The sequence below is a fragment of the Bombina bombina genome, chromosome 1 (assembly GCF_027579735.1).
Source record: "Bombina bombina isolate aBomBom1 chromosome 1, aBomBom1.pri, whole genome shotgun sequence".
In the NCBI taxonomy this organism is placed as follows: Eukaryota; Metazoa; Chordata; class Amphibia; order Anura; family Bombinatoridae; genus Bombina; species Bombina bombina.
In genome coordinates this window covers 1,150,287,985-1,150,405,780 of record NC_069499.1, presented here as the reverse complement: position 1 = coordinate 1,150,405,780, position 117,796 = coordinate 1,150,287,985, and the positions used below count along the sequence as shown (strand labels likewise).

The following is a 117,796-nucleotide window of genomic DNA, read 5'->3' as shown; positions in this document are numbered from 1 at the left end:
TTTTCATAAAATGATACCAAGAAAATTAAGCAAATTAGATAATAGAAATGAACCGTACAGTTGTTTAAAATTGCATGCTTTATCTGAATAATAAAAGTTTAATTTGACTTTGTTGTGCCTTTAATAAATATATTTATTGCCCTGGCTTACATTTTCTGCTGCACAGAATGTATTCCTATCCTACGCCACTATTCTGAGACTCGGCAGGCTTGACTGAGCAGCTGATAAAGTAGCTATAAGTAGCAGATGAAAACTCAGTGTTTCTCCATCACTAAGGGGCAGATTATCTAAACCTCGCCAGATCAGACAAGGTTTTTCTCGCTGACCCTTGCAGGGGCTGTCCTGGTGGAATTATCGTAAAAAAGAGGCAGTCCCTGCAAGTCTCCTATTGAAAGTAATGTACCTCGCTGGAAAGGGGCGCTTCGCTCCATAGAGTGAAGTAAGCAGGAGGCACGCTTTAAATCACCTATATTTTCGGATGCATGTGGTTTTCTATTAGAGTTATCAGTGAGTGTTTTGCAAAAATCTTTACACAATTACGCTGGGATTAAATACAATTTCATATACGCCCCTGGAATGCCCATGTTCAGCTCATTTTACAAAAAAACTATTATGCTTTGTATTTTGTACTTATAAGTAAACATTTCTGTGTGATTTTTGCGCATCCAATGCACTTAAATTACCATTTATGTTCTGCATATTTAATACGATTTATTCCTGTGTAATTTACATACAAATTTTAAGTTTTTGATAAAATACGATTTTTGGTGAAGAATTTTGTTACGATTTTTTGATGCCCCTTAACAATACAATTTTTTCCTGCATATTATTGTGTGAATGGTTCAATTATTGGTTTTGTATGATTTTTAAAATGTGAATTTTTTTTTGCACTTTTGTAATGTCCCTCCCCATACGAAAATGCAGTATACGCCTAGGGTTACCACATGTTCGGGAATGACCTGGGCAGTTCAGTTTTCCATTTGTGTGTTTGAGTCAGACCCAGACATGCAATGTCCAAGTTTTGTGGGAAAAAGTCACAGCCATAAAAAGGTGATATTGTGCTTTTGCAACATATTGCAGGTTCCTACAGTTATTTCTCTCTTGCATGGGAGTGTTTTTGTGTGGGAGTGTGTGTGTCTGTGTTTGTCATTGTCTTCCTGTGTGTGTGATTCTGAGTGTGGTGGAGAATGTGTGTGAAACAGTGTGTGTTAGAGCGTTAGTGTCTTTATGTGGGTGTGAGAGAGAAAGAGTGTGTGTGATTGTTTGTGTGAGTCTGTGTTTGAGAGTGTGTGTGTCTGTGTTTGTCAGTGTCTTTCTGTTTGTGTGAGTCTGAGTGTGAAGTGAGTGTATTTGTGTGTGTGTGTGTGTGTGTGAGAGAGAGACAGAATGTGTGTGAGACTGTGTGACAGTGTGTGAGGGTGTGTGTTTGAGAGCATTATTGTCATTGTGTGTTTTTGTGTCTTTGTGTGGGAGTGTGTGTGTCTGTGTTTGTCATTGTCTTCCTGTGTGTGTGATTCTGAGTGTGGTGGAGAATGTGTGTGAAACAGTGTGTGTTCGAGCGTTAGTGTCTTTATGTGGGTGTGAGAGAGAAAGAGTGTGTGTGATTGTTTGTGTGCGTCTCTGTTTGAGAGTGTGTGTGTCTGTGTTTGTCAGTGTCTTTCTGTTTGTGTGAGTCTGAGTGTGAAGTGAGTGTATTTGTGTGTGTGTGTGAGAGAGAGACAGAATGTGTGTGAGACTGTGTGACAGTGTGTGAGGGTGTGTGTTTGAGAGCATTATTGTCATTGTGTGTTTTTGTGTCTTTGTGTGGGAGTGTGTGTGTTTGTGTTTGTCAGTGTCTGTGTGTTTGTGTGTGATTCTGAGTGTGAGAGTGAATGTATTTGAGTGTTTGTGTGTGTGTGAGACTGTGCGCGAGTGTGTGTGTGTTTGTCAGTGTCTGTGTGTGATTCTGAGTGTGAAAGAGTGAATGTATATGTGTGTGAGAGTGTGTGCGAGTGTGTGTGTGTGTGTGAGAGTGTTAGTTTCTTTGTGTGAGAGAAAAAGAGCTTGTGTGTGTGATTCTGTGTTTGTGTGTGTCTGTGTGTGTAGCTTTGTGTTTGTCAGTGTCTTTCTGTGTGTGAGTCTAAATGTGAAAAAGTGTGTGTGTGAGAGAGAGTTTGTGAGAGTGTGTGTGTGCGGGATCAATTTTTTTAAGACCAGGCGGACATGATTTGCTAAAAACATACAGTGGGGCAAAAAAGTATTTAGTCAGCCACCAATTGTGCAAGTTCTCCCACTTAAGAAGATGAGAGAGGCCTGTAATTTTCATCATAGGTATACCTCAACTGTGAGAGACAAAATGTGGAAACAAATCCAGACAATCACAAGTATACCTATGATGAAAATTACAGACCTCTCTCATCTTCTTAAGTGGGAGAACTTGCACAATTGGTGGCTGACTAAATACTTTTTTGCCCCACTGTATGCTGTCGGCATTTAACATTGCACAAGCATTTCACAAGAAATGCTTGTGCAATGTGCCCCTGCACATTTACGGCCAATCGGCCGCTAGCACGGGGTGTCAATCATCCCGATCATATCTGATCAGGATGATTGCAGTCCAAAAAGGTAGCGGACAAGTTAAGGAGCAGCGTTCTTATGACCACTGCTTCTTAACTTAGGTTTCAGGCGGACCTGAAACCTCGGGCAGAGCAAGCAGCATTGGCTGCTTGATAAATCCCCCCCTTTGTGCCTTTGTGTGTGTCTGAGTGAGTGAGTGTGTGTGTGAGAGTGTGTGTGAGATAATGTGAATATCTATGTGTGAGTTTGTGTTTATGTGCTATTATACAGAGTGTGCTAGATTACAAGTGGAACGCTAAATTATTGCGCTCCCGCAAACGGGCAAATTTGTCCGTTTGCAGAAGTGCAATAATTAACCAGCCATTACAAGAGTCTGGATCTTGCTACCGCAAGCTCGTGGTAGCAATTAGCGCTTAGAAAATTAACCAGAGATTGGATCTTATAAAAATCTGCCCCAAATTGCCCCAAAATACTGTCTAGGGTAGTTTATTAAAAAATAACAATGGCAGCATCCGGTGCAGAATCCGGTGCTTTGGGTGTGATCAGGTGGGCCATGTACGGTCCAACTGCACGGAATCTTCCCCCGACCAACTGGACCCGAGCCCCTGCTGGCGTTTCCCGAGCAGCAGCCCATTGTTTGGAGTCAAGAAGCTCCACTACTCCAGCCACTTGGACCGAGGAGGAGTTTGGGGTTCTACATGAGGCAGACCTGGTACAAACGGCAGCTGGCGATAACCGGCTCCATCATCAGCAGCCAGTATGGATTAATGGCCGCCAGGCCCAAGGGTTACAGGACAGCAGAGCCCCCATTACTCTGGTCCAGCCACACCTGGTCACCAAGTCGGACCAGACAAGAAAGTCAGTTGCTGTTTGTGTGGCTGGGGGCAGGGAGAATAAAAAGCAGCCCTGGAAAAAATGTAGACCAGCCCAACAGCCCTATAATCTACCAAAAGATGACGTTTCAGAGACAAATCGTCTCTTTCATCAGATCAAAGAGTGCATCCTTTTTTCAGGACTATTATTTGCTGGCCTGCACCCAGGTGGTTGACACTGGAGAGAGGTTACGTTTATAGCTATATATATATATATATATATAAAATATTTTCTCAACATATTGCACATTTCTTTTTTAGACTGGCTCCTAGATTTTCAAATCATCAAGCCCTTCTTATAGTTAAGCATAAGCACTCACAGATAAGTTACCTTGTTTAAAAGTATGTGCAGCTCATGCCCAAGACAAGCAACTCTATCTGCTTCACATGTTGCTGAAGCTATTATTATGCTTAAAGGAGCAGCAGACTCGAACATTTTATTTCATGCTTCAGATAGAACATACAATTTCAAACAACTTTCCACTTTACTTCTTTTATCAAATCTGCTTCATTCCCTTGTTATCCTTTGCTGAATGAACAGCATTGCACTACTGGCAGCTAGCTGAACACATCTAGTTAGCCAATCACAAGAGCCAAGGTGTGCAGGCACCAATCAGCAGCTAGCTTCCACTAGTGTAGGATATGTGCGTATTCTTTTTCAACAAGGGATACCAAGAGAACAAAGTACATTTGAAAATAGAAGTGAATTTAAAAGTGTCTTAAAATTACCTATCTGAATTATGCAAGTTTATTTTTGACTTTCCTATCCCTTTAAGGTATTTTATTTGTTTGCCCCCCTGGAATTATTTCTGTGGATTCTCATGGTCAAAGCTTTAACATAATATAGCATACTGATTCTTAGAGATTAGATTTCACACTTATTTTGACATTAGAAAGAAATAGGCTTGGGTGTACACTATTGTTATGCCCATTTATCTAAACTTCCCAGATGCAGAAAACTATTGCGGAAAATGTATGTAATGTATTTAGTATATATTACAAAAATTGACAATCCTATAATACCCCCTCCAAAGCAGTCAAGCAGCCTAAGTAAGGGATTTTTTTTTAGGCTTGATATGTGCCGACAACCTAAAATCCATATAAACTACTAAGGAGCCAAAATAGACTATTGAGCCCACCATATCCTTTATTAAGGGTGTCAAGTATAATTTCCCTTATGAAAACAACACCATATGTAATATAATATAATCATTTTGCATCACTGACAGTACTTAACCCATTTGTACCTAATGTAAGGAAATTCAATTGACAGGTCTCTCTCTAATATACAGTTCTTTATAACAACTATGTTGGTTGATCCATATTGTTTATTTATTTACTTAGATAGTACTGTAAGCATCTCCTATTATCTCCACCTTTAATCTAATCTAATATAGACTGTTGTCAAAAGTGTATTTGTCAAAGTGACATAGATATATATCCCCATAGTTTGCTGAATAGGTCAGCTTCCATCTAATAGCAATCCATTGTCGGGGGTAATTAGCGAATCTTTTAGCTTAGATCATCTTTCCAGCATAATAGGCATTAAAATTCTGTATGTAGCACCATGTAATGGGGGCACTTGACAGCTCTATGGGCTAGATGTCTATATGTCAGATATTTATTAAGCTATTTAGACCTATATCTCATGAGCTCTTTACATAAAAACAGAGCACACGGCAGAATGTGACTTTAAAATAATATTCACGGAAGGAAGATGCAATTGCCACTTTACATCACTAGAGGGGAGTCATGGTTTGTTTATAACTTGTACACCACAAATTTCTATTAAAGGGACATTGAACCCAAATTTGTTCTTTCGTGATTCAGATAGAGCATGAAATTTTAAGCAACTTTCTAATTTACTCATATTATCAAATTTTCTTCATTCTCTTGGTATCTTTATTTGAAATGCAAGAATGTAAGTTTAGATGCCGGCCCATTTTTGGTGAACAACCGGGTGTTGTCCTTGCTGATTGGTGGATAAATTCATCCACCAATAAAAAAGAGCTGTCCAGAGTACTCAACCAAAAAAAAGCTTAGATGCCTTCTTTTTCAAATAAAGATAGCAAGAGAACGAAGAAAAATTGATAATAGGAGTAAATTAGAAAGTTGCTTAAAATTGCATGCTCTATCTGAATCACGAAAGAAAAAATTGGGGTTCAGTGTCCCTTTAACTACTTTATTTATTTTGCCTCCCCCAAGACTCCTAGCCTTGTATTTATAGAGATGTTAACCGCAAGCTTACTACATATCTTTATATATATATAATGTGATCAGGTAGTAATATGTGATCTCTAATGTGTCTCACCCTCTCAAGATTATGGTCAATTCACCACCGAGTGGTGGAAAGATTCTGCTCCCCCAGGGGACTACAATGCTCCTTCGAAGAACTATCTTAAATCTGAACATATATTTTCACACTGACTAGTGGGACTACTTGCCGTGATAATACTTATATTTCATCAACACGATAATGCTCTCCATAGTTGCCATGGGGTAGATTTTTTTTTTAACACAGCTATACCCAGGCTCTCATATGTATGACCTCTTTAAACAGGGTTTGAGGCTCATTGGTGTCCCATCTGTCACGCCACATAGATAGATATATATATATATATTTATTTATTTTTTTAGTATGTTCCCCTTCCAGGCGTGAACGCAGTGGACATACGCCCATGACCTTAGCATATGGCCGTGCTGTCAGCGGCCGAGATAGCATGGCTTACTTCTTTGAAATGTTAAATAATATGTTTGCTGTGTGTGTTCCGGAGTAAGTGGGGTAAGGGGTTAATCCCTCCTTTACTTTATTATCTCACTATTTGCTCCCTAGTTTCATCTATATGACATTTGTATTTCTGTTTTTAGTTCTAAATTCCATAACCAACCCTACTCTGATAAGATTCATATAATAAGACCCTGGACGTTGGCTCTCTAAGTATTGGTACTCAGCATACACCCAGGCTTGTGCTTAGTGTAACCGGCTTCCTGGAGAGGTACCTTATAGATAAACACCTAATAATATTGTGCCCAATATTATTAATGCTACTGGGTTTTAGGGTTGAAGTTTAACCCCATGAACATATATACAGGAGTGCTGTAACTATGCTACCTACTTATGCTTATCCTATGTCCAGATTAAATTACTCCCGGATGATTTGTTTTCTAGTGCAGACTGGACCTGCTCTAGTGTCTTGATGTACAGTTTCTCTCCCTAAAAGATCATAATGGAGCTGCTTAACCCTTGTTATATGTATCAACTTAGATTCTCAGGTTTTGCTATGCGAGATATAGTCTCAGTCCGTGCGCAATTAGCTTGTCCGCATAGATATAGGGCTTTGCTCGATTGTAGCTTGTTTACTTTAACTCAGGACGCAGTAGCCTATTTTGCATTCTCTAGAAATGTACGATTCTCTGATATACCTTGCTTAATATACTTAAATTACCACCTCCTCCCCCACAATAATATACCTCCTAATTTAGGAGGGTTAGGTTTATCTTGTCTATACCGCACCCTAACTACTTCTCTCATATGTATATCTTACAGTGTAACATAATATTGACCATATCTCTTCTTCTTAGCTCTGCAAGATGGGTTAACGCTTTCTTATCTAACATTTTTTTTCTTCTCTATTTCTTATTTCTTACAAAGTCAACTGTTGAGTTAAAGTATTTTCCAATTGCCTTCTTCGAAACTATTAAGTCCATGATAGGGCCCAAAAGTGACCACTGTATCAGTTTGAAGGCTTCACTACTAATTCTATGTTAAAATTAAATAATAATAATAATAATTGTTGTAACCTTCAGTTGTTGTATTATATTTTTATTGATTTGGGGCCCGATCGTGACCTCTTAAAAGATATAAGGGTTTAAAATGTTTGTCTTGGCATGTTGCTGAATTGTTCTTCTTTTTTTTTTTTTTTTTTTTTATTGCAGCAATTGTTAGCAGTAATTGTTTTGTGCCATATAGATTGTAACTACTGTTTATTGCCAGTGCAACCCTTATGTGGCTCATAAGATGTTAACTTGCAACAAGCAATTCCATAATATTATTGTATAATGCTGCAATTCTTTGTCTGTATGCTGAATCAATACCTCAATAAAAAAATATTATTAAAAAAATAAAAAAAATTGTATTGAAATTCTGCAGGAAACAAACAATTTAAGGTTCACAGTAGAAATTATAATAAAATGACATTGCACAAGCAAAAATTCTGTGAAATGTGTATTTATAATTTGAAATAATTTGAGTGTGTATTGTTTTGCTTATTGTAAAAGTAGTTTCCCTGCCTAGTGCGCTGAACAGGAACGTTCCATGTAGTAGCTGAAATTTCTCCTCCAGGTCTGGCGTATTCACTAATATTTTTCCCCTGAAAGTTGCCAAGATTGTGTTCAAAACACTTATTGCCCTTAGAGAAAAACACTTATGTATAGGAAAACAGAGGCAACAGTAAGCTGCAATACACTAAAAACAGAGTAGTCTGATCGTTATTGACTGCAGATTTCATTTGTAAAGTGCGCCCCCTGCTCCCTGCTAATTTCGCTCCCCCAGTAAAGTTTACCTCTCCAGTGAGCTCCATTACTTTCTATGGGAAACATCTTTGAACTCACAGGAACAGCACCTACCCTGAGGGCAGCCCCTGCGAATGTTGGCGTTGAAAACCATGTCTGATACAGCAAAGATTTAGAGTGGGAGCTTTCCTATTAGCCAGTAAGAAACTGATCCCAGTGAATCATCTTAGATACGCATTTACCTTTAGTTTTTATATGAATTTATCAACTATTTACTTCTATTATCTAATTTGCTTCATTCTCTTGATATTCTTTGTTGAAAAACATAGATAGGCCCAGCAGCTGCTAATTGGTGGCTGCTCATATATGCCTCATGTTATTGGCTCACCAATGTGCATCGCTATTTCTTCAACAAAGGATACTAAGCAGGGATAGGCAAGGTGTCTGTACCATGACTGGTGTCCGTACCGTGACTGCCCTTGCAGTGTCTGCCACTCGTTTTGCAGTGGGGAAGCAGGAGTAGGACAGATCAATGGTGGTCCTGACACCACCTTGACTAACTTAGCGCCACGTTTCACGGGGTTGGTGCCGCACCAATATGACGTAGCTCAGTAGCGGGAAAGTGAGTGAGAGGGAAGAAGCAAGACGCCTGCAGTGCAGCCTGTGTCCACCACTAGTGAGTCGTGACCCGTCCCGATTTCTTGATCTGTGCGGCAGCATGGTGCTAATGTCTCTGTGTAGAAGGCTGCTGCCTACCCTGACAAACCTTACCTTATCAAGTAAATAACCAACCATGATGATCATGCGATTAACAGTAAGGTGGGTGGGTTTGGTCAGGAGTTGTAGACTCTCAATACAACCAAAAAAAAATTAAAGGTAAGAATTTTGAAAACATTTTATACCAGTATACCACAAGCAGTCTTTATATACATGTTATTTTAAACTTGTTTGATTAGATGACTAATTTGTACTTCTGGAACTAGACCAGGGGCATCCAATGTATGGCTCATTTGACAGCAAAGTGCTCCTGACTTATAGAAACATAAATTGTGTCAGCAGATAGGAACCATTCGGCCCATCTAGTCTACCCAATTTTCTGAATATTTCCATTAGTTCCTGACCTTATCTTATACCTAGTATAGCCTTATGCCTATCCCATGCATGTTTAAACTCCTTCACTGTCTCTACCACTTCTGTTGGATGGCTATTCTACCATGAATCCTCTACCCTCTCAGTAAAGAGAGTGTTTTTTGAGGTTTTTAATTTGAAATGTACCTTGGTGTCCTTCACTAAGGTCTGCACTTTGGAAAATGTCCGCCACAGCCTTGGTCTGTGCCTATTCTTGATACTAAGTGAATGAAGCAAATTATATAATAGAAGTAAATTTGGAAATTGTATTCTCTGTCTGAATCATGAAAGAAACATTTTGGGTTTTATGTCCATTTAAGCAACTTTAAATTTACCATATTATAAACAACTTGTGCTTAAAAGTTGAATTCTTATCTTTCATATGCATTTTTAGATTTCTTATTAGTTTATTGGCCCTGTGAAAATAATCACAGATACAAGTCTACAACAAATTATGCATCTCTGCCACTCTCTTTCTCTCTCTCTCTCATCAATTTTCACTTAAAGGGACAGTCTACACCAAAATGTCTACTGTTTAAAAAGATAGATAATTCCTTTATTACCCATTCCCTAGTTTTGCATAACAAACACAGTTATATAAATACACTTTTTACTTATGTTATTATCTTGTATCTAAGCCTCTGCAAATTGCCCCCTTATTTCAGTTCTTTTGACAGACATTCATTTTAGCCAATCAGAGCTGGCTCACCAGAACTCCACGTGTGTCAGCACAGTGTTATCTATATGACACACATGAACTAACACCCTCTAGTGGTGAAAAACTGTCAAAATGCCCTGAGAGAAGAGGCGGCCTTCAAGGGAAATTAGCATATGAACCTCTAGGTTTAGCTTTCAACTACGAATACCAAGAGAACAAAGCAAAATTGGTGATAAAAGTAAATTGGAAAATTGTTTAAAATTACATTCTCTATCTGAATCATGAATGTTTATTTTGGACTAGACTGTCCCTTTAACTGTGTGCACTCAATTTCTATTTTTGCTAAAATAAAACCCTTTAATAATTTGTGCGCCTATCTGCACAATAGAACAGAATAATAAAATAGGATACAATAATTGTTTTTTTAATGCACAATGCATCAAGATGTAGTTTCTTAACATTACCATATTATTTTAAAAGCATTAGTCAAAGGCAGCCCTAATTTGAGGGAAGTATTAGGATCATTGGAACTGACATTGTTTAGATGGAAACATTTGGAATAACCACTCTCTCTCAGTGTAGCATAGATTACAATCTTTTTTAGCAATCCAGAAGTTAAGCAGAAATAAAATGTGGGTAAAACAGAATAAATGGTAACTTTTAAAATATATTTTACTTTACCACCCTGTATACAGTGCATAGGTTGTCTTTGTGTTCATTTCCTCTTAAACAAAACATTTAGATAAAAGAATAGGTCACTTTTACTGATTGAATCACAAGAAGGTGACTACTCTCTCAATATACTTTGTAATTACGAGGCAGTGCAGTTCGACCATAAAATAATATGAAACCCATTTATTTATTATTTAAATACAGCACACAGTTTTGAACAACTTTCCAATTTACTTCTATGATCAAATTTGCTTTGTTCTCTTGGCATCCAATGTTAAAGGAATAACAATGCACTACTGGAACTAGCTGAACACATTTGGTGAGTCAATGACAATAGGCATATATGTGCAGCCATCAATCACCAGCTAGCTCCCAGTAGTCCAGTGCTGTTCCTGAGTCTACCCAGGTATGCTTTTTAACAAAAGGTGTCCATGCCCCTCTCAAAATTGTCATAAGTAACACCTAATACATTATTTTTAAAGCTTTGAAATGAATACTTTAAATGCTAAACAGCATTATAAACCTAATAAAAAAATCACACAACACAGAATATATAATTAAACTAAGTTAAATGAACAAAAACATTTGCTAAACAGCATTATAAACCTAAAAAAAATAATCACACAACACAGACTTCACTTGCATTTTTCTGCAAACAGTTCTTTCTATGCATTCCAATCTGGACTGATTTATAGACAGGAAGATCTTGTTCCTTTGAAATCTGCTCGATAGCTCAGGTCTGGTTAAACTGATTAATTTCAGCTTGCTTGGCTTTGCTGCAACACAAGCAGACAGCTCCACCTACTGGCTATTTTAATAAATGCACTGCTTCTCAATGCTTTTAAATAGCAGTCACATGATTGGAAAAAAAAAGGTTGTTATTCTGAAACGGTGTAAATTGAACCGTTGTAAAACGAGGGCCACCTGTGGTTTTAAATTGCATGTTCTGTCTGAAAGTTTACATTTGACTTTACTGTCCCTTTAGAAAGTCCACATTTCACAGTGCAGAGAAGAGTCAATTCTATCAAATAACTATAAGATGGTTGTCAAATCCATTATAGGTAAATGGAGGTATACCAGGGGAACATGAGGCAGTGTTAGCCAGGCATGCCAATGGGTTGACACTACATGAGTTGTATTTATCGTGGGGCTGGAAATAAACAGCATCATGAGAGTGAACTGAAGGGTCTTCATTGAAGTAATTATAGGGTCTGAGGTAAAAGCCCACTCCATTTCCTGCAGTAACCGTGTTGGGAATATCTTCTGCATGGGGGATGTGCAGGAACCCAGCTGTGATCCAGGCTACCAGATCCTAGAAACACAAAGGGTAAGACAACATAATGAGCAGCCTCCTGACATTAGAAATGGTGCATTTTTTCTAAAAACACAATATGAAGGCCCCATTCACTTTATTAGCTTGTCCAAGACATTTTAAATATTATCACATATAGTGGGGGGGGGTGACATGGACTGGAAGATCCCTGGATGAGATGTAATGAACGGCTTGTGTGAAAATGGCACCTAAGAATGGGGTATAAGGGGGATTATGGCTGATATGGAGTTGATTTAGCTAGCTCCGTTATAGGACAAAAGAGGATGAACCTGCCCATGCTGGTGTATGTAAGAACCGGAGACTTCAGGGTGCAGTAAATACCCACATACTTACTAACCTGATCTTTGATACTTTCATTATCAATGAAGCTAGAAAATTTGACAGTTGGGGACCAGGGGTCATTTTGGTTGTAGATGCTGCTGCTTTGAGGCTCCTCATCTTTGCGCTTTGTGACTGCCAGCTTGTACCTGCAAATACACAAACTGAACTTTGAGAAAAGAGCATTAATCTGTGCATAGGTCTTTACACTGTTACGGCACCCAATGGAAAGTATAAGTATCACAGTGATATGTTAAATCACCACCAGGTGTTTAATAAAGGGGCAGATCTCTGAGTTAAAAGCCAATGAAAACATAATTTATGTAAGAACTTACCTGATAAATTTATTTCTTTCATATTAGCAAGAGTCCATGAGCTAGTGACGTATGGGATATACATTCCTACCAGGAGGGGCAAAGTTTCCCAAACCTCAAAATGCCTATAAATACACCCCTCACCACAACCACAATTCAGTTTAACGAATAGCCAAGAAGTGGGGTGATAAAAAAGTGCGAAAGCATATAAAATAAGGAATTGGAATAATTGTGCTTTATACAAAAATCATAACCACCCCAAAAAAAGGGCGGACCTCATGGACTCTTGCTAATATGAAAGAAATGAATTTATCAGGTAAGTTCTTACATAAATTATGTTTTCTTTCATGTAATTAGCAAGAGTCCATGAGCTAGTGACGTATGGGATAATGATTACCCAAGATGTGGATCTTTCCACGCAAGAGTCACTAGAGAGAGAGGGATAAAATAAAGACAGCCAATTCCTGCTGAAAATAATCCACACCCAAAATAAAGTTTAATGAAAAACATAAGCAGAAGATTCAAACGGAAACCGCTGCCTGAAGTACTTTTCTACCAAAAACTGCTTCAGAAGAAGAAAATACATCAAAATGGTAGAATTTAGTAAAAGTATGCAAAGAGGACCAAGTTGCTGCTTTGCAAATCTGATCAATCGAAGCTTCATTCCTAAACGCCCAGGAAGTAGAAACTCACCTAGTAGAATGAGCTGTAATCCTTTGAGGCGGAGTTTTACCCGACTCAACATAGGCAAGATGAATTAAAGATTTCAACCAAGATGCCAAAGAAATGGCAGAAGCTTTCTGGCCTTTTCTAGAACCGGAAAAGATAACAAATAAACTAGAAGTCTTTCGGAAAGACTTAGTAGCTTCAACATAATATTTCAAAGCTCTAACAACATCCAAAGAATGCAATGATTTCTCCTTAGAATTCTTAGGATTAGGACATAATGAAGGAACCACAATTTCTCTACTAATGTTGTTAGAATTCACAACTTTAGGTAAAAATTCAAAAGAAGTTCGCAACACTGCCTTATCCTGATGAAAAATCAGAAAAGGAGACTCACAAGAAAGAGCAGATAATTCAGAAACTCTTCTGGCAGAAGAGATTGCCAAAAGAAACAAAACTTTCCAAGAAAGTAATTTGATGTCCAATGAATGCATAGGTTCAAACGGAGGAGCTTGAAGAGCCCCCAGAACCAAATTCAAACTCCAAGGAGGAGAAATTGACTTAATGACAGGTTTTATACGAACCAAAGCTTGTACAAAACAATGAATATCAGGAAGATTAGCAATCTTTCTGTGAAAAAGAACAGAAAGAGCAGAGATTTGTCCTTTCAAAGAACTTGCGGATAAACCTTTATCTAAACCATCCTGAAGAAACTGTAAAATTCTCGGAATTCTAAAAGAATGCCAAGAAAAATGATGAGAAAGACACCAAGAAATATAAGTCTTCCAGACTCTATAATATATCTCTCTGGATACAGATTTACGAGCCTGTAACATAGTATTAATCACAGAGTCAGAGAAACCTCTTTGACCAAGAATCAAGCGTTCAATCTCCATACCTTTAAATTTAAGGATTTGAGATCCTGATGGAAAAAAGGACCTTGCGACAGAAGGTCTGGTCGTAGCGGAAGAGTCCACGGATGGCAAGAGGCCATCCGGACAAGATCTGCATACCAAAACCTGTGAGGCCATGCCGGAGCTACCAGTAGAACAACCGAGCATTCCTTCAGAATCTTGGAGATTACTCTTGGAAGAAGAACTAGAGGCGGAAAGATATAAGCAGGATGATACTTCCAAGGAAGTGATAATGCATCCACTGCTTCCGCCTGTGGATCCCGGGATCTGGACAGATACCTGGGAAGTTTCTTGTTTAGATGAGACGCCATCAGATCTATTTCTGGAAGCTCCCACATTTGAACAATCTGAAGAAATACCTCTGGGTGAAGAGACCATTCGCCCGGATGCAACGTTTGGCGACTGAGATAATCCGCTTCCCAATTGTCTATACCTGGGATATGAACCGCAGATATTAGACAGGAGCTGGATTCCGCCCAAACCAGAATTCGAGATACTTCTTTCATAGCCAGAGGACTGTGAGTCCCTCCTTGATGATTGATGTATGCCACAGTAGTGACATTGTCTGTCTGAAAACAAATGAACGATTCTCTCTTCAGAAGAGGCCAAAACTGAAGAGCTCTGAAAATTGCACGGAGTTCCAAAATATTGATCGGTAATCTCACCTCCTGAGATTCCCAAACTCCTTGTGCTGTCAGAGATCCCCACACAGCTCCCCAACCTGTGAGACTTGCATCTGTTGAAATTACAGTCCAGGTCGGAAGCACAAAAGAAGCCCCCTGAATTAAACGATGGTGATCTGTCCACCACGTTAGAGAGTGTCGTACAATCGGTTTTAAAGATATTAATTGAGATATCTTTGTGTAATCCTTGCACCATTGATTCAGCATACAGAGCTGAAGAGGTCGCATGTGAAAACGAGCAAAGGGGATCGCGTCCGATGCAGCAGTCATAAGACCTAGAATTTCCATGCATAAGGCTACCGAAGGGAATGATTGTGACTGAAGGTTTCGACAAGCCGAAATCAATTTTAGACGTCTCTTGTCTGTTAAAGACAGAGTCATGGACACTGAATCTATCTGGAAACCCAGAAAGGTTACCCTTGTCTGAGGAATCAATGAACTTTTTGGTGAATTGATCCTCCAACCATGATCTTGAAGAAACAACACAAGTCGATTCGTATGAGATTCTGCTAAATGTAAAGACTGAGCAAGTACCAAGATATCGTCCAAATAAGGAAATACCACAATACCCTGTTCTCTGATTACAGACAGAAGGGCACCGAAAACCTTTGTAAAAATTCTTGGAGCTGTAGCTAGGCCAAACGGCAGAGCCACAAACTGGTAATGCTTGTCCAGAAAAGAGAATCTCAGGAAATGATAATGATCTGGATGAATCGGAATATGCAGATATGCATCCTGTAAATCTATTGTGGACATATAATGCCCTTGCTGAACAAAAGGCAAGATAGTCCTTACAGTTACCATTTTGAATGTTGGTATCCTTACATAACGATTCAATATTTTTAGATCCAGAACTGGTCTGAAGGAATTCTCCTTCTTTGGTACAATGAAGAGATTTGAATAAAACCCCATCCCCTGTTCCAGAACTGGAACTGGCATAATTACTCCAGCCAACTCTAGATCTGAAACACAATTCAGAAATGCTTGAGCTTTCACTGGATTTACTGGGACATGGGAAAGAAAAAATCTCTTTGCAGGAGGTCTCATCTTGAAACCAATTCTGTACCCTTCTGAAACAATGTTCTGAATCCAAAGATTGTGAACAGAATTGATCCAAATTTCTTTGAAAAAACGTAACCTGCCCCCTACCAGCTGAGCTGGAATGAGGGCCGCACCTTCATGTGGACTTAGAAGCAGGCTTTGCCTTTCTAGAAGGCTTGGATTTATTCCAGACTGGAGATGGTTTCCAAACTGAAACTGCTCCTGAGGATGAAGGATCAGGCTTTTGTTCTTTGTTGAAACGAAAGGAACGAAAACGATTATTAGCCCTGTTTTTACCCTTAGATTTTTTATCCTGTGGTAAAAAAGTTCCTTTCCCACCAGTAACAGTTGAGATAATAGAATCCAACTGAGAACCAAATAATTTGTTACCCTGGAAAGAAATGGAAAGTAGAGTTGATTTAGAAGCCATATCAGCATTCCAAGTTTTAAGCCATAAAGCTCTTCTAGCTAGAATAGCTAGAGACATAAACCTGACATCAACTCTGATAATATCAAAGATGGCATCACAGATAAAATTATTAGCATGCTGAAGAAGAATAATAATATTATGAGAATCATGATCTGTTACTTGTTGCGCTAAAGTCTCCAACCAAAAAGTTGAAGCTGCAGCAACATCAGCCAATGATATAGCAGGTCTAAGAAGATTACCTGAACACAGATAAGCTTTTCTTAGAAAGGATTCAATTTTCCTATCTAAAGGATCTTTAAACGAAGTACCATCCGACGTAGGAATAGTAGTACGTTTAGCAAGGGTAGAAATAGCCCCATCGACTTTAGGGATTTTGTCCCAAAATTCTAATCTGTCAGACGGCACAGGATATAATTGCTTAAAACGTTTAGAAGGAGTAAATGAATTACCCAATTTATCCCATTCTCTGGAAATTACTTCAGAAATAGCATTAGGAACAGGAAAAACTTCTGGAATAACCACAGGAGATTTAAATACCTTATCTAAACGTTTAGAATTAGTATCAAGAGGACCAGAATCCTCTATTTCTAAAGCAATTAGTACTTCTTTAAGTAAAGAACGAATAAATTCCATTTTAAATAAATATGAAGATTTATCAGCATCAATCTCTGAGACAGAATCCTCTGAACCAGAAGAGTCATCAGAATCAGAATGATGATGTTCATTTAAAAATTAATCTGTAGAGAGAGAAGTTTTAAAAGATTTTTTATGTTTACTAGAAGGAGAAATAACAGACATAGCCTTCTTGATGGATTCAGAAACAAAATCTCTTATGTTATCAGGAACATTCTGCACCTTAGATGTTGAAGGAACTGCAACAGGCAATGGTACATTACTAAAGGAAATATTATCTGCTTTAACAAGTTTGTCATGACAATTAATACAAACAACAGCCGGAGGAATAGCTACCAAAAGTTTACAGCAGATACACTTAGCTTTGGTAGTTCCAGCACTAGACAGCGATTTTCCTGAAGTATCTTCTGACTCAGATGCAACGTGAGACATCTTGCAATATGTAAGAGAAAAAACAACATATAAAGCAAAATTGATCAAATTCCTTAAATTACAGTTTCAGGAATGGGAAAAAAAGCCAATAAACAAGCTTCTAGCAACCAGAAGCAAAGAAAAAATGAGACTGAAATAATGTGGAGACAAAAGCGACGCCCATATTTTTTGGCGCCAAATAAGACGCCCACATTATTTGGCGCCTAAATGCTTTTTGGCGCCAAAAATGACGCCACATCCGGAACGCCGACATTTTTGGCGCAAAAAGACGTCAAAAAATGACGCAACTTCCGGCGACACATATGACGCCGGAAACAGAAAAGATTTTTTGCGCCAAAAAAGTCTGCGCCAAGAATGACGCAATAAAATGAAGCATTTTCAGCCCCCACGAGCCTAACAGCCCACAGGGAAAAAAGAGTCAAATTTTAAGGTAAGAAAAAAATTGATTCAAATGCATTATCCCAAATATGAAACTGACTGTCTGAAAATAAGGAATGTTGAACATCCTGAGTCAAGGCAAATAAATGTTTGAATACATATATTTAGAACTTTATAAATAAAGTGCCCAACCATAGCTTAGAGTGTCACAGAAAATAAGATTTACTTACCCCAGGACACTCATCTACATGTTTGTAGAAAGCCAAACCAGTACTGAAACGAAAATCAGCAGAGGTAATGGTATATAAATAAGAGTATATCGTCGATCTGAAAAGGGAGGTAAGAGATGAATCTCTACGACCGATAACAGAGAACCTATGAAATAGACCCTGTAGAAGGAGATCACTGCATTCAAATAGGCAATACTCTCCTCACATCCCTCTGACATTCACTGCACGCTGAGAAGAAAACCGGGCTCCAACTTGCTGCGGAGCGCATATCAACGTAGAATCTAGCACAAACTTACTTCACCACCTCCATAGGAGGCAAAGTTTGTAAAACTGAATTGTGGGTGTGGTGAGGGGTGTATTTATAGGCATTTTGAGGTTTGGGAAACTTTGCCCCTCCTGGTAGGAATGTATATCCCATACGTCACTAGCTCATGGACTCTTGCTAATTACATGAAAGAAAACCAGAATTGTTAATTGCATTTGTATATGGGAAACTGAGAGCTTTACAACCCTAGCATATGTTACACTATTTTGTACCTTAAAGTATTATGTTCCCATCGGTGTTGCAATATATTAATGGGGGACTTATAAGAAATCAGCTTAAATGTATGCATTGCCTACATTTTAGAGTTTTGCGTTAGGCTGAAAAAGCAGCGTTAACAGGTCCTAACGCTGCTTTTTCACTACCGCTGATATTACGAGTCTTGCAGGTTTAGGGTCCCTGCACACTTTTTTGGCCTTACCACAAAACGACTTACGTAAACTTTGTAAACCCTTTTTCCTATGGCACTTCCATAGCGCTGGCATTACGAGTCTGTCCTGGAAGGACAAAAAGTGAGCGGTACACCCTCTACCTCTAAGATCTCTAACGCATTTTAAAGTCAGTAGTTATGAGTTTTATGGTACAACGTGTAACATAAAACTCATAACTAAAGTGCTAAAAAGTACACTAACACCCATAAACTACCTATTAACCCCTAAACCGAGGCCCTCCCGCATCGCAAAAACTAAAATAAAATGATTTTAACTCCTAATCTGCCACTCCGGACATCACCGCCACTATAATAAACATATGAACCCCTAAACCGCCGCATTCCCGCCTCGCAAAAACTCGTTAAATATTATTAACCCCTAATCTGCTGTCCCTAACCTCGCCGCCACCTACATTATACTTATTAACCCCTAATCTGCTGCCTCCAACATCGCCGACACCTACATTATTTTTATTAACCCCTAATCTGCCACCCCCAATGTTGTCGCAACCTACCTACACTTATAAACCCCTAATCTTCCGCCCCCAAAGTCGCCGCCACTATTCTAAATGTATTAACCCCTAAACCTAAGTCTAACCCTAACACCCCCTAACTTAAATATAATTACCATAAATCTAAATAAAAATTAATATTATTACCTAAATTATTTCTATTTAAAACTAAATAATTACCCATAAAATAAACCCTAAGCTAGCTACAATATACCTAATAGTTACATTGTAGCTAGCTTAGGGTTTATTTTTATTTTACATGCAAGTTTGCATTTATTTTAAATAGGTAGATTAGTTATTAAATAGTAATTAACTATTTAATAACTACCTAGCTAAAATAAATACAAATTGACCGGTAAAATAAAACCTAACCTAAGTTACACTAACACCTAACACTACACTACAATTAAATAAATTATCTAAATTAAAAACAATTAAATAAATTAAATTAGCTAAATCACAAAAAAACACTAAATTACAAAAAATAAAAAACAAATTACAGATAAAAAGAAAATCCAAACAACCCCCCCAACAGTAAAACCCACCACCCACACAAGCAACCCCCCAAATAAAATACTAACTAAAAAAACCTAAGCTCCCCATTGCCCATTAGGGCTCTTTTGCGGCCCAAAGCCCTAACCTAAAAATAAAACCCACCCAATACACCCTTAAAAAAACCTAACACTAACCCCCTGAAGATCGACTTACTGTTCTGAAGACTGCACATCCATCCTCAAGGAAGCGGCAGAAGTCTTCATCCAACCGGGCCGAAGTCCTCAACGAAGCCGGGAGAAGTCTTCATCCAAGCCGGGCGAAGTGGTCATCCATCCGACGCGGAGCGGCTCCATCTTCAAGACATCCGACACAGAGCATCCTCTTCATCCGGAGTCTTCTTACTGAATGACGGTTCCTTTAAGTGACATCATCCAAGATGGCGTCCCTTAGATTCCGATTGGCTGATAGAATTCTATCAGCCAATCGGAATTAAGGTTCCAATCAGCCAATAGAATGCAAGCTCAATCCTATTGGCTGATTGCATCAGCCAATAGGATTTTTTCTACCTTAATTCCGATTGGCTGATAGAATTCTATCAGCCAATCGGAATCTAAGGGACGCCATCTTGGATGACTTCACTTAAAGGAACCGTCATTCAGTAAGAAGACTCCGGCTGAAGAGGATGCTCCGCGTCGGATGTCTTGAAAATGGACCCGCTCCGAGTCGGATGGATGAAGATAGAAGAAGCCGTCTGGATGAAGACTTCTGCCTGTCTGGAGGACCACTTTGCCAGGCTTGGATGAAGACTTCTCCCGGCTTTGTTGAGGATGGATGTCCGGTCTTCAGAACAGTAAGTCGATCTTCAGGGGGTTAGTGTTAGGTTTTTTAAGGGTGTAATGGGTGGGTTTTATTTTTAGGTTAGGGCTTTGGGCCGCAAAAGAGCTAACTGCCCTTTTAAGGGCAATGCCCATTAAAATGTCCTTTTCTGGGCAATGGGGAGCTTAGGTTTTTTTAGTTAGTATTTTATTTGGGGGGTTGGTTGAGTGGGTGGTGGATTTTACTCTTGGGGGGGTTGTTTGTATTTTCTTTTTACAAGTAAAAGAGCTGATTACTTTGGGGCCATGCCCTGCAAAAGGCCCTTTTAAGGGCTATTGATAGTTTAGTTTAGGCTAGGGGTTTTTTATTTTGGGGGGGCTTTTTTTTATTTTGATAGGGCTATTAGATTAGGTGTAATTAGTTTAAAGATCTCTAATTTGTTTTTTATTTTCTGTAATTTAGTGTTTTTTTTTTTGTGATTTAGCTAATTTAATTTAATTTATTTAATTGTTTTTAATTTAGTTAATTTATGTAATTGTAGTGTAGTGTTAGGTGTTAGTGTAACTTAGGTTAGATTTTATTTTACAGGTCAATTTGTATTTATTTTAGCTAGGTAGTTATTAAATAGTTAATAACTATTTAATAACTATTCTACCTAGTTAAAATAAATACAAACTTGCCTGTAAAATAAAAATAAACCCTAAGCTAGATACAATGTAACTATTAGTTATATTGTAGCTAGCTTAGGGTTTATTTTAGAGGTAAGTATTTAGTTTTAAATAGGAATTATTTAGGTAATAATATTAATTTTTATTTAGATTTATGGTAATTATATTTAAGTTAGGGGGTGTTAGGGTTAGGGTTAGACTTAGGTTTAGGGGTTAATACATTTAGTATAGTGGCGGCGACGTTGGGGACGGCAGATTAGGGGTTAATAAATGTAGGTAGGTGGCGGCGATGTTAGGGACGGCAGATTAGGGGTTAATAATATTTAACTAATGTTTGCGAGGCGGGAGTGCGGCGGTTTAGGGGTTAATATGTTTATTATAGTGGTGGCGATGTCCGGATCGGTAGATTAGGGGTTAATAAGTATAATGTAGGTGTCGGCGATGTCGGGGGCAGCAGATTAGGGGTTAATAAGTTTAAAATTAGGGGTGTTTAGACTCAGGGTTCATGTTAGGGTGTTAGGTGTAAACTTAAATTTTATTTCCCTATAAGAGTCAATGGGGCAGCGTTACTGAGTTTTACGCTGCTTTTTTGCAGGTGTTAGACTTTTTCTCAGCCGGCTCTCCCCGTTAATTCCTATGGGAAAATTGTGCATAAGCACGTACGACCAGCTCACCGCTAACTTAAGCAGCGCTGGTATTGAAGTGAAGTGTGGAGCAAAATTTTGCTCTACGCTCACTTTTTGTCTTTTAACGACAGGCTTGTAAAACCCCGTAATACCAGCGCTGTATGTAAGTGAGCGGTGAGAGAAAACTGTTCATTGGCACCGCATAGCCTCTAATGCAAAACTTGTAATCTCGCCGATTATAATTTGGCCTAAATTGAGAGATAATCTTCTGTACATCCAGAGAATAAGGCAGTAACATAATTGTTATTATAAGCTCAAATGAAGTGTATGGTAATACCAAATGCCTTAGTTGAGTCAACATAGCTACAATTTGCTATTTTTATTACCCACTCATCAGTCATTACTGGTGTTGATGCCTTGTGAATAAACAGCTATAATCAACACTCACATGCAAATTAAATAAGTAGCTCCTTTAAAAAAACTAAATTTATGCTTACCTGATAAATTACTTTCTTTTACGATATGACAAGTCCACGGATTTCATCCTTACTTGTGGGATATTAACCTCCTGCTAACAGCAAGAGGGAAAGAGCACCACAGCAGAGCTGTATATATAGCCCCTCCCCAGCCCCTCCCCTTCCCCTCCACCCTCAGTCATTCGGCCGAAGGTTATAGGAAGAGAAAAGGAAAGGCTAAAAAGGTGCAGAGGTGACTGAAGTTTTCAAAAAATAAACCTGTCTTAAAATAACAGGGAGGGCCGTGGACTCGTCATATCGTAAAAGAAAGTAATTTATCAGGTAAGCATAAATTTAGTTTTCTTTTACAAAGATATGACGAGTCCACGGATTTCATCCTTACTTGTGTGAAACCAATACCAAAGCAATAGGACACGGATGAAAGGGAGGGACAAGACAGGAACCTAAATGGAAGGCACCACTGCTTGAAGAACCTTTCTCCCAAAAATAGCCTCAGAAGAAGCAAAAGTATCAAATTTGTAAAATTTGGAAAAAGTGTGAAGGGACGACCAAGTCGCAGCCTTACAAATCTGTTCCACAGATGCATTGTTTTTAAAAGCCCATGTGGAAGCCACAGCCCTAGTAGAATGAGCCGTAATTCTTTCAGGAGGCTGCTGTCCAGCAGTCTCATATGCCAGGCGGATGATACTTCTCAGCCAAAAAGAAAGAGAGGTAGCCGTAGCTTTCTGACCCCTACACTTTCCAGAATAAACAATGAATAATGAAGATGATTGACAGAAATCCTTAGTTGCCTGTAAGTAAAACTTTAAGGCACAGACCACGTCCAAGTTATGTAACAGACGCTCCTTCTTAGAAGAAGGATTAGGACACAAGGAAGGAACAACAATTTCCTGATTAATATTCTTATTCGAAACAACCTTAGGAAGGAACCCAGGTTTGGTACGTAAAACCACCTTATCAGAATAAAATATGAGATAAGGCGAATCACACTGTAATGCTGAAAGTTCAGAAACTCTTTGAGCAGAAGAAATAGCAACCAAAAACAGAACTTTCCAAGATAATAGTTTAATATCTATGGAATGCATAGGTTCAAACGGAACCCCTTGCAGAACTCGAAGAACTAAATTCAAACTCCAGGGAGGAGTAATAGATCTAAATACAGGCTTAATTCTAGATAGAGCCTGACAAAAAGACTGAACATCTGATACATTTGCCAAACGTTTGTGAAACAGAATTGACAAAGCTGAAATTTGTCCCTTTAAGGAACTTGCTGATAACCCTTTCTCCAATCCTTCTTGGAGAAAAGACAAAATCCTAGGAATCCTAACTTTACTCCATGAGTAACCCTTGGATTCACACCAATAAAGATATTTACGCCATATCTTATGATAGATCTTTCTAGTGACAGGCTTTCTATTATACAGTATCTATTGATAACTGAATCAGAGAATCCTCGCTTCAATAAAATCAAGCATTCAATCTCCACGCAGTCAGTTGCAGAGAAATTAGATTTGGATGTTGGAAAGGACCTTGAATGAGAAGGTCCTGTCTCAACGGAAGTTTCCACGGTGGCAGAGAGGACATGTCCACTAGATCCGCATACCAAGTCCTGCGTGGCCACGCAGGCGCTATCAGGATCACTGAAGCTCTCTCCTGTTTGATTCGAGCAATCACGCGTGGGAGGAGAGGAAACGGCGGAAACACATAAGCTAGGCTGAACAACCAAGGTACTGCCAAGGCATCTATCAGTTCGGCCTGAGGATCCCTTGACCGGGATCCGTATCTTGGAAGCTTGGCATTCTGACGAGATGCCATCAAATCCAATTCCGGTCTGCCCCATCTGAGAATCAATGAGGCAAATACCTCCGGGTGAAGTTCCCACTCCCCCGGATGAAAAGTCTGTTGACTTAGAAAATCTGCTTCCCAGTTCTCTACCCCTGGGATGTAGATCGCTGACAGATGACAAGAGTGGGCCTCTGCCCAACTGATTATCTTGGATACTTCTATCATCTCTAAGGAACTCCTTGTTCCCCCCTGATGATTGACATATGCCACAGTCGTTATGTTGTCCGACTGGAATCTGATGAATTTGGCCGAAGCCAACTGAGGCCACGCAAAAAGATAGATAAAAATACACTTTGCGCCTACCTGCCCCCAGGGTACTTTGAATCTAGTTTCCAACCCTTCAGACCAGCTACACAGTCCAGGAGCCACCGAGTTATTGTTTGCTGCTGCTAAGCTTGAAGAAATTGCGCCAAAATAGGCTCCGCCCCTTAAGGTCAAAAGTCAGAGTAGGCCCAAACAACTCTGCATGGAAATGCAGTTTTGCACTAAAGTAAAAATACACACACAATATAACCCTCAAGCATAAAGCCAATAAGTTTTAAGTGCCAAAAATAAGAAACATAAAACATCGATTTTTATATTGTCTCCCATGTCACATAATGCCCAAATATCAACTAATGATAAATATAAAATAGGGACTCCAGTAACACAGCTCTTATTAAAATAGGTTTTACAGCTTACCCCATTCCCATACAGGGAAATAATGCCAGCCAGTTCTGATACACCAAGTCTCCTCAGAAAGAAAGGCTGCACATACCTTAATGCTGCTTGTAGCATGAAACCGGTCTCCACACTGAAGATGTCTCATGGTTACCTTCAGAAGTCTTGTGGGAACCAGCATGGATCTTAGTTACAAATGCTAAGATCATCAAACCTCAGGGCAGAAATCTTCTTCCATATCCCCCTGAGGAAAATAGTACGCACCGGTAGCATTTAAAATAAAAAACTTCTTGATTGAAGAAACTAAAACTAACACCTCACTTTACCATGTCTTCCTAGTATAACACAGGCAAAGAGAATGACTGGGGGTGGAGGGGAAGGGGAGGGGCTATATATACAGCTCTGCTGTGGTGCTCTTTGCCATTTCCTGTTAGCAGGAGGTTAATATCCCACAAGTAAGGATGAAATCCGTGGACTTGTCATAGCTTTGTAAAAGAAAATGCCAAGCTAGAAGAATGGGTAAACAAGAAGTCATAGAAGCATGGAAGGAACCGTAGCAACAGTCACTCACTTGGCCCAGTTCATTGAGTTGTGAACTGAACTGGCCTCTGGCAGAAAGTCCCCAGCAAAGCTGACCATCTGGATTCTGTAGGACCTCTCATGGCCCCATTTGTTCTTCTTATTGCTAGCAAATTGCATGTATCGAGGCATACTGGAATGTAACTCAAAAGCTGCCTCATTTTCAGAGTCCACCGTTTTCCTGGTGAGCTTTGTCCTTTGTATTTGCATTTCTGGATTCCATGGAACAGTAAAGGGCTCAAACTCCATATCATGGGCAACCAGTGAGTTATTGGTTCCTGCAGATTAAAAAACAAACATTAATGACAATAAAATCAGGGTTAAACTGTTACAAATGTATAACCATCATAAGATTACACATACAGTAGATAAATATACACATACTATCATATGATAAAATTATATACTTACTAAATATTATAATAGATCTAAAAATACACAAGAAAACCTGTCAGAATTACAGCAATATCTAAAAAATGTGACATAGATAGATGATAGATAGATAGATAGAGACATTGTAAAGGGTATTTCATACATTTTAATGCCTTTACAATCACTTAGCTGGCTAGGGGCTTGAGAAATTTTGCAACCGCTGGAGGCCAGACAGTTTTTCTTAAAGTGATTGTAAAGTTTAATGAATAAGTGCCCGGTATCTAAAAATACTCTTAGAAACAGGGGCACTTTTATTAATTAACCCCTTAAGGACCAGGCATTTCAAAGTAAAACTTCCCCAAAAGACCAGAGCATTTTTAGCATTTTGTCATCACTCCATTTAAACAGAAATAGAGCCTTGTTTTTTTATTTACCTTTCCAAACAATGTATTTTTTTTTAGTAGACAACCCAAAGTATTGATTCACCGACAAATGCGATCAAATTAAAAAAATAATTAACTTTTTCGCAAACTTTAGGTTACTCACTGAAATTATTTACAAACAGATTGTGCAATCAAGCCACAAATGGTTGTAAATGCTTCTCTGGGATCCCCTTTCTTCAGAAATAGTAGACATATATGGCTTTGCCAATGCTTTTTTCTAATTAGAAGGCCACTAATGGCAGCTGTGCACCACACTTTTATTATTCCCAGCAGTGAAGGGGTTAAATAGGTAGCTTGTAAGGTTAATTTTAGCTTAAGTGTAGATGCTAGCCTCCTACCTGACACTTCGCACCCCCTGATACCTCCCTGATCCCTCTCAAACAGCTCTCTCCCCCCCACTGGTCACCCCATCTTAAGTACTGGCAGACAGTTTGCCTGTATGCAGTTTCAGATGTTTTTTTTTATTATTATTATTATTTTTTTTTATTTTTTTTGTTTTAATATTTTTATTGAGGTTAAAACAACAGGTTCATAACAGTCTCATCAAAAGGTAAAATTACATAAGACACATTCTACTGACATGACATGACATCTAAACACCTCATTTTTTTGAGACTAATATATTCTCAAAGTCCTCAGATTAACAGGTCCAGTCAAGGGACCAGAAATTAAACAAGCATTTGAGGACATGTTGACAGAGATAACAGTACAAATCACAGTTTCAGTGTATATGGGATAATACAAATTCTGGGCCAAATATACAACTTTCAAATAAACAGACTTTAATTTCTATTCTGAATCTAACATCGGTTAACACTGAAACTGCATTAAAACATATGGATGATTAGGACTATTATCTTAAATGAACTACAGAGAAGCAGGGAATTATAGCAAGGATGAATTACCTGTTTTGAAACCCCGAGAGCCGTTCTATGAGAGTACAGAGAAAACTAAATCATGACTCTGCGGGTTGGACAGAGACTACCTAACTCTGTCAGAAAATGTGCGAGGAAGAAAGAAATCATCCCTAACCGCACGGGGGGGGGGGGGGGGGCGGAGAAATGCCGCAAATAATATGCTGTATTGTTATTGCGCACATCTAACAACTTTAATGTCTAGCCTAAATGACTGCTTCAAACCTATATGAAAGCTATGCTATGTGTAATGTGCTCAAACTATGGTAAAAACACATAGATATTTACTGAGGTACCTTAACATCAGTGAAACTGAGTGCAGGGAAGTAGTTAACGGGGATTCACAGTCCTAAGAGGTGAGAGCTGAATGTATTATGTTTACGTGCTATTTACAACTATTGGTAAGTAATCATTTTGATGAGGTCAAACTTTAAACACGCAAACATAGATACATTACATAAAACGAAGTCCATGTAAATATGAGTATTCTCAGAAATAGTTAGTTCAGGAATGTCTGAGAGTGATGCTGTAACTGATATCCTCTGACTACACTAAAAGAGCTAGAGTAGTAATGTGGTGGATAAACATAAAAAATTGAAACATTTAAAACATCTCCTATCAGCACATAATCACACAGTAGTCAATAATAAATGCTTCAGGAGTGCTTGAAAATCATGCTACAGCTAGTATAATCTGACTGCACTAAAGGGAATAGGATAACATTGTAATAGGAAAGCATAATCCCAAACTAGGGAGAGGGTTACTAGCTAGTTCAAATTCACATTTCTGTGTGAGGAGAGGTATGCAGATTAACAATGCTTCTTCAAAGGCACCATTCCCTTCTGAGTATACATATAATGCTAGAATCTAGTTTAAAATAAGTGAGGCAATTAAAACGTATCCTCGCAGTACAGAATCACACAGTAGTGAATAGGAAAAAAAAAAAAAAAAAAAAAACATGTAGGCTTCAGCAAATATATAGAGGAAGCGGTAAGTATATGAGAAGAGAATAACTTTCTGCAACAAGTACATAACAAAAACAATATATCTAGACAACTAAGGAATTACAACTGTGGGCACTAAATCTCCTTCAGTTCTACCCATAGCGTAAACATCAAGGGGAGTCAATTACCCAATCTGCAGATTTTTCAAATTATTCTTCATGAATGCAGATTCAGCAGTGTCAATTATAACATAGTCAGTTAATGAGGCCGAGTACTGAACTTATAAAGGAGTGTGAGGGGTAGGCAGGACGTTCTTACAACCCAGAACAGTTGGCATCCACTGCCACTTCATGATATTCACCCAACTCCGGTTTTTATGCTGGTACAACAAGACTGTCCAGGGCCCTGAGAAGGCAGCACCAGCAGATGCATAATTGAGCGACTGCATTTCAGGATCAGACAGTGGAAATAGGAAGCCCACACGGCAGGGCAGCCCTCCTCCGGAGCTAGAATTTCCCGTCCAACACTCTCTCCAGTTGCTCCCTCCTGAGGGCACATGCAGATTCCATTTAAGTCGCAAGCAGCAACTGCACCTCCCAGGTCCGAGGAGCATGGCGAGTGATCGCTATTCTCACGGTCTGGAGCAGGTTTTAAAGGGTAGGTTGTCTCCGGTAGAAGGTGTCGGGTAAAAGTCCCCTGGTGAGCAGTCATGTGCATATCCAGAGCCACATCGGTTCCCGCACAAGATTTGGCACTACCTTCTTCCTCAGCCCGGTGTGTAACTGCAGAAATAAGACGATCCAGTCTGTTTTTGATATTGCGGTCATACTGCTTAAAGAGGGCTAGGATGGCCATGCGGGAATCCTCCATGTTTAAACCTCTTCGTGATTAGGCCGCAATGGTTCTCTCCGTCAGTGGGCTATAAAAAAATTCCCCAGATCTTCTCCAGATCCTTCGATCAGGCTCTTAGGTAGGGGTTCAAAGTACATCTGTCCCTTTTTCTGAGCCTTTAGGTCAAAAAGAACCCCCAGAATCATTATTAAAGCCGGGAGCTACTGTATTATGCGTCTGGTTGCTTTGGCGGTTAGCTCCGCCCCCCCTTATTATTATTTTTTATTATTAATATTTTCTTAAGTGTAGGATTACCCCCTTACCTTCCTACCTCCCTGATCCCTCCCAAAAAGCTCTCTAACCCTCCCACCTCTAACTAGATCCGCCACCTTAGGTACTGGCAGCTGTCTGCCAGTACCCAGTTTTTCAAAATTTGGCCATTTTATTTAGTAAAAAAAACAACACATTTTTCTGTAGTGTAGCTGCCCCTTAATTTATTTACCCCCCTCCCAGATCGCTTTCCCACCCTCTAATCCCACCTCCACTGTATGATTCCCCCTCTCCCTCCTCCCCCTTCCTCCTTACCCTTCCCTGCCGCTCTGAAGGATTTTTTTTCTGTAGCATAGCGGTCCCGTCCAGGCGGCTCCATCATCGTCTATTTTCATCTGGAGCGAAGGCGGCACGGAGCGGAGGTGCGGAGCTGTGGATCCTCAGCGGCAGTGCAGAGCGGAGGTGCAGAGCTGTTCTCCCCGACGCGTGGATCCTCAGCGGCGGTCCTCGGCGGCATGGAGGCTCCTCTTCATCCGATGTCCGCCGTACACTAAAGATTGAATGCAAAGTACCAAAATCAATTTGGGGTATCTTGCATTCCTATTGGCTGAAATTTTGAAATCAGCCAATAGGATTAGAGCTACTGAAATCCTATTGGCTGTTCAAATCAGCAAATAAGATTTCAGTAGCTCTCATCCTATTGCAATGCAAGGTACCCCAATCTTCAGTGTGCGACGGACGATCGCATGAAGAGGAGCCTCCATGCCACTGAGGACCGCCGCCGCCGAGGACCACCGATGAGGATCCACACATTGGGGAAGCCAGCGTCACACCGCCTTCGCTCCGGGTGAAGATAGAAGATGACGGAGCCACCTGGAAGACCTTCTCCGCCGGACTTCAGGAATAGTGAGTACCTATTTGAGGCTTAGTGTTAGGATTTTTTTTTATTTTCTATTTTTATTTTTAAGATTAGGGATTTAATAGGCTGGAAAAGAGCTGAATGCCCTTTTAAGGGCAATGCCCATACAAATGCCCCTTTAGGGGCAATGGGTACTTTAAGTTTTTTAGTGTGTTTTTTTATTTTGGGGGGTTTGGTGGGTGGGGGATTTTACTGCTAGGGGGGATTTAGTAATTTTAAATGTAAAAGAGCTGTTTAACTTAGGGCAATGGGTACTTTAAGTTTTTTAGTGTAAGTTTTTTATTTTGGGGGGTTTGGTGGGTGGGGGATTTTACTGCTAGGGGGGATTTAGTAATTTTAAATGTAAAAGAGCTGTTTAACTTAGGGCAATGTCCTACAAAAGGCCCTTTTAAGGGTTATTGGTAGTTTAGTTTAGGGGGTGTTTTCATTTTGGGTGGGGGTTGTTTTCATAGGGATTAGGTTTTGTTGTTTTTTTAGATAATTTTGTTTATTTTTTTCTGTAATTTTAGAGTTTTTTATTTTTTGTAATTTTAGATTTTGTTTTGTAATTTAATGTTAGGTTTTATTTAAGTGTAACTTAGTATTGGGGTTAATTTAGGGGGTGTTAGGTTAGGGGGCTTAGTAATTAAATTAATTATTTGCATTGTGGGGGGGTTGGTGGTTTAGGAGTTAATAGGTTAATTAGGTTTATTGCGATGTGGGGGTTTGGCGGTATGACGGATATCCCAACTACCCCGACTGGGTAGCTCCACCAAACGGGTAGCCCAGGAAAGTGATTTTAGCAGGAGTCCACCCAAATAACTAGACATACTAACATTCAGGTGAAACAGGAACTGATTTTATTTAAAACACACACTCCTTTTATACACACATCTCATCTTGATAAGACAAAGGACAATCCCATAATTTTCCCGCCATTCCTGCCCCTCCAGACAGACCGGGAGTTCCAGGAGCCTGGCCAGCCTAGGAGGGTTTTCCCGGTCATAGACCAGCTCTTCTCTTAACAAAAACAAGCAACAAAAAGCTCCCAGAGATTGTGGTGGCACTGAGCAGCCCAAAACCACTGAGAAACAACAGGGGTGAGGTTGTAGGGGGTAGAAATTTAACCCTTGCAGCCCGGTATCCATGACATCTCCCCCCCTCCAGTTCAGCAGACCCGGCTAGACTCTTAACGGGTCGGCCTGGGGCTGTCCGACGGTGGCCCTCCACTTCTCGGTTTCTGGGAGAGGTTATCCCATCTCCTGAGCTTGGGACATCCTGGGGGGTTCCTGCTGGCGTTTATATCCTGGGTGCAGGGATAGTCACATAATGCAATGTCCCAAACAAGTTTGCTAAGGCCGGCTCCCAAACAATTGCTGTCCCACAAGTTCCAGTGTCCTTAAAGTGAAGGTAAAGTTGCACCATATGAAAAGCAGGATTTGAAAGATCAATAAAAATAAACATAAGTTTAATTCATAATTTTTTTTCATTTTGAATAATAAACGATATAATGACATTGCAAACCTTAAATACTAGAGTTCAGCGTAATGCCTGGCTCTGTGTCACATATTTTGTTATGGTGACGTAAACGCCGGCATCCAATTGAAATCCTGGCCATTAGGTGCCCACGATTGTAGACAAACCGCCCCCTCTATCTACAGCGCATGCCCAACACAATGCGAACATCTTAGTTAATAGGGAGTGAGCCTGGCTGCTTACGTAGAAAGCGGGTGGGGCCGCTTTCTACATGGGATAGAGCACTTACCAGGAAGTCAAATCGAGGGTGGAGCGACGGTGCTGTCAATAGCAAATGTAATATATAAAAAATATAATTTTACAATTATTTTTTTTTTTATTAAAAGTTAGCGTTTTCATATATTAGCGCATAGGCTACATATATGAATGATCCGAGAGCCGCAACTTTACCTTCACTTTAAGTTCCATGGCCACACTGCCTCTCTCTGTGACACTCTGTTTAGTACCGGCTGACCCACCCACAAACAAAGCCAGTGCCGGTTTCCCGGCTGTATCCCCACCCCAGACTGTAGGTTGAGGTTGCTCCTTGGTGGGGCAGACAAGACTCGGGTGCCCAAACTGGTGGCACCAAATGATGGGGCGGGTATCCAACAAAGCTATTGCCGGTTTCCCGGCTGTAGGTGGAAGTTGCTCCTTGGTGGGGCAGGCAAAACTCGGGTGCCCAAACTTGTGGCACCAACTGCATGAGCGGGTACCCCATGAGAAATACTCTGGGGCGAGAACAAGGTAGAGACCCTGCCAAGCTACTGAGGGGAGAGACCGTCTGTTTCTTCTCCCGAGAAGAAGATCTGCCACTGGGGAGGGAGGTCTGCAACCTCCGCTCCATGGGAAACTGCTCTGCTGCTGGGGAGGGAGACCGACTGTCTCCTCCCCCGGGAAGGGGTTCTGCCGCTGGGGAGAGTTATCGACATCTGTCTCTCCCTGCAAGGGGGGAGGGAGGACGACTACCTCTGCTCCCAGGGGATGGCTCTGCTGCTGGGGAGAGAGACCGACTGTCTCCTTTCCCAGGAAGGGGTTCTGCGTAAGGGGAGGGAGGACAACTACCTCCTCTCCCTGGGTATGGCTCTACCGCTGTGGAGAGAGACCGGTTGTCTCTTCTCCTTGTACCTGGCTCTGCCACTGGGGAGAGAGACCGACTGCCTCCTCTCCCAGGAAGGGGTTCTGCCGCTGGGGAGAGTTATTGGCATCCGTTTCTCCCTGCAAGGGGTTCTGTGTAAGGGGAGGGAGGACGACTACCACCGCTCCCAGGGGATGGCTCTGCCGCTGGGGAGAGAGACCGACTGTCTCCTCTCCCAGCTCCTGAATCTGCCGCTGGGGAGAGAGACTGACTGTCTCCTCCCCCGGGAGGGGGTTCTGCCGCTGGGGAGAGTTATCGACATCCGTCTCTACCTGCAAGGGGTTCTGTGTAAGAGGAGAGAGAACTACTTCCTCCGCTCTCAGGGGATGGCTCTGCTGCTGGGGAGAGAGACCGACTGTCTCCTCTCCCAGGAAGGGGTTCTGCGTAAGGGGAGGGAGGACAACTACCTCCTCTCCCTGGGGATGGCTCTGCCGCTGTGGAGAGAGACCGGTTGTCTCCCCTCCTTGTACCTGGCTCTGCCACTGGGGAGAGAGACCGACTGTCTCCTCTCCCAGGAAGGGGTTCTGCCGCTGGGGAGAGTTATCGGCATCTGTTTCTCCCTGCAAGGGGTTCTGTGTAAGGATAGGGAGGACGACTACCTCCGCTCCCAGGGGATGGCTCTGCCACTGGGGAGAGAGACCAACTGTCTCCTCTCCCGGCTCCTGACTCTGCCGCTGGGGAGAGAGACCGACTGTCTCCTCTCCCAGGAAGGGGTTCTGTGTAAGGGGAGGGAGGATGACTACCTCCGCTCCCAGGGGATGGCTCTGCCGCTGGAGAGAGAGACGACTGTCTCCTCTCCCGGCTCCTGGCTCTGCCGCTGGGGAGAGAGATTAACTGTCTCCTCTCCCAGGAAGGGGTTCTGCTGCTGGGGAGAGTTATCGGCATCTGTTTCTCCCTGCAAGGGGTTTTGTGTAAGGGGAGGGAGGACAACTACCTCCTCTCCCTGGTTTACCAGAGCTGCTGCAGGGGCTGGGCAGAGGCCGGCGACTCTCTGCCCTGTTGCCATCGCTTCTGCTAGGGTGGCCCCCTGGTCCAAGACCATAAGCTCGAAGCCAGACTGCTGATCAATATCCAGCAGCCCTGGTTCCCTTTATCTTGGTTGCCCATCCTCCATGGTCGAGCTCCATGAATCCCAGAGAGCTGCACCCAGATCTGTATACCCTTGGCACGCTGCTCAATGAGATCTAGCAGCCTCTTGTATTCTTTGACCAGTGCCTCTTCCTGGTCAATTATAAAATTCAGATCGTCTAGCAGCCAGGTTTCCTCCAAGAGATCCAGCAGCTCCTCTTGGAGCCCAGAGATATCCTCCAGACCCTGGTCCATCTCGCTCCCAAACTGTGGGTCCTCTGTCCTTTTTGTAAATAGCAATCCAGGGCCGCCGAAGCCTGTACTCTCCTTAGAAATTCAACTTCCATAGTTACTGGCTACTGTGGCCCTTCTCCTCTGTCAGCAGGAATTATGTGGAAGAAGCAGATCCCACCGCTGCCAGCCAATGTGACGGATACCCCAACTACCCCGAATGGGTAGCTCCGCCAAACGGGTTCTTCTTCATCCCTGCCGACTGCAGCTATGTAGCTGGCAAGTGACCACAGCCTGTAACCACCCCTGATGCCGACAGCACCAGTACTTAGGGTCCCACCCTGTGGCAGACTCCGGCTACCCAGACTAGGTAGATGTGCCAGAGTGTCCTTCCTCTGCCTGGTACAGGCTGCTATGTAGCCCAGGAAAGTGATTTTAGCAGGAGCCCACCCAAATAACTAGACATACTAGCATTCCGGTGAACCAGGAACTGATTTTATTGAAAACACACACTCCTTTTATACACACAGCTCATCTTGATAAACTGACGGCTAGATTACGAGTTTTGCGGTAAGAGGGGTGCGGTGTTAACTTGCACGTTATTGTCACCTCTCACTTACCTACAGCGCTGGTATTACAGGTTTTCATAAACCCGGCGTTAAAAGACAAGAAGTGAGCGTAAAGCAAAACTGTGCTCCATACCGCACTCCAATACCAGCGCTGCTTAAGTCAGCGGTTAGCTGGTTATACGTGCTCGTGCACGATTTCCCCATAGACATCAATGGGCAGAGCTGGCTGAAAAAAAGTCTAACACCTGCAAAAAAGCAGCATAAAGCTCCGTAATGCAGTCCCATTGATTCCTATGGGGAAACAAATGTATGTTTACACCTAACACCCTAACATGAACCCCAAGTCTAAACACCCCTAATCTTACACTTATTAACCCCTAATCTGCCGCCCCCGACATTGCCGACACCTACATTATATTTATTAACCCCTAGTCTGCTGCTCCGGACATCGCCGATACCTACATTAAATTTATTAACCCCTAATCTCCCGCCCCCAATGTCGCCGCAACCTACCTACACTTAATAACCCCTAATCTGCTGCCACCAACGTCGCCGCCACTATAATAAACATATTAACCCCTAAACCGCCGCACTCCCGCATCCTAAACACTAGTTAAATATTATTAACCCTTAATCTGCCTTCACTAACATAGCTGCCACCTACCTACATTTATTAACCCCTAATCTTCTGCACCCAACGTCGCCGCCACTATACTAAATGTATTAACCCCTAAACCTAAGTCTAACCCTAACACCCCCTAACGTAAATATAATTAAAATAAATCTAAATAAAAATTACTATCATTAACGAAATAATTCCTATTTAAAACTACTTACCTGTAAAATAAACCCTAAGCTAGCTACAATATAACTAATACAGGTATACCTCACTTTACAGCGCTTCACTTTACAGCGTTTCACTAATACAGTGCTTTGTGGAGCTGAAGTTCAACCTCCAAGGATTTTGAAACAGTTCTAAAAAGGAGGGGTGCCACATAGTGCAGATCATATACAAATTGATAAAGGCAGCAATAGGGACATAAGAATCCTACTCACACAATGTGGAGCACAAAAGTGCAGTACTCGCAGTCCGGAACTACACGTCGTCCGGTAGACAACAGTATGAAGATGTCACCAGTGGGGGTCCTCGTCTCACTAGGGAGAGTCCAGGAAAACCATATGTGAAGTAGATGACGCGGCTCAGTGTATCATAGATCCAACCGCAGGTCCAGGGACACTATATAAAGTGTCAAAATAGATGTTTTGGCCAGAGCCAAAAATGATGATAGGCAGCAGATGGAGAGTTTAAAAAGGATAAAAATGTATTAACAGTAAAAACAACAGCAACGCGTTTCTCAGTGTATCACACTGTTTCATCAGATAGCCCTTTTGCTGGGCATTGCCCCAAAGAAATCAGCTCTTTTACCTGTAAAAAAAATACAAACAACCCCCCCAACAGTAAAACGCACCACCCACGCAACCAACCCCCCAAATAAAATTCTAACTTAAAAAACCTAAGCTCCCCATTGCCCTGAAAAGGGCATTTGGATGGGCATTGCCCTTAAAAGGGCATTTAGCTCTATTGCTGCCCAAACCCTAATCTAAAAATAAAACCCACCCAATAAACCCTTAAAAAAACTTAACACTAACCCCTGAAGATCCACTTACAGTTTTGAAGAGCCGACATCCATCCTCAACGAAGCCGGGAGAAGTCCTCAGCAAAGCGGCAAGAAGTCCTCAACGAAGCCGGGAGAAGTGTTCATCCAAGCTGGCAGAAGTGGTCCTCCAGACGGACAGAAGTCTTCATCCAGACGGCATCTTCTATCTTCATCCATCCGGTGCAGAGCGGCTCCATCTTCAAGACATCCAACGTGGAGCATCCTCTTCTTTCCGATGACTAACGACGAATGAAGGTTCCTTGTAAATGACGTCATCCAAGATGGCGTCCCTTGAATTCCGATTGGCTGATAGAATTCTATCAGCCAATCAGAATTAAAGGTGAAAAATTTGAGCTTAAATCCTATTGGCTGATCCAATCAGCCAATAGGATTGAGCTTGCATTCTATTGGCTGATTGGAACAGCCAACAGAATGCGAGCTCAATCCTATTGGCTGATTGGATTAGGGGTTAATAAATTTAGGTAGGTGGCAGCGATGTTAGGGGTTAATAATATTTAATTAGTGTTTGTGAGGCGGGAGTGCGGCGGTTTAGGGGTTAATATGTTTATTATAGTGGCGGCAATGTCAGGAGAGGCAGATTAGGGGTTAATAATTTTATTTCAGTGTTTGCGATGCGGGAGGGCCTTGGTTTAGGGGTTAATAGGTAGTTTATGGGTGTTAGTGTACGTTTTAACACTTTACTTATGAGTTTTATGCTACAGCTTTGTAGTGTAAAACTCATAACTACTGACTTTAGAATGCATTACGAATCTTGCGGGATAGGCTGTACCGCTCACTTTTTGGCCTCCAAAGAAAAACTTGTAATAACGGCGCTATGGAAGTCCCATTGAAAAAAGACTTTCCGAAAATTGCGTAAGTTAATTTGCAGTACGGACAAAAAAGTGTGCGGGGCAGCTGTACCTACAAGACTCGTAATAGCAGCTGTAGTGAAAAAGCAGCGTTATGAGCCTTAACGCTGCTTTTTTACTCATAACGTAAATCTCGTAATCTAGCCTTTTGTTTAAATTAAGCTAAAATTACAGAAAATAAAAAAGTCTAACATTACAGAAAAAATGAATCTCTTTGAAAATAAAAAAGCCCCCCAAAATAAAAACACCCCCTAATCTAATACTAAACTACCAATAGCCCTTAAAAGGGCCTTTTGTATGGTATTGCACTAAGTTAAACAGCTCTTTTTGTTAAAAAAATACTAAGTCCCCCCTCTAACAGTAAAACCCCCCACCCACCAAACCCCCCAAAATAAAAATACCTAACACTAAAAAAACCTAAACTACCCATTGCCCCTAAAGGGGCATTTCTATGGGCATTGCCTATCTTTTCAATGGGATCTTCCTAACGCCAGTATTTAGAGTCTTGGCTGAAGTGAGCGTTAGAAATCTAACGACAAGACTCCAGCCGCAGAGAAAAGCCAGGAGTTAAGAGCTTTCTGGGCTAACGCCGGTTCATAAATCTCTTAACTACTGTGCTCTAAAGTACACTAACACCCCTAAACTACCTATGTACCACTAAACCGAGGCCCCCCCCACATCGCCGCCACTCTAATAAAACATTTTAACCCCTAATCTGCCGACCGCACACCGCCGCAACCTACATTATCCCTATGTACCCCTAATCTGCTGCCCCTAACACCGCCGACCCCTATATTATATTTATTAACCCCTAATCTGCCGCCCCCAACGTCGCAGCCACCTACCTACAATTATTAACCCCTAATCTGCCGACCGGACCTCACCGCTACTATAATAAAGTTATTAACCCCTAATCCGCCTCACTCCCGCCTCAATAACCCTATAATAAATAGTATTAACCCCTAATCTGCCCTCCCTAACATCATCGACACCTAACTTCAAGTATTAACCCCTAATCTGCCGACCGGACCTCACCGCTACTCTAATAAATTTATTAACCCCTAAAGCTAAGTCTAACCCTAACACTAACACCCCCCTAAATTAAATATAATTTTTATCTAACGAAATAAATTAACTCTTATTAAATAAATGATTCCTATTTAAAGCTAAATACCTACCTGTAAAATAAACCCTAATATAGCTACAATATAAATTATAATTATATTGTAGCTATTTTAGGATTAATATTTATTTTACAGGCAACTTTGTATTTATTTTAACCAGGTACAATAGCTATTAAATAGTTAATAACTATTTAATAGCTACCTAGTTAAAATAATTACAAAATTACCTGTAAAATAAATCCTAACCTAAGTTACAATTAAACCTAACACTACACTATCAATAAATTAATTAAATAAAATACCTACAATTATCTACAATTAAACCTAACACTACACTATCAATAAATTAATTACATACAAATACCTACAAATAAATACAATTAAATAAACTAACTAAAGTACAAAAAATAAAAAAGAACTAAGTTACAAAAAATAAAAAAATAATTTACAAACATTATAAAAATATTACAACAATTTTAAGCTAATTACACCTACTCTAAGCCCCCTAATAAAATAACAAAGCCCCCAAAAATAAAAAAATGCCCTACCCTATTCTAAAATACAAATAGAAAAGCTCTTTTACCTTACCAGCCCTTAAAAGGGCCTTTTGCGGGGCATGCCCCAAAGAATTCTGCTCTTTTGCTTGTAAAAAAACCCATACAATACCCCCCCCCCAACATTACAACCCACCACCCACATACCCCTAACCTAACCCAAACCCCCCTTAAATAAACCTAACACTAAGCCCCTGAAGATCTCCCTACCTTATCTTCACCACGCCGGGTATCACCGATCCATCCAGAAGAGGCTCCAAAATCTTCATCCAAGCCCAAGCGGGGGCTGAAGAGGTCCATCATCGGGCTGAAGAGGTCCATCATCCGGCTGAAGTCTTGATCCAAGCGGGCGCTGAAGAGATCCATCATCCGGCTGAAGTCTTGATCCAAACGGGCGCTGAAGAGATCCATCATCCGGCTGAATTCTTCTATCAACCGGCATCTTCAATCTTCTTTCTTCCGGATCCATCTTCATCCCGCCGACGCGGAACATCCATCCTGGCCGACGACTTCCCGACGAATGACGGTTCCTTTAAGGGACGTCATCCAAGATGGCGTCCCTTGAATTCCGATTAATCAGCCAATCGGAATTAAGGTAGGAAAATTCTGATTGGCTGATGGAATCAGCCAATCAGATTCAAGTTCAATCCGATTGGCTGATCCAATCAGCCAATCAGATTGAGCTCGCATTCTATTGGCTGATCGGAACAGCCAATAGAATGCGAGCTCAATCTGCCAATCAGAATTTTCCTACCTTAATTCCGATTGGCTGATAGAATCCTATCAGCCAATCGGAATTCGAGGGACGCCATCTCGGATGACGTCCCTTAAAGGAACCGTCATTCGTCGGGAAGTCGTCGGCCAGGATGGATGTTCCACGTCAGCGGGATGAAGATGGATCCGGAAGAAAGAAGATTGAAGATGCCGCTTGATAGAAGACTTCAGCCGGATGATGGATCTCTTCAGCACCCGCTTGGATCAAGACTTCAGCCGGATGATGGACCTCTTCAGCCCGATGATGGACCTCTTCATCTCCCGCTTGGGCTTGGATGAAGATTTCGGAGCCTCTTCTGGACGGATCGGTGATACCCGGCGTGGTGAAGATAAGGTAGGGAGATCTTCAGGGGCTTAGTGTTAGGTTTATTTAAGGGGGGTTTGGGTTAGATTAGGGGTATGTGGGTGGTGGGTTGTAATGTTGGGGGGGGTATTGTATGTTTTTTTTTACAGGCAAAAGAGCAGAATTCTTTGGGGCATGCCCTGCAAAAGGCCCTTTTAAGGGCTAGTAAGGTAAATGAGCTTTTCTATTTTTATATTAGAATAGGGTAGGGCATTTTTTTATTTTGGGGGGCTTTGTTATTTTATTAGGGGGCTTAGAGTAGGTGTAATTAGCTTAAAATTGTTGTAATATTTTTATAATGTTTGTAAATTATTTTTTTATTTTTTGTAACTTAGTTCTTTTTTTATTTTTTGTACTTTAGTTAGTTTATTTAATTGTATTTATTTGTAGGTATTTGTATGTAATTAATTTATTGATAGTGTAGTGTTAGGTTAAATTTCTAGATAATTGTAGGTATTTTATTTAATTAATTTATTGATAGTGTAGTGTTAGGTTTAATTGTAACTTAGGTTAGGATTTATTTTACAGGTAATTTTGTAATTATTTTAACTAGGTAGCTATTAAATAGTTATTAACTATTTAATAGCTATTGTACCTGGTTAAAATAAATAAAAAGTTGCCTGTAAAATAAATCCTAACCTAAGTTACAATTAAACCTAACACTACACTATCAATAAATTAATTAAATAAAATACCTACAATTATCTACAATTAAACCTAACACTACACTATCAATAAATTAATTACATACAAATACCTACAAATAAATACAATTAAATAAACTAACTAAAGTACAAAAAATAAAAAAGAACTAAGTTAATAAAAAAGAACTAAGGGCTAGTAAGGTAAATGAGCTTTTCTATTTTTATATTAGAATAGGGTAGGGCATTTTTTTATTTTGGGGGGCTTTGTTATTTTATTAGGGGGCTTAGAGTAGGTGTAATTAGCTTAAAATTGTTGTAATATTTTTATAATGTTTGTAAATTATTTTTTTATTTTTTGTAACTTAGTTCTTTTTTTATTTTTTGTACTTTAGTTAGTTTATTTAATTGTATTTATTTGTAGGTATTTGTATGTAATTAATTTATTGATAGTGTAGTGTTAGGTTAAATTTCTAGATAATTGTAGGTATTTTATTTAATTAATTTATTGATAGTGTAGTGTTAGGTTTAATTGTAACTTAGGTTAGGATTTATTTTACAGGTAATTTTGTAATTATTTTAACTAGGTAGCTATTAAATAGTTATTAACTATTTAATAGCTATTGTACCTGGTTAAAATAAATAAAAAGTTGCCTGTAAAATAAATATTAATCCTAAAATAGCTACAATATAATTATAATTTATATTGTAGCTATATTAGGGTTTATTTTACAGGTAAGTATTTAGCTTTAAATAGGAATACTTTAATTAATAAGAGTTAATTTATTTTGTTAGATAAAAATTATATTTAACTTAGGGGGGTGTTAGTGTTAGGGTTAGACTTAGCTTTAGGGGTTAATAAATTTATTAGAGTAGCGCTGAGGTCCGGTCAGCAGATTAGGGGTTAATACTTGAAGTTAGGTGTCGGTGATGTTAGGGAGGGCAGATTAGGGGTTAATACTATTTATTTTAGGGTTATTGAGGCGGGAGTGAGGCGGATTAGGGGTTAATAACTTTATTATAGTAACGGTGAGGTCCGGTCGGCAGATTAGGGGTTAATAATTGTAGGTAGGTGGCGGCGACGTTGGGGACGGCAGATTAGGGGTTAATAAATATAATATAGGGGTCGGCGGTGTTAGGGGCAGCAGATTAGGGGTACATAGGGATAATGTAGGTTACGGCGGTGTACGGAGCGGCAGATTAGGGGTTAATAATAATATGCAGGGGTCAGCGATAGCGGGGGCGGCAGATTAGGGGTTAATAAGTGTAAGGTTAGGGGTGTTTAGACTCGGGGTTCATGTTAGGGTGTTAGGTGCAGATTTAGGAAGTGTTTCCCCATAGGAAACAATGGGGCTGCGTTAGGAGCTGAACGCTGCTTTTTTGCAGGTGTTAGATTTTTTTCAAGCTCAAACGGCCCCATTGTTTCCTATGGGGGAATCGTGCACGAGCACGTTTTTGAAGCTGGCCGCGCCCGTAAGCACCGCTGGTATTTAGAGTTGCATTGGCGGTAAATTATGCTCTACGCTCCCTTTTTGGAGCTTAACGCAGCCCTTCTGTGAACTCTAAATACCAGCGGTATTTAAAAGGTGCGGGGGAAAAAAAGCATGCGTAGCTAACGCACCCCTTTGGCCGCAGAACTCTAAATCTAGCGGTTAGTGTCCTTTGTTGACAAAGAGAAAGTGCTCTACTGGGAGCTATCTGAACACATTGTGTGAGACAATAACATGAGGCAGATATTTACAGCCACCAATCAGCAGTTCCTAAACTTACATAGGTATCCATTTTCAATAAAGGATACCATAGAACAAAACAAATTAGATAACAGCAGTAAATTGGAAAGTTGTTTAAAATCACAAGCTCTATCTGAAACTTGAAAGAAAAAAAATGGGTTTCATGTCCCTTTAAAATAGCCAGGAATTAACTTCAATGATCAGTGCTTTTCCATGGCTGTGTCTGGGAGATTGGTGGGTGTGGTCTGACTACTTCCTTAAAGGGACATGAAACCCAAATTTTTTATTTCATGATTCAGATAAACCATACAGTTTTAAACGACTTTGCTTTGCACTTTTGGTATCCTTTGTTGAAGGAGCAGCAGTGCACCACTGTGAGCCAGTTGAACACATCAAGTAAGCAAAGGACAAGATGCACATATTTGCAGCCACCAGTCAGCAGCTAGCTTCCGGTAGTGCTTTGCTGCTCCTGAACCTACCTAGGTATCCCATGCCCCTGAGCACATAGAATCACAGACCTGCAAAAGTAAAACATGTCAGAGGATGAGATCAGGGATAATTTATGACAAACATTAGGTAAATATGTTATCCAGGGACGTTTTAAGGCCTAGCCCAACAAGGCGCGTGCCTAGGGCGGCGAATTTGGGGGGGCGGCACATTTGGTTCATTGCCCCAGGCCGCTGCACTAGTCTAGTGTGTGTTTACACTTTTTTTTTTTTTAATTGTCTCAGTCAGTCCGGCTTGCCGCTAACATCATGTGACGTCCTCCTACTAATATGTGAATAACAGCGGTGCTCCCCTGGCTTGCACTGATCCGGACTGCTAACGGTGGGCTGCAATAAACAGATTTAATAGTCTCACCTCCTCCGGTTTGCTCATCGGTCTTACCCGTCTAATCCTGGTCATTTGATAGCCTCGGTTCCCAATCTCAACACTTCTCCATGGTTGCGGGGCACCTCCGATGGTGTCTGACGTCACCTTCCTCGTGACCACTTCTTGACCAATCACGGGACAGACTTGACGGACTATTATCGACCTGTGAAAAATTATCTGCAACACTCACCGATCCTGGCAGCTTTAAGTAAGCATATGTCCCCGGAGCTCCAGCGGGTAAACTCGGGCTGGACGCCCAACTGTAGCAAACAACGGCCCTCTCCTCAGCCGTAATGAATCCAAAAAGAGTAGAATGCCACTTTGAGTAAAACGTTCATATTTTATTTGATACCATTAAAAACTTGATGCTAACATGCAGTAACAAGTGTGTTAAAACATCTGTTCATGTCACAAACAGGCCAGCCTGACGCGTTTCGGCTGATATGCCTTATTCATAGACTCAATTATCTAGTTTCACCTGTGGAGCTTTATATGCCCCCTCACAATCTTATTGGTTGCCTGTGTAGGTGTGCGAACTCTCTCCTCCCCTTAACTCATCTATCATTGGTTAATATTCTCCCACTACCTTCTAATCCTCATTTGTACACAGTTTAGTGATACAATGTCTGTATAAATATAAATATACGTTTTTCTTCATATCGGATTGTGGAATCCCGTGTAAGTTTTCACATTGAGGTTTCAAAATACCCCATACATAACGCCAGAAAATAGGCTAGCACCTTACTAATCAGCCCACAACCGCTATGACACAGCCTCTTGTTAGACTGATATCTTTGTTTGTATGACAATAGCTGCCTTCCTGCAGTCTGCACATGGCTTGATCGAGTTGCGAGGCCAGGCAGCAATTGGGTTTGGCAGGGCTGAAGAGGACTTGAAGCCGGCAGCTATCTTACAAGCGGCAGAGGCAGACTGATTGGAAAAACGGACACAGACTCAACTTTGAGAGCTCACAGCTCAGGTGGGTGATGGTCACTCTCTACAGTGAGTGAACTAAATAAATTATTAATTCATTTATATAAATAGCAGGCTAGGAGCACTGTGTCACTGACTGTTGCCTGGCAATGCGGCATGTATAGAGGTCAGGATGGTCCCGGCAGACTTACTGAGTGGCGCAAAGGCATTCCTGTGGGTACATTTAATTTATTAATATAGCTAATGCTAGCAGCACTGTGCCACTGACTGTTGCCTGGGGCTGGCATGTATGGAGGATGGTCCCTGATGAAACTGTTAACAACAATTGTACAACATAATCATATTTTATGATATGAGGAATACAGTTTTGTGTCTCTGTGTGAGTGTGTTGCAGACATAAATAGCAGCACTGACTGATGCCTGGCATGTTGGTCCCTGATCATAAACAACTGTAACACTAACAACATATTTATGAGGAATACGAATACAGTTTTGTGTCTCTGAGTCTGTAAATATTGTAAAATGCTAAAGAAAAACTAAAACACTGTTAATTTAGCATTATTTTGAGCCTCAATGACATGACTCCATAACATGGCTTTAATGGTATTTATTACATTTACTTTTGTGTACTATATAATTTAAAGTTTTTAACTAAATATTTTATTTTATATATTTCTGTGTGAGTTGTTTTAATCCAGTTTCACAATAAATATAGTATCATTCATATTTTTATATATATATACATACATGCAAGTCCTGGTGAACATTTCCTAAAAAAAGTCACATTATAACCTGACCAAAAAATATTATGGCCAAAAAACAGCCTAAAACCTAGGGGGGTTGGGGGTCATGGGGGGCAGCAGAATTTTGAGTGCCTAGGGCAGCACAAAACCTAAGTACGCCACTGATGTTATCAGATTGGTAAGTAGATTGGAATGAAATTGAATTTCAATTAAAAAAAAAAAAAAAAAAATTACAACCTGTGTCACAAGAATGCACATTATAAGATTAAAACTTTGATTGGAAAAACAAATCTTTATATATATTTCGTTTGGCAACCACTACAAAACTTGAAAATGTTAAGTGAATCTGTTAAAGATACCAAGTGCTCTCATTTAGGGGCTGGTCTAAAGCCCTCTGATCTGGCGAGATGATCTAAGAAGTCAGCACTGTGAGTTCCCTTAAAGGGACACTAAACCCAAAACTTTTCAGCATGATAAAGATCCCAAGCACACTGCTAATGCAGTGAAATCATACTTGGAGAAAAAAACAGCTGATAAAACACTGACAGTCGTGCACTAGCCTCCACAGAGTCAAGACCTGAATATTATAGAGGCATTATGGGATCACCTGGACAGAGAAAGAAATAAAAGACAACCTAAATCTAAAGAAGAACTCTGGGAAGTTCTGAAAGAAGCCTCGTATAATACACCAGATGATTGCTTCAGAACACTTTAGGACAGTCTCGCCAAAAGAGTTCATGATGTGCTTAGTGCCAAGGGAGGTCACACTAAATACTGACCTGAAGAAGCCATTTCTCTGAAAATTGTGTTTTTTTTATATTTTGTCTACATATTTGTCTACAAACTTTGCTAAAACAACAATCTAAAATCTAACAAACAAATCTAATAGTGGCCTAAGACTTTTGCACAGTACTGTACATTATAATATATTACTAAAAAATAGACCCCACACTTTTGCGTGATTTCTTTCTATGCTAGTGAGTTTTTGATCATTAAGCCCTTAATGTGTCCCCAATTATCCAATTTACCTGTTGAAGTACACTAAATTGTTTATGAAAGCTCCTTTATTTTGTCTGGTGAAATCACCACCTTTACGGAAAATATAAATACTTTTGTATTCTGACAAGCTATGTAAACCAGAGATAGCAGAAGCCCAATGGGGAGAAGGGTGGGAGGGATGGGTACAAAAATGTTAATTTTCAATTGCTCTAAGTATTAAGATAAGATAAGGAGGTCTTTGTGCATAGTGCATTTTTGTTTCTCTTTAGAGGTGATCACAGGTAAGGAGTGCAGAGTTTAAACGTAAATTTAATAGTGTAAGGTTGGGTTACCATAGCAACTAATTGATTGTCAAGAAAGATGAAAGCATTAATACGTTAACTTACACCTACACGAAAAGGGCATCTGCACGCAATGTGCAAAACTTTTCAATGGAAACCTGGTACTAAAATGGAGCCGTAAACTACTTTTAGCTGTCGGCACTGTAAGGAAAATGGTTGAGGTAATTGCTCCTGTGACACTTGCTTTAACTTGTACAACTTTGCCTTTAAGAGGGTGTGCCTTTAACAGAGTTAAAGTACATTATTAATTTCAAGTAGATGACACTGTATTTCACTGAGTCATGCTACAGTGGTAAACAGCCGATGCATACTAATGATAAGAAGTCAAAACCCAGACAGTAACTCTGACAAGGGGGGCCACTTACTGACACTAAAAGAACATCTTGATTGATAACACATTAGCTGAGTCTTCTAACAGACTGGAAAAAGCACCAAAACATGCCTCCCCTCCATCCCCAAGTTTTGTACAGGTAAAATCAAATGCCTCATGTTCCGGAGCTGGAGTTTTATTATGTGAGCTAAACTGAAGTGCAAGGTACAGCTGTTAAAAAGCCGGTAACATCACAGATCTGTGAGAATGCGTTGTTTCTATCACATGATGCAACAGTACGTGAGCTACAAGATGGCGGTACCCAGTATAAAATGCAAAACTTTACCAGCTGGATTCTATAATGAGTTAAAATAAGAAAACTACTTTAAAGAGGTAAAAGAAAACAATAGCATGGTGAGTAGTAACCGTCCTACTGTAGTTGTACCCAGCAGTTTGATGTCCCTTCAATAATCACAATACTTTATCTATAGCACAATATTGTGAAAGGCAAAGTTCAATATAGTGTAAACTTGTGGTCTAATAATTCTAATAATTGGGACTACTAAAACAGACATGGCAAAACGAGTATAAAAGCTGAAACAGTAAATTGTCATCAAGCATAACACAAATGACGCGAGGATACCAGCACAGTATGGTAAAAAATATATATCTTTATTGAAGACCCTTATAAAATTAGCAATGTTTCGGGGTTAACCCTTTAGTCATGCCATCTGATACATTCAATGTTTGGTGTCTTTTTAAACACTCTCATATTCGCGCCAAATCATTCCTTGAATGTGCGCTTAGCGCCACTCTCCTGTTTTTTTATAGAAGAATGTTTTGCATAGAAGGATGTATTACTTTGTAGAGGAGTATGTCTTTTATAGAAGGACAATTTTTTACATATTTGACATATAGTGAGGCTATGTATACAATCACTAAGTACTATGATTAAGTATAACAATACTAATATTATATGGATAAGCTATACAAATGCATTTTTGCTTTGTAATTGAAGGTGATATTTTGTTTTTAAATTGTTGCATTCTATTTGGAAATAAAAATGGTTAAGTGTAATGTAATTAGCACACCTCCAGGTGGCGCTAAGCGCACATTCAAGGAATGATTTGGCGCGAATATGAGAGTGTTTAAAAAGACACCAAACATTGAATGCATCAGATGGCATGACTAAGGGGTTAACCCCGAAACGTTGCTAATTTTATAAGGGTCTTCAATAAAGATATATATTTTTTACCATACTGTGCTGGTATCCTCGCATTGTTGCATACTTTTTGGGGTATTGCAGTCATCCCCCTACACCGAGCACTGACAGTGGTTCCGTTCTCCCATTTGACTTTGTTATAACACAAATGACAACAGTGCAATATCATAACAAAGGGTCAAATGCTACTAAATTTGGCAATGCTTTACAAATAAATGATAATAGGGTTATTCACATAAAAGCTACAAAATATGGAGAATTCAAAGGTTTCTGCTTATTATGGGTCTTCTTAAGCATAAATGGGTTCATCATTGCAGTTTGGATTTCTGTGACAGACACTTTATCACAGCTAGACAGTGCTAGTTCATGTGTGTCATATAGATAACATTGTACTCACTTCTGTGGAGTTATTTATGAGTCAGCACTGATTGGTCAAAATAACTTAAATAACGATGCAGTCTACAGAGGTTTAGATTAATCACAGAGGTAAAAAGTATATTAATGTAGCCATATTGGTTATACAAAACTGGAGCATGGATAATAAATAGTGATGTCGCGAATTGTTCGCCGGCGAATAGTTCCCGGCGAACATAGCTTGTTCGCGTTCGCAACGGCGGGTGAACATATGCGATGTTCGATCCGCCCCCTATTCGTCATCATTGAGTAAACTTTGACCCTGTATCTCACAGTCTGCAGACACATTCCAGCCAATCAGCAGCAGACCCTCCCAGCTCCTGGACAGCAGCCATTTTAGATTCATTCGGAATCTGCATTCTTAGTGAGAGGAGGGACAGTGTAGCTGCTGCTGATTTAATAGGGAAATTGATAGCTAGGCTAGTGTATTCAGTGTCCACTACAGTCCTGAAGGACTCATCTGATCTCTGCTGTAAGGACAGCACCCCGAAAAGCCCTTTTTAGGGCTAGAACATCAGTCTGTTTTTTGTTTTTTTCCCCTGTGCAATCTAATTGCAGTTGCCTGCCTGCCAAGCCACTTGCCCAGTGCCACCACTCATATCTGGTGTAACAGTAGTGTAAATTTAAAAAAAAAAAAAACTTTTTTGACTGTGAAACATCAGTCTGCTAGTGTAATCTAATTGCAGTTGCCTGCCTGCCAGTGTGTGTGCCAGGCCCACTTGCCCAGTGCCACCACTCATATCTGGTGTAACAGTAGTGTAAATGTAAAAAAAAAAAAACTTTTTTGACTGTGAAACATTAGTCTGCTAGTGTAATCTAATTGCAGTTGCCTGCCTGCCTGCCAGCGTGTGTGCCAGGCCCACTTGCCCAGTGCCACCACTCATATCTGGTGTAACAGTAGTGTAAATTTAAAAAAAAAAACTTTTTTGAATGTGAAACATCAGTCTGCTTGTGTAATCTAATTGCAGTTGCCTGCCTGCCTGCCAGCGTGTGTGCCAGGCTCACTTGCCCAGTGCCACCACTCATATCTGTTGTAACAGTAGTGTAAATTTAAAAAAAAAAAAACTTTTTTGACTGTGAAACATCAGTCTGCTAGTGTAATCTAATTACAGTTGCCTGCCTGCCAGCCTGTGTGCCAGGCTCACAGCGTATACTGTGCCCACTTGCCCAGTGCCACCACTCATATCTGGTGTAACAGTAGTGTCAATTTAAAAAAAAACTTTTTTGACTGTGAAACATCAGTCTGCTTGTGTAATCTAATTGCAGTTGCCTGCCTGCGAGCGTGTGTGCCAAGCCAACTTGCCCAGTGCCACCACTCATATCTGTTGTAACAGTAGTGTAAATTAAAAAAAAAAAAACTTTTTTGACTGTGAAACATCAGTCTGCTAGTGTAATCTAATTGCAGTTGCCTGCCTGCCAGCCTGTGTGCCAGGCTCACAGCGTATACTGTGCCCACTTGCCCAGTGCCACCACTCATATCTGGTGTAACAGTAGTGTAAATTTAAAAAAAAATTTTGACTGTGAAACATCAGTCTGCTTGTGTAATCTATTTGCAGTTGCCTGCCTGCCTGCCAGCGTGTGTGCCAGGCTCACTTGCCCAGTGCCACCACTCATATCTGTTGTAACAGTAGTGTAAATTTAAAAAAAAACTTTTTTGACTGTGAAACATCAGTCTGCTAGTGTAATCTAATTGCAGTTGCCAGCGTGTGTGCCAGGCTCACATTGTATACTGTGCCCACTTGCCCAGTGCCACCACTCATATCTGGTGTAACAGTAGTGTAAATTTTAAAAAAAACTTTTTTGACTGTGAAACATCAGTCTGCTTGTGTAATCTAATTGCAGTTGCCTGCCTGCGAGCGTGTGTGCCAGGCCCACTTGTCCAGTGCCACCACTCATATCTGTTGTAACAGTAGTGTAAATTTAAAAAAAAACTTTTTTGACTGTGAAACATCAGTCTGCTTGTGTAATCTAATTGCAGTTGCCTGCCTGCGAGCGTGTGTGCCAAGCCAACTTGCCCAGTGCCACCACTCATATCTGTTGTAACAGTAGTGTAAATTAAAAAAAAAAAAAACTTTTTTGACTGTGAAACATCAGTCTGCTAGTGTAATCTAATTGCAGTTGCCTGCCTGCCAGCCTGTGTGCCAGGCTCACAGCGCATACTGTGCCCACTTGCCCAGTGCCACCACTCATATCTGGTGTAACAGTAGTGTAAATTTAAAAAAAAAAAATTTGACTGTGAAACATCAGTCTGCTTGTGTAATCTATTTGCAGTTGCCTGCCAGCGTGTGTGCCAGGCCCACTTGCCCAGTGCCACCACTCATATCTGGTGTAACAGTAGTGTAAATTTAAAAAAAAAAAAAACTTTTTTGACTGTGAAACATCAGTCTGCTAGTGTAATCTAATTGCAGTTGCCTGCCTGCCAGTGTGTGTGCCAGGCCCACTTGCCCAGTGCCACCACTCATATCTGGTGTAACAGTAGTGTAAATGTAAAAAAAAAAAAACTTTTTTGACTGTGAAACATTAGTCTGCTAGTGTAATCTAATTGCAGTTGCCTGCCTGCCTGCCAGCGTGTGTGCCAGGCCCACTTGCCCAGTGCCACCACTCATATCTGGTGTAACAGTAGTGTAAATTTAAAAAAAAAAACTTTTTTGAATGTGAAACATCAGTCTGCTTGTGCAATCTAATTGCAGTTGCCTGCCTGCCTGCCAGCGTGTGTGCCAGGCTCACTTGCCCAGTGCCACCACTCATATCTGTTGTAACAGTAGTGTAAATTTAAAAAAAAAAAAACTTTTTTGACTGTGAAACATCAGTCTGCTAGTGTAATCTAATTACAGTTGCCTGCCTGCCAGCCTGTGTGCCAGGCTCACAGCGTATACTGTGCCCACTTGCCCAGTGCCACCACTCATATCTGGTGTAACAGTAGTGTCAATTTAAAAAAAAACTTTTTTGACTGTGAAACATCAGTCTGCTTGTGTAATCTAATTGCAGTTGCCTGCCTGCGAGCGTGTGTGCCAAGCCAACTTGCCCAGTGCCACCACTCATATCTGTTGTAACAGTAGTGTAAATTAAAAAAAAAAAAACTTTTTTGACTGTGAAACATCAGTCTGCTAGTGTAATCTAATTGCAGTTGCCTGCCTGCCAGCCTGTGTGCCAGGCTCACAGCGTATACTGTGCCCACTTGCCCAGTGCCACCACTCATATCTGGTGTAACAGTAGTGTAAATTTAAAAAAAAATTTTGACTGTGAAACATCAGTCTGCTTGTGTAATCTATTTGCAGTTGCCTGCCTGCCTGCCAGCGTGTGTGCCAGGCCCACTTGCCCAGTGCCACCACTCATATCTGGTGTAACAGTAGTGTAAATTTAAAAAAAAAACTTTTTTGAATGTGAAACATCAGTCTGCTTGTGTAATCTAATTGCAGTTGCCTGCCTGCCTGCCAGCGTGTGTGCCAGGCTCACTTGCCCAGTGCCACCACTCATATCTGTTGTAACAGTAGTGTAAATTTAAAAAAAAACTTTTTTGACTGTGAAACATCAGTCTGCTAGTGTAATCTAATTGCAGTTGCCAGCGTGTGTGCCAGGCTCACATTGTATACTGTGCCCACTTGCCCAGTGCCACCACTCATATCTGGTGTAACAGTAGTGTAAATTTTAAAAAAAACTTTTTTGACTGTGAAACATCAGTCTGCTTGTGTAATCTAATTGCAGTTGCCTGCCTGCGAGCGTGTGTGCCAGGCCCACTTGTCCAGTGCCACCACTCATATCTGTTGTAACAGTAGTGTAAATTTAAAAAAAAAAAATTTTTGACTGTGAAACATCAGTCTGCTAGTGTAATCTAATTGCAGTTGCCTGCCTGCCAGCCTGTGTGCCAGGCTCACAGCGCATACTGTGCCCACTTGCCCAGTGCCACCACTCATATCTGGTGTAACAGTAGTGTAAATTTAAAAAAAAAAAATTTGACTGTGAAACATCAGTCTGCTTGTGTAATCTATTTGCAGTTGCCTGCCAGCGTGTGTGCCAGGCCCACTTGCCCAGTGCCACCACTCATATCTGGTGTAACAGTAGTGTAAATTTAAAAAAAAAAAAAACTTTTTTGACTGTGAAACATCAGTCTGCTAGTGTAATTTAATTGCAGTTGCCTGCCTGCCAGCGTGTGTGCCAGGCTCACAGCATATACTGTGCCCACTTGCCCAGTGCCACCACTCATATCTGGTGTAACAGTAGTGTAAATTTAAAAAAAAACAACTTTTTTGACTGTGAAACATACCTGATGTTTTAAAGCACGTTATTCCAAACAATTTAGGAATGTTAGGTGATTTATGCCCTTTATGGGTTAAAAACAGATTCTGCATCAACTATGTAATTTTCCATGGGAGTTTTGCCATGGATCTCCCTCCGGCATGCCACAGTCCAGGTGTTAGTCCCCTTGAAACAACTTTTCCATTACTATTGTGGCCACAAAGAGTCCCTGTGGGTTTTAAAATTTGCCTGCCTATTGAAGTCTATGGCGGTTCGCCCGGTTCGCGAACAGTTGTGGAAGTTCGAGTCCGCCGTTTGAGAACACAAAATTTTAGGTTCGCGACATCACTAATAATAAATTATCTATCTTTTTAAACAATAACAATTCTGGACTATCTGAACAACCGAGCCAGCCGTATCTTGAAAAGACTACATATCTAGCACTCTGGGGGTTCAAGTATCTATATTGATGCCCACTTAGGATAACATATGGATAGTCAAGCAAAGGATGCGCAATACAAAATTGCGGATGGCAGCTATTGTGAATTAAAAATTAACTTTTATTAGAAGCGAAATTTAAAATTGGAAAAACACACACTTAAAAACACACTTAGGAGCCTAAGGGTTAGCAGGATCTCTGACAGTTAATTGAAGGCTAGGTATGGCAAAAATAATAATAATAAAATAATAATAAATCCCCACTTATATAATATCATGTGGTATTAAGAGCAACAATAAAATCATGCCCTATTATATTATATCATAAAGTGGGTTAATATTAAGCTTCTTGTGGGTTCAGTAAATTTCATCCATCTCACAGGTATGAGTTTTAATCAGGACTATAACATTCTAGTCCATAACAGGTAAATAGACCTTGTTTTGTAACACCATAGGCTAAAATGTGCTGCTTAGTTTTAACAAAATTAAGGCTTGTATTTACCAGAGCAAAATGGTTTACTAGTTTGCTCTAGTCCAAATTGAAGGTAGCAGTAGTAATGTTGGATGACTTATAACATTGTCATCTTATTTAAGCAGCACTGATTGTTGTCAAAATCTTGGTTAACAAGTAATGGCATTGTATTGTAGCAGCTGTTCTGCCTATGCTGAGTGAAAATTACCATTTGAACTCTTAAATTTGTGTTTGTGTATAAACATTAAAGCATCCATTTGACCAAGTAATGATTTATTAATATGTGATTACATACAGCAACCACAAAAATTGGCAAGGGTATAGCTTCAATGGATTCACTATCACTGGTTGTAAGTACGTAAACTTATTTGTAAACTGTTGTCCTGTATTAGAACTAAACAGGAATATTACTGTAGTGAGCTCAGTGATTTACAACAACGGTGCATGCGTAAAGTTTAAAACATATAAACTTGTCACCTACTAGAATACCGTTGCCAAAAGTTATCTCATTGTTGTGTGTTTAAATATTGGCATATCATGAGTCAGTGGTACAACCCCAAATTGTTTGACTCCAACTCCCACACAACAACTAACGGTAAGTATATCTGCAATAGTATTAGTGATAAATTACAACGGTATCTTCATTGGCAATTTGCCCAATATAGCGCTGAACAGTCTCTTGCTGTAAATCTAATGTATCAGTGGATCGAACGGATAAAGATCTGTTTGATAAAACTAGAGCTAAGTGTCAGTAGTGAAGCTCTAAGTGTATGAGCAATAGTATTTCTATTAAGTTGCAGCAGCAGCGCCTCTTAATATACCAATAGCGCTTTCACTGACTGTTGCTCAAGTTTTTAAATATACCTTGTAACAGAATTTGACTTTCGTTCCTATGTGGCGTACAATTTAGATTTTACAGATTAAGAGGCTTAGCCAGTATGTTTACTCAATTATAATACCAAATATCGGTGATTAAACAGTTATACTAAGATTGTATGTACTCCCGGTGATCTTAATGTGGTTCATTTGTTTTTATTATAAATCGGCAATATAAATACATATAAAATGCTTATGCTGTAACCATGTACCATCTGAATAGCTTTTTAGATTATTGTACTTAATTTATAAATAGCACTAGAAGTAGCCTTGTGCATTTAAAAATATATAAGTAATGACACTGGTTATATTTGCATTCCAGAGCTGCATATCCACATAGTACTAAGATGGCAAGCCCGGTATTTCGGGTAGTATGTTAAGTATTACAATAATCACCAGAATTAGTTACCCAATTGCAGAAAATGAAGAACCCGCTGTTAGTAAATATGTTTGTAAATTGGCCGCTGAGAAGCTAAGACAGTTAGGTAGCTACCCCAAGCTAATTACGTCCGAATGTTAGGATCTTGCTGAGTTATAACCCAGAGGTGCCAACTACCCAGTCATTAATTTGCTGTTAAAGTAATAAGAGAATAACCGCTACAGCTGCCTAAGGCATACTAAAAATACATGAGCTCCAAGGGTTCATCACCAGTACCCTAACGTCCCTAACATGTTTCGCCTTGCGGCTTTTTCAAAGAGTGAGCGCGCCGCTCAAGTACCGGACATATAAAGCGTGATAACTGCGCCTCTAAGGGTGATGTCATTGACGATCAACCAATCCTGATCTTATGTGAATACACCACACCTACAGTCCCCATGTAGCGTAGGATGAACCGAAGTTGATCAAATGTTGTAAATATCTTTTGTTAAATCATAAGGGTTAGATTGTAAATGTTCCTTAATATGTTACTCAAAATACATAATATATCTCTGTCTACAGATGAGGGTGAGAGTTCCATATTTATATAATCATTGTCTTGTGATATTCATAATCTTACCAAAATATTTACTGGATCAGGGTATTTAGAATAGAGTAGTGGGACATACGTCCTCATAATATACTTTGTGACTGTAAACCGTGTAGCAGTGTTACAAAACTAATAACGATGAGTTGTGAGACTTGTCTTGTTATAATGTGATGTCATAAACATAAACGCAAATTTGTATCTTTTGAATTGATAAAAATCTATACTGATGCTAACCCATTTAAATCATGCATAAAAGCATATTTTAGGTATATAGATGACCTATTGGTAATTTGGAAAGGCACTGATATACAACTACAGTCTTTTTTGGAGTATATAAATGATAACAACATGAACCTTAAATTTACACATGACAGTTCAAGGACTGAGTTAGCTTTTTTGGATGTGTTACTTAAAATCTCTACAAATAAAATAGAAACTGAAACTTATAGTAAACCTACAGCAGGAAACACCATCCTTAGAGCTTACTCACACCATCCTGAGCATTTAAAGAGAGGTATCCCCAAGGGCCAATACATGCGCCTTCGCAGGAATTGCACTAACACACAGCAATATCAACAAGCCGAGGACCTCACACATAGACTGGTAGCCAGAGGTTATAAAAAGAATACACTAAGTAACATATCAAATGAAGTTCTATCAATAGATAGAAATTAACTTCTGGCCAATAAATCCAAATCAAAAATAAATAATTTTTCAGGACCAACAGTAGTTTTTTCAACAAAATATAGCAAACAGTTTCAACATATCTGTTCAATAATTAAGAGAAATTTAGTAATACTGGAGAAAGATAAGCTTCTTGATCCCAGTATTATAAATAATATAAAATTTGTATCGAGGAGAGCCAGAAATATTTGGAATAATTTTAAAAGACATTTTGACAAAAAAAACAGATAGTGCACAAAGAACATGGCTAGAGCCAAAACTTGGATTCTTCAAGTGTGGCACTAATCCATGTAAGTCATGTGAATTTGCCGAAGTAGAATCTTCATTTGTCTCCAATAACACAGGTGAGACGTATAAAATAAAATATAACCTCACCTGTAATTCAATTTTTGTAGTGTATTTAATTACCTGTAAACTTTGCAAAAAACAAAATACAGGACGCACTTCTCGCATGCTCAAAGATAGAATAAGGGAGCACTTATTGTCTCTATCAGATAAGGAACCAAAGACACCAGTCGCTAAACATTTTAGATCTCACTGTGATAAACCAACTAAATATTTCTCATTTAAAGCTATAGACCATGTTCCAAAGTTAAACACTGGTGGAAATAGACATGATAAACTGAACAAGTTAGAGACCTTTTGAATATTTACATTACAAACTGGGGCCCCAATGGGTATAAATGAGAAATCTGACATAAAATTATTCATTGGATAAAAATGGTAATATATCACACTATATTATCTCATACTTCTTTAGATATTCTTATATTCACATTCATATATTTTTTCCATCAACTTTATATTACACCATATTATTTTATTTTACACCTCTTCAAATATTTTCGTATTCCCATACACACATTTTCACCATTAATTTCATTCACTTATTTTTACTTTCATTTTTATTTTCATTTTCATCTCACTTACACACTGCTTATACACTGTTTGGTTTGAACACTAGTAAGTACACTTTGAATCACACTTTAGGTATTTATTCTACACATCACGAATGTGTGATAAAATGCACATGCTCCAGCTTCTTTTAATTTCCATATTCCGTGGTTATCCTATTACTTCACTGTATTTTTATACAAAGGTCACAGAACCATGGGGTATGGGACAGGATAGCTGGAGCTTATGGGCATGCATTAATTATTAGATTATTCAAACATTATCCGGCCACAGTGCACATGCATTTATTTTTAGTACTTCACACATAACTTAGTTATATTGATATCATTTAAGCACATTATAGAGTCATAACTTAAATACCTTTAAGTATTCCGTTTTTTTCCTTACTCACGCATCACCGAGCACATTTTTCATTACACTATTAATCATTTTGTGATTTTTGACTTCATTACAGATGTCAGTAAATTATTTATTTTAAAGATTACTGCATATTTTCATTTAATGATACAGGCATACAGTTAAACCGTTACATACTAGTCTCTTTTTTTCTAGATATTCCATAAATATTGGTCCCATAGTATTTTATATGCTCTAAGGGCTATCATTGGCCTCGCTTCCATTGAGTTGTTAAAAATGGAGCCGTAAGCTACCGAAGCGGACGACAGCTAAAAGTAATTTACGGCTCAATTTTAGTACCAGGTTTCCATTGAAAAGATTAGCGTGTTGCGCGCAGTCGCTCTTTTCGGCCGTACGTAAGTTTGCGTTGCCAACCGATGTCGGATTTGTCGAAAAGCGCGCCATAACAAGTGCATTGCCATGGTAACCCGACCTCTGTCTATAAGAATAACGGTTTGCGCCTGCACTCTTTACCTGTGATCGCCTCTAGAGAGAAAGACACGGGAGCTAGTTGCGTTGGTAGGAGTTTTGGGTTTTTGAGAGTTGTTTGAGAGTTAGTGGAGAGTTTGATATTTTATTTTCATATATTCTTATTGTAGGCCTCATATAATATTAGGAACACACACACACATTCATACATTAGTTAATTAACACACATTAGTTTATACACACAAACACACACACACACACTTTTATTTGATACAAACACATTCACATTTTTTTTTATTTCATTAACCCCCATATCCCCATCTTCCTTTATTACTCCTTTCATTAATCCCCTTATTCCACTTCCCATCCCCCCTTTGACTACCCTTCCCTTCCTCACTATATAACTTTTTTTTTTATATACATTTTGCCCATCCTATTTTTTTGTTTTTACATCCCATATTTTTTGTTTTATTTGACTATATAGCCCACCCCTTTCTTCATTTGCATCCCTTATTATTTTTCTATAATTTTGTTATAATCCTCTTTAGTTTTTCCTTTTTCATTTACATCCCTTTGTTTATTTTCACCCCCACATTTTATTTTTATTTTGAGGGATATAGAACAGAGATAGTTAGGGTCTAGATAGGTTAGGTAGTTAGTTTTGGGGATATTTAATTTAAGGTTTAGTTAGGTGAATTAGTGTAGTTAGGTAAGCTAGGGACTTTAGTGTTAGGTTAGAGTTAGGGAGGAAGGAGAAAGGGATGGATAGGCCTAGTGGAGTTGGGAAGGGGGTGGCTAGGGGGAGGGCAGTGGAGAGGGTGGATAGAGGGAGGGGGAGGGGGGAAGTAGGGAGTAGTATGGGCAGGATTAGGGGCCGAGATTTGGGTGGAGGATTTGTCCTTCCTCAAACCCTGGCAGAGGAGGGAAGGAGAGAGGGTGGAAGAGGAGTGGAGGTGGGAGGAGTGAGGAGGAGTCAGCCTCAGCTAGGCACAAAAAGAAAAGGGAAAGTGGGGCAGACTGTGGCAAGTGGGAGTGGGGCTGGTGGTAGCCTGTCACAGCCTGCAGGGACAGAGGAGGGAGATAGGGCTGGTCCCCAGTCACAGGAGGGAGAGTCTGTGTCTGCTGGCCCTTCAGGTGTGAAGGGCAGGCTAAGAGAGGAGAGGTACTCTGAGGAGGAGAAGGAGGCTCTTGTTGAGGCCTACTTGGAGAGGGCATAGGGTTGCCACCTGTCCCTTAAAATACAGAACACTTATAAGTTACACATGCTGCAGGGTGTGCAGGGAGGAACATGAATAGTGCTGTCCAGAAACACAATATATGTTCCTCCCTGCACACCCTGCAGCATGTGTAACTTATAAATGTCCAGGAAAACATGGCTGAGGTGGCAACCCTAAGAGGGCAGCTCAGCTGGAGAACCCTAACCTGAGGCCGGGTGTCCGGAATAAGCTGTGGGAGGAGATTTGAGTGGCAGTCAGCTGCTTAGGACGTAATCGTTCTACTGCCAGCATTAAACACCGCTATCATGACTGCAGGAGGGAAACCAAAGCTAAGCTGGCACAGCAGGCCAAATATGCACGTGGGACAGGTGGTGGTCCTAGCAAGAGAATACACCTAAGGTCATGGGAGGAGATGCTGTCCAATGTCATCTCGGATGAATCTGTTCACGGATGTAAGGGGACAATGGACACCTCTGTGCCACCTGAAGAGGTGTATGAAGGTGAATATTCAATATTAAATATAACCATATATGTGATGTATATATGTTGTATATCATAAATACCCATCTGTGTTTAGCTATGAATCTAAATTTACATAGTTGTATTTAATATGTTCAGCAAGCACTCTGTATTGTATATCTGCTCCGACAAGCAAGAATATTGATTATATAATATCCAAGAATATTAAGCATTTCATATAAATCATGTGTCATTGTCCTTAAAGGGACACTGTACCCAAATTTATTATTTTGTGAATCAGATACAGCATGCAATTTTAAGCAACTTTCTAATTTACTACTATTATCAATTTATCTTCGTTCTCTTGCTATCTTTATATGAAAAAGAAGGCATCTAAGCTTTTTTCTAAGTTCAGAACTCTGGACAGCAGTTTTTGATTGGTGGATGCATTTATCCACCAATCAGCAAGGACAACCTAGGTTGTTCACCAAAAATGGGCCGCCATCTAAACTTACATTCTTGCATTTCAAATAAAGATACCAAAAGAATAAAGAACATTTGAAAATAGGAGTAAATCCGAAAGTTGATAAAAATTGCATGCTCTATCTGAAGCACAAAAGAAAATATTTGGGTGCAGTGTCCCTTTAACAATGTTCCTTTAAGACACAGTCTATAAAGATTCATCAGTTATGGTCATATATGCTTGGATTTTATCCCAAACACACTATATGTGTGTGTGTGTGTATGTGTGTGTGTGTGTATGTGTGTATGTGTATGGGTGTGTGTGTGTGTGTATGTGTGTGTGTGTGTGTATGTGTGTGTGTGTGTGTGTGTATGTGTATGGGTGTGTGTGTGTGTGTGTGTATGTGTGTGTGTATGTGTGTGTGTGTGTGTATGTATGTGTGTGTGTACATATATACACATAAATATGGAATATAATAGTCTGTATTGTTATGCTACAAAGTAATATATTCTATTAGATAGATAATGTAAACATACCGTATATTTATTTGTAGGTTACGAACAGGAGGAGTATGAAGCTGCACCAACACCACAGCAGGATGTTCCTACATTCACTGAGGAGGATGAGGATATCTATGGTGACACTACCTCCTATATCAGCCTCTTAGAAGATGATATGCAGCAGCCTAGGGCATATGAGGTGGAGGATGTATCATGCCCTTCTCCATCTACCTCGGAGACAACATTTCATGTTTTGGGTTCTGAACCCCAGCAGACTCATCCTCCTCAACAATGGCAGTTCATGCATACTTCGCAGCAACAAATGGCACAGCCCCGACAGCTGCACCCACCGCAGCAGATGATGCACCCCCCACAACATCCTCCTCAGCAGCAGATGATGCACCCCCCACAACATCCTCCTCAGCAGCAGATGATGCACCCCCCACAACATCCTCCTCAGCAGCAGATGATGCACCCACCACGACATCATTATCCTCAGCAGCAGATGATGCACCCACCACAGCAGCATACAGATCTGCATCATCTGTACTATATGCCTCCCACTCCTATGGCACAACAGGAATCCACACCACCACCCACTGCACCCACCAATGTATTGCCAACAGTGCCATCACAGACAACCTCACAGTCACCAATACGGAGAGACAGCCCTGGAACCAGCCAATTATTAGTTCCTGAGACACCAACTGTACAACAGGGTCCGGCACAGTCCCAGCAGGATGATCTACTGAGGCTCATACATAGAGAGCTTAGGCTGTCCAGGCTCCAGCAGCAGCAGGATTTGAGAAGGATACAGAGCCAAATGGACATCCATAATGCCTCACTCGTCTGCCTGGCAGAGGCAGTGGAGAGGCTCGCGGATAGGCCCCAAACTCCATCCTCCCTTGCATCCTCTGTCATCTCCCTGCAGGACCCTGAATCCCGGTTATTAGCCTCACATTCAGCTGGTGGGCGTCGGACAAGACGCCACACTGCCCCCCTAAGTACCTCTCCTCCAAAGTCAAAATCCCGCCGCAAGAATTAATTAATATTCTTTTTTTTCCACCCAAGATATATCATATCTAATTTTTGCACTAAAGCACTTTTTTAAGTGCGATTTTCATCTCATAAATATGCATCCATTTTTCTAATCCAAATTTGAACATATATCTTAATATTATTCTAATAGCTGTTTATCTGCTAAAAATGAACAGCTTTATTCATTTTTATTTCACATGATGTCAATTAATATGCAGGTGTACATTGTTGATAAATTTATGTGTCCTTTTATTGAGGATATTATGCCGTTTAAGAATACTTGGGGATACGTGTCTGAAATTTATACAGTATATGCTCTCTAACATTAGTCAACGTGACATGTGTAAATGTTATGATTTATATTCCACAAGCATATGTTGTTTGCTCCTTCAGATGAAGCTAATAAGGGTTATACAGTTATAGAAGAGTTGAAAAGTAAATACTCCTTCCTGTTGATATGGCCAAATACCTTGCATTCATTCTTATAGTCCTATGTGGAATGTAATATCTGAAATATATACCTATCATGACTAATACCTATCATGACTAATGCACTCCTTTTTGTCAAGATTATTATTCAATATTTAGAATAATTAGATAAATGTATCTTTATGATATTTAAGCACTGATGTATACACAACATATATGTGATTGCCATGATATAGAGGTGATTAATACATTTTAATTGACATCATATGAACAGACACAGACTCTCCCTGGGACCAATGCACAATGCACTTTTAAAATGTTTCAATAACTCCATGTTAAAGACAATACTTCATATCTCTTGAAGTATGTAATATTAAGCACTTATGTATTTTGGTTAATAGTCTAAATATTGCAAATGTATTATCTGCTTTAGCAGACATGACATTACATATATTTTATAAATATTAGTACTATGACACATAACTTTAATGTGTCATCGTTTTGTATTGAATAAATATGATTTTCACATTGAAAATTACATTTGAATGAGGGTAAATCTGTAATAATAAAACTCATCTTCATGATAAACAACTTATTTCCTTTGAATTATTTTTCTATATGTATTGAGATTATATATAGCATCCCTGGGCAAAGTTTTCATTTTGAATAGGTAGATATTTTATTTATTTTTATAATATTTTACCAGGAAAGATACATTGAGATTTCTATAGTTTTCAAGTATGTCCTGGGTCCACAAAACATTGCATTGATACAATGGGTACAATAAAATAAAAAACAATAATAATACATATGCCCAAAAATTTAACATAGAACAGGTAGGAAATATATAATCAACAATGACAGGTGCATTCTGTTTTGAGATATGTAGAGAGGGATCTCTTAAAGGATATTAGGCATGGGGAAGGTTTGAAAGTGTGCGGGAGGTCGCTCCATAATTGTGGTGCTTGCATATATTTTTATATATACATACATATTGATATTTCTATGACAACATGGGTGCAAATATTCCTATACATAGGACCAATAAATGTAGCATATATAATGTTATTTGTACATTGAAACACTCATAATTTTTTTGTGCTTTGCAATTTCAATGAGAAACAGGCCTCAAAAAAGCTATTTTTCCTCCTTTACACCTAGTTGAGCTGGGGGTAATATGTCTCAATGTATCGACAGCCTCCGACAGTGTATTAACGGTTAGCGCTTTCATTGGAAACCTGGTATAATTTATCGATTAACAGCTTCTATTACTTTCTATGGGACGCGAAGATCTTTTCGGCAGCCGAAGTCCGGCTGCCGATATTGAGGTATAACGCGCCATTGGAAACAGTCGTTAAACGATATTGCTTTCGACAGCATATTTAACGGTTTGCGAGTGCACGCAAACTGAATTACAACTCAATGGAAGCGAGGCCATTGTTTGTCATGAATGTTGCATTTTTTGCAGCATTTTGTTTTGCACTTTTTTCATAAAACCTGTTATGGGATTATAATTGCGTTACACTGCGCTTCACTTAGCAGGTTTCCTCTTTTTATGACCACGTTTGGGACACTAAGCATGTATATAATAAGAATTATGGCTTTAACGTGTTGATTTTTTATTCTATGAATGTAGTCCCTACGTGATCAGAGAAAGCAGGATATCAGATCCAATATTACAGCAAATGTTTGTGCTAGTTCTCATTTCAATAACTAAGTCCCTATATATGTTCTACAGTCACATTAAGCACTATTTCAGTATGGTAATAATAGATTCCCTCTGTAGTTAGAATAATGAGGACTTTAAAATATGGTTGACATGCTTTAGATGCAACATGTAAAATCTAATTAAATTACCGTTTAACAATTGTACCTCTATCACCAACAGGAGTAACCCAAATTCCTTTTGTTATGATTTTGTAACTACATTAAATAAACCTTGCTACTTTGTTACCTAGATATAGTTTATATACAATTTCATATGTAGCAGGCATATCATATTATTTATCGTAACTTAGGCTGTTCTTATATATAATATCCATAAAGCTGGTACTAACATTCTTAGCGCATTATCATAAAAACAAGAAAAAGACAAAGGCAGCAAGTTTATTTATTAAAATTATTTATTAAAATTGCACATTTTAATGTTTCTTTTGAATTAATTCATCCATATAAAATTGTAGTCAATTGCCTCAATATCTATTGTTGTATTTTAATATATATATATACGAGCAATCATGTCTTTTATCCTGTTCACCTGTTATTTACAACCAGTCAAAATCTGAATATGCAAATGAACTAACTAGCTAGAGAGATGATCATGACGATTCCTTATTGTGGCACAGCCATTGGTTTAAACCGTCTTGCATGCTTTTGATTAGACCGGGTGTGTATTTAACGGCTGAACAGTTAACCCCTTACTATCCCTGAAGAAGTGCTGGTACAGCACGAAACATGTTGGAGCGTATGATATTGGGCTATTAGGCTGACTTGCTTAAGGCTGTGATATTGCTTTTGATTTTCTGTGACTATTCACAGTATTTTTAATGTATATCTAATAAAGGCACCTTTTAAACTTCACTTTCTCGGTCCATTCACTGCTGGACTTTTTCCACCTGTGTGGAAGCATTTGACCTGCAAACCTCCAACATTGCCAGGGGGCTCCTTGTTCCCCCCTGATGGTTGATATAGGCTACAGTCGTGATGTTGTTCGACTGAAATCTGATGAACCTGACCGCAGCTAGCTGAGGCCAAGCCTGAAGAGCATTGAATATCGCTCTTAGTTCCAGAATGTTTATCGGAAGGAGGGCCTCCTCCTGAGTCCATGAACCCTGAGCCTTCATGGAGTTCCAGACTGCACCCCAGCCCAGAAGGCTGGCATCTGTCGTTACTATAGTCCATTCTGGCCTGCGGAAACTCATTTCCTTAGACAGATGGACCCGAGATAGCCACCAGAGTAGAGAATCCCTGGTCTCTTGATCCAGATTTAGTAGAGGGGACAAATCTGTGTAATCCCCATTCCACTGATTGAGCATGCAAAGTTGCAGTGGTCTGAGATGTAGGCGGACAAACGGAACTATGTCCATTGCCGCTACCATTAATCCGATTACCTCCATACACTGAGCCACTGACGGACGAGAAATGGAATAAAGAGCACGGCAGGAAGTTAGAAGTTTTGATAACCTGACCTCTGTCAGATAAATCTTCATTTCTACTGAATCTATCAGAGTTCCTAGGAAGGAAACTCTTGTGAGAGGTGAGAGAGAACTCTTTCCTTCGTTCACCTTCCACCTGTGAGACCTTAGGAATGCCAGAACAATGTCCTTATGGGACCTCGCGATTTGAAAAGTTGATGCCTGTATCAGGATGTCATCTAGGTAAGGGGCTACTGCTATACCCCGCGGTCTTAGAACCGCCAGAAGGGACCCTAGAACCTTCGTAAAGATTCTTGGTGCCGTGGCTAACCCGAAGGGAAGAGCCAAAAACTGGTAATGCCTGTCTAGGAAGGCGAACCTGAGAAACTGATGATGATCCCTGTGTATCGGAATATGTAGATAAGCATCCTTTAAATCCACAGTAGTCATATATTGACCCTCCTGGATCATAGGTAGGATGGTTCGAATAGTCTCCATCTTGAAGGATGGGACTCTGAAAAATTTGTTTAGGATCTTGAGATCCAAGATTGGTCTGAAAGTTCCCTCTTTCTTGGGAACTATAAACAGATTTGAATAGAAGCCCTGCCCCTGTTCCTCCTTTGGAACTGGGTGGATCACTCCCATAACTAGTAGGTCTTGAATGCAATGTAAGAATGCCTCTCTCTTTATCTGGTTTGTAGATAATTGTGAGAGATGAAATCTCCCCTTTGGAGATGAAGCTTTGAAATCCAGAAGATATCCATGGGAAACAATCTCCAGAGCCCAGGGATCCTGAACATCTCTTGCCCAAGCCTGGGCGAAGAGAGAAAGTCTGCCCCCCACTAGATCCGGTCCCGGATCAGGGGCTACTCCTTCATGCTGTCTTAGAGGCAGCAGCAGGCTTTTTGGCCTGTTTCCCCTTGTTCCAAGCCTGGTTAGGTCTCCAGACTGGCTTGGACTGAGCAAAATTTCCCTCTTGTTTTGTAGAAGAGGAAGATGAAGCTGCGCCACTCTTGAAGTTTCAAAAGGAATGAAAATTAGTCTGTTTGGTCCTTAACTTGTTGGACCTATCCTGGGGAAGGGCGTGGCCTTTTCCTCCAGTAATATCAGAAATGATCTCCTTCAGTCCAGGCCCAAATAGGGTCTGCCCTTTGAAGGGGATATTGAGAAGTTTAAACTTTGAAGTGACATCAGCTGACCAGGATTTAAGCCATAGCGCTCTACGTGCCTGAATGGCAAAACCTGAAATTTTAGCCGTTAGCTTGGTTAAATGAAAAACGGCGTCAGAAATAAATGAATTGGCTAACTTAAGAGCTTTAAGCCTGTCAAGGATATCATCCAACGGGGTCTCTACCTGTAAAGCCTCCTTCAGAGACTCGAACCAGAAAGCCGCTGCAGCAGTGACTGGGGCAATGCATGCAAGAGGCTGGAGAATAAAACCTTGTTGTATAAAGATTTTCTTAAGGAAACCCTCTAATTTCTTATCCATAGGATCTAGGAAAGCACAACTGTCCTCGACAGGAATAGTTGTACGCTTAGCTAGGGTAGAGACTGCTCCCTCCACCTTAGGGACCATCTGCCACAAGTCCCGTGTAGCGGCATCTATAGGAAACCTTTACTTAAAAGCAGGAGGGGGAGAGAACGGCACACCTGGTCTATCCCATTCCTTAGAAATAATTTCTGAAAACCTCTTAGGGATTTGAAAAACATCAGTGTAAACAGGCACTGCAAAGTATTTGTCCATTTTACACAATTTCTCTGGGACTACAATGGTGTCACATTCATCCAGAGTCGCTAAAACCTCGCTGAGCAACACGCGGAGGTGTTCAAGCTTAAATTTAAATGCTGTCATTTCAGAGACAGACTGAAGTAACGCCTTCCATGAATCAGAGAAGTCACCCACAGATAGAAGCTCTCCTGCTTCAACTTCTGCACATTGTGAGGGTATATCAGACATAGCTACTAAAGCGTCAGAGAGCTCTGTATTTGTTCTAGCCCCAGAGCTGTCTCGCTTTCCTTGTAACCCTGGCAGTTTGGACAATACCTCTGTGAGGGTATGATTCATAACTGCCACCATGTCTTGTAAAGTAAACGCATTTGACGCGCTAGATGTACTTGGCATCCCTTGAGCGGGAGTTATAGGTGCTGACACGTGGGGAGAGCTAGATGGCATAACCTCCCTTTTGTCAGTCTCATAAATCTCAGGTGATAAATCTTTAAAAGCCATAATATGGTCTTTATAACTTATAGAAAGGTTAGTGCATTTGGTACACATTCTAAGAGGGGGTTCCACAATGGCTTCAAAACATAATGAACAAGGAGTTTCCTCTATGTCAGACATGCTTAACAGACTAGTAATGAGACCAGCAAGCTTGGAAAACACTTTAATAAATGTGAAAAAAGCAATAATAAAAAACGGTACTGTGCCTTTAAGAGAAAAAAACTACCACATAAACTGCAAAACAGTGAAAAAAGTAGTAAACTCTACGAAATTTTTACAGTGTGTATAAGGGACTAAAGCAGCATTGCACCCACTTGCAAATGGATGATTAACCCCTCAGGCCCAAAAACGAATTAGAAAAACGTTAAACCTGTTAACAAACAGTCAAACACACTGCCACAATTCTGCTGTGGCTCCTACCTGCCCTCAAATACGATTTTTGCAGGAACAAAACCCTCTATAGAGGTCCTATAAGCCAGAGGACTCCTTCAGGGAAGCTGGATGTCTCAGACTGAAATGAAAATAGGCCCCTCCCACCATGCACTCAAAGTCAGAGGGCCTTAAGAAAGTACTCCTAGGAGTAATCTAACAAGCCATGTGGAAATTAGGCCCCAAATAAAGATTTATCACCCTCAGAGAAAAAACGTTTTTATTTATAAATCATGCAAACGTTTTTTACACTAAGTAATATAGGTATTAACATGAATATTATACCTTTTTGAAAGCATGATCCCAGTTGTTGTTAAATCACTGTATCAGGCTTACCTTAAATATACCAAGCACTGTCAGCATTTTCTAGACCTTATCATCTCTCTAGAAAAAAATATACTGAACATACCTCAAAGCAGGCAATCTGCAGACCGTCCCCCCAACTGAAGTTTTCTTTCCATACTCTTCAGTTATGTGTGAGAACAGCAATGGACCTTAGTTACAAACCGCTAAGATCATCAAACTTCCAGGCAGTCTTCTTCCAATTTCTGCCTGAGAGTAAAAACAGTACAACGCTGGTACTGTTTAAAAATAACAAACTTTTGATTGAAGGTAAAAACTACACTAAGTCACCACATCTCTCTTGATACTTCCTTTCTTGTCGAGAGCTGTAAGAGAATGACTGGGGGTGGCAGTTAGGGGAGGAGCTATATAGACAGCTCTGCTGTGAGTGTCCTCTTGCAGGTTCCTGTTGGGAAGGAGAATATCCCACAAGTAATGGATGAACCCGTGGACTGGATACACCTTTACAAGAGAAAGAGGCCCCTTGAACTATACGATGGTGATCTAACCACCAAGTCAGAGATAGTCGAACATTGGGATTTAAGGATATTAATTGTGATATCCTTGTATAATCCCTACACCATTGGTTCAACATACAAAGCTGAAGAGGTCTCATGTGAAAACGAGCAAAGGGGATCGCGTCCGATGCTGCAGTCATGAGACCTAAAACCTCTATGCACATAGCTACTGAAGGGAATGACTGAGACAGAAGGTTCCGACAGGCTGCATCCAATTTCAGACGTCTCTTGTCTGTTAGAGACAAGGTCATGGATACTGAATCTATTTGGAACCCTAAAAAGGTTACCCTTGTCTGAGGAATCAAAGAACTTTTTGGTAAATTGATCCTCCAACCATTTCTTTGAAGAAACAACACTAGTTGATGCGTGTGAGATTCTGCAGAATGTAAAGACTGAGCAAGTACCAAGATATCGTCCAAATAAGGAAACACCGCAATACCCTGCTCTCTGATTACAGAGAGTAGGGCACCGAGAACCTTTGAAAAGATCCTTGGAGCTGTCGCTAGGCCAAAAGGAAGAGCAACAAATTGGTAATGCTTGTCTAGAAAAGAGAATCTCCGGAACTGATAGTGATCTGGATGAATCGGAATATGAAGATATACATCCTGTAAGTCTATTGTGGACATATAATGTCCTTGCTGAACAAAAGGCAGAATAGTCCTTACAGTCACCATTTTGAATGTTGGTACTCTTACATAACGATGCAAGACTGGTCTGAATGAATTTTCTTTCTTTGGGACAATGAACAGATTTGAAAAAAAAACCCAGACCCTGTTCCTGAAAAGGAACTGGCACAATTACCCCAGATAACTCCAGGTCTGAAACACGCTTCAGAAAAGCCTGCGCTTTCTCTGGGTTCACTGGAATGCGTGAGAGAAAGAAACTTCTCACAGGCGGTCTTACTCTAAAACCTATTCTGTACCCCTAAGAGACAATGTTTTGAAGCCAATGATTTTGGACTGAATTTATCCAAACATCCTTGAAAAATTTTAATCTGCCCCCTACCAGCTGAGCTGGAATGAGGGCCGCACCTTCATGCGGACTTGGGGGCTGGTTTATATCTCTTAAATGGCTTGGATTTATTCCAAATTGAGGATGGCTTCCAATTGGAGACAGATTCGTTAGGGGAAGGATTAGGTTTCTGTTCCTTATTTTGTTGAAAGGAACGAAAACAGTTAGAAGCTTTAAATTTACCCTTAGATTTTTTATCCTGAGGCAAAAAAACATAATTTATGAAAGAACTTACCTGATAAATTCATTTCTTTCATATTAGCAAGAGTCCATGAGCTAGTGACGTATGGGATATACATTCCTACCAGGAGGGGCAAAGTTTCCCAAACCTCAAAATGCCTATAAATACACCCCTCACTACACCCACAATTCAGTTTAACGAATAGCCAAGAAGTGGGGTGATAAGAAAAAAGTGCGAAAGCATAAAAAATAAGGAATTGGAATAATTGTGCTTTATACAAAAATCATAACCACCACAAAAAAAGGGCGGGCCTCATGGACTCTTGCTAATATGAAAGAAATGAATTTATCAGTTAAGTTCTTACATAAATTATGTTTTCTTTCATGTAATTAGCAAGAGTCCATGAGCTAGTGACGTATGGGATAATGATTACCCAAGATGTGGATCTTTCCACACAAGAGTCACTAGAGAGGGAGGGATAAAATAAAGACAGCCAATTCCTGCTGAAAAATAATCCACACCCAAAATAAAGTTTAATGAAAAACATAAGCAGAAGATTCAAACTGAAACCGCTGCCTAAAGTACTTTTCTACCAAAAACTGCTTCAGAAGAAGAAAATACATCAAAATGGTAGAATTTAGTAAAAGTATGCAAAGAGGACCAAGTTGCTGCTTTGCAAATCTGATCAATCGAAGCTTCATTCCTAAACGCCCAGGAAGTAGAAACTGACCTAGTAGAATGAGCTGTAATCCTCTGAGGCGGAGTTTTACCCGACTCAACATAGGCAAGATGAATTAAAGATTTCAACCAAGATGCCAAAGAAATGGCAGAAGCTTTCTGGCCTTTTCTAGAACCGGAAAAGATAACAAATAGACTAGAAGTCTTACGGAAAGACTTAGTAGCTTCAACATAATATTTCAAAGCTCTAACAACATCCAAAGAATGCAACGATTTCTCCTTAGAATTCTTAGGATTAGGACATAATGAAGGAACCACAATTTCTCTACTAATGTTGTTGGAATTCACAACTTTAGGTAAAAAATCAAAAGAAGTTCGCAACACCACCTTATCCTGATGAAAAATCAGAAAAGGAGACTCACAAGAAAGAGCAGATAATTCAGAAACTCTTCTGGCAGAAGAGATTGCCAAAAGGAACAAAACTTTCCAAGAAAGTAATTTAATGTCCAATGAATGCATAGGTTCAAACGGAGGAGCTTGAAGAGCCCCCAGAACCAAATTCAAACTCCAAGGAGGAGAAATTGACTTAATGACAGGTTTTATACGAACCAAAGCTTGTACAAAACAATGAATATCAGGAAGAATAGCAATCTTTCTGTGAAAAAGAACAGAAAGAGCAGAGATTTGACCTTTCAAGGAACTTGCGGACAAACCCTTATCTAAACCATCCTGAAGAAACTGTAAAATTCTCGGCATTCTAAAAGAATGCCAAGAAAAATGATGAGAAAGACACCAAGAAATATAAGTCTTCCAGACTCTATAATATATCTCTCTAGATACAGATTTATGCGCCTGTAACATAGTATTAATCACAGAGTCAGAGAAACTTCTTTGACCAAGAATCAACCGTTCAATCTCCATACCTTTAAATTTAAGGATTTCAGATCCTGATGGAAAAAAGGACCTTGCGACAGAAGGTCTGGTCTTAACGGAAGAGTCCACGGTTGGCAAGAGGCCATCCGGACCAGATCCGCATACCAAAACCTGTGAGGCCATGCCGGAGCTACCAGCAGAACAAACGAGCATTCCTTCAGAATCTTGGAGATTACTCTTGGAAGAAGAACTAGAGGCGGAAAGATATAGGCAGGATGATACTTCCAAGGAAGTGATAATGCATCCACTGCCTCCACCTGAGGATCCCGGGATCTGGACAGATACCTGGGAAGTTTCTTGTTTAGATGAGACGCCATCAGATCTATTTCTGGAAGTTCCCACATTTGAACAATCTGAAGAAATACCTCTGGGTGAAGAGACCATTCGCCCGGATGCAACGTTTGGCGACTGAGATAATCCGCTTCCCAATTGTCTATACCTGGGATAAGAACCGCAGAGATTAGACAGGAGCTGGATTCCGCCCAAACCAGAATTCGAGATACTTCTTTCATAGCCAGAGGACTGTGAGTCCCTCCTTGATGATTGATGTATGCCACAGTTGTGACATTGTCTGTCTGAAAACAAATGAACGATTCTCTCTTCAGAAGAGGCCAAAACTGAAGAGCTCTGAAAATTGCACGAAGTTCCAAAATATTGATCGGTAATCTCACCTCCTGAGATTCCCAAACTCCTTGTGCTGTCAGAGATCCCCACACAGCTCCCCAACCCGTGAGACTTGCATCTGTTGAAATTACAGTCCAGGTCGGAAGCACAAAAGAAGCCCCCTGAATTAAACGATGGTGATCTGTCCACCACGTTAGAGAGTGTCGTACAATCGGTTTTAAAGATATTATTTGAGATATCTTTGTTTAATCCTTGCACCATTGATTCAGCATACAGAGCTGAAGAGGTCGCATGTGAAAACGAGCAAAGGGGATCGCGTCCGATGCAGCAGTCATAAGACCTAGAATTTCCATGCATAAGGCTACCGAAGGGAATGATTGTGACTGAAGGTTTCGACAAGCTGAAATCAATTTTAGACGTCTCTTGTCTGTTAAAGACAGAGTCATGGACACTGAATCTATCTGGAAACCCAGAAAGGTCACCCTTGTCTGAGGAATCAATGAACTTTTTGGTAAATTGATCCTCCAACCATGATCTTGAAGAAACAACACAAGTCGATTCGTATGAGATTCTGCTAAATGTAAAGACTGAGCAAGTACCAAGATATCGTCCAAATAAGGAAATACCACAATACCCTGTTCTCTGATTACAGACAGAAGGGCACCGAGAACCTTTGTAAAAATTCTTGGAGCTGTAGCTAGGCCAAATGGCAGAGCCACAAACTGGTAATGCTTGTCCAGAAAAGAGAATCTCAGGAACTGATTATGATCTGGATGAATCGGAATATGCAGATATGCATCCTGTAAATCTATTGTGGACATATAATGCCCTTGCTGAACAAAAGGCAAGATAGTCCTTACAGTTACCATTTTGAATATATCCTTACATAACGATTCAATATTTTTAGATCCAGAACTGGTCTGAAGGAATTCTCCTTCTTTGGTACAATGAAGAGATTTGAATAAAACCCCATCCCCTGTTCCGGAACTGGAACTGGCATAATTACTCCAGCCAACTCTAGATCTGAAACACAATTCAGAAATGCTTGAGCTTTCACTGGATTTACTGGGACACGGGAAAGAAAAAATCTCTTTGCAGGAGGTCTCATCTTGAAACCAATTCTGTACCCTTCTGAAACAATGTTCTGAATCCAAAGATTGTGAACAGAATTGAACCAAATTTCTTTGAAAAAACGTAACCTGCCCCCTACCAGCTGAGCTGGAATGAGGGCCGCACCTTCATGTGGACTTAGAAGCAGGCTTTGCCTTTCTAGCAGGCTTGGATTTATTCCAGACTGGAGATGGTTTCCAAACTGAAACTGCTCCTGAGGATGAAGGATCAGGCTTTTGTTCTTTGTTGAAACGAAAGGAACGAAAACGATTATTAGCCCTGTTTTTACCCTTAGATTTTTTATCCTGTGGTAAAAAAGTTCCTTTCCCACCAGTAACAGTTGAGATAATAGAATCCAACTGAGAACCAAATAATTTGTTACCCTGGAAAGAAATGGAAAGTAGAGTTGATTTAGAAGCCATATCAGCATTCCAAGTCTTAAGCCATAAAGCTCTTCTAGCTAAAATAGCTAGAGACATAAACCTGACATCAACTCTAATAATATCAAAAATGGCATCACAGATAAAATTATTAGCATGCTGAAGAAGAATAATAATATTATGAGAATCATGATCTGTTACTTGTTGCGCTAAAGTTTCCAACCAAAAAGTTGAAGCTGCAGCAACATCAGCCAATGATATAGCAGGTCTAAGAAGCTTTTCTTAGAAAGGATTAAATTTTCCTATCTAAAGGATCCTTAAACGAAGTACCATCTGACGTAGGAATAGTAGTACGTTTAGCAAGGGTAGAAATAGCCCCATCAGCTCTAGGGATTTTGTCCCAAAATTCTAATCTGTCAGACGGCACAGGATATAATTGCTTAAAACGTTTAGAAGGAGTAAATGAATTACCCAATTTATCCCATTCTTTGGAAATTACTCCAGAAATAGCATTAGGAACAGGAAAAACTTCTGGAATAACCACAGGAGATTTAAATACCTTATCTAAACGTTTAGAATTAGTATCAAGAGGACCAGAATCCTCTATTTCTAAAGCAATTAGTACTTCTTTAAGTAAAGAACGAATAAATTCCATTTTAAATAAATATGAAGATTTATCAGCATCAATCTCTGAGACAGAATCCTCTGAACCAGAAGAATCATCAGAATCAGAATGATGATGTTCATTTAAAAATTCATCTGTAGGGAGAGAAGTTTTAAAAGATTTTTTATGTTTACTAGAAGGAGAAATAACAGACATAGCCTTCTTGATGGATTCAGAAACAAAATCTCTTATGTTATCAGGAACATTTTGCACCTTAGATGTTGAAGGAACTGCAACAGGCAATGGTACTTTACTAAAGGAAATATTATCTGCATTAACAAGTTTGTCATGACAATTAATACAAACAACAGCCGGAGGAATAGCTACCAAAAGTTTACAGCAGATACACTTAGCTTTGGTAGGTCCAGCACTAGACAGCGATTTTCCTGAAGTATCTTCTGACTCAGATGCAACGTGAGACATCTTGCAATATGTAAGAGAAAAAACAACATATAAAGCAAAATTGATCAAATTCCTTAAATGACAGTTTCAGGAATGGGAAAAAATGCCAAAGAACAAGCTTCTAGCAACCAGAAGCAATGAAAAATGAGACTTAAATAATGTGGAGACAAAAGCGACGCCCATATTTTTTTAGCGCCAAATAAGACGCCCACATTATTTGGCGCCTAAATGCTTTTGGCGCCAAAAATGACGCCACTTCCGGAACGCCGACATTTTTGGCGCAAAATAACGTCAAAAAATGACGCAACTTCCGGCGACACGTATGACGCCGGAAACGGAAAAGATTTTTTTGCGCCAAAAAAGTCCGCGCCAAGAATGACGCAATAAAATGAAGCATTTTCAGCCCCGCGAGCCTAACAGCCCACAGTGAAAAAAGAGTCAAATTTTTGAAGGTAAGAAAAAATGATTAATTCAAATGCATTATCCCAAATATGAAACTGACTGTCTGAAAATAAGGAATGTTGAACATTCTGAGTCAAGGCAAATAAATGTTTGAATACATATATTTAGAACTTTATAAACAAAGTGCCCAACCATAGCTTAGAGTGTCACAGAAAATAAGATTTACTTACCCCAGGACACTCATCTACATGTTTGTAGAAAGCCAAAGCAGTACTGAAACGAGAATCAGCAGAGGTAATGGTATATAAATAAGAGTATATCGTCGATCTGAAAAGGGAGGTAAGAGATGAATCTCTACGACCGATAACAGAGAACCTATGAAATAGACCCCGTAGAAGGAGATCACTGCATTCAAATAGGCAATACTCTCCTCACATCCCTCTGACATTCACTGCACGCTGAGAGGAAAACCGGGCTCCAACTTGCTGCGGAGCGCATATCAACGTAGAATCTAGCACAAACTTACTTCACCACCTCCATAGGAGGCAAAGTTTGTAAAACTGAATTGTGGGTGGGTTAGGGGTGTATTTATAGGCATTTTGAGGTTTGGGAAACTTTGCCCCTCCTGGTAGGAATGTATATCCCATACGTCACTAGCTCATGGACTCTTGCTAATTACATGAAAGAAAGCTCCCTTCCCCCAGTGACAGTTGCAATTATAGAATCCAACTGAGAACCAAGTAATTTATTACCTTGGAAAGAAAGAGAAAGCAATGTCGATTTAGAAGTCATATCCGCATTCCAAGATTTAAGCCATAAAGTTCTTCTAGCTAAAATAGCTAAAGACATATATCTAACATCAATTCTGATGATATCAAAAATGGCATCACAAATGAAATTATTAGCATGTTGAATTAATTTAACAATGCTATACACATAATGATCTGATACTAAGTTGAGGCAGCTGCAACATAAGCCAAAGAAATAGCAGGCCTAAGAAGATGGCCTGAACATAAATAAGCTTTCCTTAGATAAAATTCAAGCTTCCTATCTAAAGGATCTTTAAAAGAAGTACTATCTTCCATAGGAATAGTAGTATGTTTAGCAAGAGTAGAGATGGCCCCATCAACTTTGGGGATCTTTTCCCAAAACTCCAATTTATCAATAGGCAAAGGATACCATTTTTTAAACCTTGAAGAAGGAGTAAAAGAAGTACCCAGTCTATTCCATTCCTTAGAAATCATATCTGAAATAGCATCAGGAACTGGAAAAACCTCTGGAATAACTACATGAGGTTTATAAACCGAATTTAAACGTTTACTAGTTTTAGTATCAAGAGGACTAGTCTCCTCCATATCTAATGCAATCAACACTTCTTTTAATAAAGAACGAATATACTCCATTTTAAATAAATAAGAGGATTTGTCAGTGTCAATATCTGAGGCATGATCCTCTGAATCAGACAGATCCTCATCAGAGATAGATAAATCAGTATGTTGTCGGTCATTAGAAAATTCATCAACTCTATGAGAAGTTTTAAAAGACCTTTTACGTTTATTAGAAGGCGGAATGGCAGACAAAGCCTTCTGAATGAAATCAGAAATAAATTCTCTTAAATTTACAGGAATATCCTGAGCATTAGATGTTGATGGACCAGCAACATGTAATGAACTACTACTGATGGAAACATTCTCTGCATGTAAAAGTTTATCATGACAACTATTACAAACCACAGCTGGAGGAACAGTTACCACAAATTTACAACAAATGCACTTAGCTTTGGTAGAACCGATATCAGGCAGCAAGATTCCAGTAGTAGATTCTGAGACAGGATCAGATTGAGACATCTTGCAGTATGTAAAACATATAAAAAACAGAATTTATGCTTACCTGATAAATTTCTTTCTCTTGCGATGTATCGAGTCCACGGATTCATCCAACAGGAAGTGGCAAAGAGAGCACCCACAGCAGAGCTGTCTATACAGCTCCTCCCCTAACTCCACCCCCCAGTCATTCGACCGAAAGGTTAGGAAGAAAAAGGAGAAACTATAGGGTGCAGAGGTGACTGAAGTTTTTTAATAAAAAATACTACCTGTCTTAAATAGACAGGGCGGGCCGTGGACTCGATACATCGCAAGAGAAAGAAATTTATCAGGTAAGCATAAATTCTGTTTTCTCTTGCAAGATGTATCGAGTCCACGGATTCATCCAATACTTGTGGGATACCAATACCAAAGCTTTAGGACACGGGAGGGACAAGACAGGTACCTAAACGGAAGGCACCACTGCTTGTAGAACCTTTCTCCCAAAAATAGCCTCCGAAGAAGCAAAAGAAGTAAATTTGTAAAATTTGGAAAAAGTATGAAGCGAAGACCAAGTCGCCGCCTTATAAATCTGTGCAACAGAAGCCTCATTTTAAAAATCCCATGTGGAAGCCACTGCTCTAGTAGAGTGAGCAGTAATCCTTGCAGGAGGCTGCTGGCCAGCAGTGTCATAAGCCAAACGGATGATGCTTTTCAGCCAAAAAGAAAGAGAGGTTGCCGTAGCCTTTTAACCTCATCGCTTTCCAGAATAGACAACAAACAATGAAGATGTTTGACGGAAGACTTTAGTTGCTTGTAAGTAGAACTTTAAAGCACGAACCACATCTAGGTTGTGCAACAGACGTTCCTTCTTTGAAGAAGGATTAGGACACAGAGAAGGAACAACAATTTCCTGCTTGATATTCCTATTAGAAACAATCTTAGGAAGGAATCCAGGTTTGGTACGCAAAACCACCTTATCCGCATGGAAAACAAGATAAGGTGAGTCACATTGTAAAGCAGATAATTCAGAAACTCTTCGAGCCGAAGAGATAGCTACTAAAAACAGAAATTTCCAAGATAGAAGGGACACTGTAACCAAAATTTTTCTTTTGTGATTCAGATTGAGCATGAAATTTTAAGCAACTTTCTAATTTACTCCTATTATAAAATTTTCTTCATTCTCTTGGTATCTTTATTTGAAATGCAAGAATGTAAGTTTAGATGCCGGCCATTTTTGGTGAAAAACCTGGGTTGTCCTTGCTGATTGGTTGGATACATTCATCCACCAATAAAAAAGTGCTGTCCAGAGTACTGAACCCAAAAAAAAAGCTTAGATGCCTTCTTTTTCAAATAAAGATAGCAAGGGAACGAAGAAAAATTGATAATAGGAGTAAATTAGAAAGTTGCTTAAAATTGCATGCTCTTTCTGAATTACAAAAGAAAGATTTTGAGTTTAGTGTCCCTTTAATATCTATGGAATGCATAGGTTCAAACGGAACCCCTTGAAAAACTTCAAGAACTAAATTCATTCAAACTACATGGAAGAGCAATAGGCTTAAACACAGGCTTGATTCTTATTAAAGCCTGACAAAAGGCCTGAACGTCTGGAACATCTGCCAGACGCTTATGCAAATGGACAAAGCAGAAATCTGTCCCTTCAAGGAACTAGCTGAAAGACCTTTCTCCAATCCTTCTTGGAGAAAAGGCAGAACCTTAGGAATCCGAACTTTACTCCATGAGTAACCTCTGGATTTGCACCAATAAAGATATTTCCTCCATATCTGATGTTAAATCTTCCTAGTGACAGGCTTGCGAGCCTGAATCAGAGTATCAATGACCGACTCAGAGAATCCTCGCCTTGATAAAATCAAGCGTGCAATCTCCAGACTGTCAGTTGCAGAGAAATTAGATTTGTATGTAGGAACGGACCTCGGATGAAAAGATCCTTCCTCAATGGTAGTTACCACAGAGGTAGGGATGGCATGACCGCTAGATCCGCATACAAGGTCCTGCGTGGCCACTCAGGAGCTATTAGAATCACTGAAGCCCTCACCTGTTTGATTCTTGCAATCACAGGTGGCAGGAGAGGAAAAGGTGGCAACAAATAGCCAGGTTGAATGACCAAGGTACTGCTAGAGCATCTATCAGTGCCTTCTTGGGGTCTCTTGATCTGGACCCGTAGAGAGGAAGTTTGGCATTCTGTTGAGATGCCATCAGATCCAATTCTGGTGCGCCCCATTGAAGAATCAAAGCAGCAAACACCTCCAAGTAGAGTTCCCACTCCCCTGGATGAAAAGTCTGACGACTTAGGAAATCTGCTTCCCAGTGCTCTATTCCTGGGATGTAGATCGCAGAGAGATGGCAAGAGTGAGACTCCGCCCATCGGATTATTGTTGATACCTCTATCATCTCTAGAGAATTCCTTGTTCCCCCCTGATGATTGATATACACCACAGTCGTGATGTTGTCCAACTGGAATCTTATGAATCTGACCGCAGCCAACTGAGGCCACGCCTGAAGTGTGTTGAATATCGCAGTTCCAAAATATTGATCGGTAGTTGAGACTCCGCCTGAGTCCACACACCCTGAGCCTTCAGGGAATTCCAGACTGCACCCCAGCCCAGCAGGCTGGCGTCTGTCGTAACCACAACCCAAGATGGCCTGCAAAAGCACATCCCCTGGGACAGATGGTCTTGAGACAACCACCACTGAAGAGAATCTCTGGTCTCCTGGTCCAGATTTATTGGAGGAAATTCGCATAATCCCCATTCCACTGTCTAAACATGCACAGTTGTAGTGGTCTGAAATGAAAGCGAGCAAACGGCCCGGTGTCCATTGCCGCTACCATTAGGCCGATAGCATCCATGCACTGTGCCACTATTGGCTGGTGAAGGGACTGCAGAACTCGGCAAGTATTTAGAATCTTGATTTTCTGACCTCCGTCAGAAACACTTTCATGTTTACTGAATCTAGTAGAGTACCCAGGAATGGAACTCTTGTTAGAGGGACTATTGAATTCTTTTCAACCGTGAGTTCTTAGAAAAGACAACACGATGTCCGTGTGAGATTTGGACAGAAGATAGGTTGACGCCTGGATCAAGATATCATCCAGATAGGGCGCCACTGCTATACCTCGCGGTCTGAGAACTGCCAGAAGTGACCCTGGAACCTTTGTGAAGATCCTGGGAGCCGTGGCCAACCCGAAGGGAAGAGCCACAAACTGATAATGTTTGTCCTGGAAGGCGAACCTCAGGAACTGAATAGGAATGTGAAAGTACGCATCCTTCAGATCCACAGTGGTCATGTATTGACCCTCCTGGATCATTGGTAATAACGTACGAATGGTCTCCATCTTGAACGATGGGACTCTGAGAAACTTATTTAGAAACTTGAGATGTAAAACTGGTCTGAAGGTTCCCTCCTTTATGGGAACCCCGAAGAGATTTGAATTAAACCCCTGCCAATGTTCCAGTTTTGGAACTGGTCAAATTACACCCATGGTGTAGAGGTCTTCTACACAGCTTAAAAACGCCTCTCTTTTTGTCTGGTCTACAGACAAGCGAGAAAGATTAAATCTTCCCTTGGGAAGACAATCCTTGAATTCCAGCTGGTATTCCTGGGTCACAATTTCTAATACCCAGGGATCCTGTACATCCCTTGCCCAAGCCTGAGCAAAGGAAGAAAGTCTGCCCCCTACTAGAGCCGGTCCCGGATCTGGGGCTGCCCCTTCATGCTGTCTAGGTAGCAGCAGCGGGCTTCTTGTTTTGTTTACCTTTATTCCAGGCCTGGTTAGGTCTCCAGACCGACTTGGATGGAGTAAAGTTCCCTTCCTGCTTAGCAAAGTAACCGTCTACCCCTCGTCTTAAGGGATTTGTCCTGAGGCAGGGCATGTCCCTTACCTCCAGTAATGTCGGGAATGAATTCCTTCAGTTCAGGCCCAAATAGGGTCTTACCCTTGAAGGGAATAGATAAAAAATTAGATTTAGACGATACGTCAGCAGACCAAGACTTTAGCTATAACGCTCTGCGTGCTAAAATGGCAAAACCTGCATTTTTTGCTGCTAATTTTGCAATCTGAAAAGCAGCGTCGGTAATAAAAGAGTTAGCCGACTTAAGGGCCTTAATTCTGTCCAGAATTTCCTCTAAGGGGGTCTCAACTTCCAGAGACTCCTCCAGGGCGACAAACCAAAAAGCCACTGCCGTAGTTACTGGAACAATGCAGGCCGTCGGCTGTAGGAGAAAACCTTGTTGGACAAACAATTTCTTTAGAAGACCCTCTAATTTTTTATCCATGGGGTCTTTGAAAGCACAACTGTCCTCAATGGGAATTGTTGGACGCCTTGCTAGCGTGGAAATAGCTCCTTCTACCTTAGGGACAAGTTGCTAGGAGTCCCGCATGGTATCAGATATTGGAAAAATTTTCTTAAAATTAGGAGGGGGGGAAAACGGTATACCCGGTCTATCCCATTCCCTCTTAACAATTTCCGCAATCCTCTTAGGAACTGGAAATATGTCCGTGTAAGAAGTCAATTCTAAATATTTATCCATCTTGCACAATTTTTCTGGGGGAATTGTGACAGGATCGCAATCGTCTAGAGTTTCCAAAACCTCCCTGAGCAACAGGCGGAGGTGTTCTAATTTAAAATTAAAGGACGGAGTGTCCGAGTCAATATGAGGAATTGGGTTTCCTGATTCTGAACATTCTCCCTCAGACACAAAATCCCTAACCCCCACATCAGAGCATAGTGAAGGGGCATCGGAAATAGGCACTAAGGCATCAGAAGGGTCAGCATTTGTCTCTAAACCTGACCTACTGTGTTTACCTTGCAAACCTGGCAGTTTAGACAGCACCTCTGTAAGGGTGTTAGACATTGCTGCCGCCATATCCTGTAGAGTAAAAGTAGACGCACTAAAAGTACTTGGCGTCTCTTGTGCAGGAGTAATGGTTTGAGACACTTGAGAACCATTAGGTGGCATGTCATGGTTCTCTTCAGACTGAGAATCATCTTTAGACACACTATCAATACCTAAAATATAATCTTTATAGTGTAGGGCCCTGTCGGTACAAGTAGGACACAATGTAAGGTGGGGTTCCACAACTACCTCTAAACACATGGAGCACTGACTTTCTTCCATGTCAGACATATTGAACAGACTAATAAACACAGTACAAGTCTTGGAAAACCTTTATTGTTTCAGAAAACACGATTTTTGAAAAACCGTTACTGTACCTTTAAGAAAATAAAATGTACACAAAAACTGCAAAAGTGCCTAAACGTTAATGAAAATGGCCAATTTTGCTAGGGAAGGTACCTACGGGCTATATGGTATTGCACCCCAAGTATGGACCAGATTTAACCCCTTATGGCGATTTTATCACATCCGGTAATTAAAAGTGGTTAAAACAAATAACACTTCGCCACAGCTCTGCCGTGGCGCCTACCTGCCCTGCTAATAAACCACCAGTAACACTCCGGTACAATTAGGCAGATCACAAGCCCCTGGAGAAGCTACTGCTTGTGACCGTTTCCTCCGGCTCCTAACTGCGCACTGAAGGCGCAAAAATAGGCCCCGCCCATCTGCAACGATGGGGAACAGCCATGTTAGACCGCATGGGAAGCGGTGATTGTAAAACACTAGCCATGTGGAACTCCCTATACAAACAACACTAATAAGCACCGTACCACCGTTAGCACATGGAACTCTTTCTTTTAGTACATGAGCCATGAGTGCATTAGGCATAAATAAAGTACCCAGGACTAGTCCCCTTTCTGTTAGGACTATACTTGCCCCACTAGTATGCATTTTTATCTCTAAAATTCTGAACCTGGTCTCCTCAGAAATAATTAGACTGCACATACCTCAAAAACGTTTCTAGGAACGAACCTCTCCCCCCACTGAAGCTTCTGTTGTATTCCTCAGACCTCTGGGGGAAGGAAACATGATCTCAGTTACCGCTGCTGAAATCGTCAGACTCAAGGAAGAATTCTTCTTCCATGCTCTGCCTGAGTAAAAATAGCACACTCCGGTACTATTTAGAAAATAAAAAATTCTTGCTTGAAGACTTTAAACTAACATTTCTATCACCTCTTAAACTTTACCAGCTTCCTATGAGCGCAGGCAAAGAGAATGACTGGAGGGTGGGGTTAGGGGAGGAGCTATATAGACAGCTCTGCTGTGGGTGCTCTCTTTGCCACTTCCTGTTGGGAAGGAGAATATTCCACAAGTATTGGATGAATCCGTGGACTCGATACATCTTGCAAGAGAAAAGACCAGAGGCAAAAGGAATGAGGTCTTAAATAATGAAAAAATGTTTGGCGCCAAGTATGACGCACCACAAACTGAAAAACATTTTTCGGCTCCAAAAACATCCGGAACGAGACTCGAGCGTCATAGATGACGCAACCTTGAGAAAAGACTCAGCGCCAACTAAGACGCCGGAAATGACAAATTTGCGTTAACAAACGTAATTTTCACGCCAAAAAAGTCTTGCACCAACAATGACGCAATAAATTATAGCATTTTGCGCTCTCGCGAGCCTAATACAGCCCGCATTTTAGAAAAAGTCAATTTGAAAACCTCAGGTAAGAAATTTTTTTTTATATATAGCATTTCCCAGATATGAAACTGACAGTCTGCAAAAAGGAAATATACTGATAAACCTGAAGCATGGCAAATATAAGTACTAACATATATTTAGAACTTTATATATAAAGTGCCAAACCATAGCTGAGAGTGAAACATACTTACCAAAAGACACCCATCCACATATAGCAGAACCAGTACTGAAACGAGGTAGGAGATGAATCTCTACGACCGATAACAGAGAACCTATGAAATAGATCCCCGTTAGGAAGACCATTGTTTTCAATAAGTGATACTCCCTTCACTTCCTTTTGACATTCGCTGTACTCTGAGAGGAACCGGGCTTCAACATGCTGAGAAGCGCATGTCAAAGTAGAAATCTAGCACAAACTTACTTCACCACCTCCATAGGAGGCAAAGTTTGTAAAACTGAATTGTGGGTATGGTGAGGGGTGTATTTATAGGCATTTTGAGGTTTGGGAAACTTGGCCCCTCCTGGTAGGATTGTATATCCCATATGTCACTAGCTCATGGACTCTTGCCAATTACATGAAAGAAAGAGCTGAATGCCCTTTTAAGGGCAATGTCAATACAATTGCCCCTTTAGGGGCAATGGGTAGTTTAGGTTTATTAGTGTTAGTTTTTTTGGGGGGGTTTACTATTAGGGGGAACTTTGTTTATTTTTAATGTAAAATAAATTATTTCTTTAGGGCAATGCCCTACAAAAAGCCCTTTTAAGGGCTATTGGTAGTTTATTCTTAGATTAGGGGTGTTTTTATTTTGGGGGGGGGGGGGGTTTCATAGGGATTAGGCTTAATTATTTTATTTTGGATAGTGTTGTTTATTTTTTTCTGTATTTTTACTTTTTTATTTTTTGTAGCTTGGGGTTGCATTTTTTACACATAGACTGCCCTCTGTAGGCTTATCAACTAGTATAGTTATATTTATACAAGCTTTGTTTGAAGTGCAGAGTAGGCAGATAGTATTACATTCATATATTTACAGAATGCTCTCCCCTGCTATTCCCACCTCCTATAACCTCTGATCCAATAACAGCACATTATTTAGTTTGCCTCAACACAAAAAAAAAGCAGCTCGATCCTCCTTTTCCTACAGAGCGCCACAATTATGGAATGACCTCCCGCACACTTTAAAAACTTCCCCAAGCCTAAAATCCTTTAAGAGATCCCTCTCTACATATCTCAAAACAGAATGCTCCTGTCATGGTTGATTAAATATTTCATACCTGCTCTATGTTAAATGTTTGCATATAATGTGTATTTTTATTATTGTTTTTGTATTGTATTGTACCCTATTGTATCAATGCAATGTTTTGTGATCCCAGGACATACTTGAAAACGAGAGAAATCTCAATGTATCCTTCCTGGTAAAATATTTTATAAATAAAATAAATAAATAAATAAATTTATGAAATTATAATTATGTGGGTTTTTTATGTCTGGTTTGTCACAGATTTCTAACCCTTTAAGTGTGACTAACCAAGCGTTCCAAAATACTGTTTTACTTTGATAAAGCTTTTGAAAACCGGACATTAAAGGGACAGGAAACCCCAATATTCTCTTTCATGATTTGGATAGAACATACAATTTCAAACAACTTTCAAATTTACTTCAATTATGAAATTTGCTGCATTCTTTTTTTATCCTTTGCTGAAGTAACAGCATTGCACTACTGGCAGCTAGCTGAACACATCTAGTTAGCCAATCATAAGAGACAAATGTGCGCAGACACCAATCAGCAGCTAGCTCCTCCTAGTGTAAGATATGTGTGTATTATTTTTCAACAATGGATACAAGAAGAACAAAGCACATTTGAAAATAGAAGTGAATTTAAAAGTGTCTTAAAATTACATGCTCTATCTAAATCATGCAAGTTTAATTTTGATTTTCCTATCCCTTTAACTGGTAACGCTTGCTTTTGAGCATTCATAAATATGGATGGTGTATAGCATGACATTTTAACAACATTAGAATGTAAGATAAGCGTAATGTGCTTTGGGTTTCACTGTTTAGGTCTAACGAGATGTCAGATTAGTGCACATGAAGAATTAGGTATCTTAAGAAGCGTTATTGAAGTATTAAAAAATATTAATTATTAAAAATTATTATAGATACTGTAAAAAAATAAAATAATCCATAGAATATATATATTTTACAATATCTATAATTTTTTAATAATTATTTTTTTAATGTTATATTTAATATTTCAATAACACTACTTAAAATACGTAAATCTTCATGTGCGCTAACCTGACACCGCGTGTTACCCATATTTTACATTCCAATGTTCTTCACATAGAATTTTTTTTAATTTGTATTATTAAATATATATTTCTATATAGATCTGATAATGTTAATGTAAAATATATATTTATACCTATATATATATATATATATATATATATATATATATATATATATATATATGAAAACAATTTACAATAAAAAGAAAAAAAATGTCTGTATGTGAAGAACATCAGAATATGAAATATCAATAACTCCTGTTGGTTTAGCGATAAGTGTTAAGTTTTTTTCTTCTGTGCTCTCCATTGAAGTCTATGGGGAGAATAAGTTAACACGGTCACATTATTTAAAGTCCTTTGATTAGCATGCATCGGGTTTTACTTGAGCATACATTTCTTACTTTCAACTTGCAATAAGCTTGAGCATGAGCGCTAAATAGCTCACCACTTGTAATCTAGCCCATATAGTGCTTTTACTCAGTGACTATATCATTTTAGCAGCACAAAATAGAACACTCTGTCCAATCCTTTTATCCTCATTGTTTTCTTTTTCCATTGATACAATGAGAAGCAAATTAAACTTTACTTTTTTTTGCTGGTTAAGAAAAAGTGGGGCACATACTCTTCCAGTTTACTTATCTGCTATAAAGCCTTGCATTGTAGTCAACATATATAAAGTCCCACCTCTGCAGGGCGTTTTAACTGTGTTTCTACAACATTTTAAATTAATAATTTTTATTACTACTAACCTTTTTTTTTTTTGCAACTATGTTTGTTTTTTTTGTACATCCTTTCTCTTCATTTACCCAAAATTTACATATGATATCCTTTTTAAGATCTATCTGATTTATATTTTACTGTAGGATTTAAATAGGATTAATTTAGTAGAACTACTTTAATGGTTTTATTTTATTTTTTAAAGTTACTTTTCCCAATACATTATATGAGACCTTAATAGTAATGTACAAAACAACATGATCAAACACCAGGATTCTTTAAATTCCAGTTCTCAGGCAGCTAGTTTCAATAAGCATTGCAAAAATTTCCCAGTAAGATGAATTTAGCCTTTTCCCTAGTTAATCTATAGAGCTAATTCAGCAACTCTGGAGAGCTACCTCACACTTTGGTGAATCAGCTTTATGGGGTACCATAAATTTACTAATAATTTAATTAACCTAAGGCAGAACAATTTAAAAAATAGCATTAATTGAGCATTGTAGTCAACATATATAAAGTCCCACTTCTGCAGAGCGTTTAACTGTGTTTCATTTTAAATTAATAATTTTTATTACTACTAACCTTTTTTTTTTTTTTTGCAACTATGTTTGTTTTTGGGGTTTTTTGTACATCCTTTCTCTTCGTTCTCCCACAATGTACATAGTATCCTCTTTAAGATTTATCTGATTTATATTTTACTGTAGGATTTAAATAGGATTAATTTAGTAGAACTACTTTAATGGTTTTATTTAAAATATGTAAAAACAACATGATCAAACACCAGGATTCTTTAAATTCCAGTTCTCAGGCAGCTAGTTTCAATAAGCATTGCAAAAACTTTCCACTTTACCTCACACTTTGGTGAATCAGCTTTATGGGGTACCATAAATTTACTAATAATTTAATTAACCTCAGGCAGAACAATTTAATGAATAGCATTACTTGAGCAAATTCAGTTTAATCAATAAAACAAATATTTCACTAAAATCTGCACAATTATTGATTCCTTTATATTTTAATATGCTGAAGTATCTAAGGAGCAGGGTTTGAGAAGTGTTGTACAACAGCAAATGTCGGAGCTTTTTTGACTATATATGAGCTCCTGCAAGACAATAAATGTATTATTTTGTAGTTTGGCAAATGTGCTAATGACTTACCTCCAACATCCAGGTCCACTTTGTAATTGATGAAGTGGGTATGGATGGTCCCCAACGTATGTGGTCCCACTCTATTACCATAATCTGTTCCCCCTTCCATATAGAAAGATGAGCTGATATAGCCTGTTGCATGGACTTTGGTCTCAATAGCACCATTTTGATAAAATATGAAATCAAACACATAATCATAGTTTCCTAGAGAAGAAATGGCTCTTATAACCAGAACAGTGTTGGCCAAGCCCCCATAATAAAATGATTCTAAGCTTGAGAAATGACGCCTCAAAGGAAGGCCAGAGTTGAGTTCAAAGACGCAAATGGAGTCTTTGTTTCGTACCCAGGTATCCGAGTCAAGCATATGATAGGTGTCTATATAGGTAGCAAAGTATGGACAGTCAATGCCACGCACAAGCTGATAGACAAAGCGGCCGATCCCAAAGTTGCTATCCATGTATCTTGTTAACATCCCTGCTGGGGCATTGGAACCATATATTGAAATGGCTTCTTGGATACTCAGTTCATAAACTATTCTCTCTCCCTTGAATTTAATATCAAATAATCTAAGACCTGAATTTACATTGACTCCAAAAGCTAAACTCCAGTGCTGGTATAAAACCTGGTTGTTTTTTACACTGTAACGTGGACCTTTCGGTTCATATTGCATGGGTATATCAGTCACAGTACTTTTCGGGGGTTTCAGAGAAGCAATATTTTCTTCAGGGCCAGGCTTTCTCATTTTTACTATTTTTACTTCACCTTTTAAATATTTGCCCTCTAATTCAGCAAAGTTTATAAAGAATTGCCCATTATAAAAAATTTGTTCCACACTCCATTTACTTACATTAAGGTTCTTATGATTCATTAAAAATTCCAATCCTATTGGATGCAAATAGTAACCACTGCCTGGTATGTTAAAGAAAAGAGCATACCAGGTACTTCTGTCTCCAGATTTAAAGCCTCGAGGGGCTGAAGTGAAAGCAGATAAAAAGTTAGCATCTGAGTAATCATAATTAAAAATGTCCTTTAGGAACGTTGGTGCATTTGGAAACTCCTTTTTCAACATATAGGTGTGCACCTGACCATACTCATTGCCTGTTGCTGGCCGACGGTAATAAGGAAGTTTGTTTTTGTATTTCTCTTGAGTAACATCTTTAAAGTTAGTTGGGTTGGGGAGAGGTCCCACCACAAATTCTTTAATTTCAGGATCCTTATTGTTTCCAAAATAAACAACCACCAAAGCCTCTCTTGGAGGTTTTGGTTTGCCGTGATCTAAATATAATAAAACATCTTGTTTCTTGGGAAGTTGCAATTCCACTGAATATATGCTGTTGGAATCAGGATTAGCTTTGGAGATGCTCACTAAATTCACCTTGAGGTTTCTATTCAGGTAATCTACCACTTCTGTAATTTCATGAGGTGTCAAATCTGCAAATACCAAGCTCTGGTCATCGTGTTTCATTAGAGGAGGATTCAGACTTTCAAAGTTACAAGTCTTTGTTTTAGAACCTAGCAGCAGCAGCACACACACCAAGGCTACAATTACTGCAAAAGCTACCACCATAATTGCAGTAAAACATTTTGTATACATCTTTGGTTGTCGATGTCTCTTCTCTTTTCTGAAAATGTTTGAAGTCCCAGATCTTGGCTCAGAAAGAATTTCTCAACCTACTTGTAGCCTATTTAACTTGTTGAAAAGGAAATGTGAAACATCCTAAGAGGGGGAGGGATGTGAATGGATGTTGTAGGAAAGCACTATATGCTGTTCTATTTTGTTGAATAGTTAACTCCTAAACTTCCAGGAGTTTTAGCCACATAATGAGAAGTTCTCTGCATGTCAATAACATAATGTAAATACATCTTGCTTCCATTTAATTTGTATTATCACTATATTCCTAATAGACCGCAGGCTTTATTAATGACTGCTACTGTATGTTAAACAAATAATAATAAAAATAAAAATAAGCTTAAAAGCAAAAATCCCATACACATTATCCATACATTTAATTTGATTATTTCCTATTTAATGCTGTAGTGGTATAGAAAGGGGATCCTTGTAAAGTAATATATTTATACATATGACATTCTTAAGGCTATGATATCCCTTTATGTTGCATCTAAAGAGGATATTTTAAACTGTGTGTACATTTTTTTCATTTTGGAAAATAGATGTTTCTGTTCCAAGGAAAAATAAATTGTTTTTATGCTTGAGAGACACAAAAGGGGGACCTGCATAATTGCTGGCACCCGTTGTGCCCCCCAACCGGGGATACATAGAACATTAAATTATAAACAACCTTCCAGTTTACTTCTATTATCAATTTTGCTGTATTCTTTTAGTATACTTTGTTGAAGGAGCAGCAGTGTAATACAGGGTGCTAGCATCAGGAGTTCCAATGACAAGAGGCATATAGGTGCAGTTACCAATAAACACATAGTGGCCGATTTATCACGGCCTGAATGGGGCCGTATACCCGTTTCCACGAGAGCCTTCGGGAGTTAAAAACGCTGCTCATTAACTCGTATGCCTCCTCTGAGGCGGCGGACATCAATCCACCTGATCGTATACGATCGGGTTGATTGACACCCGCTGCTAGCGGCTGATTGGCCGCGAATCTGCAGGGGCGGCATTGCACAAGCAGTTCACTAGAACTGCTTGTGCAATGTTAAATGCCAACAGCGTATGCTACAGCGGATCATGTTTGTCCATCAAATGATAAATTGGCCCCTAATAGTGCACTCTGCTACTGAGCCTACCTAGGTATGCTTTTTCATAAAACAATACCAAGAAAATTAAGCAAATTATATAATAGAAGTGAACCGTACAGTTGGTTAAAATTGCATGCTTTATTTGAATAATAAAAGTTTAATTTGACTTTGTTGTGCCTTTAATAAATATATTTATTGCCCTGGCTTACATTTTCTGCTGCACAGAATGTATTCCTATCCTACTCCACTATTCTGAGACTCGGCAGGCTTGACTGAGCAGCTGATAAAGTAGCTATAAGTTGCAGATGAAAACTCAGTGTTTCTCCATCACTAAGGGGCAGATTATCTAAACCTCGCCAGATCAGACATGGTTTTTTTCGCTGACCCTTGCAGGGTCTGTCCTAGTGGAATTATTGTAAAAAAGAGGCAGTCCCTGCAAGTCTCCTATTGAAAGTAATGGAGCTGGAAAGGAAACGCTTCGCTCCATAGAGTGAAGTAAGCAGGAGGCCCGCTTTAAATCACCTATATTTTCGGATGCATGTGGTTTTCTATTAGAGTTATCAGTGAGTGTTTTGCAAAAATCTTTACACAATTATGCTGGGATTAAATACAATTTCATATACGCCCCTGGAATGCCCATGTTCAGCTCATTTTACAAAAACCTATTATGCTTTGTATTTTGGACTTATAAGTAAACATTTCTGTGTGATTTTTGCGCATCCAGTGCACTTAAATTACCATTTATGTTCTGCATATTTAATACGATTTATTCCTGTGTAATTTATATACAAATTTTAAGTTTTTGATAAAATACGATTTTTGGTGAAGAATTTTGTTACGATTTTTGATGCCCCTTAACAATACAATTTTTTCCTGCGTATTATTGTGTGGTTCGATTATTGGTTTTGTATGATTTTTAAAATGTGAATATTTTTTTTGCACTTTTGTAATGTCCCTCCCCATACGAAAATGCAGTATACATCTAGAGTTACCACATGTTCGGGAATGACCTGGACAGTTCAGGTTTCCATTTGTGTGTTTGAGTCAGACCCAGACATGCAATGTCCAGGTTTGGTGGGAAAAAGTCACAGCCATAAAAAGGTTATATTGTGCTTTTGCAACATACTGCAGGTTCCTACAGTTATTTCTCTCTTGCGTGGGTGTGTCTTTGTGTGGGAGTGTGTGTGTCTGTGTTTGTCAGTGTCTTCATGTGTGTGTGATTCTAAATGTGGGGGAGAATGCGTGTGAGAGAGTGTGTGTTAGAGCGTTAGTGTCTTTGTGTGGCTGTGAGAGTGTGTGTGAGTCTGTGTTTGAGAGTGTGTGTGTCTGTGTTTGTCAGTGTCTTTCTGTTTGTGTTAGTCTGAGTGTGAAGAAGTGAGTGTATTTGTGTGTGTGTGTGTGAGAGAGAGAGAGAGAGAGAGAGAGAGAAAGACAGAATGTGTGTGAGACTGTGTGACTTAGTGTGTGAGGGTGTGTGTTTGAGAGCATTGGTGTCATTGTGTGTTTTTGTGTCTTTGTGTGGGAGTGTGTGTGTCTGTGTTTGTCAGTGTCTGTGTGTTTGTGTGTGATTCTGAGTGTGAGAGTGAATGTATTTGTGTGTGTGTGCGAGTGTGTGTGTGCGTGTGTGTTTGTCAGTGTCTGTGTGTGATTCTGAGTGTGAAAGAGTGAATGTATATGTGTGTGAGAGTGTGTGCAAGTGTGTGTGTGTGTGAGTGTTAGTGTAGTGTTGTGCTTACTTCCTGGTTTGGTTAGATGGCACATTGAGACTTCCATACAAAGATGATGTCATCAAGTGGGCTGTGCTTAGAATCAGAACAGTTCAGAAAAGCCATCTTGTGACAGTTTGTGATGCAGTTATAAAGTACAAGGACTGAACCTCAGGATCAGACAAGTGCTAATAATAATAATATTAATAAATGTAATGTCAGCTACAGATCACTGCAGAGGATACAGCATCAGCCAGTCAGGAAGAGTAAGAACTGACAGTTACACATTATAAGTTATATTGCAGTTATACAGTTATAAGTTACCCTGGATTACTATAGTGCTGCATACACAGTGTACAGGACTGCTAATATAAGGAGTGCAGCAGCCATTCATTATAAAGGACTATATAGGTGTATCTATCCATATTACTGTGTGCAAATCTACAGGAGCACATTGTTATGTAATCCAGTAAATAAAGTGCCAGTTTACATTTAGAAGTTGCAAGTGCATCATTCATATAAAGAGTTAATGTTTGCTATGTAAGGACATTACAGTTAGTTTCTTTGTGTGAGAGAAAAAGAGCGTGTGTGTGTGTGTGTCTGTGTGTGAGAGTGTGTGTATCTGTGTTTGTCATTATTATTATTATTATTATTATCGGTTATTTGTAGAGCGCCAACAGATTCCGCAGCGCTTTGTCAGTGTCTTTCTGTGTGTGAGTCTGAGTGTGAAAAAGTGTGCGTGAGAGAAAGTATGTGAGAGTGTGTGTGTGTGCGTAAGAGTGTTAGGGATCAATTTATTAAAGACCAGGCAGACATGATTCGCTAAAAACATATGCTGTTGGCATTTAACATTGCACAAGCATTTCACAAGAAATGCTTGTGCAATGCTGCCCCCTGCACATTCATGGCCACTAGCAGGGGGTGTCAATCATCCCGATCGTATCTGAAAAGTGGCGGACAAGTTAAGGAGCAGTGGTCTTACGACCACTGCTTCTTAACTTAGGTTTCAGGCGGACCTGAAACCCCGGGCAGAGCAAGCAGCATCGGCTGCTTGATAAATATCCCCCTTAGTATCTTTGTGTGTGTGTGAGTGAGTGTGTGTGAGAGAGTGGGAATATCTGTGTGTGAGTTTGTGTTTATGTGCTATTATACAGAGTGTGCTAGATTACAAGTGGAACGCTAAATTATTGCGCTCCCGCAAACAGGCAAATTTGTCCGTTTGCGGAAGTGCAATAATTAACCAGCCATTACAAGAGCCTGGTTATTGCTACCGCAAGCTCGCGGTAGCAATTAGCGCATAGAAGATTAACCAGAGATCGGATCTTATAAAAATCTGCCCCAAAATACTGTCTAGTGTTGTTTATTAAAAAATAAAGATGGCAGCATCTTGGGGTTAAAGTTGTTGGGAGTGGGGAGTTAGAGAATAAACGGCCCTGAAAAGTGCATTTCCATTACGGTCAATGGGAACTGTGTGTTCCCAATAAATATATATGTATATAACTTTATTCATATATATTTATGTGTTAATATGGAATCCGGTGCTTTGGGTGTGTTCAGGTGGGCCATGTACGGTCCAACTGCCCACGGAATCTTCCCCCGGCCAACTGGACCCGAGCCCCTGCTGTTGTTTCCCGAGCAGCAGCCCATTGTTTGGAGTCAGGAAGCTCTGCTACTCCAGCCGCTGGGACCAAGGAGGAGTTTGGGGTTCTACATGAGGTAAGACTGGTACAAGCGGCAGCTGGCGACAACCGGCTCCATCATTGGCAGCCAGTATGGATTAATGGCCGCCAGGCACAAGGGTTACAGGACAGCGGAGCCACCATTACTCTGGTCCAGCCACACCTGGTCACCAAGTCGGACCAGACAGGAAATTCAGTTGCTGTTTGTGTGGCTGGGGGCAGGGCCAGACTAGGAATAAAAAACAGCCCTGGAAAAAATGTAGACCAGCCTAACAGCCCTATAATCTATCAAAGATATATATATATATATATATATATATATATATATATATATATATATATATATATATATATATATATATATATATATAGTCCTGAAAAAAGGATGCACTTTTCAGGATTTTGTGTCAGCTTTATTGGATGACATTTCAGTGACAAATCGTCTCTTTCATCAGATCAAAGTGATCTGATGAAAGAGACGATTTGTCTCTGAAACGTCATCCAATAAAGCTGACACCATTTGATTAAAAATCCTGAGAGTGCATCCTTTTTTCATCATATTCAAATTTCTTTTTTAGACTGGCTCCTAGATTTTCAAATCATTAAGCCCTTTTTATAGTTAAGCATAAGCACTCACTGATAAGTTACTTTATTTAAATGTATGTGCAGCTCATGCCCAAGACAAGCAACTCTATCTGCTTCACATGTTGCTGAAGCTATTATTATGCTTAAAGGGACAGCAGACCCGAACATTTTATTTCATGCTTCAGATAGAACATACAATTTCAAACAACTTTCCACTTTACTTCTTTTATCAAATCTGCTTCATTCCCTTGTTATCCTTTGCTGAATGAACAGCATTGCACTACTGGCAGCTAGCTGAACACATCTAGTTAGCCAGTCACAAGAGCCAAAGTGTGCAGGCACCAATCAGCAACTAGCTCCTACTAGTGTAGGATATGTGCATATTCTTTTTCAACAAGGGATACCAAGAGAACAAAGCACATTTGAAAATGGAAGTGAATTTAAAAGTGTCTTAAAATTACCTTCTCTATCTGAATCATGCAAGTTTATTTTTGACTTTCCTATCCCTTTAAAGTGTTTTATTTGTTTGCCGCACTGGAAATACTTCTGTGGACTCTCATGGTTAAAAGCTTTAACATAATATAGCATACTGATTCTTAGAGATTAGATTTTATATTTGGAGTTTTGACATTAGAAAGAAATACACATATAGGAGACGATAACGAGATGTTTTCCCTCTGCACCAGATGTGATGATCAAAGGGAGGGGGGCTGGGACTCCTGGGAGCACTTTGCCCATGCCGGACAATAGCAGACATTAAAGAAGCATCTCCATCAACATACAGCAGACATATATTACTTAAGTCAGCAGCCCCCCTGTAACCCATCCTGTCTCTCTTACCATAAATTACTGGCTTTCTGCCTGTGTAAGGCTGTGAAGTGTTCTACCTAAACAGAGAGGCTGTCAGTGCCAGCTCGGACAGAGAGGAGGAGGGGGAGACGACTGCACTTGAAGAAGAGTTCATGCCATGAATAATCAATAAGGCTGTTGTTAAACGCAGGTCCCACTACTGTCACAGCTTGACCAGCTTTAAAAAAAGCAGCAGTTCTTTTACAGAGTGCGCAGGGGCTGTGCAGGGAGATCATGCAATGTAATCCATCTGCAGCGGAGTGAAGAGCTTTGAGATATCAGAACTTATTTATCTGTATTAAAGGAAATGTGTAAAACAAACTAATGCATATTCATAGACCTTACATGTAAGTCAGCTTATAAAAGAACCTACCCCTCTTGGATTAGTTCAATAAAAACTATCGGCTAGATTACAAGTTTTGCAGTATGGGTGAAAAAGCAGCGTTAAGGCTCTTTTTCACTACCGCTGGTATTACAAGTCTTGCAGGTTTAGCTGCACCGCACACTTTTTTGTCCGTAACGCAACGTAATTACTGCAGCTTAAAAAAAGTCCTTTTTCAATGGGACTTCCACAGCACCGGTATTACGAGTCTGTGAGGCCAAAAAGTGAGCGGTAAAGCCAATACCGTCAAGATTCATACCGTAAACTGAAAGTCAGTAGTTAAGGGTTTTACGCTACAACGCTGTAACATAAAACTCATAACTAAAGTACACTAACACCCATAAACTACCTATTAACCCCTAAACCGAGGCCCTCCCACATCACAAACGCTAAAATAAAATTATTAACCCTTAATCTGCCACTCCCGACATCGCCGCCACTATAAAAAACATATTAACCTCTAAACCGTCGCACTCCCGCCTCGCAAACACTAGTTAAATATTATTAACCCCTAATCTGCTGTCCCTAACATCACTGCAACCTACATTACAGTTATTAACCCCTAATCTGCCATCCCCAACGTCGCTGCAACTATACTAAAGTTATTAACCCCTAAACCTAAGTCTAACCCTAACACCCCATAACTTAAATATAATTAAAATAAATCTAAATAAAACCTTTCTAACATTACCTAAATAATTCCTATTTAAAACTAAATACTTACCTATAAAATAAACCCTAAGCTAGCTACAATATAACTAATAGTTACATTGTATCTAGCCTATGGTTTATTTTTTGTTTCAAAATGTTTTATTGATACATTTTTCATCATTAAACAGATATTCATCAAATACAATTGTAAATAAAACATCATTATAATGTGAATATATGCAAGGTTACATTTTGTTGTAACAGAACGATTAACAATCACTAGTAGTATGTCATATTATCAATAGGATTGCATAGTAAATCCAGTATGGGCATTTATGGCAGAGGCCATGGTGTTACTGATCGCAATTTAAGCATTTCAGACTTGGTTGGAGTACATGAATTAAAACACCATTTAAGTACTATATTAGCGGATAATGAAAAGTACAGACACACATGAAAAACAAAGGTAAATTGCTATTGGATGCAGTTTCCGATGCTTACAAAGTAAGGTCATGGGTGTAAAGCAGGGGGGGACTAAGGATCTAATCTGGAGGTATGGCTCAGTTAAAAATATTCTAAACGAAGGGAAGGGGTATGGGGGGGATGTTGGGTTAGCTGATGTATGTTATGGAGGTTATTATAGCTGCCTGGTAAACTAGTTGTATTATATTATGTAAGGCGGATAGATGCTTCCCCTCTGGCATTCAGAAGCGTAGGGAGCAGAATCAAACACTTTCCAGTTGCGAATAACATAATAATCAGGGATCTAGGTACCTAGATAATAACTTTTATTAAATATAATCTTGATAAAGATATATAATAGATTCAGAAGCCAGCACTATAGAACTTGCAAATGTAGACTAATGCCTGTTGGGCTGTCTCAGCCGCAGACAGCCCAACAGGCTTTAGTCAAAATAGTAGAGGTTACCTTATAAGCTACGTGTGATTATCTAATCAAATCAAACACCCCAATACTGTGGCTATAGGTCGTCTTTCTCCCTTATTACAGTAGGTATAAGTGGTGCACAACAGGCATCATATTGTTTGAATCTGTATAGTGATAATAGAACCTAGATTATTATAGTTGGGTATAGTTCCAGTGCAACTAGCCATAGTATAGCTATATATACGAAATATAGAAAAAAGAGAAATTCATGTATATATAAACAGACATGGAATATAAAGCAACACTTGTATATCGAGCTATCTTGTTGTGTAGAACTGGATATACCAATATAGTCAGGGCTCAGGGGAGTGTTAATAACACTGAAGATTATGGCGTAGACATTTCAGGCCTGTAGGAGCCAGGTCTATATCGGTGTATAGAATATATAGCTTGGAACAGTCAATAGAATGCAAGCTCAATCCTATTGGCTGATTGGATCAGCCAATAGGATTGAAGCGCAATCCTATTGGCTGATTGCATCAGCCAATAGTATTTTTTCACCTTTAATTCTGATTGGCTGATAGAATTCTATCAGCCAATCGGAATTCAAGGAACGCCATCTTGGATGACGTCACTTAAAGGAACCTTCATTCTAGAAGAGTCGTCGTAAGAAGAGGATGCTTCGCGCCGGATGTCTTGAAGATGGAGCCGCTCCGCGCCGGATGGATGAAGATAGAAGATGTCGTCTGGAAGACCACTTCTGCCAGCTTGGATGAAGACTTCTCCCGGCTTCGTTGAGGACTTCTTGCCACTTGGATGAAGACTTCTCCCGGCTTCATTGAGGATGGATGTCCGGTCTTCAAAACTAAGTGGATCTTCAGGGGTTAGTGTTAGGTTTTTTTAAGGATTTATTGGGTGGGTTTTATTTTTAGATTAGGGTTTGGGCACTTGAAAAAGAGCTAAATGCCCTTTTAAGGGCAATGCCCATCCAAATGCCATTTTCAGGGCAATGGGGAGCTTAGTTTTTTTTTAGTTAGGATTTTATTTGGGGGGTTGGTTGTGTGGGTGGTGGGTTTTACTGTTGGGGGGTTGTTTATATTTTTTTTTACAGGTAAAAGAGCTGATTTCTTTGGGGCAATGCCGCGCAAAAGGCCCTTTTAAGGGCTATTGGTAGTTTAGTTTAGGCTAGGGTTTTTTTTTTATTTTGGGGGGCTATTAGATTAGGTGTAATTAGTTTAAATATTTGATAATTTCCTTTTTTTATTTTGTGTAATTTAGTGTTTTGTTTTTTTTGTAATTTAGGTAATAATAATAATTTATGTAATTTAATTGTAGTGTAAGGTTAGGTGTTAGTGTAAGACAGGTTAGGTTTTATTTTACGGGTAAATTTGTATTTATTTTAGCTAGGTAGTTAGTAAATAGTTAATAACTATTTACTAACTAGTCTACCTAGTTAAAATAAATACAAACTTGCCTGTAAAATAAAAATAAACCCTAAGCTAGCTACAATGTACTTATTAGTTATATTGTACCTAGCTTAGGGTTTATTTTATAGGTAAGTATGTAGTTTTAAATAGGAATTATTTAGGTAATGATAGGTTTTATTTAGATTTATTTCAATTATATTTAAGTTAGGGGGTGTTAGGGTTAGACTTAGGTTTAGGGGTTAATAAATTTATAGTTGGGGCGGCAGATTAGGGGTTAATAAATGTTGGGGGCGGCAGATTAGGGGTTAATAAATGTAGGTAGGTGGCGGCGATGTTAGGGGCAGCAGATTAGGAGTTAATAATATTTAACTAGTGTTTGTGATGCTGAAGTGCAGCGGTTTAGGGGTTAAGAAGTTTATTATAGTGGCGGCAATGTCTGGAGCGGCAGTTTAGGGGTTAATAAGCATAATGTAGGTGTCAGCGATTTCGGGGGCGGCAGATTAGGGGTTAATAAGTGTAAGATTAAGGGTGTTTAGACTCGGCGTTCATGTTAGGGTGTTAGGTGTAAAACATAATTTATGCTTACCTGATAAATTTATTTCTCATGTGGTGTATCCAGTCCAGGGATCATCCATTACTTGTGGGATATTCTCCTTCCCAACAGGAAGTTGCAAGAGGATCACCCACAGCAGAGCTGCTATATAGCTCCTCCCCTAACTGCCATATCCAGTCATTCGACCGAAGACAAGCAGAGAAAGGAAAAACCATAGGGTGCAGTGGTGACTGTAGTTTAAAATTAAAAAATACCTGCCTTAAAATGACAGGGCGGGCCGTGGACTGGATACACCACAAGAGAAATAAATTTATCAGGTAAGCATAAATTATGTTTTCTCTTGTAAGGTGTATCCAGTCCACGGATCATCCATTACTTGTGGGATACCAATAACAAAGCTAAAAGTACACGGATGAAGGGAGGGACAAGGCAGGAACTTAAACGGAAGGTACCACAAAAATAGCCTCCGAAGAAGCAAAAGTATCAAATTTATAGAATTTTGAAAAGGAATGAAGCGAAGACCAAGTCGCCGCCTTGCAAATCTGTTTAACAGAAGCCTCATTTTTAAAGGCCCATGTGGAAGCCACAGCTCTAGTAGAATGAGCTGTAAACCTTTCAGGAGGCTGCTGGCCAGCAGTCTCATAAGCTAAGCGTATTATACTCCTTAGCCAAAAAGAAAGAGAAGTTGCCGAAGCCTTTTGGCCTCTCCTCTGTCCAGAGTAGACAACAAACAATCTCCTGATTGATATTCTTATTAGATACTACCTTAGGTAAAAACCCAGGTTTGGCACGCAGAACTACCTTATCTGCATGGAAGATCAGATAAGGAGAATCACATTGTAAGGCAGATAACTCGGAAACTCTACGAGTCGAGGAAATAGCTACCAAAAAAAGAACTTTCCAAGATAAAAGTTTGATATCTATGGAATGAAGAGGTTCAAACGGAACCCCCTGAAGAACTTTAAGAACCAAATTTAAGCTCCAAGGTGGAGCAACAGGTTTAAACACAGGCTTGATTCTAACTAAAGCCTGACAAAATGCCTGAACGTCTGGAACATCCGCCAGACGCTTGTGCAAAAGAATAGACAAAGCAGAAATCTGTCCCCTATCTTATGATAGATTTTCCTGGTGACAGGCTTTCGAGCCTGAATTAAGGTGTCAATGACTGACTCTGAGAAACCATGCTTTGATAAAATCAAGTGTTCAATCTCCAGGCAGTCAGCCTCAGAGAAATTAGATATGGATGGTTGAAAGGACCTTGAAGTAGAAGGTCCTGCCTCAGCGGCAGAGTCCATGGTGGAAAGGATGACATGTCCACCAGATCTGCATACCAAGTCCTGCGTGGCCACGCAGGCGCTATCAAGATCACCAATGCTCTCTCCTGCTTGATTTTGGCAATCAGACGAGGGAGCAGAGGAAACACATAAGCCAGGTTGAAGGACCAAGGCGCTGCTAGAGCATCTATCAGAGTTGCCTTGGGGTCCCTGGACCTGGATCCGTAACAAGGAAGTTTGGCGTTCTGGTGAGACGCCATGAGATCCAGTTCTGGTTTGCCCCAACGATGAATCAATTGTGCAAACACCTCCGGATGGAGTTCCCACTCCCCCGGGTGAAAAGTCTGTCGACTTAGAAAATCCGCCTCCCAGTTCTCTACACCTGGGATATGGATAGCTGATAGGTGGCAAGAGTGAATCTCTGCCCAGCGAATTATCTTTGAGACTTCTAACATCGCTAGGGAACTCCTTGTTCCCCCTTGATGGTTGATGTAAGCCACAGTCGTGATGTTGTCCGACTGAAATCTTATGAACCTCATTGTCGCTAGCTGAGGCCAAGCCTGAAGAGCATTGAATATCGCTCTTAGTTCCAGAATGTTTATTGGAAGTAGTGTCTCCTCCTGAGTCCATGATCCCTGAGCCTTCAGGGAGTTTCAGACTGCTCCCCAGCCTAGAAGGCTGGCATTTGTCGTTACAATTGTCCAATCTGGCCTGCGAAAGGTCATGCCTTTGGACAGATGGACCCGAGATAGCCACCAGAGAAGAGAATCCCTGGTCTCTTGATCCAGATTTAGTAGAGGGGACAAATCTGTGTAATCCCCATTCCACTGGCTGAGCATGCAGAGTTGCAGCGGTCTGAGATGTAGGCGGGCGAACGGAACTATGTCCATTGCCGCTACCATTAAGCCGATTACTTCCATACACTGAGCCACGAAGGGCGAGGAGTGGAATAAAGAACACGGCAGGAATTTAGAAGTTTTGATAACCTGGTCTCTGTCAGGTACATCCTCATTTCTACAGAATCTATTAGAGTTCCCAGAAAGGATACTCTTGTGAGAGGGGATAGAGAACTATTTTCTTCGTTCACTTTCCACCCATGCGACCTCAGAAATGCCAGAACTATGTCCGTATGAGACTTGGCAATTTTGAAATTTGACGCCTGTATCAGAATGTCGTCTAAATAAGGGGCCACTGCTATGCCCCGCGGCCTTAGGACCGCCAGAAGTGACCCCAGAACCTTCGTAAAGATTCTTGGGGCTGTAGCTAACCCAAATGGAAGAGCTACAAACTGGTAATGCCTGTCTAGGAAGGCAAACCTGAGAAACCGATGATGATCTTTGTGCATCGGAATGTGAAGATACGCATCCTTTAAATCCACTGTAGTCATGTATTGACCCTCCTGGATCATAGGCAGGATGGTACGAATAGTCTCCATCTTGAATGATGGAACCCTGAGAAATTTGTTTAAGATCTTGAGATCTAAGATTGGTCTGAAGGTTCCCTCTTTTTTGGGAACCACAAACAGATTTGAATAGAATCCTTGTCCCTGTTCCTCCTTTGGAACTGGGTGGATCACTCCCATAACTAGGAGGTCTTGAACACAGTGTAAAAATGCCTCTCTCTTTATCTGGTTTGTAGATAATTGTGAAAGGTGAAATCTCCCTTTTGGAGGAGAAGCTTTGAAGTCCAGAAGATATCCCTGGGATACAATTTCCAACACCCAGGGATCCTGGACATCTCTTGCCCAAGCCTGGGTGAAGAGCGAAAGTCTGCCCCCTACTAGATCCATTACCGGATAGGGGGCTGATACTTCATGCTGTCTTAGGGGCAGCAGCAGGCTTTTTGGCCTGCTTCCCTTTGTTCCAGGTCTGGTTAGGTCTTCAGACCGACTTGGACTGGGCAAAAGTTCCCTCTTGTATTGCATTAGAGGAAGTTGATGCCGGACTCGCCTTGAAGTTTCGAAAGGCACGAAAATTAGACTGTTTGGCCCTTGATTTGGACCTATCCTGAGGAAGGGCATGACCTTTTCCTCCAGTGATATCAGAAATGATCTCCTTCAAACCAGGCCCGAATAGGGTTTGCCCCTTGAAGGGAATGTTAAGCAGCTTAGACTTTGAAGTAACGTCAGCTGACTATGATTTAAGCCATAGCGTCCTGCGCGCTTGAATAGCAAAACCAGAATTCTTAGCCGTTAGTTTAGTCAAATGAACAATGGCATCAGAAACAAAAGAATTGGCTAGCTTAAGTTCTCTAAGCTTGTCAAGTATGTCATCCAATGGGGTCTCTACCTGTAAAGCCTCTTCCAGTGACTCAAACCAGAAAGCCGCAGCAGCAGTGACTGGGGCAATGCATGCAAGGGGCTGTAGAATAAAACCTTGTTGAATAAACATTTTCTTAAGGTAAGCCTCTAACTTTTTATCCATTGGATCTGAGAAAGCACAACTGTCCTCGACAGGGATAATAGTACGCTTAGCTAGGGTAGAAACTGCTCCCTCCACCTTAGGGACTGTCTGCCATAAGTCCCGTGTGGTGGCATCTATTGGAAACATTTTCTTAAAAATAGGAGGGGGAGAGAACGGCACACCTGGTCTATCCCATTCCTTAGTAATAATTTCTGTAAACCTTTTAGGTATTGGAAAGACATCAGTGCACACCGGCACTGCATAGTATTTGTCCAATCTACACAATTTTTCTGGCACTGCAATTGTATCACAGTCATTCAGAGCAGCTAAAACCTCCCTGAGCAGCACGCGGAGGTGTTCAAGCTTAAATTTAAATGTAGACATATCAGAATCAGGTTGAATCTTTTTCCCTGAGTCAGAAACATCACCCACAGAAAGAAGCTTGCCTTCCTCAGCTTCTGTATATTGTGAGGGAGTATCAGACATAGCTCTTAAAGCGTCAGTATGCTCTGTATTTCTTCTAACTCCAGAGCTATCTCGCTTTCTTCTAAACCCAGGTAGTCTGGATAATACCGCTGACAGTGTATAATCCATGACCGCCGCCATGACTTGTAAAGTAAACGCTATGGGCGCACTAGATGTACTTGGCGCCATTAGAGCGTGAGTCCCTTGAGCGGGAGTCAAAGGGTCTGACACGTGGGGCGAGTTAGTCGGCATAACTTCCCCCTCGTCAGATTCCTCTGGTGATAAATTTTTTAAAGACAGAATATGATCTTTATTGCTTAAAGTGAAATCAGTACATTTGGTACACATTCTAAGAGGGGGTTCCACCATGGCTTCTAAACATAATGAACAAGGAGTTTCCTCTATGTCAGACATGTTTAAACAGACTAGCAATGAGACCAGCAAGCTTGGAAAACACTTTAAATCAAGTTAACAAGCAAAAAATAAAAACGGTACTGTGCCTTTAAGAGAAACAATTTTTGTCAGAATTTGAAAAACAGTGAAAAAAAGCAGTAAATCAAACGAAATTTTTACAGTGTGTATAATAAGCTAACAGAGCATTGCACCCACTTGCAAATGGATGATTAACCCCTTAGTTCAAATAACGAATCAAAAAAACGATATAGACTTTTTTTAACAGCACACCAAACTGCCACAGCCTTGCTGTGGGCCCACCTTCCCCAACAAACGATTTTGGAAAGCCTAAGAGCCCTTGAGAGAGGTCCTATAGCATTCAGGGTACTCCTGGAGGAAGCTGGATGTCTCAGTCTGTAAAAGTTACTGCGCAAAAAAGCGCTAAATTAGGCCCCTCCCACTCATAGTAACACAGTGGAAAGCCTCAGGAAACTGTTTCTAGGCAAATTTAAGCCAGCCATGTGGAAAAAACTAGGCCCCAATAAAGTTTTATCACCAAAGTATATATAAAAACGTTTAAACATGCCAGAAAACGTTTTATATTGCAAATCTATAAGAGTATTACCTCAGAAAGTAAGCATGATACCAGTCGCTATTAAATCACTGTATTCAGGCTTACCTTACATAAATCTGGTATCAGCAGCATTTTCTAGCATACACATCTTCTAGAAAAAAATTTAACTGCACATACCTCATAGCAGGATAACCTGCACGCCATTCCCCCACTGAATTTACCTCTCTCTTCAGTCATGTGTGAGAACAGCAATGGATCTTAGTTACAACCTGCTAAGATCATAGAAATCACAGGCAGATTCTTCTTCAATTTTCTGCCTGGGACAAAATAGTACAACTCCGGTACCATTTAAAATAACAAACTTTTGATTGAAGTAAAAAACAAACTACGTTACACCACTTTCCTCTTACTACCTCCATGCTTGTTGAGAGTTGCAAGATAATGACTGGATATGGCAGTTAGGGGAGGAGCTATATAGCAGCTCTGCTGTGGGTGATCCTCTTGCAACTTCCTGTTGGGAAGGAGAAAATCCCACAAGTAATGGATGATCCGTGGACTGGATACACCTTACAAGAGAAACATAAATTTTGTTTCCCCATAGGAATCAATGGGGCTGCGTTACGGAGCTTTACGCTGCTTTTTTGCAGGTGTTAGACTTTTTTTCAGCCTGCTCTCCTTAATGATGTCTATGGGGAAATCGTGCACGAGCACATAAAACCTGCACACCGCAGCTTTCCGCAGCGCTGGTATTGGAGTGCTGTATGGAGCTCAATTTTGCTTTACGCTCACTTCTTGCCTGCTAACGCCGGGTTTTTATAAACCTGTAATACTAGCGCTGTAGGGAAATTAGCGGTGCAATAACTTGCAAGTTATTACCAAGCAGCTCTTACCGCAAAATTCGCAATCTAGCCGTATGTTATTTAGGATTATTACAAATACAGGGAGTGCAGAATTATTAGGCAAGTTGTATTTTTGAGGATTAATTTTATTATTGAACAACAACCATGTTCTCGATGAACCCAAAAAATTTATTAATATCAAAGCTGAATAGTTTTGGGAGTAGTTTTTAGTTTGTTTTTAGTTATAGCTATTTTAGGGGGATATCTGTGTGTGCAGGTGACTATTACTGTGCATAATTATTAGGCAACTTAACAAAAAACAAATATATACCCATTTCAATTATTTATTTTAACCAGTGAAACCAATATAACATCTCAACATTCACAAATATACATTTCTGACATACAAAAACAAAACAAAAACAAATCAGTGACCAATATAGCCACCTTTCTTTGCAAGGACACTCAAAAGCCTGCCATCCATGGATTCTGTCAGTGTTTTGATCTGTTCACCATCAACATTGCGTGCAGCAGCAACCACAGCCTCCCAGACACTGTTCAGAGAGGTGTACTGTTTTCCCTCCTTGTAAATCTCACATTTGATGATGGACCACAGGTTCTCAATGGGGTTCAGATCAGGTGAACAAGGAGGCCATGTCATTAGATTTTCTTCTTTTATACCCTTTCTTGCCACCCACGCTGTGGAGTACTTGGACGCGTGTGATGGAGCATTGTCCTGCATGAAAATCATGTTTTTCTTGAAGGATGCAGACTTCTTCCAGTACCACTGCTTGAAGAAGGTGTCTTCCAGAAACTGGCAGTAGGACTGGGAGTTGAGCTTGACTCCATCCTCAACCCGAAAAGGCCCCACAAGCTCATCTTTGATGATACCAGCCCAAACCAGTACTCCACCTCCACCTTGCTGGCGTCTGAGTCGGACTGGAGCTCTCTGCCCTTTACCAATCCAGCCACAGGCCCATCCATCTGGCCCATCCATCTGGCCCATCAAGACTCACTCTCATTTCATCAGTCCATAAAACCTTAGTAAATCAGTCTTGAGATATTTCTTGGCCCAGTCTTGACGTTTCAGCTTGTGTGTCTTGTTCAGTGGTGGTCGTCTTTCAGCCTTTCTTACATTGGCCATGTCTCTGAGTATTGCACACCTTGTGCTTTTGGGCACTCCAGTGATGTTGCAGCTCTGAAATATGGCCAAACTGGTGGCAAGTGGCATCTTGGCAGCTGCACGCTTGACTTTTCTCAGTTCATGGGCAGTTATTTTGCGCCTTGGTTTTTCCACACGCTTCTTGCGACCCTGTTGACTAATTTGAATGAAACGCTTGATTGTTCGATGATCACGCTTCAGAAGCTTTGCAATTTTAAGAGTGCTGCATCCCTCTGCAAGATATCTCACTATTTTTGACTTTTCTGAGCCTGTCAAGTCCTTCTTTTGACCCATTTTGCCAAAGGAAAGGAAGTTGCCTAATAATTATGCACACCTGATATAGGGTGTTGATGTCATTAGACCACACACACCCCTTCTCATTACAGAGATGCACATCACCTAATATGCTTAATTGGTAGTAGGCTTTCGAGCCTATACAGCTTGGAGTAAGACAACATGCATAAAGAGGATGATGTGGTCAAAATACTCATTTGCCTAATAATTCTGCACTTCCTGTAGATACAGAGAAACCTGGTTAACACATCTTATTGTGCATAAACAAATATAAATAGTGAATTACATCATCAACATGTGACAAAATAATTAAACGATAATGTTTTCTCATTATACTAGAATATCTGTATAGATTATCCCACTAAAAGACCAATTGCATACTAAAGATCAAACCTGTGTTTCTAGGTTAAAGGGCAGACAAGTGTAAAAAGATAATGTAATGTGTTAGAGCATTTTATTATTGCACTATAGCATGCATGCTACTATGTGTTTATCTCCTGTAAAGTCAGCTTCAGAGCAGCAATGCACTACAGGGACCAAGCCGAAAGCATCTGGTGAGCCAATGACATGAGGCATATATGTGTAGCCACCAAACACCAACTATAGCTATTGCAACTGATTATGGTTTTCAACAAAGCACAACCTAGAGAATAAACTACATTTTACAATAGAAATTAATTGAAAAGTCCCTTAACTAGTTTGTAACTAGAAGTTAAATTAAATTGGATATGCCTTCTGCCACAACGCATATCAATTTTAAAGGGACAGTCTTTTTAAAAAGATAATCCCTTTATTACCCTGTCAAGGTATTTGAAATGTTATTAAATAATATATAGAGGTATATTTGTCTTTATTTAATAGATCTGTGGATATGAACATGGTCTGTAGACAAAGGTTTGTTCCTAAGAGATCTCCCACATTCATTATGTAAAATTATGCTGAACACACAGGGGGAGACAATGGAACATTTGGCCTGCCAAATTTCAGAACAGTCACTTAGAGGAATGTTGGGGGAAGTAATTTTGAAAGGAAATGGAAACTAACACAGTTTCAGGATACAGCAAATATATGGATTTCCTCCAAGAGAAATGCCGATCCGTCTGAAGAAATGTGAGAGATACAAACATTCTTCAAAGGAACTGATAATTGGCACAGACTTGTTGAGTGACTCAGGCTGTTTGGATGATAACATCAGAATACACGTAACACAGACGTTGTGTCGGGGGTTAGAATAACACAGTGAAGACAAATGACTTACATTATGATTTCAAAGCAACAGTATATGTTTTAATGGACATGAGATGTGTGTGTGTATGTGTATATATATATATATATATATATATATATATATATGATATATATATATGTGTATGTTTTGAAAGCATGAATATCTTAGCCTCTGTGTGTTTAAGAACATGAATAGATGTTTATGGACCTGAAGAGAAGTGATTATTAACATTTATTTTTATTTCAGATCGACATAAACAGGATTTATGTATTCAGGAAGAAATACACAGAAATGTCACATACTATATCTGGGTGGATGCAAATATCAGGAGTTTTAAATACTACCAATCTGGAGATATAAAAATAAGCTGTTATTTGCAAAGAAATGCCAGAATACTGATAAAATTATAATGCATTTTAAGCTAATAATTAGCAGTGTTAAATTACCTTAATATAATAAAATGTTAATAATATAACATATTTGGTATCAGAATAATCAGAAAAAATAACCTAATATTAACCATCTGTAATTGGGGTTATATATGATTAATGCAGAGAGTGTGATCTGATTAAATAACCATTTTATAAAAAAAAAATTAACTTGCTTAAAAATGTCAGAAATGCTGTATTGTATTGCTATGTTGTACTGTATGCTGCCACCTGGTGTTATGTTGCGAGAACTACAGCCAGAAGGTTCTTTCTGGCTGTTAAAAATGAAATTTCCAAGGGCCAATCCGATTTAGACTTCCCAGATAACCAATGGGAAGGTCAGCTCCCGTAGTGCCACCCACATGATGTCATCAATGATTATATAATGGGAGTGTTGAATGCACAAAGGAGAGTTGTCTGTAACTTGTTGAAAATTAGTGATCTGATTTTGGCTGCGATATACCTGAAAAAAAAAAAGTTCACTTCAGCAAGGAGCTTAAAACTTATCCTTGATTTGTGCAAAAACCTTCTTTCAAATGAGATGACCTAAAGACCGCTACGAATTGGTTCAAAATTGGTGAAGTATATTGTATTTTAAATTGGTAGTTATAAGCCTAGGTATTGTTCAAATCTGTGTCTGAATTGGCTAAGTAACTCATCTATACAAGTTCTGATATTGTCGGTTAATTTTGTATTAGGATAAATTGCAGTTAAATAGCAGAATATATATTTTATCCTATTGTTTTATAAACACTGTTTAGAATTATATTGCTTGGATGTTAAAGGTTTTTAGTCCCACTGTGTTAAATAAATAAGGCTGAATTGTGAAGGTATATTGTTCTGGGTTTTGTAAGAAGAATAGCATATCTTAAGAGTTGGTTCTAACGCATATAAACTTTTATTTAGTTTCCTTTTATTGCAAATATAGTTCAATATGTTTATGGATATTAACTAAATAAAAGAATTCAGATATTTATATTAATTGTATGGTCTAGTAGGTGCATGGTTGATAAGGGTTTCTATTTCTTTGTATTGTGTTTATAACCCTGCCATAAACTTATATATATTATTTGGATAGCACTGCTAAGATTTTCATAAATATACTGACATAATAATTGGAGGCACTGCTGAGATTTAATAATATCCATCATAATTGATATAATATATTTGTAAATAAACAGAAATTATTATAAAAGAAAAAAAAAAAATTCATATTTCGATATTAATATTTTGAAGATATATTTTTTTTTTTGAAAAGTTGAAATATTAATTTTCATATTTCGAGATTGACATTAATATCTTGAAATATTATTAAAGATTAATTTTGAAAAATTAATAAAAATATTAATTTTTCATATTTCAAAATTAGTCAAAAATATTAATTTTTCATATTTTCAAAGTTAATCAAAAATATTAATTTTTCATATTTCGGAATATTAATTTTTCATATTTCAAAATTAATAATTTTTTTTTTGAAATATAACATTTTTCTCTCTTTTTATTGGCAAAAATTGTATTAGCATTTTAGTTAAATAAATACTAAACCAATACAATAATGTCTGTAGCCAGAAGTGACTCATTTAATTCTATACATAGCAATGAAATTGGTCCTATAACCATACCTATTACTAAAGGTCAGGTCCTTAAGAAAGATATCTTAAGTTACCTTAAAGGGAAGTTTAATATTGCGGGTGAATTAAATGATTTTATGGATATGCTTGAAACTAGGGCTAAAAATATTACCGTTAATAATAATATGTGGAATGAAGAGAATGAATTCTTCCAGGAATTATTAATGATTAATCAATGCAAAGATCCCAAAAAGCGAGAAGAACTAATACTAAAATCCTGGCCCCTTTTAATATGCATAATTGACGAAATGTCATTTTGTGTCACAGACAAACGATTGCGAATACAGGAGCTAGAAAATAGTATTCGTTCCTCGCGCAGACGCGAAGAGGGTTTAAAAATAGCCAAAAATAAAATGGATGAATTTGCCCAAAACCTAGCCACCTTAGATAAGCACAATATGGACTTAATCGCGCAGATACAAGATTTAAATAAACAGCTTGCGCAAAGCCAGAGAGAATTAAGCGATTTAAAAAGGTCATATCGCCATAATGAAAACCCCTATATTAGCAATGAGAATAATACAGATAATGCTAACTCCTTTAGCGAACGCGTCAGGGACGAGGTACGAAAATATATAGAACAACATAGACAAATGACCCCTAACGGGTCAGAAGTAGATTTCCCAAATAGACAATCCCCTCAGGATGTAAATCCAGAGGACAGCTGTAGTGCAGCTGATGCGGGGGAGGGAAACTCTAACAGAGAATCCCAAAATAAGTCTGATAAAGTCTATGATTCCCATAAAATAATCACCTTCGTACAACGCGCAGTACCTATATTCTCCAATAAGGGAACAACATCTGTAATTGATCATTTACAGGCTTTTGAAAATGCGTTAGCTATAATGAATGTTACAAGTGAGAAATTGAAAATCGAATTTCTGCCTTGGGTATTTGACAGTAAGCATCACAAATTCTTTGCTTCACTAAAGGATATGAATATTCATTCCTGGAATGGGGTAAAACAACAATGCAGAAAAGAATTCGGGCAATATCGCACTAAAACTGCCGCGAAAATAGCGGTATATGGTTTAAAGTGTCGTGCGAATCAGAGTCCAGTCGAATTCCTTTCTGTATTGAAAAATGCGTACAGTATGGCTGAAGATAATCCCAGATTTGATGGCTCAGAATTCGTAAATTTATTTTTTGAAGCACTACCTACACCCATCAAAATTAACTTAGCTAGAGATTTTGATGAGGACTGCTCATTGGAATGGCTGATCAAAGAGAGTACAAAATTATACTCTATTCAGCAATCCAGTGAACAGGGGGTTAAAAAGGAGTCAAAACCCAAAATTGTGGCAGAAACTAGGGTATCACCTAGCCCCCTCAATTTGGAGTCTAACAAGAGGACTTATGCAGAGGTGGCCAGTCAAAACAGGCCATCTCCACAGAGGTTTAATTCTGCCCCTCCCCCTACACAGGTTGAGGTGCAGGGAGACTATAACCAAAGTGGGGGACATAATCAGGTGAATAATTACTCACAAAGAGAATACTCACCAAATAATTGGTATCCGCGCAAGGGTAGATACAATAAACGGCGAAGATATTCTCAGGGTAACCAGACACCCCAGGTATATAATGCTCCCCAAAATATTAATACTGAACAAGCTGAACCCCAGGGGCAACCACGCCAGAATAGAAATAGTGGCCCTGATTCTGAGGGAACGCAATGGTCCAGGAATCAGTACAATGGGGCACCAAGAGATAGGCCCAGGGGTAGAGGTAACTTGTACAATCAGGTAGATATGCTGCTTACCCAATTAAATCGGTTGAGCGAACAAATCGCTAATATGAGTCAAAAATCTACGGCTCAGCAACCGAACAATACTTTTTTAGGGGTACAGCCAGTGGTCAGCAGTGGACCACAGGCACAGTCATAAATACTGCAGTATCACCTGAAGGGGAGGGGAGAGATATACAAAATGTAGTAATAAATATCAATGATACTAATCATGTTATCTCCCCACAGACCGGAAACGGACAAATTAGCTGTGACAATGAGCGACATCAGCCGGGAAAAATTAACCAAACTTTTCCTCTGCAGTGTTCTCTTAACATTATTTCCACAGATGCAGTACACAAGAACCCAGCTGACCTTGTCATAGGGGAAACAGGTAGGTATGAAATTTCCTCTGCATCGAATGACACAGCGGATCCAGGTAAAACGTGGCGAAGCCCACAGATGTACAAGAATGCAAATTTTATGTGTGAAATGATAGAAACTACAGGAAGATATTATGTACTAGTTGAGCTGCAAGATTCAGTCTCCAACCCTATCAGGGGATTAATTGACACTGGGTCACAGGCAACTATCTTATCCCACAGGTACTACACACAGCTAAATGAGCTAACACCCCACAAACCCAAAATAAGAGAATTTGACGGTTCTCTAATAGGTGTTGGGGGTGACTCCCTAAAAGTCTACGGTACTGCCTGGTTAAAATTTAAATTGGGGAACAGGATCATAAGACACCCTGTCATTATAGTGGATCTGCCAACTGATCGTTTAATTATTGGTAGTGATCTCCTGAAACGATTAAGCACCATAATTGATTGCATAAATAATGTAATTTGGTCACAAGTTAAACGGCCTATCAATTATGAAAAATCTGGTATATCTCGCACCCGACATAGCTGTCACGTGGTGGAAGAGAAACCAGATGCTGTGGAGATTCATTTCAGGAATAACTCTGTACCTGAAATCACTATTCTACAAATAGATGACCAGACTCCTTTTAGTGGCTCTGATGGTAATACTTTTAAAATTTCGCCCGGAAAGATAGCAAATATCTCCCTAGATGGCGATATATTAACCATATCACTCCACAAGGGGGATCCTAAAATCCCTAAAGGGGGAGACCATGCTCAATACCTCACGGGGATTGAGAGAGTTAAAGAGGATCTATTTATCCCTATACAAGTACATGACCTTGGTAAAACCAAGTATGCTAAAATAAATTTAAAACAGGAAGCTAGCTATATAAGCGAAGGTTTATTAGCGCAAATAGCTGAACCTAAAGTGATTAAATATCTTTCTCCCCAAGACCACTGTGTCAACGGCCTGGATGACAGGTCTGAAAGCTATAACATCACAGCTAAGTGCTTATTATCTATCTCTATTGGTAATAAGTCAGTGAAGCACCTGTTTTTAGTTTTAAATACTCCCCATAATCAAATATACATTGGCAATGATATCTTACATAGATATGCCATACAAATAGATTTGATTAATTCTTGCCTCTGGAGCAGGTTAAAGGGGGACCCTGAAGTATTTCAGGATGAAAATGCAGCCCTGAAATCAAACCAGCAATTGCCATATGCTGTGAATATGCAGGTATCTAGCGATGTTATAATTCCTGCTGGGGCTGATAAATTTCTTTTACCCTTACAGGTAAAGAGAGGTCAGAAATTAAAAACTTCTGAAACACTGATTTGCCTCTCCCATAGAATACAAAATCTGGGTGTCTCAGTAACCTACACTCCTATGGTGAATATTGGAACTGTTCCAATAAATATTATTGTGCATAACATGACCCCACAGGATATAACATTATCCAAGGGAACTACCATAGGATATGCACTGGAATCAAGTTATTACACTTTTGGATTCCAGAATAATGTAATTGGGCTAATACCTGAAGGATACCTAACTGAAGAACAATTAATAGAACAATCCTTTGCATCTATGCCAGAGGGTCTATTTAATATTCAGTCTATTTATCCCTTCAGCTCAGAGGAAGGCATCTGTAAAATTGAAGAAGCCTCTCTAGTGTTTGATCAGCCAATCAAACAGCAAGATTACCCCAATCCCCAGAGTCATGGGAGCAATATAAATTATAATCAAGGGGATCTCACCTCTAGGTTGGAAGAAGCCTATGAAATAGGACAGCCTGAAATCTTTCCAGGATTTCAGCAAATAGTCGAAGAGCAAATATCCTTAGCCAATGGCTGTTCTAGCGATGATGAACGCCAACAGCTGCGAGAACTCCTGATGGAGTACAAGGATATTTTCGCTAAGGATTCTTATGACTGTGGTACCACAGACTTGCACATTGCAAGAATACAAACAGATCCTAATGCGCCACCTGTATTTGTCAAACAATACAGACTTCCCTTAGCCTCATATGATTCTCTTGCAGAGATCATAAGGAATTTGGAAGAAAGAGGTATTATCAGACAGGTGCACAGCTCTTATAATAATCCTATTCTAGGTGTCCTTAAGCCCAATGGACAATGGCGTTTGTGTGCTGACTTAAGACAGCTAAACAAACGAGTATACATGTCTGGCTGGCCTGTACCATACATTGACCAGTGTCTAGCACAAATGCAGGGATCCAAAATATTCACTGCCATTGATTGTGCACAGGGATATTGGACCATAAAGGTACATGAAGAGGACCAATATAAGCTAGCATTCTCCTTCCAAAAGATTCAGTATGCATTCCAGAGACTTCCATTTGGATACATAAATTCTGGACATGAATTTGCTGTATTCATGCATAAGGCTATGCCTGACGCACTGGAAAGGGGGACCTTATCTTATGTGGATGATGTTTTAATCAAAAGCACAGACTTTGAAAAACACATTGCAGAGCTTAAACACGTCCTCAGCCAACTTAAAAGGGCAGGTGTCAAATTATCCCTGCAAAAAGCTCAATGGTGCCGCACTCGTGTAAACTTCTTGGGACATGAAGTTACTTCTGACGGATTAAATCCCCAGAAGAAAAAGGTAGAAGCGATAGTGAATTCTAAAAACCCAACTAACTTAAAGGAATTGAGATCATTCCTGGGTATGACAAATTATTCTCGCAAATTCATTGATAATTATGCGGAATTAACTAAACCACTACTACTTCTTCTGAAGAAAGATGTGAAATGGCACTGGAGTGAGTCTCAAGAGACAGCCATCAGAGAGCTGAAGAGAAAACTCACTCAAGCACCTTGCTTAGTGTACCCTGAAGGTGGTAAACCTTTCTACTTAGAAACAGGGTACACAGATGTAAGCATGAGTGCTGTGTTATACCAAAAGCATGATAATTTGAACAAAGCCATTGCTTATGCGAGCAAAAATCTATCCCCAGTAGAAATAAAGTTTAACGATTGCGAAAAAGCCCTCTTATCTACTGTATGGGCTCTACAAAATTTCCGCAGCTATATACAGGGCGAGAAAATTATTGTAGAAACGGCCCACCAGCCTTTGCTATATTTGCAAAGTGAGAGAATAAGAGATGGGAATTTGTCTAATAGCCGCATAACAGCGTGGACTCTTTCCTTACAAGGCTGGCCCTTAGAAATTCGCTACAAGCAGAATAAAAAGAATCCAGTCGCGCAAGGGCTTGCTGAGCTCCACGACTGTACTGCTAGAGATCCTGGGGAAGAATTATCAGAAGATGATTTTCTGGAAGAACAATTGCTTTCCCCATATAAAATGTACAATGAGGACCATTGTCAAACATTACCTTGGGTATATGTTGATGGTTGTTCTTACCATGCCACTATTGATAATGAGCGCAGATTAGTCGCTGGCATTGGTATAACTGGGGCAAATGGATTCCCAAATATATCTATAGGTTTCAACATTGGACCAAGATCCAGTCAAGTTGCAGAACTAACTGCTGTTTTCAAAACCATTGAAATGGCTATTGAACATGATATTCATGAATTTGTGATCATAACTGACTCAAATTATGTGCGTGACAGTTTTGTTGAATACCTGCCAACTTGGAAAAGAAATGGCATGCAGAAAAGCAATAACAAACCAGTCAAGCATGGCAAGTTGTTCTGCAAGATTGATAATCTGGTAGTATCCAATGATTTAACCATACACTGGAAAAAGACCAAGGGTCATTCCAGAGTTCTAGGTCCTGATAAGGAAGGCAATGACCTTGCGGATTCATTAGCCAAACAAGGAGCCATAACTGGAGAACTCCTTAATATTGACCACTTAATGGGTGCAATTCAGGTAGAAGCCATTACCAGAAACCAGGCAAAACAACAGAGTGAGCCTAACTTGGTACAATGGAGTCAGGATTCTCCTAGTGAGGACCTGATCACTAGTCAAAAAGAAGACCCCATTGTAGGCATCTTCTATAAACACATAGAAGATCCTGAAAGCAACCCCATCTCAAAAGATGATTGTATTGGCAAAGAAGATCTGAGAATCTTAATACAATCTAAATCACAATTCAAGTTACAGGATGGTTTGTTAATTAGAACCTCCAAAACTGGCATCCAGCAGTGGGTAGTACCCACCAAGTTCAGAGGTCTAATGCTTCAACATGCCCATGATGCTCCCACATCTGGTCATCGGGGTGCCAAACTCACGTATGAAATATTGCGTGATTATGCTTTTTGGCCACACATGTTGAAAGATGTTCAAACCTACTGTCAAGGGTGTTTAATCTGTCCACAGTTCCAACCCACTGCACCAACGCATAGAGCGCCATTGCAGAAAAGGGGGATGGTAATGCCATGGTCAGATATACAAATTGATTTTATTGGCCCGGTAACAAGATCATCAAGAGGTAACAAATACATGTTAACCGTAACATGCCTGTTCACTAAATGGGTAGAGTGCATTAGTGCACCTAACAATAGTGCTGAAACATGTGCAGCATTGCTCATCAACCATGTATTTTCCAGATTTGGTTTGCCCCAAAGAATCGAATCAGATCGGGGGACCCACTTCACTAGCGAAGTGATGACAAAAATGTGGAAAATACTAGGGGTTAAAAGAAAGCTCCATATTGCTTATAGAGCTGCTTCAAGTGGTGGTGTAGAGCGTTACAACCAATCCATTGTTAAAATCCTCAAAAAGTTTGTGAGTGAAACAGGTAAAGACTGGGATATAAAACTACCTCTAGTCTTAATGGCATTAAGAGCAACTCCAAGTAGTGCTACCAAGATGTCACCTTTTGAGCTGATGACTGGTAGAAGAATGGTTCTACCTCAGCATCTGCTGTACCGTACATCAGACCAAAATTTGATAAACGCTGCCAATACACATCAATATGTGGAAAACTTAAGAAAGCACCTGCAATATGCCTTTGCATTTGCTCAAAGGAATTTAGAAAGAGCCGCAACTGCCACTAAAACCTATTATGATCTCAAAACATCCAAAAAGGAATATGAAATAAATGATAAAGTTTATCTTTATAACTTTGGAAGAGGTCAGGTTAGGGAGAAGAAATTTCTTCCCTCATGGAAAGGTCCTTTTGTCATTACTGACAAAATATCTCCAGTGGCCTATAAAATACGGATCCCAAAAAATGAAAGTTTCATAGATAAATGGGTCCATATCAATCAATTGCGAGCGTGTCATCCCAGATCCCAACTACAAGTCATAGAGGGAGAATGAAGTGTCACATCCCCAAATGAACTAAAGACATACTATAGTTTAAAGATGCCTAACTGATAAACATGAAGGTTCAAAATTGACAGACTATCTACATAGAAGACTGTCCATGATGTGTACGGTCAACATCCTCACCAAATACCACTAACTTTGATCCAATTCAAATACATGTGTCCTACATATTTTTGAATTGGAAAGGGGGATTTATGTCAAGGTATTTGAAATGTTATTAAATAATATATAGAGGTATATTTGTCTTTATTTAATAGATCTGTGGATATGAACATGGTCTGTAGACAAAGGTTTGTTCCTAAGAGATCTCCCACATTCATTATGTAAAATTATGCTGAACACACAGGGGGAGACAATGGAACATTTGGCCTGCCAAATTTCAGAACAGTCACTTAGAGGAATGTTGGGGGAAGTAATTTTGAAAGGAAATGGAAACTAACACAGTTTCAGGATACAGCAAATATATGGATTTCCTCCAAGAGAAATGCCGATCCGTCTGAAGAAATGTGAGAGATACAAACATTCTTCAAAGGAACTGATAATTGGCACAGACTTGTTGAGTGACTCAGGCTGTTTGGATGATAACATCAGAATACACGTAACACAGACGTTGTGTCGGGGGTTAGAATAACACAGTGAAGACAAATGACTTACATTATGATTTCAAAGCAACAGTATATGTTTTAATGGACATGAGATGTGTGTGTGTATGTGTATATATATATATATATATATATATATATATATGATATATATATATGTGTATGTTTTGAAAGCATGAATATCTTAGCCTCTGTGTGTTTAAGAACATGAATAGATGTTTATGGACCTGAAGAGAAGTGATTATTAACATTTATTTTTATTTCAGATCGACATAAACAGGATTTATGTATTCAGGAAGAAATACACAGAAATGTCACATACTATATCTGGGTGGATGCAAATATCAGGAGTTTTAAATACTACCAATCTGGAGATATAAAAATAAGCTGTTATTTGCAAAGAAATGCCAGAATACTGATAAAATTATAATGCATTTTAAGCTAATAATTAGCAGTGTTAAATTACCTTAATATAATAAAATGTTAATAATATAACATATTTGGTATCAGAATAATCAGAAAAAATAACCTAATATTAACCATCTGTAATTGGGGTTATATATGATTAATGCAGAGAGTGTGATCTGATTAAATAACCATTTTATAAAAAAAAAATTAACTTGCTTAAAAATGTCAGAAATGCTGTATTGTATTGCTATGTTGTACTGTATGCTGCCACCTGGTGTTATGTTGCGAGAACTACAGCCAGAAGGTTCTT

General features: G+C 39.6%; 1 protein-coding gene across 1 annotated transcript; it reads right to left on the bottom strand.

Annotated features, from left to right (window-relative positions):
- Window positions 1–10,566: 10,566 nt before the first annotated feature.
- On the bottom strand, window positions 10,567–88,625 carry LOC128646073 (membrane primary amine oxidase). Its single transcript, XM_053699517.1, has 4 exons — window positions 86,997–88,625; window positions 25,192–25,477; window positions 12,069–12,198; window positions 10,567–11,710 (listed from the first exon to the last, which is right to left on the bottom strand). The coding sequence occupies exons 1-4, from the start codon at window positions 88,579–88,581 to the stop codon at window positions 11,423–11,425; spliced, it is 2,289 nt and encodes a 762-aa protein (XP_053555492.1). The 5' UTR covers window positions 88,582–88,625; the 3' UTR covers window positions 10,567–11,422.
- Between the last annotated feature and the right edge of the window lie 29,171 nt (window positions 88,626–117,796).

Bases quoted from the DNA above. Each gene is read 5' to 3' on its own strand.
- LOC128646073 (XM_053699517.1), bottom strand. From the start codon at position 88,581: ATGTATACAAAATGTTTTACTGCAATTATGGTGGTAGCTTTTGCAGTA. The intron at 25,478-86,996 runs GTAAGTCATTAG...TTTAATCTGCAG, and splicing joins AGTGGACCTGGATGTTGGAG to GAACCAATAACTCACTGGTT. The intron at 12,199-25,191 runs GTGAGTGACTGT...GTGTATTTGCAG, and splicing joins AACTCAATGAACTGGGCCAA to GTACAAGCTGGCAGTCACAA.